The sequence below is a fragment of the Elgaria multicarinata genome, chromosome 2, assembly GCF_023053635.1.
Source record: "Elgaria multicarinata webbii isolate HBS135686 ecotype San Diego chromosome 2, rElgMul1.1.pri, whole genome shotgun sequence".
Classification (NCBI taxonomy): domain Eukaryota; kingdom Metazoa; phylum Chordata; class Lepidosauria; order Squamata; family Anguidae; genus Elgaria; species Elgaria multicarinata.
In genome coordinates, this window is record NC_086172.1 from 131,396,181 (window position 1) to 131,539,528 (window position 143,348).

Here is a 143,348-nt window from a genome sequence, read left to right on the forward strand (position 1 = left end):
TCACACCTCAAGCCAAGGGTAGGTCCTGTGATGGTTAAAAATAAAGCCTGGGAAACTGGTTATTAAGACAGTTCAAGGAAGAATAAACTTGATGGTACATCGACTGGCACTCCTTATAGCAGGCAGGCTGAAATATCAGGTGGAGCAGTCAATCTTCCGCAATTCAGTCCAAATGTACCAAACCCAACTACAAAAATAGTTCTAGGTGAAGCCTGCTTTCTCTACTAACCTAATCTGAACTGATAGTCCATGGACAAAACCTGCAACTGTGGCTCAGCAACTTGAGACAGAGAAATAACATTACTAATAGTTTATATCAAGGGTGGGCAACTTGAGAGGGCCTTTTTGCCCCCCAATTAAGGAATGATCTCCCCAATGAGGCTCACCTGGCACCAACATTGTTATCTTTTCAGCACCAGGTCAAGACTTTTCTCTTCTCCCAGGTATTTAACAGCATATGCTAAGTTTGTTTGATTTTAATGGACCCCAGAACTGTTGTTGATTAAATGGATACTGTTGTTTTTATATTTTTGATGGTTTTGAATTTTATACACTTTTTAATGTTCACTGTTTTTAACTTTTGTAAACTGCCCAGAGAGCAGTATATAAATTTAATAAATAAATAAATAAATAAATTCACACCAGCCCTAGCCATCATGGCCAATTGTAAGTAATTATGGAGTTGCAGCCCAACAACATCTGGAGGGACCTGAAGAAGAGACACTTAGGTTCCTAAGTGATCTTGCAAGTGACATAGTTTGGGTACCCCTGGTTTATATGGAAGTCACAATGTGTTTAATATTGTTTTTCTTCACTGCAGTCCCCTAAAGCAGTCAACCAGCAGTTGATTACACAGCTGGATGATCCTGTTCCCATGGTGGAAGTGAAAGCAGGCATATTCCTCTCTGCTATGGACATAATGGAAATCAGGCCTCCACAAGTACAGGTTTCTTAAGTGGAGCATCCCATCACACATTACGTGATCTACCTGGTGTTTGCCCTCACTCCTGGACTACAGGAAGGACAATCATCAAGACTGATAAGCGTATGAACTGGTCCCATGCTGAGGCTATGTCACTTCCAAGGTCACTTAGGAACCTATGTGCCCTTTTTCAGATCTGGGGACTGAAGATGTTGCAAAGGATATGTGTGTCCAACCTTCCCCAACCCTTTGCCCTCCAGATGTTGCGGGCTGAGGAATGATGGGAGGTTTAGTCCAAGACATCTGGAAGGTACCAGGTTGGGAAAGGCTCGTTTAGTCTGGAAGTGAATTTGCCAGCTCATTTACCTCCAGTGGAGCTAGAGATCCATCCAGTACAGCTATTTGGGTTGTAGAGAAGTTTCCCAAATAATTATTTTCTGATAACAATGCATACCCTAGTCGCCTTGACCAATAACCATGGATGTTCTTCTATATCATCCAACAATTCGGTTCTTTCCTAAACTTACAGGGTAACTGTGGTAGTCTATCGCAACAAAAGCAAAAGTCATTTTTTTCTGAAGCTTTTACTGCTGGCTTCCTTGTTGTTGGTTTCTTGCAGCTTTTGGCTGGTTAACATTATTTATTTATTTATTTATTTATTTATTTATTTATTTATTAAATTTATATACTGCCCCATAGCCAAAGCTTTCTGGGCAGTTTACGGCAATGTATTTTATAGTGTTGTGAGCTTCCCAATTACATAAGTAAATAACCTTTATATAATAGTTTGCACAACTATAAAAACACAGCTTTCACAATTTCTCAGTGTAGTAAGTGCCATAGATTAAAACAATGTAACTAATTTTAGTATTAACGTGCTTCATTTTGTGTTAATCCTGCTGTCTGTTAACATTTGGTATTTGTTTTATCTTTGGGAGGTGTCCAGATCTGATGATGCACACATTACTATAGTACTGATAATTGTCCATGTATTGTCAGTTCTATTCACATATTAATTACCAGGCAGGCTGATATGGTCTGAATATACGTGTCTGCACACACCTGCTAATACAAAGATTCCTGCCAAACGCCGGGTTTCCTAAAGCCTGTCCTTTAATTCCCCTCAGATGAAAATACATGAAAAGGGGAAATGTTGCTATGTAGGAGTGTATCGTGATTGCAAACTAGCGTTAATAAGTACTACTATATGCAAAACCTCCTATGGCTGTTTAAATTGGTTAGAGAGCACAGGTGAGAAATGCACTAAGTGCATATCTACTCAGCTGTCAATTCTGGAAGAAGCTCAGTTTCAGTGACTCTATTGCCCTCAGTTTAGACATGCAGAGTCATCCTGTTACATTGGTCTATACATCCAAAACTGACCTGACCTTGAAGAAAAGCAAAACAATAGATTTGGGACACCAGTAAAAGGCAATAAATAAATAAGTTTATAATTTTGTTTACCTCACAGTGGGGCCCAAAATATATTGGGCCGGCCCTGTATGTGGCTGACAGGAACAAGTGGGGCAGATTAAATGGCTGGCTGTTACATACATACATACACACACACACACAGACACACACTCCCAAGACATGTGACCTGGAGGGGAAAGGAAGATTTCCATGCTGGAATGATGCAGTGTGATTAATGCTAATAATAAATGGACAGTGGACTAATGTCTCTCCACCGTGTTCTCCAGGAGGTATGGTTCTAGCAAAATCTCACAGCAGGTGGATGATTAGCTTGCACCTGAAACAAAGAAGATGCATTCCTGGGGTGAAGTATTTTCACCAGGCTGTATGAACAGAGTTGACAGGGGAAGCAGGTCCATTCCATCAGCCCAATGTTTTCCTTTTCCATCCCTGTTTCTTTGTGTGTTCCAACTTCTTAGATTATAAACCTGAGGACCAGAATTGTCTCATTTTCCTGATTGCTTGTAAGCCACTCTGAAAGCCTTTTTGGGCTGAGGAGCAGAATAAAAAAATACTTCAAATAAATAAATAATATTTAATAAGTCTCAATCTCAACATGGTTTCTCAAGTGCCCACATTTTGTAAAACACCACCAACACCAACAACAACAACGTGATGTTCCTGTCTCAGCCGAGGATTGGCATAAATGAAAAAAACAAAGGCATGTACACAGCTGGATTTTGAGATCAACAAGGCCACTTTGCAGATATCAAGCTGGAAAGAGAGCATTTCATAATCTGTTTGGTCCCCTGCAAGCATTTATTATATCCAGTAAAGACAAAAACACTCACTGCATTCTCTGACATGGAGGGACAGTGAGAGGTATGTTGGAATATGGATGACACAGGTCGAAATCCCAGCTCAGCCAGGAAGTTCTTTGGGAAGAAACATGGGAAAGTCACCTACATCAACACATTATTGTGAGGAAGAACAGCAAAGGACATTCTTTTGAAAAGTGCTATAGAATCAACTAAAAGCATTTTTTAAAAAGAGATGAAGTACAAGACCCTAGATCTAGTTCTTCTGTAGGTGAGAAACTGGGTAAATAGAACAAACTGAGCAAAACTTCACCACATTTTTCTCTTTGTATAATTTATTACCTTTGCAATATTCTCACTGTATATCTCATCCTGTCAGAGAGTCATGATATGCAAAATAACCCACCTCACTAAGCATGTCATTCTTCATCCCCTAATCTTCTCGACTTACTCACAAAGCAAACCAGTTTCAGTGCATCACATAGCCTCACATAAGAACTCGCAGAAAATGTGCCTTGATCTCGCTAGGAACAATGGTGAGCCCTCCAAACTTTTCAGCGTTACCAAGTTGCCTTTCATAGTCCAATAAGCGACCTGTTCTTGTTGCTATGGCAAAGCCTTTCTGAACACCTTCTCTTCTTTTTCCTCCCATTTCATACCCATATTCTTCCCACCTTCAGAGGGAGGTCATTTTTGTTTACGGGGAGGGTGATAGCTTGATGTTTGGTGCTCCTTCAGATCAAACTCATCATGGCCTTCCCTGAAAGACAAAAACAGGAAGTTGCAGCCAGTGTTCGACTGTGCCAGCCAGAATATTCAGCAATGATGACAGGAATTTTCACTCAGTTAATGACAAGAGGAGATATTGTCAAGGAATAATAAGCTCCCCATGGATTTGAGGCCCAGGGTCCCAGGGAGGATCTACACTAGAGCCTCTTTTGTGCGTGAGGCATTGCCGGGCTGTTCTTTTCCCCAACACCCAACCGTTGCTCTGGGAGCACATGGCAATGAATACAATGCAGTATCCACCATGTTTATAATACAATTGAACGCCTCACAGAATTGTTCTAAAAGTTGGATAAGTACAAGAAGATCAAAAAGTCATGTCTGTTCAATTGTTTGTGTTTGTAGTGCACAAGCACCAGAACAGGGTATATTTTTACTTATAGCTGTTACATGTATACGTTTTTATTTTGTAAAGCTGCCTTGAAGCCTAGCATTTGGCAAAAGGCGGGATACAAATAAAGATAATAATGATGATGATGCAATTGTGGGTAAACGGGAGGACATGCTGCCATTTCAGTTTCCTTTTTTCTCGGATATTTTTTATTCCACTGTCACCATCCTTGGCTGGCGTGCAGTAATGAAGGTTTTAAAAATAAATTGTATGGTACTTCACTGTTGTGCTATTCTGTACATGCACAGTGAAAAGTAGCGACAGACAGTAAACCATGGAGGAGGACGGGTCAGGGGAAGAAGGCAGGGAGCTAATTTTGGCTGCCCCTTTAGGCCCATAACCACTGAAAAAATTGTCATAAAAGTGGTTTGAGGTGAGGCAGGTGGATGGAGAGGGCCTTTTCAGAGGTGACACCCTGGTTGTCTAATGCCCTCCCCAGAAAGGTTTGCCTGGCACATACATGGTGGTCTTTTCAGTGCCAGGAAAAGATTGTGTGTCCCCCCAGGTTTTTCAGTCCTTCTGTTTTGTTTTTAAATGTGTTATTGCGATTGCATATACACATTTAAAAACAGCTTTTGCTCTGTTTTTTACTTTGGTTTTATTTCATTTTAAACTTGTAAAGGTTATTTGTCTTATTGTGTTGTATTTTAAGGATTTAATTTTGTGAGCCACCCAGAGAGCTTTGGCTATTGGCCCATATAGAAATATAATAAATAAAGTAATAAATAAACAAAGTTGTTGCCATTACTTGAAGCATCGCTGGCAGTAGAGGTCATCATCACAGCCATGGCACCGCAGTGTGGCATCTTCGTTGCAGATACAGCACCAGGGTAACTCTTCCTCATCACTGTCTGATGCTTTTGCAGGCAAGACAAGGGATTTAGCAACAGCTGGAGCTTGTGCCTAAGGGAGAGGATAGAACAATGCAACAAGATCATGCACAAACCCCACTGCAGCAGTGTCTCCAACTTCAAAGACAGCTATGGGAAAGAAGCATAATCATTCGTATTCTGTAAACCTGCTCCAACCCCAACTGCGCACCAATAAAATCTTAAAGCTTGTTATTTGAATAAGTTATTTGCACAACATTTGTGCAAATTTTGCATGAAGATCTCATTTCAGATTTTTATTCCACAAAGAAAAAAACACACTATTTGCTTTGCAGGTTGGAAACTAAGCAGTAGTAAGAGGAAAGATGGCCATTGAAGTGCATAGGTGGAGAACATGACTGGAGGCCAGAAGATGGAGAACAAGGAATTCTGTTCTCTAACAGAGCAATCCTACACCTGTCTATACTGTTAGTTTTACCCTACCCTGTGCCTGCTTACCCTACCCTGTGCCTGTTGGCATTCTCTTCCCCTCCTTATTGTTTTACTATGATTTTATTAGATTGTAAGCCTATGCGGCAGGGCCTTGCTATTTACTGTTTTACTCTGTACAGCACCATGTACATTGATGGTGCTATATAAATAATAATAATAATAATAATAATAATAATAATAATAATAATACTCAGAAGTCAGCCCCACTGAGTTCATTGGGACGTACTTCCAGCTAAGGGGGTACTGTGGTGCAGAACTTGTGGCCCTCCAGATTTTGTTGGACTATAGTGATCTCTGATCACTGGCCATGCTGGCTACGGCTGATGGGAGTTGGAGTCCAGCAACTTCTAGAGAGCGAGAGGTCCCACAGACATAGACTATAGGTTTACATCATAAAGTATTTTTAATATATGTTTTCTAAATACAATACAATAAAATAAATTGTGCTTTCAGATTTGATGGTTGGAACAGCATAGCGGTTAACACTGTGAGCCAGGAATTCCCTGGTTCACATCTCAGCTCACTAGGTAGCCTTAGCTAGCCCACTCTCTCACACAAGGTCAGCCTGCCCACCTCTGCTTTTATAGGCTGAGAATGATTCTAGTCTTTCCTAGAGGCCTGTTGTAAGGATTACTGAAAATCTATGCAAAGTGCTTTGCACACTTGAAATGTCAACATAAATGATGGCATTAATATCTTACAGCAACGAAGGCTAAAAACGTGCTCTATTTTGCTAAACAGAAAAATTGAGCCGCTTAGGAATCTGCTGCAGCAACCAGAATATGATCCGGCTACTGTGCAAAATCCAGCAACCTGACTAATTGCAGATCATGTCATACAGCCCTAGCAATAAAGGAAGACACACTTCTACACAGTACAGGAAGAGGCACAACTGAAACAATGTGGGCTTACAGAAAATTATATGAGGTTGCCTAAAGTCATACAGGAAGTATGTGGAAGAACTGCTCATTATTTCCCTAATCAACATCAGTCATATTTGATTGTTACTTATTCTTTTAAATGCACACCCAAGTTCAAACATCTGTTTTCATTTGTCTCCCTGTGCTTATAGAGACATCAATCCCATGCCCATTATTTTAGTGGATGCCCACCAATTTTGCATTCAGATGAAAGGATTTGAGTTGGCCAATATAATTCAGAATGAGGATATGGATTATGGTTCAGAGTTAGTTGGCCTTTGAGATGTCATTTGTCTTTTGCCTCTCGGCTTAACAATTAAACCTAGAACATGCTTGGTTTGAAATGTTTGCATCTATGTATAGCATCTAAAGCAGAGGTGTAGAACCTCCGGCCCACGAGCCTAACCTGGCTTGCAGATGCTCCACACGCACCCCACAAAGGCTTGTGCCACCTCCGCAGGCCTTGCCTCTTTGGCACTCCAAGCGCCACTTCCATAAACCCCATTCCTCTGAGGGGTTGGGGAGGAGGCAGGGAGAGGACTCTTTACTGTCATTTCTGATCATAGAATGGAGGGAACAGGGAGGGTTTCTTCATACACCATTGCTGTGTGTGAGCTTCCCAGTCGGGAGGATCGAAGGAGACTCAGGTGGCTCACCTTTGCTCTTTCCCCCTGTGGGAAGGAGACAGGGCAGACGAAGCTAGGGCAGAGCCAGTTGAATCCCTTTCACTCCTCCATTGGACTTGGCCAAATTGGCTTCACTGCATGTGGGGCTTCCCTACCTAAGAAAGCCCAAGAGCAACAAAAACTGGTTCCAGGTCCAAGCACCAGGTGGAAAATCCACCCAGCACTTCAGCCAGGGAGCAAATGGTGTCAAATGGGTGTGGCCATGCCCACATGGTATTATACAGCCTGCAGGGGGCTGGGTGTATGTGTCATCTGGCCCCCACCTAATTACGGTTCTGCATCCCTGAACTAAAGGGACCAGGCTGATATCCAGGTAATATGAGTCACAGAGTGCCACAAATCTAGGGTGCAAATGGCTGCTCACCTGCTTGGTTTTCTTGGCTGTTTTTTGTTGTGCAGTTACTGGCTGGGTGGGTTGATCTGGGGAAATGTTGAAGCCACTTGCTTCATCCAGAGCAGCTTCCTCAGTAAGCTGAAGGTTAAAAAGAACACAAAAAGCAGAATGTGAAACAAAGGTTTTTTTCCTCACACAAAAGCCCTTTTCAGAGGCTGAATTCTTTAACTCCCTTAATCTTTTGTTTAGTAAGCAGACACACACAGCTGAAATGTTAGTCAGGAAAGGAAATTTCCTTTATTCCCATTCAGTCACTAAGCTTGCTTGGTGACTTTCGGATGGTCAGCATCTCTAATCTACCTGACAGGTAGTTGTGAAGATGAGGAGAGTGGGAGACCATGAATATCACTTTGAGTTCTTTTGGCAAGATAAATATTTAATAAAACAAATAACAGGGAATCAAAGTCCTTTCCTTCAGATTTCTTCGCTCCTCTAAAAACTTCTTTAAAAAATTCACCTCTTTCCTACTTTGGCTTTTACATTTTTTTTCCATCCCCCCCTTCTTTTATTCTGTTACTACTTCCACTGAATTCCAAATATTTGTTCATCTTACTTATTCTTTCCCATCCCCCTCTCCTTGCTTCTTTAATACTGTAAGCCTGCAGGCAAGGCCCAGTGAGATTTAATTCTGTGGCCCTTTTCAGACAACACTTCAGGCTCCGTGGTTAGCGAAACTGTGGTTCTCTGGGGTTAGCACTAACCACAAGCTGTGCTGTCGCACACAACACTTTAAGCCATGGTTAGAGCCGCTAACCCTGCTGTAACTATGGTTAGTGAGTGAACAGGGTTTAGCAAAACACATTGCACATGGCACCTTAAACCCTGCTGCTTAACCAAAAGCCTGAACCAGCAGGGTTTAAGTTGTCTTCTGAAGAGGCCCTGTGTAAACATGCATAGGATTGTGCTGCACAATTCACAGAGTTTATTGCAGCCTTCCCCAATCTGCTGCCCTACAGATCTGTTGAATTACAGCTTCAACCATCCCCACGCTGGCTGGAGATGGTAGGAGTTGTAGTCCAATACATCTGAAGGGCACCAGGTTGGGGAAGGCTGAATTATTGACAAAGGCTGCAATCCTATATACACCCCATTTAACTCAATGGAATTTACTTCTTTAAGCAGACAAGCAGAGAATTGCATTGCATGCTTTGTTTAATCAGGTGACAGTTCTACAACACACACTCCGAGGCTTATAGACCACTCAGGAGAACAGGCTCTAAGGATGGGATTACCACAAAGATAGAAAGCTGGATGTAGCAAAACTCTTGCCTGGGTAGCGAGAGAAAAGCAAGAGGATTAACAATGCAAAAGTGACGGCAACTACTGCAGACCTGTTTCAAAACTCTCTGAATGGCTTCCTCCTCCTCCATTTCTTCATCACTATTGGGGAGTTTGTAGTCATCCAAAGTAACTGTAAGAAAACGAAGGGAAAGCAGATGATGTGATGACAACATTCACCAAGACAGCCTCTCATCGTCTCATGTTTCTTCAAACATACATAAAACAGCACTGCATAACTCATCTAGTTGCATTCCCTTGCACAAATTCTCCCTTCGTCTGGTGAGCTATATTCTCTTTTGACTCACAATCTTTATCTACTGTCTAATCCCTACAAAGCTAAAGAGAGGAGTGATACTACATCAGGAGCATTGTGGGAAATTCAAATGGCGGCTTCCAGACCCAGCCCACCTGGCACTGATCAGAGCACCAGAAGGAAATAAATAAATAGGTCTACAGCAGGCGTCAGTGCTGGTCATAGGAGCTGCCCAACAGTGCCACAGGCTGACGTCAAGCCGGGAGAAGACACACACATGTATTTAATTTGCCTCTAAGCGTGTTTGGGCAAAGAGGGCTTTGTCTTCACAGTTTTGTTTGTGAGAGAAACTAAGAGTTCTGATTACCAAAAAACTAAGAGTTCCTATTATCATTCAGTTCTAAACTATTCACTCGTATTAATTATCTGCTCCTAAAAAAGACCACAATCCCAGAACAGGAAACAGTAATTTTCTTGAGAATTATATCTTGGACACATTCTCACTAGTCAACGATTTACTTCTTCCAAGGAAATGAAGTGGGAATGCTCCTTGTTACACACCCTTCTCAGGATCTTGGCCTCTTAGTGCTGCCAATCGCTTAGCCACTTCTAGAATCTTCTCCTGCCTGGTGTTTTCCTCCCTCAGCTCAGCGGCAGCCTCTGTCAGAAGTCTATTTTTCTCCTCCTCCAATTGTTTGGGATCCAGATCCATAATGCCAGAGTTACTGTCAGTTCGATTTAAGTCATTCAAAGTCTGTGTCCTAATTTCTGGAAAACAGAGACTTAGAATGAATTCAGATATGCGTGACCATCCCCTGATCATTGCAATATCAAGCAGTGGCCTGCCTGTGTGAAACAAATACCACAGACAAGAACATTTATGTCCCCTAGAAGTCGCAGCTACCATGTATTACAGTGGAGTTAGTCCATACATTCATTTCCTAGCCACCATGTGATGAGATGTAGAGTGATCTCAAGAAGTGTCTGGCAGCCCATAAAAGAGGTTGCTGGGTTCACCTTGCTAAAATGCAACTAAAGTACAAGACAGCTAAAAATATAACATAATGAGAGATATGACTTTACAGTAGCAATATGTGGAATTTATAGTGAACTTCCAAAGCAAACGTTTTTGGCCTAGGACATTTTTGGCCTGGTTGTGGAAGCAGTTCTGTGAGTTTGCAGCAGGAACCAGCTGTGGTGCCAACTGGCTAGTGCCTGTGGTCACCAAAGCACAGCTTCCTCCCATTCAATCCCCAGAACAGTTTTGCAACTGCAAAATAAATGCTTTCTTTTTAAAACAAGGGGGAGGGGAATGAAGAACGAATGCATGAGAGCCAGTGTGGTGTAGTGGTTAGAGTACTGGATTAGGACTTGGGAGATCCAGGCTCTAGTCCCCACTCGACCATGAAGCTTGCTGGGTGACTTTGGGCAGTCACTGACTCGCAGCCTAGCCTACCTCATAGGGTTGTTGTGAGGATAAAATGCAGAAAAGGAGGACCTTGTGTTCCTTGCAAGAGCAAAAAAGGAGGGATATAAATGTAATTAATAATAATGAATATACAAGTCGCAGTTTCATTGTTGTTGTTGTTTAAAGATGAACAGCCTTCCTGAAGAAAAAGGGGAGGCTGACAGCTCATAAGAACATAAGAAGAGCCCTGATGCTGGATCAGACCAAAGGTCCATCTAGTCCATCACTCTGTTTACACAGTAGCCAACCAGCCATCAGCCAGGGACATGGTTGCAGGACATGGTGCAACAGCACCCTCCCTCCAATGTTCTCCAGCAACTGGTGCACACAGGCTTACTTCCTCGAATACTGGAGATAGCACACAACCATCAGGGCTAGTAGCCATTGATAGCCTTTGCCTCCAGGAATTTATCCAACCCCCTTTTAAAGCCATCCAAATTGGTGCCCATCACTACACCTTGTGGTAGTGAGTTCCATAATTTAACTATGCGCTGTATGAAGAAGTACTTCTTATTATTTGTCCTGGATCTCCCCCCAATCAGCTTCATGGGATGTAGAGTGATCTCAAGAAATGTCTGGCAGCTCATGAAAGAGGCTGTGACTTCTAGGGGACATCTGGCTTTTGAGTCACTATAACGTTCATCCACCATGCAAACTGTGAGGTCAAGCACACAGCAGAGTTGGAATAAATTTTCCCCCATCGGTGAAAAATGGGCTCAAAGCCAAAGAGCCCCCTGTTATTTCTCTTTAAGCATTATGTTTGTTTGTCTTCACCCTAGGACTCTCTCATGAAGAATGAGAATAAACATTGAGACTCTCAGAGGATCTTCTTTGTTTTGAGCCTCCCCCTCCTGCAACAGAGAGCTCCTAGTGTGATGAGTTGAAAGGCATTGTGCAGCAACTCCATCTTTTTCTCCTTAACTGAAAAAAAGCTTGGAAAAGTAGAAGAAAAACACAGGTGGGTTTAAAGTTGTCGATGTGTCTATCCTCCTCCACACCCCCATAAATGAGGAAGGGCGGTGGCACAATAAAAAACCTTGTCTGGAAGCAAGCTAAATCTTAAGCAAGGTGAACGGGAAGAGGACTCAGTTTTCTGGCCTTTCTGTTAACATTTATTTATTTATTTATTTATTTATTTATTACATTTATATACCACCCCATAGCCGAAGCTCTCTGGGCGGTTTACAAAAATTAAAAACAAGGTTTTATGGAAGGTGCTTCATTGTTGGAGCTGAGTGCCCAAAATTGTCCAGATATTGTCTTGATCAACAGTCATGGCACACTGGGCTATAATATTAGGCCTATTAAAGAGATCCCCACAAACAAAAGAGAAAGGAGCCTCCATTTTCGTTTCTATAATTATTATTTAACCCTGACCTACGCCCGGTGATTGGGTAAATGATGGTACAGTAATGGGTATATTCATATATGTTGATCCATAACAGTGGAGCACTTGGAGGCATGAGTTTTGGGGGTATCCCTGCTTCTGCTTCTACATTAAAAGGACTTTGAAAAACTGAGCCAGAATGAAAACCAAACAGGAACCTTGAGGCATAATTCCTGAGCCGCCACTCTCGTCAATGGCAACTTCCTCAGTCATCTGATTCAGCAGGTCATCCGACTGCTCGGCCTGGGTCCTGGTATTAGGGAGCTGGTGTACCTAAGAAGAGCAGGAGACAAAAACACCCAGCCCGTGATGCCCAAGTTACGTGAAGGAACTCAAGAGATTCAAAACTGAGACATGGAACAAGCCCAACCCTGACAGCTTCCAAATGTCTCAAAGACCTGGGGGTGGTGGGATTTCAATTCTTTTTTGCCAATCCTCTTCATGCTTTCTTTCAGAGTTATTGAGGACCTGAACATTAGCTAAAGTAGGCTGGTTAAGGCAGGACCCAAAGCTCTACAGGAACAGGTCTGTGTTAGCAGCCCTGCAGTCCACGGGTAGTAATCAATCATGTCCCACCACTCATGGAAGACTCTTTTACCCAGCAGAACTTTCTGTGAATGGAAGGAGAAGAAGGTAATTTTTGCTGCTTCCCCCTTCCCTCTACAGCCTCCTGGTTCCTCCTCACCCCAAATCTGCTCCAGAGAATTAGGAGACCCCTTGGAATAGTGTGGGAGGTGGCTTAGGGGGTGCAGGAGAAATTACCAAAAAACCACTCCACTCCACCCATTCCATTCACCTTCGCTGGAGTAAAGAGCCTTCCATAAGCAGAGGGACACAATTGGATACAACCCTGAGATGCAAAATCAAAGCATCAAGGGAACTTCCAGCAAGTTTCCATATTAAGTATCACTAATGGGTGGGGGGAAATATCAGCTTTTGCAAAGTCTTTCAATCAGGGCTGGGGAAGCTGTGGACCTCCAGATGCTGTGGGACTACAGCTCCCATCATCCCTGACCACTGGCCACATTGGCTGTGGCTGAGGAAGTTGGAGTTCAATAACGTCTCAAAGGCCACAAGTCCCTTATTCCGGCTTTAAACAAGCAAAAACAAATAAGAGAAGGGTTCTTTGATTACATAACCTTTTGTCCCACTCATTTGATATTTTTTCATAGAACTTCTAACAGTGCTCAGCGAAGTGGATTGCTGAAGCAATCCACATCCCTACCTCTATTCTGCAAAACAAGAAGATGCTCAAAAGACTTCCTTGTGTTAGGCTCCCAAGAAGATATACAAAAGAAGAAGGTGATCTTACTGGCCTGGGAGCTGTGGAGGGAGGTGCCCTGCCCTGCAAGGCAGCCAGACGATCTTCCATCTCCTGGGCCGACGGAATGGCTTTTGCAGGGTCATCTTTCAGTGCTGCCAGCCTAGACTCTATCTCAGCCTGAGAAGGAATGGACTCTGTCCAATTAAGAACAAATTTGTTCATAATGGGAATTAAAAGACTTGTGTCACTTTCCCCCCCTTCAATTCAGACTAGTGGTGTGGTGCTCAGTTTTGAAGTACAGAAGCTCATGATGGCAGGGTGTGTATACACATGTGCACACACACAGCAGCAGCAGATAATACAATACTAAATTTATTAGGAACAGCATGCCTGCAATCTTATGCATAGTTACCTGGGAGTAAACTCCATTGGACTCAGTGGTGCTTACTGACTTCTGACTGCATAGATTCACTTCATTAAAAAAAAAAAGCCTGAACTTTAACAAAAGCTCTTCAGCCAGCAGAAATGCAACCTTTAGCTTTTAATTTGAAATGCAAACGATCCTGTAAAGAAAAGTTACCATTTAAACTGTTGGCATGATGTAGGAGTCCCATCACAGAAAAGGAAAGAACTATCCAGCCTCTGCTTGGCGATTTTCCTAATTCTCTGACTTCCTCTACCACAAACAACAGTAAAACTTTAAAGTTTTGTTATCATGTCATTCACTTGTTAGAGGAAGGGGGCTTCGTCAATTATCCCTTGCCCTCTAAGCAGATGGCGTCCTTGCTCCTGCTCTGAAAAAGTCCTGGAGCTGCACTTCCCCACTTTCCCCCTCTATTAAAGCTCCACCTTGGGGAGCTTGCTTCCTCACCCGTGTTTTCCTTCCTCAGTTAGTTCGTCTTTCAAAAGAGGAAGTTCACAACAAGTACGAGGCCCATTCAGTCTGCTGTTCTAATGGCGCTGCTTCTCCTGTCCAGCACACAGCAGGAGAGAGCAGCGATTCCGAGTTTAAAAAAACATTGGACTTAATGAAGGGGGGGTTTGTCGTGAAAGGAAGGCCAGAAGGGGCAGAAGGCACACAGCGCAGGAGGCAGACAACATCATGTGAGGGACCTGAGCAAACTCCGTGAGCGCCCAGTAACAAGCGTGCAATAAAACACTTGTCGGATGGAGCTATTATACTCACAAGGTGGGGGCAAACTTAAAGCTTGTGAGGTATTTTTTTTATTTTTTACTAAGACCCTAAGATTCACAAACCAGGGCCTGGTACAAAAGACATATGATTAGAATGAAAGAATTCTGAGTCCAGGAATATATTTTGAGTATCAGAACTGGATGGAATAGTCCTTCCACACACAAAAATCCATTCCTTTTTACTTCAAACTTTCCTCATTTCAGCAGTATAATTTAAGGTGGGGGTGAGGTGGGGAGGGGAGAAAAGGCATGTTGCTGCTGTCAGAAATCCCTGCCAATCCTTCTCTCCATCACTGCACTACACCACTTGATGCAAACAGAGGGGCTATTTATTTCTTGCTCTGCTCCTCATGCTGACTAGAGCCAGAGGATACAGAGGGCCGCATGTGATATCGGCATAAAAGTTGCCTTCCTTCCCTTTCGAAGGGCTGTTGTGTTATCTAATGCTCCCAAATGCTTCTATCTGAATAAAGCATAGAAATAGACAACAACTGATTCATTGTCTGTTGTCCACAGAGACAGGGCAAAGAGGCATTATTCAGAGAGCTGAAGCTCTACCTGCTGATCGCTGGAAATCCTGCCTAAGGATCTGGAAGGGCTGGCCTGAATTCTGTTAGTGGAAAAAAGATAGTGGGTTTTTCTCTGGCACCTTTCTTTCATACCTTCAAATGAAGGGACCTAAAGGAGTCTCCAGCACTACCAAAGAGAAAAGGAAGTGGGGAAACCCGAGGTACACACAAATGTAATGAACTCGGGAAAACAAAATAGCATAGGATACTTACTTACAATGCAATCCTATGCATGTCTATTCAGAAGTAACTCCTGCGGAGTTCACTGGGGATTACCCCCCAGCTAAGACTGCAAATTTAAATGTACTACACAAAACGATGCCATAAATGTATGTAAATGTATATAATGTAAGTAAAAATGTATGGAAGTTATTCTTTTACTATGTACAGCACCATGTACATTGATGGTGCTATATAAAATAAAATAAAATAATAATAATAGTAATAATAATATAAAAAATACATAAACAGTGTCATAAAAAATAGACATGCAAAGCTAGTCTAATAGCTTAGCTTGTTGGGGGCAAAGACCCATCAGGTATTTTGTTTATGAAACTCAAAACACCACGTACACTGACACAACTAGGTTATATTTTGTAACAAAACTTCCACTATCAAAAGTCAAATTAACACCATTACTTAATCAAACAGCATGCACAATATATCAAGCATTTTCAAAACCAAGCCAGAAATTAATTGAGCGTGTGTAGTTGTGTGTGTGAGAGTGTGTAGAACTATTGTAAAAAGAACATCATTAAGGTATATAGCTAAGTCTTGCCTCGTTCTGCTTTTCCGTCCTGCATGGGACTCGAAAGCTAAAGACAACTCATCCCCTCCACTTGCAAGAAGGTAAGGAATCTGTTTTTTGAACTCTATTTAAGCAGGCCTCCAGAGAGGCTGGGGGAGGGGGAGGGAGCAGGTGGTCCAAAGTACTGCAACACTCACTGGGTCTTATTTCCTTCTTGAGCCTCTCCAGTCTCTCTGCTATAACTCGATCCTCTTTTGATAGCCCTCGATATCTGGAGTCTGTCTGGCTCTGGGATTTCACCAAGCCCTTCTGAAAGCCCTGTGGACGGTTCTGTTTGGCCTCGAGGGCTGCTACTCGCCTGCACACAAAAAAAGAGAGGATTCATCAGGAGTTAAAAGCATAATTCTAAAACTATATTCCATGTGCCTCTCTAAGGGCTGGTTCCCAAACAAACACACACACACACACACACACACACACACACCTTTTGATTTCTGTAGCATCAGTGGAGGACTGGCATGCATGAACCATCATAAATCAAACACTTCAAGTAGAATTTTCCCAACACATAAGTCATGCTTGCCAAATCCATTCACATTCAGCTGGAGTCATGAAGTGCTGAGCAATATACATGCACACGTTTATACTATGGAAACATACTACCAAGTGAGTTTGGGTGTGTGCGTACATGTGAGTATGTACAGAAGAAGCACGGCTACTCCAATAAGAAATAAAAATACTACTCATTAGTATTTTTCTCTGGCACCTTTTATACTAATGTAGTATAAAAATACTACATTAGGTTGAGAAAGCAATTTGAACTTTTCATACATTAGCGGTTTGAATCCTTCCACAAACAGGAGAACTTTACAGGTGGCTAATTAATAGCCAAAGCTATTCAACTCAGTCCAGTGCAGAACAGAGACTGGAAAGTGTAGAATGAGAACGAACACACACACACACTTTTTCGAGCAACATATATCAAGGATATGGAATGAGGCTAGAGGGGTGGTTATTTGGACTCACTTTTTGTAGTTCTCTGGTGGAGACCATTTAGCTGTACTTGACTGAGAAGGCCCACTGAAAAGCCCAAAACAGAAATGTCACCAAGGCAAAACACGAATCCCTTATTTATGATGACAGGACATGGCCTCAGCCCAGGGGCCTATCTTGCTTTCAGCCCTACATGATGGTGTAAGTTCACTATTATACTCCAGCCTTTTCTTACAACAGCAGATGAAAAGGTAAAAGGATTGTGACTGAATGCACCCACATGAAATAAATAAATAAATAATAATACAACCCACCCAGGCCCTGAACTTAGAAAATACATTGTCAAGGAGATGAGTTCTAGCTTAACTTTCACCTTGATATGATAGCTTTCTGTGTGCAGGAATACATTATACACAACACACACATACACACTTACATGGAGAAGCACCTCCATGTGCAGTGTGAAATGATACTGCCCAGAAACAGGTCCACATCATGATCTTCTGTTTTTGAAAACTAAAGCTTAATATTGGGTTGCAAATTACATGATGGAAGCTGAAGCACCATATTTCAAGAGCCTCAGGGTCCAATCCTATACACACTTACTTCAGAGTAAGTCCCACTGAAATCAATGGGACTTAGAGTCAGAAATACTTAGGATTGTACTTAGTCTGTACTCAAGGCAGAGAAAGGAGTGAAGTGGGAACGATGGAACGGCGGTTGCCTAGACGACAGGTTGGGAGAGAGGGAAGTAGTAAGATGGCAGCAGCAAGAAGGTTTCTTCCCCATACTCCAGCTTGGGCCATGGAGGTTGGCGATAGCGCTGGACAAACAAAGTACGGCAGCCAGCCTGGAGAACAGGATCTACCCCATTTCTTTGGATTACTACCACATTTATATTACACTTTCAGGGCCCAATCCTATGCACGTCTAGAACAAAAAAAAGTCCTATAACTTCCAGCATTTCTCAATCAGCATGGCTGGCTGAGGCATGCTGGGAGTTGTAGGATTGTTTTCTGTCTAAACACGCACAGCATTGGGCCTTAGTCTGCAAAGGACGTAAACATCTATATTATAGGTTCATCCAAATAACAGCTCTGGGAATTTGACTGCTATTATTTTAATGCTGCCAAAGAGGGAATTGATACTGATGTATCTAAGCCACACAATTCACCCTAAGAAGAGATGGGACATGAGTTTCACAGATTTGAATCTAGTGTTACATCTATTGGATCATACTGATTCTGAGAAATATCATTCAATGAGAAATACTGGATTGCCACCTTAAGAGCCACTGAATGTTGGCAGCAACTTGTGCCTTCCAGATAGTTTGGCCTACAGCATCCATAATCCATCACCGTTGACTATGCTGGCCAGGGCGGATGAGATTTATAGGTAAAACCATCTGAAGCGCCACAAGTTGCCCGGAGTAGAGGGCAGATTTTGGCTGAGAGGCAGTTGGTCCTAGCTATTGAAACTTAATGTCCAGAAAGACCTTTGCAGCATGCCGAAGTTTTTTGGGGGGAGTCTACACGTCTTTCCCCCAGCTAGCATGTAGAACTGCTGAAGAGGCAAGTCCACCCTAGGCCACATTCTGCACCTTAATAAAAGGAAATGGTGCAAACATATCATATTGCTCAAAACCACGCTCTGGTCTTACCTTGTTAATTCTCCGTGACATTGCTTGCAAACCTTCTGCTGAGTATTTCCACAACGGGGGACAATGGCACTGAACCCAAGGCAGCCTGAGCAAAATGCTCGGCCACAATTCTTGCATCCACACTGAGAGAGGAAGAAAGGGGAAGTAAGCTGCAGTAACTCTGGGAATTCTACAGGGCCCCTTCTTAAATTGGGTTCACAAAGGAGAATTTGCTACATAAACACATGCCATAAAATCCTCAAAGATTTCTTGTATCAGACTGGTATCATTTCTTGTATTATTTCTTGTAGACTCACTTGTGTTGATGAAATTTGAACCTAAAAAACATCCTTCTCAATTTTGGCCATCCCATAGCAGCCACCAAACACAACAAGGCTTGGTAGCCAATATTAGCTCTCTGGTGAACGCACTTGTATTAAATACATGTTTCCAAACATGATCAACTTATTCACATATTACATTTGCAAGTGTACACCATGCAGAGCAATTCTATACATTTCTACTCAAAAATAAGTCCACTAAGGCCCTTTCTACACCTAAGGATTATCCCAGGAAAATGGAGGGATCATCCCTGCCTGCTCCTCCTGGGATTCCCTGTGTGTCATTTGGATGCACAGGGACAATCCCGGGATAAATGGTTGGTGTAGAGATGCCCCAAGTTTGATGGGACTTTTAACTCTCATTAGTAGAGGATATACTTTTTATGCAGAAGGTGCAAACTTCAATACCTAGCACTTCCCAACAGGGCTAGGAAGATCGCCTGCCTGAAACTCTAGAGAGCTGCTGCCAGTTAGTGTTGGCAATACAAGCTAGAATGGCATAGTTCAGTATAAAGCAGCTTCCTATGTTCTTAATGGCACACAGGATTTCAGTCTTAAAGATATTGGTTTAAAGTGTCATGCACGAATTGGCCTTAAAATGAGGTTTCTCTCACTCTGTTTGGCCAACATGAAAACAACATTTTATTCCCTCTGATCCCTTCACAGCACAGTAATGTGGCATTTACATTTTCTTTGGAACAATGTGCACAAAGCATGGCATACAATAGATGTTAAGAAAGCTCTGTTATAGATAATAATTAATTTAATACAGACAAATTGATAGTCAGCATCATCAATATATATAGCGAAGGAAAACGTCTCAATAACATTGACATGGTCCCTAACACATCCTTAAATTCTAAAAACGAGGTCATCTTCACCTATGCAATGTAAACAGATGATATGGAATGGGATGTCAGCATTGGATGCTTGAAAAAATCCATCTTAAGTGTGCTTTCCTTGAGGACTACAAATAATAATCAACCAGCTTCAATGTGCACATATGATTAGCATTCTTATCTAACACAGAACTGAATTATTATTATTATTTGGTAAAAATAAATAAATAAAAAGATTGTATGCTACTGGCCCACTCCTCCAGAAGCTCAGAGCAGTCCCCAAGCAATCTTCCATCCAAGTACTAGGCAAGTCCTCACCTCTTTAGCTTCGGGGGGAAACAGATTTAAACTATCCTCTGGGCCCCAAGATCTTGCCAACCCCTGCTAAAAGGTAACTTTGAGCATGTGCAGTTTTGCATTTTAAACTGAAATCATACTACCATCATGAATAGAAGACTAAATTGGGAGTTTGCTTCTGCAATTTCTGGAGGATAAGCACAATTTTGTTATAGAAAAGGATAATGTATTTTTAAAAATAAAAATAAAATAAGACCCTGTGCCTGTGTACATGCCCATCTGGCAGCCCGTGCCCTGACTATAAAATGTTTTTAAAAGTAAGGGATACTGCACTGAGCTAGCCCAGGTCTTAACACTAGGCCTATTTGCCACTGCTTCCATGAGCTGCCACTTTCTGGTGGTCATTTCCGGGGTGGGTGGGTTGTAGGGCCTGGACTTTGGCCTTGAGTTCCAATCCTAGCTGCACCACTGAGAGGATTACACAGCAACATAAGCATCATTAAAACTGATCAAATGCTCCAAAAGAAAGCAACGATTCACAACTGACTGGAGGGGTGGGTCCTGGTGGACCATTCTGGAAGAAAATTCCAAATCCTACTCTTCAAGCTCCCCTTTCTCAAGATAAAGATAAGTCAACTTTAATGCTCACATTGCTGACATTGAGATTAGTGAAGAAGAACTTGCCTGTTTCTTGAAGACAGTAAACTTTGATGCACAGCCATAACATCTGCTATCCATCGTGTCAGATGAGGTGGTACACTCGGTTCTCACAAAAAGTACAAATGGAGACACATGATTCTATTCTGTTTGTACACAGCTATCCCAATGTTCTTCCTCTTTCAAAGAGAGGACAAACAATAAAAGATATGTACAATTACAAAATGTTGGTAATGGATGACAGAAAACATGCTTTACTATGGAAGCTATATTCTGGCACTCATTCAGCCAAAGAAAAAGTGAAGATCTGGCCCTAGCTTAGTCTTTGAATGAAAGCATCAGCAATATCAGAAATCATTGTATTTGGTTTAATAACATTCAGAGCAAGGAAACCATACACTAGGCTTTTTCAGTAACAAGGGTGTTGAACTTCTTTAGAAGGCTGAATTCAATTTCGGTGAACCTCTTGCAGAGCCACATTCCTGCAGTGAGTGGGGGCAAAGGCAAAATGGGTCAGGCCAAAATACCAGCATATTTTAGCTCTTATTACCAGTAACTAAGCCTTACGAGAGGGATTTCAGCCATTTTAGAATGGGGGAAAATGCAAACGCCAGGAAACCACCAAATGAGCACTGGTCGGGGGAAAGGGCCTGGTGCTGGGGAAAGTGTCAGGGCCATCTATCGAACCCCAGAGGGGCAGACTGGGACCCCAGGTGAGATATAATTGGACCTGAGGTTCAACACCCCTGTTCTATAGAAACTCTCATCTAGAAGGCCTGAAGCTTTATCTTACTGAGCCTTCTTAATTCAAGGGGAAATACTTGAGGCTCCTGAAAGACAGATGATTAGTTTGCAGGCAGCACTCACTTCATACCCCCCAAAATCTGTGAATAATGGATTGCTCCATTATCTCCTATCCTCCTTTTTCTCCTCCTCCATAATGAGTGACAAATACAACCATCTACAGTGCACTGATTACAAGAGAAAGGCAGATCAGCAATGTACATTTCTTAAGGTGTGTGACTCATCATCTAGCATATTCACCCTCCCTCTGCAGAGTCCTAAAGGGCAGCAAAGATTTTGTTTGTTTTTTTAAAAAAAGATAATTGCTTTTCTGCCCTACCCCAATGAGTGTAGAGAGGACCACAGTACATCCAGAGATCATTTTAGCTTTACAGTATTTTAAAATTCTGAAGCATTTTTAGCCTGTACATTGACAATTTAACACCCAATAGCAGGGATCTAAACTTGGAATGTCCACCTCAACCAAATCCGTTACTCTATTCTTGGCACCGGAGAACTTCAGCCCCCACTTTTTGTTTTTAAACCGAGGGCAATAACCACCGCCTGCAACATGGCACCCACTTTTAATTAAAAGGAAAAAAGGAGGGGGAGGATATTCGAAGTGGCGATTACAGGTTTCTCCTCCCGTCTTCCTGCATCTCTTTCTCTTGTGTGCATTTCTCTCTCCTTTCCTCCCCGTCTACCCCTCCCTTAAGACAAAAAGGGGCAAAAAATGAAAGCGATGACGATGAGGAAGAGACACTGGATCAGGCTGAGCTGGGCTGACATCCCGTTGAGTCACTACCCGACAGTAAAAGAAATGCAATGAATGTGGGCTACACCTGAACTCGACTCACACAAAAGAGCGAAGCAGCGGCACACCCGCGGCTGTTTGGAGACCAAACGCACACCCTCGAGACAGCGAAATGGTGAATTTTGTAAACGGGTCATCAGCGCGCAATCAAAGCTAGCCAGAACACATCCCACGAGCAAAAAAAACATCCGCACAAAGCAGCAACATACACTAGTCCAGTCAGGCAGGCATGCACCTTTCCAGCTCGCTTCCCGTTCTTGATTATACTCACTATATCGCAGGTGTGATGAAAGCTACACTTCCCTCTCTCCTATAATCTCCTTCCCTAAGAAGAACACACACGAAAAACTACATTTCCCAAGAGCCTAAGGAGACTTTCCCCCTCCGCCTTTTCCTTGCGCGGTGTCTGCTGGGATTTCTCAGCCATTCTCTTGCTGAAGGAAGCTCTGGCGGCGACCAGTTCGCGGGTGAAACGAGGCATGGTGGGAATTGTAGTTGCAGTTAGTATAACCCGCTGCGTATAGCGAAGGGGAATTCTAAGCAAGAAAAGACTACGTTTCCCAGCCGCCAAGTCACTGTTGGGGAGAGAAGGAGCATTGTGGGGGGAAGAAGAGATTCGGACGGATAGTCTCCGGCCCGGAGCAAAGAGTAGCGGTTTGGTCGGCTGGGGACGAAAGACTGAGCTCGAGAGAAATGGCGGTTGATAAAGAGCTGCTGGAGCTGGACTTGTACGCGCTGCTGGGAGTCGGCGAGAAGGCGGCGGACAAGGAGGTCAGGAAGGCACTGGGGTGAAGGGGTGGGCAGTGGGGAACCCTCGTAGCACCGCTCCAGAGAAGGGAGAGGCGGCTGGGGGAGCGGCACTGCTGCTGGGAACGAGGGTCGAGCTTTAGGCGGCTGAAACTTCCTGAAGGCCTCGTTGTCTCACAGGCCATAAATACTAAAAAATGAAGTAGTAGTAGTTCTTATAATAATATAGGGGGCCATCAGTAGACGCGCCTCGTGACAGGTCCCTCAAATGACTACATTCAGATGCTCAGTGTCTTTAGACTGTAACCCTAAGCACAGTTACTAGGGCAATCTTCCCTAACCTGGTGCTCTCTAGATGTGTTGGACTGCAACTCCCATAATCTCCAGACAGCAATGACCAGGAATTATGGTAGTTGCAGTCTGGCACATCTGAAGAGCACCACGATGGGGAAGGTTGTACTAGGGAGTAGTTGCCATTGGACTCAGTGGGGCTGACTTATGAATAAATATGCTTAGGGTGGCACGATAAATGTGAGATATGCCAAGGCTCATACCTGCATGAAAGTCATGTGCTTTGCTATATTGCTGCTCATTGTTCTTATATTTATTTATTACATTTATATACCGCCCCCATAGCTAGAGCTTTCTGGGCGGTTTACAGAAATTCTAAAATGAGATAAAAACAAGTATACAAAATTTAAAATTCTAAAACACAGAATATACACGAAGCATTAAAAACCATTAAAATAAACATATGGGTGATTAAGATGTGCTGCCATATGCCTGGGCAAATATATGTGTCTTTAAAAGCTGCCTTGAGCGCCAGTTTTGATAGAAAGGTGGGGAACAAATTAAATAAATAAATAAGACTTCCAAATGTTTTGTCCTGATTCGTTTTGTCCAGTATTCTGTCACACTAAAGGGTGAGCAAGAAACCAGGATAAAGCTGTGCAGAGAAGAATGGACTTGAATTTGAATATTAGTGGGTAGCCCTCCCCACTCCTGTGTTGTCCAAGAGTAAATCCCTTTATTTTCTCATAAATAAATAAATGGTTGCCACATATTCTTATGGGATACAAAGCACTGTATTTATGGGTACTGTTTTGGTGACTGCAAAACCAACCCAGATTTCACTGGCAAAAGACATGGGAATTGACTTTCTCAGCTTGGTGGCCTCTAGAGGCTTTGGACTTCAACTCCCACCAGCCACAGCTAGAATAGTCAATAGTTAGCAATCCTGGGAGTTGTAACCCCAAAGTTCTAGAGGGCACCACGTTGGGAAATGTGACATAAGGGCTGTGCTGGATTAGACCAAAGGTTTATCTAGTACAGCATACTGGTCTCATAGTGGCCAACCAGATGCCTACAGAAGCCAACGAACAGGGAATGTTTACATGAGCATCCTTTCACTTTTGCTCCTCAGACACTGATGCTGAGAGGCACACTGCCTCTGATACTGGAGGTAATATATAGCCAGCATGACTAATAGCCGTTGATCATGATGTTCTCATGCCATTTCTTGATCAAAATCCCACTCACCCCAAGCAGCCCCCAGCACAAAACATACAGGCACCCTAAGGTCCCAGTTTATCTCACCTAATAGGAACTCCTTAACCTATGGGCTCCCACGAAATGTGGCTTAGAACTCAGCCTGCCTCGCCATCATCAGTCTTCACTAATCTGAATATGTCTGGGATCCTTCACTGAATACTGCCTCCCCTCTTCCTGCCACCCCCACATAATGGCTGTCTGTGCCTGCAGGAGTCTCCAATCCTGTGCTCCCCATTCATCCTGGAAAGCCAGGCTTTCCCAATGGCAGCCAGGCAGCACCACTGGATCCCCCTGTCCCATGCTAGGTAACAGAATGCCGGAGATTGGCACAAAGACTTTGGGAGTGCATCTAGTTCCCCTACCATCCAGTCCTTCTTCTCCTCCTCTGCGCATTTCTCTTTCCTTGCTCTGGCATGAGAATAGGATGGCGCAGACAGCAGGGCTCATGGAGCCCGCATGAGAAAGCCTGGTGGGCTGGCAGGCAGAATGGGCACAGCTGCCAGAGCAGCACTGTGGGCCACATGAAATTTGATTATAGCCCAAAGGGATCCCATCCCAGCTTTAGATGTTTTGTTTGCGCTGGTCTAGCCTAGTGATGAGAAGTCCCTTGTTTTTATCACACCTTTCCCATTAACTTGCTGTATCTTCTTAGGTAAGCCACTTTGTCACAGCTTCATCTTATCTATTGCAAAATAATAATAATAATGATGATGATGATGCCCTATTTTTCATGGACTGTTCTGTGGCAAGTTTATTAAGTAAGTCCACAAAAGTTACTAGCCTAACTTTTTTTTTTTACTACCTAGTTTGTCCACATATACCTATTTTTGTCATTTAAAAAAATGAACCAGTTTTTGTAAAGCTTTCCTACCTGGTTGTTTGGAGTCAATTTTTACTAGCTGCAGGCAACCACTCAAGTAGCTTTTTTGAAAGTATATTATAATGATTTCGAAGATAGTGTATATGGAGTTGGTACCCCACCCACCCCAGATGCTTTAGATTATAACGCCCGTCTGCTCCAGCTAGCATGTTGATCATATATTCTAATGGATGCTTGTAGTCCACTAGATGGTGCTCAAATTCCAGAAGCTTTTAGGCAATGTATTTTAGAGTTGTTTTAACTTGCCATCTCAGAATAAGATCCTGCTTTAGTTTTATTTATTTTTTACAAACAGTAGTTTTTCCTAATCAAGGGTATTAATATTCATACAATGACTTAAAGTTATATATAAAATATATCAGTCTCTGTAATCACAGAATTGTAAAGCTGGAATTCATGTGAAAAAGCAGTCTCATCCAGCTGCCCGTACAGAGAGAAGATTCTACATCTTAACACAGGGGCAGGGAACCTCAGGCCTGGAGGCCAAATCTAGCCCTCTAGGATTCCCCAAATGGACACCCCACCTTCCCCTAGTCCCACTGACCAATTGTTTGGTAGTTTCTTGCTTTCCGTGCTGTTTTTTCCCCATTCTAAGATGCCTCTCTTAGTTATTGGCAGTAAGAGCTTTAAGGTAAAATAGTCTGGTTTTTTTTTTTATTTGGCTCTATTCTCTTTGACTTTGGCCCCGCCGACTGCTGGAATGCAGAGCCCCCTCCCCCGAGAGCTTTTCCAAAATGGAATTTGGCCCTGGGGATGAAACAGTTTCCCAGAGAGCCCTAATTGGCTGCATCTCCCCATTACATGTTCACTGCATGTTTAGGGACACAGGTGTGCCTTCCATGCTTTTCATGTTTACCATGTGAAACACCAGTGCAGTGTAGTGCAAAATGTGAAGTGATCTGCAAGGTTGAAGTCATATACTTGCCTGTGCTTAGAAGTGAAAACCTACCTAGCTGCATACTGAGAGATGCATTCGTTCTACTGCAGTGTGAAATGCACTGTTGCAAGGAAGTTGGATATTGGCAGAACTTCGGTGCTTTATTATTGTCATCTGTGTGGTGATGGTGTATTTGGGCAGATACTCTTTAGCGACAGAATAAAACTTACAAATGTGTACTGGTTTTTAAATCCATTTATATTTACTTTCAGTTGGTTGATGTTTTCAGTTGTAAATTACTTGGAATATTTTCTCTGTCTACTGATTACATCGTTCATTGTACTTTTTATTATTGTTATTGCTGTGTCTCTTACAGATTAAGAAAGCCTACAGACAGAAGGCCCTGACCTGCCATCCAGATAAAAATCCAGACAATCCCAAAGCAGGTAGGGACAATCTTTGTGGAAACTGTGTACCTTTCCATATTATATTGTCCCCCATGTAGTCACCAGGAGTGACTAGGTTTCTCCAGAATTGCATCTGTTGGTGATAGATGGGATTTTTTTGCATTTCAATTTCTGTGTATTTCTACAAAAGCAGTTATGAAGTACCTCCACCCCCTGCACCCATATGGACTGTCTAGATGCTGACTTCCACCACTGAAGCTCTTGTCTTTGGCCTTCTGTTAAGAACTATCAGTTTGGTACACATAAAGGACGGGGCCTTTTCAGTGGTGGCCCCACATCTTTGGAACTCCTTCCCCCAGGAAGTACATATGTCCCTCTCGTGATGACTTTTAAGCAGAGTTTAAATAATGTGTGCTTGCTTTTTTATTGATCAGTTTATGCTGACTTTGTTTTTAATTGCTTGTTTTAATTGCTTGTTTTTAAAGTTTGAATTGTTTGATATATTCTAGTATTTTAGTTGTAAGCTACCTTGAGAATGTTATACCCCCATGGTGAGGTATATTAAATAAAGTAACGTGATCCAGGAATCTTTTATATTCTGGAGAGGGCTGAAATTAATTTTTTTTAAAGCCCTGGGATACTTTCTTGAGATAAGCAAATGTACTTTTCTCCAGAATATAAAAATAGATGGAATTCACTTTAAGTTCACAATAATTTTTGAAGAACTTGAGATAGTATCAAAAGGAGTGTGGCTAACCAACCATGGGATTACTGTCCTGAATGATCTGGAAACTAAGAAATGAGGATTAGCAGTTTATTTACAGTAAAGACCAAACTGTATTTTAAATGGGGGAAGTGTAAGTTCTAGATCCTTATAGTGGGAGGGTTAGCTTTCAGATGTTATAGGGAGCTTTGTCCCATTCTATGAAATATTTTACCCAGTTACATATGCAAGAATTCTATGAATTTTCCTATGCTATTGTTCAAATGTTTTCATTTTCTATTCCCTAGCTGAGCTCTTCCATCAGTTGTCTCAAGCATTGGCAGTCCTAACAGATGCAGCAGCAAGGGTGAGTTGTCTGTACGCTGCCCTGAGATCTTATTGATATAGGGCGGAATATAAATGTTTTAAATAAATAAATTGTCTAATCCTGTGTCATAACTGCACGCATTTTCTGCTTAAGAGTGGACTTAACCATGATGGTTAAGCGTTTTGAGCTTAGTGTGTCATGTGAACCATTCCTAACTATGGTCGCTACATAACCATGGTTAGCGGCCTAACCATGCATTAGTGTATTATCTGAACAGGCCCATTGTGGAACGAATGTCATCAAAAGGCATACTTATTCTTAGTTTTAGAAACTTTTTTCAAAATAACAGTAACTAGGAAGTGGGCCTTTCAACATAGCAGAAGATGAACGAGGCAATACCATTCAATACAGAAAAGATGTCCTGTCAAGCTAAATTCCAAATGTCTTGTGCTCATTGATTTGAACTGAAATTTTCACTCTTCCTTAGATGAGATTTTTAAACCAAAAATATGTTTAGGGTGGTTTGACTAGATAAGTTAAAAGAGATCTGAAATAAAATGTTCACTTCTTTGTATCCCGTCTCTGTCCTCCCAAGTTAGGTGTTCCAATCATAAACTATGTGTTACGTAACAACCTTAGTGAAACCTGTTTAGGTTGTTAAATGTGTTTAAGGCTTTGTAAACCTTAGTCGTTACACAGTCCACAGAAGATATTATGGTTGGTGGATGAGACCCTGGACATATCTCTTTTGATCGTAAGAGAACAGTGTTATACAGAACTATGGATCTTGTACATAGCAATTGCTATAGTTCAGAGCCTCTCTAAATCAGGTACAGGTTTCTACAGAGGGCAGTGTAATATATTTGTTAAATTTGGAAAAGTTTAAGCTATTTTATTCTTGCCCAAGAGCTCTGCATGATACTTTGTGAGCCCCTCAGCTCTAACCAGTCCCTGCATATTTCTAAATTAGTGGTGGCATGGGATGGAAGACTTTATGATCAAATACTAGGTTCTAAGTTAAGCTGGGTTCAACAAATTTCCTGTTAGTAAACAATACTTTGTATGACAAATTATAGGTTGGAACCCCAAATTGGAGAACTATATGTGCATTTGCTGCTGAAGAAACAAACTGCATGTTTAGCGGATTGCCTCTTTAGCAGTGGGAACTACTATGGCAAAAAAACAGCAAGCTGGGTTCTTGAATTTCTCCACAATATCTGCATATCCATTCTTTGGATCCCAGTTATAATCAGTACTCTAAGCAGAACTAGATCTTTGCTGTCAACAGGTTTGGTGACATAATTATTCAGCATCACTCAGGCCATGGCCTTCCTCTAATGATAGCATTAAACTGGGCCAGAGATCTAAAACTGACTTTATTGGTGACTTTATTGGTACTTGGAAATAACGGTCAACCATTTTTGTTGTTTTTATGTTCAGTTTACAAAGTATTTTTTACAATTCTTCCTTCATTTTTCATTTACTGGACCACGTCCCCCTCCTCCTCTTTTTGGTCTTTATCAGTGATAGATATTGAAATGTTTAGGATTATCAAAAATATACATTAATGTCTCCTTAAAACCTAACAGATCTGCATTGCTTAATGTAAGTATTTTTTAGATATGTGATTGCTACACTTTCTTTCAATGTATTCTTTCTTCTTGTCCTATTATTATTTCTACAGGCGGCATATGATAGAGTAAGGAAAGCCAAAAAACAGGCAGCAGAAAGAACTCAGAAACTTGATGAAAGGAGGAAAAAAGTCAAGCTTGGTATGTAAATCTAAAATATCTCTTTCATGTAGGGACATTGGGCATTGTTTATTTGGACTTCCAAAAGGCTTTTGATAAAGTCCCTCACCAAAGATTCCTGAACAAATTTAGCAGTCATGGAATAAGAGGAGAGGTCTTCTTATGGATCAGTAATTGGTTAAAGAGCAGAAAGCAGAGAATAGGAATAAATGGTAAATTCTCCCAATGGAGGGAAGTAAATAGTGGGGTCTCTCCAAGCTGGGAGAGCGGGCATCCAAATGGCAGATGCGGTTCAATGTAAGCAAGTGAAAGGTGATGCACGTTGGGGCAAAAAAAAATCAACTTCAAGTATAGTCTAATGGGATCTGAGCTGGCAGTGACAGAACAAGAAAGAGATCTTGGGATTGTGGTAGACAGCTCAATAAAAATGACAACCCAGTGTGCGGCCACTGTAAAGAAGGCAAACTCCATGTTAGGCATTTTAAGAATAGGAATTGAGAATAAAACAGCCAGTATCATTTTTCCTTTACACAAAGCTATGGTGTGACCTCACTTAGATAGTGTGTACAATTTTGGTCACCACGCCAAAAAAATATAGAGCTGGAAAAAGTGCAGAAAAGGACAACTAAAATGATTAAGGGGCTGGAGCATCTGCCCTGTGAGGGAAGGTTACAACAGCTGGGATTGTTTAGCTTGGAAAAACGGAGGCTAAGGGGAGTCCAGATGGGGGTGTACAAAATTATGCATCATGTGGAGAATGTGGATAGGGAGACATTTTTCTCCCTCTCCCATAATACTAGAACCCGGGGTCATCCCATGAAGTTGATTGGTTGGAGATTCAGGACAAATAAAAGGAAGTACTTCCTCACACAGCGCATAGATAAATTATGGAATTCACTACCACAAGATGTAGTGATGGCCACCAATTTGGATGGCTTTACAAGGGGTGGGTAAATTCCTGGAGGAGAAGGCTATCAATGCCTTCTAGCCTTAATGGTTATGTGGTATCTCCAGTATCAGAGGCAGTAAGCTTGTGTGCACCAGTTGCTGGGGGCCATGGGTGATAGGGTCCTGTTGCACCGTATCTTGCTTTGTTGGTCCCTGATCGACAGCTGGTTGGCCACTATATGAACAGAGTGCTGGACTAGATGGACCTTTGGTCTGTTCCAGCATAGCACTTCTTATGTTCTTAGCTGTTACCTAGTGGTGCAGTAGCTGCCATTAAATACATATGCAATAAGCAAAGTTTTATCCTGTTCCTGTTTTGTTGACTTCGTTACAGATCTTGAAGCCCGGGAAAAAGAAGCCCAGTCCCAAGTTAGCAAGGAGGAAGAGATCCAGATAACTAGGACATTAGAGCAAGAGGTAAGGATAGCATTTCAAACAAAATGTTATTTTGTGGATGTGGGCGTTCACACCACACAGCCATATTGAATTGGAGAGATCTAGCAAATAGAAAGATATGAAATAAATTATGCTGGGATCCTGTAGGAAGAGGGGTGTCTGAATTTAGGGCTTCAGGGTGTGTGAACAGATAGCATAAAGGGGTTTATGTAAGTAAAGGTCATAGCTCAGTGGTAGAGTATGTGCATTAGAGAGCCTCTCCCAGACAGTATAGTTAATACTGAGCGTGATGAACCCTTTATCAGGTGGCTTCCTACGTTCTCATTCCACCCTTTAAAAAAGCTTTTCAGTTTGTTTTTTGCAGAATGTAGAGCTAGACAGGCCATTGGCCTGCTTCGTACATCTTTTTCTTACCTATAAGGTTAAAGGAGGGATTGTTTTAGAACAACCACTTTTCTTGACAATTTTTGCCTTCTGCATCTCTTCCCAGATCCTAAGGTTACGTGAAGAGGGATCCCGCCAGCTGGAGGAGCAACAAAGACTCATCCAGGAACAAATCCGACTTGAGAAAGATCCGCGAGTGCGAGGTAAGGCTAGGCAAGGTCAGAGTCTCTGACTGCTTTCTGTCTAGGCACTCTTCAGAATGCATCCTTGGGTGTTCAGAGCCAGTTTGCTTTTGTAGTTAATTGTACACTTCATAGAAAAAGAAAAAATACCTCTTTTTTCCACGGTCTCTGTAAAACTTTAGTGGCAGCATACTTTCTCTTATTCGTCAAATAAATGGTTAAAAAGCAGTCAAGTTGGGAGATTTACAGCATAATCCTATTCATGTCCACTCAGAAGTAAGTCCTTTTGAATTCAATAGGACTTACTCCTAGATAAGTGTTCACAGTTCTAGGATTGCAGCTCTTCTTCTCTTCTGGGCTGTGCCATTTATTTCCTATTTGTCCTCAGACATTTGATTTACTCTTCCTAAAGATGGGATTGAGTGGTGTTGCAGCACCAGCACTAATGACATTGCACTAGCATAAGCCAAAGTTAGCACAAAGGGCAAAACCAGTGAGTTGTTTCTGAAATTTGGTGCTGGCACAACATCATTAGTGCTGCAACACCATTGGATCATACCATTAATTTTTGTGTCCTTTATTTTTTGTTAATTTTTGTATTGAGGCTTAACTTACTGAAATTTTATCAAGAACTTTACAATATTGATTGTATTTTTTTCAGTACTGGTTGGCATATGGAATTAGTTTATTTGTCTTCAGTAGTCTTTCCATTTCTTCCCCCACCCCATTTAGCTTTTTCATTCTTACTGACAATAACACTTTACATCTGAAACTAATGAGAATAAATTTAAGACATCCTTTTTGATTTATAGTTGTCAGGATAATTGCCAACCGGGACCTTGGCCTGGTTCGCATGTATTGACAACCCAGTGTATGTGTTGAGTATAGGTTGTTGTTCAATTGTGGGTTTTGTTATTGCAAACCCTGCACTATGCTTTAACTCTGGGTTGTTAATTACAAACATCCCAGGAAGAGAAATCATGGTTTGTTGTTGGGTTGTGAAGTCTGGGTTGTTCATGGTTAAATCCCCATAGTTAAGCCATAGTGCAGGGTTTACACATAACAACACCCCACAATTCAATGACAACCCATACTGAACCTGTAGTCTGGGTTATTGTTATGTGTAAACCAGGTCCTTGTCTACACTACATACTTGCTGGGGAATGCTGAGAATTGTAGACTTTTTTCTGTCTAAACATGTATAGGATTGTGCCCTATAATTTTTTATTTAGTAAAAAAATGACGTAAGTGGTTTATCCTCAAAGTAGTTATCATTGTAGTTTTCATTTTCTTTTTCTTTTCTTCTTCGAGGCAAACAAGATGGGTTTGGAGAGGAGGGAAAAGGAACACCCAAGCTCAAAGTAAGACATTCCCAAAAATTTGAGCTATGAAGAGAGATGAACAACTAACTTATCATTCCATCAGTAGAAGCCACATGGATCGCTTCCAGCCTCCCAGAAAGCTGGACTGTCTCTGGCATCCTCGCTGCTTATTGGAATTGTCACTTACTTCACCTTAATGTGTCCTTGCACTTTAATCTAGAATCTAGGCACTAGGATGAAGGTAATTAGAAGTTTAGTCTCTGTGACTTGGGATATTGAGAGGTTGCCAGATGCTGCTTGATGTATGTAGTAATTTTCAGATGTTCTAAAATGTGAACTCTTCCTAATGCCTAGGGCTGCTTGTGTCGGTTCCTGTGGTGTGTAGACATTCCTTCTAGTATGTCTACAAATGTTGACATTTGAATCTGTTGCCTTTATAGTATCATAGATGTAAAACTAAATGGTACGTTCTGCTATATATTGCACCTGGTGCACTGAACTGCGTGAAACTAATTTGTAACTTTTCCCCATCAGCTACGATGGAAATGCAAGAAAGAAGATGAGACTAAAGGAGGCTACTCAAAAGAAGTTCTCCTGCAAATCCTACAAAAGGTCTTGTTCCAACATGCTCCTTCATCTCAGTTGGTTTTGCTTAACATTGGCCATATCCACATGAAACAGTAAGCCAGGATGCTGGCAAATCCTGGGTTATTGTAGTGCACACAACCTATTTGCTGCTGCTTGGTTTTGTCCTGCTAATATGTTGCCCGAACTTGAGTTTGTGGATTGTTCCCTTTACAAGTCAGGATTGTAAACCAGTGTTTGTTCTTGACTTATAAATCCTGGCTATTTAGGTTCAGACAGTACGCTGAACAAAACTGTTCTTGGTTTGTTTAACCAGTCGTGCTAGTAGGAGGACCAAGCAGGAGCAAACTGGGCACATGCACTAGCATACAGTTCATTTACACAGTAAGCCATTCCATACAAATATGGCCATTTTGTAAGAATAAGCAAAGAAGGGTGACGTTAATTTACTCATAAACAAATGAATGATCCTACCGTGGTCATTATAACTCCTTTCACTCCCTTTTGTTGGTAAAAGGAGAACAGCTGATATATACCTACAGTATGATTCCTAAATTGCTTTTGATGGAGTGGTTTAACTTGTGATCTCTTCCTTTGCTGAGGAAGTACAAATAGTCACAATCAATAGGCTGATTTTGATTGTCTAGGCCCTAGCTACTAGGGGTTTCTTCAGCTCTAGAGAGAAATTTCCAGTAATTTTTACTGGGAAATAGTTCAGAGCTGGGTTGAATGCTAACTTGACTCATCTCATCACTAGAGGTTATTGTTTATAAAGGGTTTTGCTGGAAGTGTATGATGCATGAATGTCTCTGAACATTTTTATAGCCTGTATTGCATTTCAGCCTTGTAATAAGCTCTGCTGAATTGATTGCTATAGTAACATCTCTAAAAATTCTGTGACTAACATTCTTAAATAATTCTGTGTGGAAAGATCTCAACATAAAATTATCACCAGTATTGTCCCTTATCCTGCTACAGTATTTTTGCCACATGTATTTATGGAGATTTCAGTAAGAGCTCTTGTGTTTTCACATTTTAGAACATGTTGTGTCATTCCTACATCTGTATTTGATTTTACCTTTCTTCTTGATTCTGACAGTATGGTGAGGTTCTGAATTTGCTGATCTCGAGCAAGAAGACTGGGAGTGCAGTTGTGGAATTTGCCACGGTGAAAGCTGCTGTAAGATTTTTTGACTTGGGAATTTCTCAATGCATCGTAATGGCTTTAGTAGGGCAAGAGCTATCCACCCATATTTATTGAAGAAGATCGCGTTATAATGTAAACAGTGATCCTGTGGGATTTTTTTTTTTTAGGACAACAGATTTTTATGGGGAAAAGATAACCTTTTATGGAAACGGGCCTATTGAATGCTCTATAGTACTGCCATCGAGAGCAGATCCTGTTTAGCAGTCAAACTGCTTCTTCCCTGAGCAGATTCAGCATACAGATGTGGAAGTTGCTGAAGCTTTAGCTGTTGCGTCACAAGTAGAAGCCCTTCTGTGATACTACTGTGGGCTCGTCCTCAGCGCTGGCATGGAAAGTGGAGCCAGTTCCCACTTCTGCTGCACTGCAAAGCATATAGGATTGGTGTCTGAGTAACTTCACCAAAGTAAAGTAAAAGTACTGTAGTGTAAGAATCCAAACTAAAGAATTTCTTTAGTTAAAGGGCATTAATGGGAATCCAATTCTTGTCAGGACAATGAGAAACAAAGTAATTATGATAAATACGTCTCCCATCTGATAATGACATGTAAAGGCCACTGCAGGGAGAATTACCAGTACATTCTAAAATGCTACTCCTGGATTAACCTGGGTTTTCTTATGCTAACTGGAAACTTTATTCTGTATTGTTGAGAGCTTTAGATGTGGCGAAAAATTACTGAAGCTGCAAAAGAATTTTCCATTTAGATCTTTTTAGGAAAGTCAGCTTTCCTTATATTAGTATGTGGTATGGCTTGCTTGCTTGCTTGAGGAATCTGTATTTGCTTTACTGGCACCCTCCAGTATATGAACATATATGAACATCATCTGGGAGGGGGTAGGGTGCAAGTTTAGATTAGAGGGTTTTCAGCTTTCCCATCTAGCACACCAATTTAATTCCTTGGCTTGTGGCTATTCCTCTGTTTTCTGAAGTTTGATTAGGGCAGTATGGATCAATGAAATGAAGGGGATTACAATGGTGGCTGTTTTTATTTGTTAGGAGATGGCAGTAAAGAATGAAGTTGGCTTGATAAACAATCCTCTAAAAATCAGCTGGTTAGAGGGTCAACCACAGGGCAGCACCATGTATGCTGATGGCACTATCCAGCCGCGAATATCCCAGGTAAGGGCAATGCCACCTGTTGTTGTTTTAATTATCTATTTTGACTCAGCATAGATGCAGCATGGGCTCTAGCAAAATGTTCCTATTGTTTTCCTTTGTATCTCTGTCCTGAAAGACATTCAGTAAGCCATTTATAAGTTTGCGTTATATGAATTTGTTCTAATTAAAGCAAGTATAAATCTGCCTTGATGATGGAGTTACTATAGACGTTCTGTGCTAGGAAGTTATCTGAGTTTTTGTTAGTTCATATGTGAGTGGGGTCAACCCTTTGCGATGTTTGTTTATATTAGGGTTAACTCACTTGAGGAAATACATGTGCAGTTGAATAAATGTGGGAAGAGATGTACATGGAGATTTCTTCAGAAAAGGAGGGTGGGGGAAGATAGTTTTTCCACAAAAGGGAAGGGTTCGTTATACTGATGAACTCATGGCTTTAGAGCAGTACGAGAGCAAAACCTCTTTCAGTCTGAGGGCCGAATTCCATTTTGGTGACGTTCTCGTGGGCTGCATTCCAGTGGTGGAAGGAGGCAAAAGAGTGGGGCTGAAATACCAGCGTATTGTAGCTCAAAGCTTTTACTACCAGTAACGGAGCCTTAGGAGAGACATTTTGAGGTTTAAGAATGAGGGGAGGCGGAAAGCTGTACAAAAGCCGGGAAACCACCAAATGATTGGTCAGCAGGGGAGAGGGACATGGCCGACTAGCGAACTGGAGGACCAGATTGGGATCCTGGGCCTGAGGTTCTGCACCCTTGCTGTAGAATATAGATTGTGCTCTTCAGTTTGTTGGGAAGTCTCAACATTTTTAAGGAAGCAATAAATTTGATGCACTCTTTGGCTATATAAAATAAACATCTGGGATATTCTCTTTGAAATCTGGTCCTTAAGAAATAGATCTTAATTATATCTTTGTCTGACTCCCAAATGGGCTGAGACTGAGGATGCCTTTGTAATGAGCATTTATGATGACAAGCTGTTCTACTGTTTCTAGGAGGAGAGCTATCCCTGTTCTATTGGTAGTAGAGAAATGGTTTTTTGTAGAGTTCAGAATGTGTCCTTAAATGCAGAGGCTTCCAGAGTTTCATTTATTTTGTATTTACAATCTGTCCTTTATGTTAGGGCAGTTGACTTTTAGTTATGAACAAAATCAAAGGGAATTAAAATGAAAAAGCCAATTAAAGATCTCACAAACCAAACAGGCTAGTTAAAGGGGAGCTGATGGATGTGGAACCTGATGCATGTGGGGCAATCGGGGAACTGGTAAACACAACTTTAAAATGTTGATCTTAACTATAACTGTCGAACAACAGTTCTTGTGCCTGTGTAAGGTAGGGAAGGTGTCCCCACCCCGGTCTATCCCCATTCTTTCCATGGCCTCTGCTGTTCATTCAGATATTAAAAACCAAAACCAAAAGAACTCTTGGCCACACAGCCTGGCCTCCTTTTCTCTGGCACGTGTCCTGGGTACTTCTTCCAATAGTGCGTAGGTGAGACGCTGTCGTGTACTTAATGAGAAGGTATTCTGGCAGCTTCTCAAGAGAGGCTGTTATTTGCATGTACTTTTATTTTGCTAGCAGGTTCCTTGGTGCTTAATTCCAAGTGGTAGTTCCTGAGAAACTGCCTCTCAATCTCCCTGAGGTTTTCTTTGAGGTTGGGCGGCTCCACCCAGGATATGCTTACAGCTCTCTGCGAAAGGTGGCTGTCTTGTCTTGACTCCACAGGGCCCTGTGTTTGTTTACAGCCACTGATAGTCTTGCCTGGAATGTGGTAGGATGCAGTCAGTGTTTGCACTGAACTGAATAGAACCCAGCAGAAATGTCAGGTTATTTGGGGCCAAGAGATGATTTCTTCCCTTCAGAGTCTAGATATCCCTGTCACAAGCAGTAGCCACATAAGTTGTTGGTGTTGAGTTCCTTGGTTAAGGACTGGAGAGAAACAGCGGTCTCCAGCAGAAGCTTTTGTTGGCATTTCGGCAGTAGAACGTTGGCTTCGCGTCTTGCTTCTTATGAAATCTCTGGCTTGTGACTGGGTTTATCTTGGCTTGTTTCCATCACAAATGCTTCTGACTGGGAGGCCATCATCTCTGCCTGCTGCACAGGATTATCTGAGCTTGAGGGGTAAAGAGAACGCTGGAAGCTGTGATTAAAGCCATAGCTCTTTGGAGGAGAGAGTGTTGCACTAATCTAAGAGAGGTCTTTCAGCAACCTATGAGTCTGTAGAGGTTAAACTGCTCTGTCCTGAGCTCCCAGCAGCAATTCAGTGAAATGCATTGCAGTTTAGACAATCTCATGCGTTCCAGTGGGTTTCAGGTAGAAAGGATAAAATGGGTACATCTTTCAGGCTGAAAGAGGGTAGAAGTCAATGCTCTTTGCAGGAGAAGTAATTTGTGCTGTAGCCAGCTGGCATAATATTCACAAGTTTGAGTTGTTTGCCTAAAATAATGAGATTGGTTTAAATCCTGAGGTACATTTGAAAACAAAAACATCTCTTGAATTCTGTGTCGTATCTTGGATATATACTAAGAAAGCTGAATTCAGCAACCCGTATAAAGTAAATGAAACAAATATTCATACTTTGCTCGTATTGTACAATACTGCAAACTTACAGCACCAACTGCAGTGAGGTCTCACAAGGCTTGAAAAAACCTTTTTAAACTACCTTCCTATATTTATGCAAAAATCCTGAAGTTGTGAAAAGATGTCTTCTGAGCCAGACATAGACTGTGGCCAGTGTGCTTTGCACCTTAGGCCCGTGACAGCTAAAGTTCCAGGAAAGCTAATGCAGTGATATGAAATTGTTTTCCTATTATTGTGCTGAGCCTGTGGTGATGTATCACCTCCTTCCTGTTTCTGTAGAATTACTCCTCTGTAACATCGTTGATTCCTTTACCCCCTTTCCACAGAACTTTTCTAAATTTCAGAGTTGACAGAACTTGAATCTGCATGCATGTAACACAATCTCTTCTTTCTCCTTTCCATTAATCTTTCTCCCTAGTCTTTATAAGCCACGTCCCTTGTCTATTACCTATTTCTTCGATTCTAAGACACACTTTTTTCCTCCTATAAACTTCTCTAAAAATGGGGTGCGTCTTAGAATCGTGGGTGAGTCTTAGGGTTTTTTTTTCTGTTGGTGGTACTGAAATTAGGGTGCGTCTTACAATCGATGGCGTCTTACAATTGAAGAAATACGGTACATCTTTGTATGTTAGTATCAACTCAGATTATCTCCTTATCTGTATCTTTTAAAACTAGGGAGACTCCTGAAGTTAAATTTTACTTCGGTGTTAATCTTAAACTTTCATCTGCCCTGGGGTTCTTTTTTTATATATAATCCTTTTCATGTCACTAAATATGCCCTCTAGCCTTCCAATGAATATCTGTTTGCCGCCCTATTCTTGAAATCTTCTAAAATCCTATGCCCCCTGGAAGGGAATGCTTTTCAGCCCTTCCTGGTGGGCTGACAGGTCCTGTCAGATTGGGGCATTCTGGGGCCAAATCGGGGGCGAGTGGATTATTATTATTATTATTATTTATTTATATAGCACCATCAATGTACATGGTGCTGTACAGCGTAAAACAGTAAATAGCAAGACCCTGCCGCATAGGCTTACATTCTGCAAGATCCTAAGCTCCCTTGTTCCCCAACACACTCCTCCACAGTCTCCTTCCCTTCTTATTGTTTACTACAACTTTATTAGATTGTAAGCCTATGCGGCAGGGTCTTGCTATTTACTGTGTTATCTGTACAGCACCATGTACATCGATGGTGCTATATAAATAAATAATAATAATAATAATGAAGCTAGCATCATTAATTATTTCAAAGGGGAGGGAAAGGGTTTATTTTTTTTTTTTAAAAAAAAGGCAAAGAAACCAATGAAAAACACTTCCCCACTTCCTTCTCTATCTGCTGGGAATTGGGAGTGCTCTAGATGTGATGGTGGCTCTACTGCAGATCTACACACACACACAGTCTCTGTACTAACAAAAATACATGTCTCCTGTTTTGACTATGCTGTCATCTTGTTGCATCTAGAAGGAAACATCCTGCGTGCCAATTAACCTGTTTGTTGGCATGCTCCCTGAGATATGTAATGCTGCACCTTCAATTGATTTTTCTGGGTTAGAAGGGTGAGAGAAGGACTCTTTTTACGAAGATAATTCAGATTAAGCAGGCATCCTTGTTAACCGTGAGACTGGCAGAAGAGGCATTCGCCTGGCACTAGCAACTGGACAAAATTGCTGTCACTTTTCTACGCATTTTTCTATGCTTGACGTGCTAGTTGAGATGTTGTGCTACTATATGTGGCTGTACGGCAGGGGAAGGCCACCAGGTGCCCTCCAGATGTTTTGAACTACAGCTATCATGAGCATGGCCAATGATCAGGGATTAAGGGAGTTGCTGTCCAAAACATCTGGAGGACACCAGGCTGCCTTTCCCTGCTGTAAAGTATAGGATGCCTTGCATTTCTGAAGGCTGTTTAACCATGCAATTAACCTGAGGAAATAAACCCTGCGTTCGCTCATAATGTTCAGCCAGAAGCTGAAGCAAGGGCAAGAGTCCCTGGTTAATTAAGAGCTCTCGGCATACTTCAGTTTTATGTTGATGGCACAGGTATGCAGAAGCGGGCGGCGTTCTGAATTCAGTGCAAACATTGGTTCTACTCGCATGTTAAAACAAGCATGCTGAAGCTGGCTGCTTTTATTTTAGAGAAAAAGCAGCTGCTGGACCTGAAGTGTTCCTAATTTGGATCAAGGCCTCATGCTGGTTTTCTCCTGAAAATGACACCAGCAGCTTGCATTTTGCTCCCTTAAGTGCTATTTACTGCATCTTTGGGGACTAGTAGCAGCAAAGAGGATTTTTAGCCAAAAAACACCAAAAAACAATACAAGGGCCCAATTGGAACCCATGGCTGCTGTTGCTCCAAAATAAAAGCAGCCAAATTAAGCATGCATTATCAACATTTTTAAAGCAATTAAAGGAATTAAAAGAATGAACAAGCAATTAAAAAAATAAAATAAACAAGCTAAAAGTTTGTGAACCACCCAGAGAGCTTCGGCTATTGGGCGGCATAAAAATCTAATAAATAAATAAATAAATAAATAAAAACAAACCAGAGCTCAGAGCCAAGCTTGAATGGTTCTAAAACAGAGGTGTTTTCGAAGGCTTTCCCACTTTATCAATTAAGCCTGCTTGTAGTTGGCCCTGAGATAGTGAGCAAGAGAGTATGTTTGGAAATCCCTCTACATCTGAGATGGGCCGCATACTAATTTCAAAAGCTCTCTGCGTGCGATCCGTTCAGACCTCTGGTAAGTGCAGACTGTCCCTTCCATGACATCCCACTGGGCAGGAAGGAAGAGTGAGGGAGAGAAAAACAGGTGGTGGGGAGAGAAAAGAGGCGACCCGTCCATTTTGGCCTCTGGCCCTGCCTTCAGCCTCGCCCATCACCAACATGTGGCCCTCGACAGAAAAAAGGTTCCCCACGTTTGCTCTACCTGTAAATAAGAGTATTTTATTCAGGATAGTAACTCTAAAGGTGCTTCCAGGCGGAGGGCTCCTAGCACTACTGATCAAAAGGCATTGTGGAACTATTCCAACTTTTTCTCCTTAACTGATTTTCTGTGGTAACGAAAGCAATGGAAGAGGTCTTGGGAAAACACAGGAGGGAAACACAAGTGGAAGAAGCCTTGTCTGGAAACACCTAAATCAGTAGCACCTGCATAGATAGCCCTGGAGGCCCTGGGTGATGTTGCTTGTGGAGTGTTTTAGGCTGCTGGGTCTTCAGTAGCTGCATTGCTCTTTCCTCAGTGCCCCTTTTCCACTCTTCCAGCAGTTGATGTATTTATTTATGTAATACATTTTTATACCGCCCAATAGCCGAAGCTCTCTGGGCGGTTCACAAAAATTAAAACCATAATAAAGCAACCAACAGTCTAAAAACACAAATACAAAATACAGTATAAAAAGCACAACCAGGATAAAACCACGCAGCAGAAATTGATATAAGATTAAAATACAGAATTAGAACAGTAAAATTTAAATTTAAGTTAAAATTAAGTGTTAAAATACTGAGAGAATAAAAAGGTCTTCAGCTGGCGACGAAAGCAGTACAGTGTAGGCGCCAGGCGGACCTCTCTGGGGAGCTCATTCCACAGCCGGGGTGCCACAGCGGAGAAAGCCCTCCTCCTAGTAGCCACCTGCCTCACTTCCTTTGGCAGGGGCTCACGGAGAAGGGCCCCTGTGGATGATCTTAAGGTCCGGGCAGGTACACATGGGAGGAGGCGTTCCTTCAAATAACCTGGCCCCAAACCGTTTAGGGCTTTGAATGTCAATACCAGTACTTTGAATTGGGCCCGGACCTGGACTGGCAGCCAATGAAGTTGTAAAAGGACTGGATAGATAGAGCTTTCTCCCATCACACTGTATTAGATAAATTCTTGCCAATGGAAAATAAAGGAGGTGCAAATGAAGAACAGTAAATACTTTTAATAAGGACTAAAATATACATTCTCTTTCACATTTTGCAATGGCTTATTCATATTGTAAAAGCTATTGTTACATAGTTTCTTTCCCCTATAATGAATAGTGAGTAAAACAACAATTGCTTGACGGTACAACTTTCCAATAGCTTCAGTATGTATGCCCATTAATTAGAATTAATGAGGGGAAATATATACTGACATAAAGGAAGATAATCTTCATATTAAATGTCTCCATTTCACTTATGCATAGTTCAAGGCTCTTGTCGTCTGTTTTTGAACTAGCCTCAGATACAGCTCTGGCTTTGGATACTAGGTATTTGTGATGTTTGCAATGCGATTCAAACAAAACCGAGTGTTCTTTATCCTATTGAGCCTTATGCGGCATGCCACAATCACTCACTCTTTTGCACATACACATTTGTTCCATTGTAGCCCAAATTAGCCAACTGTCTTGCCTGCCCATCAGAATGAGGTATCCATCAGAGTGGGAAAATTCTTAGACAAGTGAGATGAATGGAAGCAGTATTAGTAGTTTTCAACAGACGATGCAGTCATCCGCTAGAGTAGTGTAGCAGCTCAGTGAGAAAGGGTTTCCCACTTCTCTCCGTGAGAAAGGACAAGACACAGCTTGGGTTGTGTCCCAGTGAGGAACAGCCCATAGTCCAGTATGTTTCATTCCTCTATTTAAGTTAGAAGAGTAACTAATTTAGTAGTAAATTCTGTTTTCTGAGAGTCTGCAGAACATCATCAAGGAGTGAGGGTCCCAGATCCAGTGTGAAGGAAAAGAAGGAGTCTGATGGATCAGGAAGAGACTTACCATGCCAGGAGGTGGTTTCAGAAGGCCACCAGTCCATGGCTTGGTCCTTGCAAAGTAGGTTTGTTGGTGTTTGAGTGGCTTTATGGAGGTGGCGGGAAGAGCTTGGAAAAGAGATGTCTGTAGAGGGAGAATCTCTGTGGTTGATTATGTTGGGGCAGCTGGCGGTGTCCAGATACAGCCGAGGTGGTTTGGGTGGTGGCTGTGACTTGGTGGCCAGGTTTTGCTCACTCTGACATAATAAGTAGTCTGACTTCCCTTTCAAGTCTCTTAGGAGCTCCTGTTTGTTGTACGGTCCATTGGTGTCTAGTGATTGGCTGTTTTGATTCAAGACAATGACTTGGTTGCCCAGCTTCTTGTGCCTCCTGAAGGAGAGGCGTTTGAAGAAACCTGTGGACCTGATGGATCCTCTCCGCCAAGTGTCCATGGCGAGGGAAGCGGGAAAAAGCGGGTGGTTGCAAATGTCTCAGCGAAGTCCCAAGGCCTTGGACTCGAGCTAAATTCAGGCTCTCAGAGTCAGGGTCTGCTTCTTTCTTCTAGTTCCTGGAAGGGAAAAAAATAAAATAAACCCCAACAAGCTGGCTTCCTCAAAAAAGACATACTCACTTTTACCACTCCCTGGTAGGCAAGGGTTGCAGCAAAAAACGCCTTTCCTGCCAATCTTCCAAGCCAAGGAAGTATGGCTAGAATTGCAAAACTACCTGAACTATCAAGGTTTTAGAACCTTTGCCCTCAAAAGCCCCAATGTTTAGAAAGCACATCCAAAAAGCACTTCAGGTATTGTAATTTTAGAGTGAAGCATAACTTTGAGGGTGTAAACCAACCTTCCTCAACCTGATGTACTCTAGTTGTTTTGGACTTTAATTCCCATCAGCTCCAGCCAGCATGGCCAATGGTCAGGAATGCTGGGAACTGTAGTTCAAAACATTGTAGGATACTAAGTTGGGGAAGGCTAGAGTAAATAATGCGTGGCTAAAGTATTTGCAGTGGGGACCTGGGGTTTGATCTTCCCAGTTGGCTGAGATTCAGTAGAATGAGTCCTGGCTGTGCACAGGATGGGGTTTCCTCTTCTTATTCCCCTGCTACTTGACCTTCCATGCTTATGCAAAGGTTTTGGAAGCCTTGGTTCATGCAGCTAATTCACTGCTGATGTCTGGATAGAGTCTAGCTCTTTCCAATGTAGGGTTCTATTCTGCTTCTAGCGGCAACTTACTGACTGCTCCTCATCCTATGCCATAGCTGATTTTCTACTGCTCCACACCATCTTCCTAGCCACTCAGCTCTTCAGAGCACTTTTCCTGTACTCTGCCCTCCAATACAATTCCATCTCTGTAGTCCCCTTTTACACAATCCCTTTTTACAGCTCTTTTTTAACAAGTCCGTCTCTCTCTCTCCATCTCTATCACTCTCATATGCGCGCACACACAAGTTGCCCTTGTTTTCTACCTTGTTGCTCCTTATACCTGCGACAGCTTTGCCCTTTCTATTCATCACACCACTTCCCTTTTCTTTTTTCAGATCTCCCCTTACGACCAAATTCTCTGGCAAAGTCTTTCCTAACTTACCCTCCCCAGGCCTTGTCTCAGCTGATCAACATCTGCTTCCTCCTGACTTTCCCTACCCCACCTCCACTCTCAGTTATTATTTATTTAATTAATTGCATTTATATCCCACCTTTTTTCCTCCAAGGAACCTAAGGTCGCGTACATAATCCTCCTCCTCTCCATTTTATCACAGCAACCCTGTGAGGTAGGTTGGGCTGAGAGGCTGTGATTGTCCCAAAGTCACCCAGCAAGTTTCCATAGCTGAGTGGGGACTAGAACCCGGACCTCCCGACTCCCAGTCCAGCACTTTAGCCACTACACTATTGTCTCCTTCCCACCTTGTCCACCTAATACAGATTGTAAACAGTGGCATGACAGTTTAAATATATGTATTGTATTGGACTCACTCACGTCATTGGGTCCTACCTGTGGCAGATCTCCAGGTGTTCAGTAGTCAGGAATGCTGGGAATTGAAGTTCAAAACATCTGGAGATTGCCTTGCTACCCACTCAAGCTCTAGACCATCTTTTTATCTTTACCACAGAAAGGAATTATAGGGCCTGACTTCCAACATGGGCTGCCACACCAAGGTCAGTTGAAGGTCAGTGTAGGTATGTCACTGTGAACCTGTTCTAGAGCACAAAACAACATCAATATATATATATATATATATATATATATATATATATATATATTTGATATTCTTTCCCCCTTTTTTTCTTAAAGATGGTGTTTTATTTTTATCTTTTAATGTTCCCCTCTCCAGAATCTGCCTAGATGTGAAGTGGTGTATAAATGTTGTAAATAAATAATCACAGCCATAATCATAAAATATTCTATCTTCCACAGTGAAAAGGTCAATATCAGCCCCGCATTGTTAGTTCAGAGGGAGCCCCATTAGCAAAAAGATAATTTTGGAGGATTTGTAAACGAGATGGTTGCGGAGCTTAGCATTATAGACAATGAAATGTAGAGGTTCTACTTACTGTGAGATGGAGCAATAGGGAGGCAGCCAAGAGGGCAACGGTGAAAGAAACCCATCCAACGCAATGCACAGCATACCTGTGTGAGGGGATTCTTGCCTTGGCAGTTGTTAAAAGTCCACCGTATCTTTTCAACTCTCTTCCCCTAGAGCACCTTTCCTTCAGAGTTGCTCTCGATTCTCCTTCTCGCTCAGCCACTCATATGTTTTGCGGGTGGCAATTCCTTTGTGTGTGTTCTGTGCCAAGCCCTCGCTGACTCAATCACATCAGAAACTGGGATTTACCCTATTAGTTAATTGCTAAGGTTGCAGGAAGTAGGTGTGTAGTACTGTGAAGCATCAGCCCACATACAGTGCCTGAGGAGGATCCAGGGCTTCTATGGAACATTTGAACCATTTCATTAATGCCGCTCTGCTGGCGGACAAGGAAGTATAATAGCACATAGTAAGGTTTAGTTCTGTCTGCCAAGCTCCAGATTTGAGGGCCTTGTGTATTTCTACCTATGCCTGGAAATGGAATTTCTCCCTGTAACTTTCAAACAAGAAGTGTTGAGTGATGAGACACAGAATCCAAGCACTCGTGACTCACATACAGGAACCTGGGCAACAGTGCAGGTGTTGGCCTAAGAATGGATTTATTTACTTCCGAAATGTATAAAGTACCCTTCATCCACAAGGGATCCCACACAGCATTAAAACAAATCCAATATAAAACCCATCCAGTTAAATATTAAAAGACACATATTGAAACAGGAACTTGTGAACCAGCAAGCCAAACCGAATCAATTCAGTTGAAAAATAAATTGCCATTTAAAATTCTAAAATGTTTAAATACTTGGGTAAAAAGAAAATGTTTAAATTAAGCCCCCTCCCCCAAGAAAACAAAGTTGGCACTAATTGTCTCTCCTTTGAGGGGAATTCCAAAAAATCGTAGGAGTTCTCATTGGACCAGATTTGTGTTGAAATGCTGTGGCTTAAATTGCGCTGACCTGTCCTTTGAACATTATTTCATCTTCTTTCTCATAGTATCAAAAGAGTGGAGAGGACTTTCATTTGGTCTCAATGTCTTCTCTCCCTACCTGGAACATTCTTTTGGCTATGGCCACCTACCTATTTTTAAAATCAATTCAATGTCTTTATCTGTAATAACAACTTAACAGCCTACTTTTTTACACAGTGTTTCTCCTCCTTTCCCCTCCTTCCTATTAGACATCTATAGAGTCTTGAAATAATATAGCCAGCCATCTGGATGTAAGGTGAACCTTAATTTTATCTCCTGTCCTAAGGCTATTTCCAGAAGAGCGTATGCAAAGAAGTTTGTTTAAATATCTTTATGAGAGCCAGTATGGTGCAGTAGCTAGGGCTGAGTTTAGGCCAGGGAGATGTAGCTTCAAATCCCCACTTAGTTAGGTAGCTCACTGTGTGATACTCACGCCTCATAGGGTTGATGTAAAAATGAAATATGTGTGCAGGAGGCTCTGTGTACATAAACCTAAACTTCTTGAAGCCAGGGTGGAACAAAAATGGAAACAGCAAATATGTTTCCTGTTTCTATAGTATAATAGGAAGTACTAATGCAATTTCTTAATTGCTCTAGGATCAAAATATTGTCCATTGCCTTAATGTTAACCTAGGCGTATCAGACCACTTTCATCCAGGCAAAACACCTATTGCAAATAATCATTTAGAGAGAAAAGTACAGGACATAGCCTATAAATGGCGTCACTTTTTACTGTACGTCAAGGAGTTTCTTGGGCCAACTAACATCCCATAAGATTTGGGTGGCTTTTAAAGGGGGTTAAATTCCTGTAGTAGAAGGCTATCAATGGTTACTAGTCCTGATAGCTATATGCTACGTCCAGTAGCAGAGGCAGTAAGCCTATGCACACCAGTTCGTGGGGAACATGGGCAGGAGGGTGCTGTTGCACTTACATCCTGCTTGTGGGTTCCTGGTCGACAGCTGGTTGGCCACTGTGTGAACAAAATGCTGGATTAGATGGACCCTTAGTCTGATCCAGCACGGTTCTTCTTATGTTCTTAAAATCACTGGAACCAGCATTCTTCAAATTGTGTGTTATTCTGTTGGTCAAGCTTCTCAGTTGTATGAATTCTATCATTAAACTTTATAGAATCATAGAATAGCAGAGCTGGAAGAGGCCTACAAGGCCATCGAGTCCAACCCCCTGCTCAATGCAGGAATCCACCCTAAAGCATCCCTGACAGATGGTTGTCCAGCTTCCTCTTGAATGCCTCTAGTGTGGGAGAGCCCACAACCTCCGTAGGTAACTGATTCCATTGTCGTACTTTCACAGAATCAGTGGGACAGTTCACAATCGCTTGCTCCCACTCCCTACTGAGAAACCCATGCTGCATTGATCCTCCCCTTTCCCCTGATGATGGTGGTTGCACAGGCCTGGTAAAGGTCTACAACCTGCTCTGTAGCCTAACAGTCATTGCCAGCACAGGTTCAAGCACACAGGAGTTGTGTGGTTGTTAGTTCTCTTTTCAGACATCTATTCCCTGTTAGCTATACTACCCATCCCACAGCTAAACCTGCTTCCTCCTCTTCTATGGGGCCCTCAGAGGACTTGTCAGACTTGAAAGTAAGCATATGGTCACTGGAAAAAGTCTTAATGTAAGAAGAAAGAAAAAAGTATCTATGTTGTGGATAAGTGGTCAGTATCCAACAGAGCCGCTCCACCTCCACTGGTTCCAATGCACTCATAGGATCCGCAGGCTTAGTGCTTCAAAAAAGTATCTATGTTGTGGATAAGTGGTCAGTATCCAACAGAGCCGCTCCACCTCCACTGGTTCCAATGCACTCATAGGATCCGCTGGCTTAGTGCTTCAAAAAATAACGCCAGAAACAAGCAGAACTGCTAGCTTGCAGTGGATCTTCCTTCTGTGAGCTCCACCGACCTGCCCTGTTCTGTTAGCGAGCATATCCTCTTGTTTTGGGTTATTTTTTGAACTGCAAAAGCTGTTGTATGAGCTTTGGGTCCCGTGAGTACACGGGCACAATAGGATAACTACCCATAGTTTCAGGAAACACAACTGTGCTTCTAACAAACTTCACTGTTCTCCAAAACAGCTTTGACCTTTGTAGAAAAAGCAGTGTAAAATATGTTGAATAAAGGTTTCAAAATGTAACAGGCTAGAATTTATTCCAGAGATCAAGATTGCTTGACAAAATGTGGATAATATTTATGGCCAATGTGATTAAGTGACCTTTAAAAACTTTTTTAAATGAACAGTAAATGATTTTAACACAGTAAATTGTAATTTACAACAGAAGATGCAGTTCCTATCACATTGCTGCTTAATGAACAGTAGATGCCTACTGTGCAATATTTGTTCTGCTTGCTTGTGTACTTCAGAAATGTCAGCTATTAAGTCTTTCCTTGGCAAGGAAAGTATCACATGAAGGACTTACCATGTTTACTGCCAGTAAACAGCGGTTAGTAATAAATGTCATGGCTGTCCTCCCTGATTCTGTATACTACTGTGAGAGGTATTCTTTCCTTGGGCCGTTGTGACGGGGGTTGATCTCTTTCAGTAGCATCAACACTTCTAAAAGAGCCAGTGAGGATTTCACTGATACTAATTGCTGACACTTTTCCCCATAGGGTTCGGTAGTCTCGGAGCGAGACTACGAAAGCCTTGTGATGATGCGGATGCGTCAAGCCGCTGAGAGACAGAAGCTAATTGAGCAAATGAAACGGGAAGATGAGGAAGAGTCTTGCACGTAGTAGTGGGAGAAATGATATTGTCTTGTCCTTTTGCTTACACTTCTTAAATTAAGTCAATAAATATTCTTTTTCAAAACAGCTCTAATTTTCTTGGGAAAATAAACTGATCATCCTGATCAAGGCCATAGATCTAGTCGGAGTCTATTTCAAGAATCTAGATGTCAGCAACTGGTGCCCACAGCGTCAACGTTAAAAGAAGTTAATGCCCTACCTGTTCACAATACACAATTCCAGTCATAAGGAAATGCCAGAAAATGCTTCTCCCTTGTGGCCATTCCACAGATGGCTATAGCTTACATAAATTCTTACCATGCTTACACAGAGTCTCTTTATTCCAGCATCTTGTGTCTAAATGTCCCAAAGTTATGCCAATAATCTCTTGGCAGGTAATGGTGGATATGACTGCAGCCTTAACTAACAAAGTTTAAAGTGCGATATATGAAATAATAGTTTTTAGTTGTTAAAAGGAATTCAAGAGAAGGATACCATAGAAGAGGCTTTTGAGAATCATCACTACTGCTTCAGCATCCACACACAAGTTTTTCTTAAGGGTTCAGAAGTGCATTTGATGCACTTCCACAGGTACTGTTCTCTTCCTTCCTGTCTGACCACACCACAGAGGAGTCTAGGAAATACAAGCATTGGCAATGCATGTAGCAATGGGAGTAAATGGTTTGCCACTTCTGGTTCAGCACTAAATCAATTAATATGTGAAACTGCCATATCCATACCACTTTTTGAAGGAGGGAAAGAAAGACTGCTAAGGCAGTGCGATGATCCATTATCTGGCAATGTACAGATAACAGTGTTATGCAGATACCATTACCCCATATCTGCATAACACATCTAGCTGTAGCTGCTTCATCATTTCTCAGGATTTTGCTCAAGAGTAACGATGCTTGTCAACTGGCATTTCAAAGAAATTTAGCTGTTTACTCACTGCATTTAAGCCACCCAATAACAAACAGTTCTCCAGAGACAATGTCAAGTCTGTTTTTCTGGTTTTTTATTACTATTTTGCCAGCTACTTTAGGAATGTTTCAGTACAACTACATATGGTTCCAAATAATCCCTTCAATGGAAGGGCAACTGATAAAATCACATAACTAATACTGAAATATTTTCAAGATACATATGTAGGGATAGTGAAAAGCCACATATCACAGCCTCAAGAATTCCATTCATACTCTTTCACCTTTAAATGAGAACATCTTTGCTTCATTTCAACTTGAATACATGCTGTGCTTAATAGTGACCAATTTGTTCCATGGCAACCTTTTTTTCTTACCAACCCCAGCAAAGTAGCAACCATTTTATGCTTGACCTTGCCCCCACCCACCCCAATTTAGCCTGAGACTGTTACTTGCACAGTGGATTTAATGCCAGGTTGTCATCACTCAACAGTAATAAATGGGAGATAACACTGCAATACTAGCAAATTCTGGATTGGCATTCAAATTAATGCCAACCAAGATTCATCTCTTGGAAATTTGCAAAAAAAAAAAAAAAACAACCCCGGGCCATTAAAGCTAATCGGCCACCCTTCTTCCTGTAATGATCTTGTAGTGGTGGCTACATTTCATAGTGCAGGGTTGTGACAAGGACTTACTTCATTCATAGTGCCTAGAAATGAACAACACATTGGAAAAACAATGCCAGATGTAAGCCAGGCAATTTACAGCAATATCTTAGGCAGGCAGAAAATCTGTAGTTTCTTTGTGGAGGCACCAGACCAGCGTCTGCCCCACTCCTGTCATGCTGATCACTCGATAGCCACGCTTCTCCAGCTTGTCCAAGACAATCCGGGGGGCATCTTGTACATAGTATTCCCAGCTGTTGTAAGCAAGATGCAGAAACAATGAGAAGTGCAGTTTTCGAAACATTGTTTTAATTGGATCCACACTGAAGGGGAAGCCTGTTGAACGTTGAAGTTTGAACAACAACAATAATAATAAATCTCCCAAATATAGTGGCTAGGGCTGATGGGACTAGTAGCCCAAAACATCTGGAGGGCCACAAGTCAACCACTCCTGATCTACAGTATCTGTAAGTTTGCTTGTCACTTGAAACTTGTCCACATCATGGTAGTCAGGCAAACGCCAATTGGAAATATAAAATTAAGAGTTGAGTTTGGCTGTAGAATCTTTGGTGTAGATTTCCCTTTTTTCAGTGTCAGGATCATGTACAGAGGCACATAAAACATGCCCATCAAGCTAATAACAGAATGTAAATCAACTCTGCTCTAGTTCTGATGTTCTTTCCTTCATACAAACTAATAAAGGATAATTAATGCCTGAGAAACATTTTTGACATTGCTGTGGTCCTTGCCACACTTGTGTGAGATAGCTCAATGGTAGAGTCCATGCAGAATGTTAATGCATTCAAGGGAATTTACAATTCTAAATATTAAAGTTTAAAAATAAATATAAAAAACAGAAAAATTCTCATAGGTTGGTAGTGGCATCTTGAAGAGGTGACAACGTTATGTAGCAAGCTAGCTTGGACTTCTGCTCTTATCTTCATTTTGGGGAACCGCTAACAAAGGATACTACAGAGCTGGAAAAGGTTCAGAAAAGGGCAACTAAAATGATCAAGGGGATGGAGCAACTCCCCTATGAGGAAAGGTTACAACTTCTGGGACTGTTTAGTGTAGGAAAAAAGGCAATTAAGGGGGGGAAATGACTGAGGTGTACAGAATTATCCATGTGACTAGGGAGACAGATTTCTCCCTCTCTTATAATATTAGAACCCAGGGAAATCCCATGAGGTTGATTGGTGGGAGATTCAGAGAAGATAAAAGCACATAGTTAAATTATGGAAGTTGCTACCCTATAATGTAATACCAATATGGATGGCTTTAAAGGGGGATTGGACAAATTCATGGAAGATAAGGCTATCAATGGCTATTATTCTAGATGGCTATATCTTATCTTCAGTATCAGAGGCAGTACACCAGTTGGGGAACGGAAAGGAGATTTAGCTGTTTGATCATCAGATACAACTAGGCTTTTAATTAGTTTTTAATACAGAATAACATAGCTATAAGCTACTTATTTATAACAGCTTGAGATGTGTTACAGAAGACTTGTTAAGAGTACAACTTGAAGGTTGTTATAACTTCACAGGAAAGAAATCTATCTTGGAGTATGACTCAGTTTCTGCACTGACATATTGTAGGCCTCTGTTTGTTGTACATACTTCTGATTTGGTCTCTGAAGTGATCCCTTTGTGCTAATCATTTTGGAATGCAGCACTTTGCACCCACAACAACAAGGCCAAATAAAGCACTGCATTCCAAGGAAGTTGTTTTTGTTGTTCTAATTTGCGGCCTCCTCCTCCAACTTTTGTTCAGTTGCAGAAGGGAGGCGGTTAAGCAGCTCACCACAATTAAGGAAAGAAGGAATAGCATTCATCCACTATTAAACCTTCCATCCTAGCAAATGGGTGAGGTAAGAATTAGAACTTGGAAGCATTTAAAGACACATGAACCCAAAACAAGTACAAAAATAGTTGACACAAGTGAGCGATACTTCTACCAGAAAGTTCCAGAGGAAGTTCTCAGGTGGGAATCCTCTCGCACACCCAACTTTGCCTAGAGTGGCCATTTACATGTCGCCAAAAACAGAGGACAAAACAGAACACGAATTTGCTTTAAATGTACATATACTGATTTATATATCTATATGATGTTTAGAAATAATTCTTATAATTTAAATAGAAATGTAGCACATCCCAAAATAGTGTGGATGACTGTAACCAGGTGTCCTGTGTGCCTGCTCAAGTCTGCTTCCAAGTGCTAAATGTTGATGGACAACTTCAAGGTCCCTGCTTTTCCTCCTTACCTTTATCTTTAAACCGGACTTGGACCGGACAGCCCTTCAAACAGAGGGCACCTTCAAATAGAGGTCTGCCTTTTGACAATCCTTCAAATAAAATAATGCCCTCTGTAAAGTAAGGAGACACATGGTCGTCCAAAGCGCCTAATACCTGCTAGAAATGAACAAGGAGCTGATATTTATCTGGCTAGCTGCTGCTGCTTCATCTCTATAGCTGTGAGGTAAATGTTCACGGGAAACAAAATATTCTCTAATTCCTCTCTTCTTCAGTTCTGGAGCACCTGCTTCAACTAATTTACGATTTTCTTGATATACATGAAGTAATAAATCTCACATTGAAAACTATGTATTTAAGGGCTCTATTTAAAATCACACTTTAAACAAAATAATGTCCAAATTAATAGGATTTATTAACACAGATTAAAATGGTAAATATTATCTGCCTCCATTAGAATCTAGATATCGTTTCCTATCCTAAAATACAGGACAAGATATACACCCATATAAATTCCTTTTGTCATACTCAAGGACTGTCAAGGAAACAGGAAGCAGAAAACTTTGGGGGGGGGGGGGAGGCAATATATCAAATTGGCATGGGGGCCAAAGTTGGAATAGTAACAGGGATGTGCTTCGGCCCAAGGGGCCAAGTTCTGCTTCAGAGAAGCTCTCGAGGGTCAAATTCTAGTGCTGGGCATGGCCAAACGCAAAAGGGGCAGGGTCAAAATACCAAAAAATACAAGCATATTTTAGTTTGAAGTTCTTACTGCCAGTAACTTAGCCTTTGGAGGGGATTTCAGCCTTTTAAAATGGGGGGGGGACTGCACAAAAGCTGAGAAACCACCAAATGGTCAGTGGTTTTGGGGGGGGGGAAGGGAAGGGGCAGGGTTCTAGGGAACCCAGGGAGGATTAGGGGCTGAAACGAGACATGGGAAATGTAAGGGAGAATGGCTGGACCACTGCACACCTGGTTAAATTTCTCAGGCTTTAACATCATGAATGGGCCCATTTTTGTTGTCGTCATCACGTGTGCTTCATTTCAGCTTAGTTAAACTTTTCAGTCAGGATGGGATGTTCCAGCCATTTTGAAGAATGCATACAGATTTTGCAGAGGTGAAGGATGAAGGTGACAAACAGGGTGTGGTTAGGGATGTTGTGTATCAGAAAATGCGTTAACATAGTGAAGATTCTGAAACGGTTGATCATCTTGGCCATGTCATTGTGCCTCCTAATGTTTGAAAGTGAGGATGAGTGATGCATAGATTATAATCCACACATGAATGTATAAAAACATGCATGTCTTATACAAAATTAGACCCCTGGCCTATCTAATCCAAACACAGCCTAAAAAATGAAACTAAAGCCAGGTTCTCACATTCACTTGTGTGTTTTTTCTACACTTGCCTATTATATATGTTGGCTAGCAGCTGAATGTATGGACCACACTCTGTGGAAAAACTTTGTGTCTGAGAGCTGATATGAAAGTTCTGCCTGTAACATTGGAGCAGCTGTGATAGACATGACCATGCCCCCTCTGATGTCATTTGCTCCCTGGTTGAAGGTGAGCCAGGGACCAGGTTTGGGGCTTTCCCATGTTAGGGTAGTCCCCCGTGCAGCAAAGTCGAGTCCCCTTTGCCCTTCTGATGGAGGAGTGAAGGACACTTGGCCTACTTGGCTTCTCCTACCCTGCTTCCTTCTCCTAATGACAGGGGAAGCTGAGCTGGCCAAGTCACCATCACCCCACCCTCAGAGGAGCAAAGGGGACTCAGCCACCTCAGCTTCAATGCATGTGGGTCTTCCCTGACTGGGAAAATCCATGTGCCACAAAGCAATCATGCAGGGGAGTCCTCGTGTTATCTCTGATTTGGGGTTTGCAGTGCCGAGGGGATAAGGGCCCGCAGAGGTGGCACAAGTCTTGTAGAGCCTCTGTGGGCCAGATTATGCCTGTGGACCAGAGGTTCTCCACCTGGCCTTATACTGCCAAGAAGTACAATTGGTTAACAAAGGATGGAGAAAAGTGAGGAGGAAAGAAGCAAAAAGCTTACAGAAATACTTACAAATGATTCCCCAGCATGTTTCTTTTCGTGGCCCCTAGATAGTTCATCAAGTTTGGATCAGAATGTTCATCGCCCACCATTGTGGGGCCCACCTCCTGCAAAGAGAAATATCCAGTTCTATTACTGAAAATCATGCCAGTATCGGGGGAGTTTTTCATTCTATCTAGCGAGAGTTATCTGTCAGCACAATCTAAACCAGAACTTCTTTCAGTCCGCGGGCCAAATAGTTCAATTTTCTTCATTCCTTTATGCATTCATTCTATTTCTATACCACCCCATAACCAAAGCTCTCTGGGCAGTTTGCAAAGATTAAAAACCACAAAAACATATTATACAAAGTGCAAAGCCATTTACATAAAAACATAAACAGATAGCACACAACTTATATCTAAAAGCATTTTTAAACACTCAACCAAAGGCAATCCAAGACCAGATTAAAATTCATTATAATGCTGCCAAATGCCTAAGAGAAGACGGCAGTTTTAACCTGGTGCCGAAAACATAACCATGTTGGCACCCGGCAGGCCTCATCAGGGAGAACTTTCAGAGAAGTTCTTGGAGGCCACCTTCCAGTAGTAAAGGCATGGGACAGGGGCAAAAGAGATAGGGCCAAATACCAGTTTAAAGCTCTTACTGCTAGTAACTAAGCCATAGGAGAGCAATTTCAACCTAAAAGAATGGAGGGGGAAATTGCATGAAAGCCATGAAACCATCAAACTATCGGTGTTTGGGGCCAAAGAGGTGGGGCCAGGAGAAGGGGCCAGACTGGGACCCTAGAGGGTCGGATTTTGCAGCCTTGACTTAAACAATAGTTAAGGAAGATGCTTCGTAAAGACAGGTATTGACAAATTCTTTTTTAGGGGACGTTCACAAAAGCCTTAGGTTGGCACAGCAGTTGTAGCCACTTCTGGATAAAGAAAGCCTTGCCACAGTTGTCCATGCTGGTAGCATCTAGGCCAGACTACTATAATTCACTATACATGGGGCTGCCTCTGAAGAGACTCAGAACATAGCAGCTGGTTGTTCACCAGGACTTGTTGGCCAGAAATACTTTGCCACCGTTAAGATTCCCAATGGCTTTCAGTTTGTTTCTGGCTTACAATTCAAAGTACTGATTTTAATCTACAAAGCTCTATACCAGTGGTTCCCAAACTTTTTCAGGTCACTGCCCCCTTGGTTCCACAAACTCATGCCCAGCGCCCCCCTACCCTACACTATAAAGTCATTATTCAGAATAGTGGTTTTCAACGACCCACCAAGGAAGATAATAACAATAAAATTCAAAACAGTAACAATTAATTGAATACTTTATTCAAAATCCAATTGGTGTGCCCCGCCATGCTGGCTGCAAACAGAGGCATTTGCTCTCTTTTCTCTCCCTCCCTCGGCAAGCTTGGGGCGGGTGCTTCCCATTTAGAGGGGATTCTAGGAGTTGAAGGACTTTTTTCTGTCTAAACATGCATAAAATTGTGCCTTTAACTTATCATGTCACACTAGCATGAATACAGGAATCAAATAGGATTTCCTTCTTCAGTGGAACACACTTACTTAGGAGTAAGCACCATTTTGTTATAGGAAAGGATTTTAATTAAAATTTTAAAATAATTATCTGCCACCTGGTACAGAGTTTTCCTATGGAAAACCTGGCTGGGACTGAAGTAGAGGGGCACTAATTTTACTGTACTTATTGTCTTTCAATATGGTTAAATATCCCACAGTTACCTTGCTATTCTATTTCTACAATTCATTTTCTCCTGTCTTTTCTTCACCCTCTCTTCGTTTTCAGGCTGAATCCTATGCACATTTACCTCAGAGTAAGTTCTATTGATCTCAGTGGGGCTTACTTCTGAGTAGACATACTTAGGATTGGGTTGCAGCTCTGTTTTTATGGTGACACAAGATACACACATACCATGTTTACCAAAAGAACGCTTGAAAAAAGGGGGTTGGACACCCTGAAATAAGCAAGGGCAGATAGGAATGGTTTCAGCAAGCATTCAGGAAAAAGGTGCTGCTGAATCTTCTTTAGCCAGGAAGGACCTGGGGAATTGCAATTCTCTCTTCCTCCCCCTTTTCTTTTCTCTCCCAATCCTGTTGTAGTCCAGATTTTTTGGGGTGGGTGGGAGCACACACACAGAAGCTCTCTCTCTCTCTCTCTCTCTCTCTCTCCCCCCAACCCCCTCTCCCCCCAAGCCTCACAGTAGCTGCTGGGCTGATTAGGACAGGAGGGCAGCAGCTCAGAGGGGAGATGGCCCCAATCTGCAACTCCTGACAGGGGAAGGGAGCCTGGTGATGCCTTGCAGCAGCACAAGCAGTCCTGCTCCTCACCCAGCCTATCGGCTGACTGCTGTTCTTAGCAGCTGCTTTGCCGCCCTCCACATGCTCCTTCCTCTCCGCCACATGGCTGCTGCTCCCGCCTTGTGGAGCAACTATCGTGAGAAGTCTGCCGGGGCAGCTTGTAGGAGAGAGCAGCTCTGGCCGAGGGAGCGGGCGGGTGGTGGTGGCGGTGGCTCCAGCAGGAAAGAAGCCCTGGGCCCTCCTAGGCAGGAGAAGAGTGGGCAGAGCAGCTGAATTCGCCGCTGTTTCCTGCTCTTCTGCCTCCTGTGGACGCTTCCCCCACCCCCTACTTCTGGTGGGGCCGCTGTGGGCTTGAGATAGGAGGAGAGAGCGGCTGCGTGAGTGAGAAAGTCCTTCCTAAGCAGGAGAGTTGTGGGGAGAGCAGCTGTATTTGCCGCTCTTTCCTGCTCGGTCCCTGGGTTTTAGGACCTTCTGGAGAGACCACCTCGAGCGCCCCCCTTTTGCTTGTTAGCGCCCCCCTGCTGTCCCTTTGCCTCTTAACGCCCCCCTATGCAATCCCACCGCCCCCAAGGGGGCAATACGGTTTGGAACAAAGTTATCTTAAGGACTGCCTTCTTCTATATGAACAGGCCCATTCATTAAGGCCAGTCTTAGTAGCCCCATTCCAAGTTCCTCCACTTTTAGAGGTTAGGCAGATGGCAACGGGAGGCAAGGGTGTGTGTTTTTTGTAGTATGGCACCTCATTAATGGAACAACTTCCCCATAGGAAAACCACATGGCACCAGTTTTATTGTCTTATGTGATTGATTTGATGGCTATCATGTTTTGCTTTTTCTGATATTATTTTAAGCTAATTTATGGGATTATTATTATTATATTCTGTCTTTTTTCCTCTTGCAAGGAACCCAAAGAAGCTTAAATGATCCTCCTCCACTCCATTTTATCCTCACAACAACCCCGTGAGGTACATTAAACGGAGTCAGTGACTTCACAAACGTCACCCAGTTAGATTCCTGGCCAAGTGGGGACATGAGCCTAGGCCTCCAAAGTTCAAGCCCAACACTCTAACCACTACACCACACTGGTTTGATCATGCATATTTTTTATTTTATTTTAATAATTTGCTAGCCACTTTAAAGGTTTTTTTTAAAAAAAGAGGTAGGATATGCCTTAGACAAAATAATATTAAAATTGGTGACTGAAAAAGTAAGAAGAATAGTGTTTCTGCATCACCATACACATTTACCTGCTTAGAGAAGGATGAAATCATTTATACTCTTTCTTAAGCAATACAGGAGGACATCAAGGCAGGCACTTGGAATTAAACACTCACTAACAGCTCCTCCTACAGGCTGAACAAGAGATACCAGAGAGTCCAAAAGAACCTATTACCATATAGATCTATAGATAGGTCTTTTAGGGTGCAATCCTATGCATGTCTAGACAGAAAAACTCCTATGACTCCAAGCATTCCCTAGCTAGCCATGCTGCCTAGGGGATGTTGGGAATTGAAGTACTTCTTTTCTGCCTAAACATGCATAGGATTGCCATCTAATATACCTAACTCCAAATACACTATAGAAGCTTTCCCTAACCTAGTGTGCTCCAGATAGGTTCAACTACAACTCCCATCATCTCCAACTACCATGGCCATTAGCTTGCTGGCTGGAGAAAGGGAGAGCCAAACACATCTGGAAGGCATAAGGTTGGTTTAGGAAGGCTGCACTACAGTGAGAAAAGTTGGTGAAAGATTAGAAGCACAACTGTAAATACTTACAATGACCCTGTTCAGATGACACGCTAAGCCACAGTGGCTAAGCATTTTGAGCTTAAAAGTATGGCTTAGTGTGTTGTGTGAACCATGACATACCCACAGTTAACACAGGCAGTGTCATGGGGCATAGTGAAACAAATGGGGTTGCAAAGTCATGTACTCTGTACAGCACCATGTACATTGATGGTGCTATATAAATAAATAAATAAATAATAATAATAATAATAATAAATAATAATAATAATAATAAATCTAAGGTGGTGGTGGTTGTTTTTTAAAAAATCCAGTTTCCCTCTGATATGTAGATGAATCCTCCTGCTTTCATTTGTTCCATTCTAGCAAATTTTACCTTTGCCCTCTGGGGCTAAGTATAGGACACGTCACATTGCAGCATATTTAAACTCAATTAAAGAAATGTTTTGTGACTAATAAAATTACACTGATATAAATTTGGATTTATGATCTATGCACATCTAATTTTGCCAGAAGCAGAAAGATCACTCAAACAAATGGTGGAGCACAGGAGAGGCTCTATATAATTTATTTCAATGTTTCAGTTTGCTTATTTGCTTTGTAGAATAGCGGGCAAGGGTACACTTATATTCATGTCACAGAAACAAACATTGAAACAGCAACTAAGGACAATGCACAGCTGGAATTGAACGATAAGCTCAGTTTAGCGGCAGTACTGTTTAGAAAAAAGTCTGTGGAAAAGAGGAGACTGCATGGGCATAGCTAGACAAGCCATCATCATGGCTGATTTTGCGGAGACTACATAGCATATAAAAGAGAATCCATTTACAGGGTTCTATCTCTTGGTCACACTTTGATCTCTGAAGGAGAAGGCAATCCAGATACGGGCTGCTGCAGTAATTGACACATATTATATTTGTCATCATAGAAAAGGCTACGCATATTCTGCAATTCCACAAAAACATAAAATACAAACTGTGGCACTGGGAACAGAATTCAGCTTTATGTTTTTAAGTCACAGTTTTCATTTCATGTCATTTTTAAAGCAAGTGTCTAGCCCTTACAGCTGCAGAAATAGATTTGGAAATGTGTGGGCAGTACCTAGCAAAAACAGAAGCTAGAACTGCAGTCAAATATATGTTCTGTTGGCCAGGAGATGGGACTTCCATGCTCAACCTTGTTCCACCCCATAAGTAGCAGGAAGAGTAGAACAGCACAATCCTATACATGTCTGCTCAGAAGTAAGTCTCACTATGTTCAGTGGTGCTTACTTCCTGGTAAGTCTGTTTATGAGTGCAACCTAAATGACACAAGAAACAAAAATTGTGAGGATATGCTTAATTTGCATTATTTACACAAATCACAGAATTTGGCTTTTTGAGGAGCAAAGAACAGAAGTTGCATTGGTGCAGATTATTATTATTATTATTATTATTATTATTATTTATATAGCACCATTAATGTACATGGTGCTGTACAGAGTAAAACAATAAATAGCAAGACCCTGCCACATAGGCTTACATTCTAATAAAATCATAATAAAGCAATAAGGAGGGGAAGAGAATGCACCAAACAGGCAGTATAAAAGTCAGAACAAAATCAAGTTTTAAAAGCTTTGATTGATTGAGCACAGAGAAGACACAGTACTGAAGCAACCTGTTTGTTGTTTATTCGTTCAGACGCTTCCGACTCTTCGTGACTTCATGGACCAGCCCACGCCAGAGCTTTCTGTCGGCTGTCGCCACCCCTAGCTCCCCCAAGGTCAAGTCTTTTTTTAAAAAAAATTCTACAATACTTAAACATACATCATTACAATTAAAACAAAAACAACATACTACATAACTGTTGAATAACATCGATATCATATCTATATAACATAATCAAACTTAACATATAAGTGCACCCCCCACCTCGGGATCTCATTCCTGATTCCAAAATCTCATACTTTCTTCTGCTGGTGGTTTCCCACTTCCCTTTGAAAACACAAATATTAGGAACTGTTTTCAAATTCCTTCAAAATCATTTGTTTTAGCTATACCTCTTCTCCATTTAATATTACAAGTCAATTTATCATTAATAGCTATATCCCATACTTCTTTGTACCATTCTTCAATACAATATTTCCCTTGAATCTTCCAGTTCCTAGCTACAATCAATCTTGCTGCAGTCAACAAATTCGATATCAATTCCTTAATTTCTTTTTTACATTTTAAATCTTCAAATAGTGACAGTAATGCAACTTTTGGTGTTTGTTCTATCTTCATTCCCACAATTTCTTCAATCTCCAAAAACACCATCTTCCACAAGGTCAAGTCTGTCACCTCCAGAATATCATCCATCCATCTTGCCCTTGGTCGGCCCCTCTTCCTTTTGCCTCCCACTTTCCCTAGCATCAGCCTCTTCTCCAGGGTATCTGGAGAAGCAACCTATGCATGTAATAATATAGGGATAGGAAAACTGTGCATTCATCCAACACACACTAAAGTGCTGTGTAGGGGTGTTCTAAGGGTTGTTCCATAATTTGAGGGGCAGGAAATACATGTTTCCCATAGTCGATACACATGGCCAAGAACTGTGGCTAATTTAGCTCCCTGGAGTGTGTACCTGTACAATGCACACAGGAGTAAATGTGTGTTAAAACAAAGAAAACTGGCCTTTACTAGGCCAGAATATTTGTACACCACTAGCCCAATACTGTCTACTCTGCCTAGCAATAAATCACTAAAAGCAGAAGTCATTCCCATCACCTGCTATTCAATCCTTTTCTTTAACTGGAAATGCCAAGGGTTGAACCTGGGACCTTTGGCAGGTAAAGCAAAAGCTCTACTGCTGAGCCGTGGTCCCTCTTCAACGGCAAGTGTGAGCCAGCTTTAAATGTACTTATTCTGTTCCTTCAATGTACACACATACATACAGACAAGTGACCAAAGACTGAGATCTGCACCGGTTTACTTATTTTATTATATGATGAGCTGATGTTGCGCAGCGGCTAGCAGACTATAAAGCATGAAAAATCCCTGGTTCAAAATGTTGGTTCAGCCAGAAACTCATCCAGAAGCATTAGGCAAGACACTTTCTCTCAACCTCTGCCCCCCATGGAACATGTGGACAATACAAGGTGTCCTACCTTACAGGCTTGTTGTAAGGATTACAATAAAGTATGTAAAATGCCTTTAACGCTCAAATTTGCAGTATAAATAGTATTACTCATTAATATAAAGCAGAACATCAAATCAGAGTTCTTTGTCATGCAAAGCCACAACACTGGATGTTGGCCTTTGATCAAAGGTCTCTTTTTCTTTTTAAGAAAATGAAGTGTTTGTAATCTAGGACACAGAAACTTTTTTATTATACAATTATTCTCCCAAAGTACTGACTGCTTCCCAAAAGTAAACAACAGTAACTTCTAGCATCACAAGGTGAATGCCATCATTCAGAGGCATTCACAGCTGGTACCTGTTAACACACCTAACACCCTTGGAACACCACACCAGGGAAGGAGCCAGTTGCGTAACATCTGTTGGTAACAGCTGCACTAACCTACCTGCACAGGTAAGCGGGTGACAGCCTTGGGAAAAGGAGAAAAACTCAGACAGTATCCAGCTCTGTTTAAATGCAAAGCGCCCTGGGGCATTTTTCAGTTCACCACGTCACCAGCCCTAAACTAGGAACAGAAGGGCACAGACCAAACAAGCTCAGAGACGCTTGTGCAAAAGAAGGAAGGCATGACGACTCATTTCAGCCAGGCAGTTATTTCCAAAAAGCAGCACTTTTTGCAAAGTAATGAAATCCGCGCCATCTCCAGAAATCAACCCCTGAAAGTCACTTCCACACATATTCACACACCATTCTGCATGCCCTCTCCTTTCTAAGGCATGGAGGCCAACGGGTTCCCGTTCAGCATCCCATCAGCTAACACGCGCGCGCACCGGCACTTGCTTTGGCAGCCCCCTGCCCGAATTGCTCACCATGCGGATCTGAGTACTGATGAGGACGTACGGCATGATCGCCTCTGCGCCCCCCGAGGTCCCCAAGGTGGCCGCCGCCGCTCCACAGTTCGTTCTGTTTTCCCCAGCTCAGCCCACACGTGACATCCTGCCAATCCAGAGTTACGCCCTCTCCTGCAGCAGCCAATCAACGAGGGGGCTGGGGTAGGGTGGGGCTGGTACGGAAATGATGGCCGCAGGGCAGGCATTTCAGGGCGGTGGGGCACGCCTGGTGCCTTTTGGGGACTCCGTGAGGCGGGCAGAAGGAAAAATAAAGCAATTGCAGTGGAGGCTGGTGGCTCCGATTTCGGTGGGACTGTGGATCCAGGCTGGTTCTGACTGAAACCCGGAATGGATTCAGAGCACCCGCACACCGAAATTGGAACCATCAGCCTCCACAGAGTAATTGCCTTTCACTTTAGTATTTGTTCTCTGTTTACTTGACTTTACGATCTTGGGCTAGCATTTTGTGCAGATCTTTTCATTTCTTTTTGGGAGTGGTGTGATGGAGTGAATTGGTAGGCATCGTAAACGAAAATCATGCACCTTCTCCAGCTCTGTGATACCTTGATTGAGTGCTTGTAGCTTGGCCCGTGTACTTGGAATAGATCATTTAAAAAATACTACTCTGAAAGGCCTGGGCTTCAATCTCGTACCTAATAACCTAAACTTGGTTCCCTCCCATAACCTTTTGACCACATTTATCAAAGTTACATACTGCCATATCACTGCTCTAGAATATTCTTCATAGATCACCTATGCATCTCAGCATGTTTGTACTGGGAGGAATGGACAAGTAATTCATCATGTGGCTAACTTATCTGGCACAAACCCAACTACCTATGTTTCAAATGACTGAATCTTCCATTATAAACATACATCGTTTATAAATAAGCATATATTGCTAATAAATAAAATTTTAAACATATTGTTAATAAATAAATTGTAAAAACATTTTTGTTTCTTTTTAACCAGGAGGTGGGGCTGTGTACAATGGAATCAACAAATGTGGGACTTTTTTTCTTTGGAAGTGAGGGGATTACATTTAAAAGGGTCTCTATATGCATTCATTTTCTTTGCCTACTAGTTACTATTATTTTATCTGCCTTGAAAAATGAAGCAGAAGTTCCTTTGATTAAAAGAACATTTGGTTTTCTCAGGTGGGGCTTGGTCAGTAGTACAGCTAGGTTATTTTAGACCCTGGACTTAATGATGCTGAATTACTTCAGTTACTTCTCTTCCTCCCCCACCTTCCATTCGGGTGGGCAAAAAGTAGATTTCCAGATGTTTTGGACCTCAGCTCCCAGCATTCCTGACCATTGGCAATGCTGATAGGGGCTTTTGGGAGTCCAAAGACATCTGGAGATCTGCCTTCTGCCCACCCCTGCTTTACAACTGCTTCTATATTCCTAATAAATTAGAACAAAAACTACTTTTTAAAAAAAAAACTCCTTACACACTCTGATAAAAAAAAAAAGAAATACTCTGAGCTCATGCAGTTTTGCATTTTACACTTTTTTCCTACAGGGTTCTCTTTATATATGGGGACATCTTCTCATTTCTATTCCTTTGCTTCTTCAAAGCAATTGGCACTTTCTTTCATCTGAGGCAAGACAAACTCCAATAGAAACAATAGGTGGCAAAAACTGGCTGAGCAAAGAGATTGTAGCTGCCACTCTATCAGTATAGGGCACATGTCATTATCTGTGTAATGGTCTGGCTTGTCTGTACAGGGAATTGCTTTCCTGCACGAGAATGGCTGCAGCTAGCAGAGGCAGGAGACAGATTCTATCTCTTCTTATTGTCAGAGAGAAAACAAACATCTACTGTTGCCACAGGGGTGGGGGAGTGAATGAAAGCTGCAATTTTATGCATCTGACACTTATGTGGAAATATACGCCCCATATGAATTCAGAGGGCCTTACTCAGTGAGCACACTTTCTTGGAAGTAAGTCCCATAGAATTCAGTGGGACATATTTCTGAGTTGGAATGTGCTAGAAGACAGCACGTCTCTCTTCCCCTCTCCCCTCCTCCCTTCCCTTTAAACCCCTGTAGTTTGGTTACTGGGAGAACAGGCATCTTTCATTGATGTCTCAAGAAATGTTGCTATTAAATTCCAGCCAGATGGTAGACATGTGCTATCCTCTGCAGTCTTAAAGGACTGCATTATCAGTCATCCACAGAAAACATTTTTACCCAAAGTGTCACGTCCAAGGCATTCATCCTGGAAGTGAGGCATTTTCATCAACCAAAACCAGAAACCATTTCTTCATTTATGCAAAAATATTAACTCTTGAACATGAATAATGCAGATCTTAGCCCTCGTCTTGATGGCGATGGGTCAGCAGTGTGGGGGGCGGTGCAAGCCCCTCCCCCGCATTGGCGCTCCTTCCAACGATCTACAGCGGAAGGAGCACAACTGCGGGCTTTCTTGTTGGCGCAGCCACACCCACGCACCCGAGCTCATGCGTGGCAGTTCAGGGGGGCCTGGGAGCATCTGCACCCTCTCTTCCAAGGTTAGATATACAAACCTCTTAAGGCACAAACCTATAAATGTTTAGACAGAAAAAAGGCCTACAACCCCCAGCAAGCTGGCTGGGGAATGCTGGGAGTTGTAGGACTTTTCCTGCCTAAATGCATAGGATCGCACCCTTAGGGAGCAGTCCTATGGCCCCTAGACAGCGTCTGGAGGGCCATAGGCTATTTCAAATTCCTGGATCAGAAGTTGGAGACAACACCCATCCTCAGACCCAGGAATTGGAGCTCCCCTTCCCCTCCCAGCCAGTACAGAGAGAAATGGAACAATGTTTCATTACTGAAAGTCTTCTTGTTTGAGTGACAGAGAGTACTGTGCCTTTCTATGGTCTCTTAAGAACTATGCATCCCCAGTGTTCCTTAGTGCATTTTCTCTGCACGATAAGAAACCAAAAATACAGCCAATTGGCTGTAGGAGAAGGAACAAACACAAACAAGCAAAGACATTGATTCCAGTAAGGATGGGAAGGAGCCATTTCTGCTGCTAAATTCACAGGTGTCCTGCTTGTGGTGGTGAGGCAGCAGAGCTCCAGGAAATTAGTCAGGGGTCAATACTAACGGCAAGGTCAGTCCAAACGTAGAAGTTCCAGAGATAATGTAAGGTAGGATATCAAGGAAAATCCAAGGCAGGAGTATGGGAGCAGGTGCCCAGCCATTGAAGCACTTCAGAGCCCTACCCTGAGCACACGTGAAGGTCAGTGCCACCTGTGTAGTGGTCTACTCGTGATAAGCCCTTATTCCTTAGGGAAGAATTTCTGCATCTGGCTGCTGGCTGAGCCTGAATCTCTACACACCTGTGTTCCCTGAGGCTAAGAGGTTACTCATTGTCTGCCTAGCAATGCAGGAACAGGTGTAGAGGGTAGGGTCTCCCCCAAGGGCAGACACAAGCTGCTCTCCTACAGTGTTTGGCTTGGGAAGCATGACAACAGGCTCCAGGCAATATGTGAGTATTGTTTGTTTAATTATGCTTTCATGGTTTTAATTTTCGTGAACTGCCCAGAGAGCTTCAGCTATTGGGCGGTATAAAAATGTAATAAATAAATAATAAATAAGTAAATAAGCAATACTTAATGTACAGGTTTATAAGACTTTCAGAGATGTATGTCAGTGGGATTTTGTAATAAACATTACTTCAGAATTCTAGACATTTTTGGAATAGTATTACATGTCCTGAAGTAATAATCAGTAGTTCATTGTCACATGCATCACGATATTCTTTTGTTGAATTTATTTAGTGTTTTAAAAATGTATGTTAACGGGTCTCTATGGGGCTGTCTTCATGGCACTGGGTTGGTGACACTACCCTCCAAAACCCCGCGGTAGGGTAATCTCAATGCCGAGGAGGGAGCGCAGGGTTTCTGGTGGCCGTCTGGGTACTGGACCCGCCACCCCTCCTCCTAGTGGAAGGCAACCAATCACCAATCGCCTTCCACCAGGGACTGCCCCTGGATTGGGCCCAGAGCGATGTCAGATGGGAAAGACCCGTACTGACATCACTCCCATTGTAAAAGTCAGGGTAAGTCCCCAACTTTTTCAATGCGCAGTTTTGCAGGAAAGCCCTGTGGTGGCTGAGAAACTTCAGCTGCAGAGGAGATCCGCAGCCACCGTGGGGCTTTCCTGTATAGACAGCCCTTATGTGAATTCTTGCCCTTCTAAGTGGCATGTGATTTCTTATTAATTATGATAATATTTTCCTTTCCTTTTCTAATAACTTTTTGGTTTTCAATTTCAATTTTGCTTGGCCAAAGAGTTTTGGGCATAACCTTGTCAACACATAATCAAATTCAATTAAGAAAAAACTTTTTGGGTTAAAATGTTTTATTAAGGGCTTATCATGGGTATTTATTTATTTATTGCATTTCTATACCGCCCAATAGCTGAAGCTCTCTGGGCGGTTTACAAAATTAAGACAATTCAAAGCAAAACAACAGTATAAAACCATAATATAAAATACAATATAAAAGCACAACCAAGATAAAAACAGCAGCAATGCAAAAATACAAATTTAAAATACAAATTTAAAACAGCAAAGTTAAAATTAATTTATAGACTGTTAAAATACTGAGAGAATAAAAAGGTCTTCATCTGGCATCTAAAGGTATATAATGTAGGTGCCAAGCGAACCTCCTTAGGGAGCTCATTCCACAGCTGGGGTGCCACAGCAGAAAAGGCCCTCCTCCTGGTAGCCCCCTGCCTCACTTCCTTTGGCAGGGGCTCATGGAGAAGGGACCCTGAGGATGACCTTAGGGTCCAGGCAGGTACATATGGGAGGAGGCGTTTTTTTCAGATAGCCTGGCCCCAAGCCATTTAGGGCTTTAAATGTTTAATACCAGCACTTTGAATCAGCCCGGACCTGGACTGGCAGCCAATGAATCTGGAAAAGGACTGGCATAATGTGGTATCGCCGGCCAGTCCCTGTTAGTAACTGTGCTGCCCTGTTTTGTACCAGTTGAAGTTTCCGGACCTTTCAAAGGCAGCCCCACGTATAACGCATTACAGTAATGCAAACGAGAGGTTATCAGAGCATGGAAAACTGTAGCTAGGCTATCTCTATCCAGATAAGGGCGCAGTTGGTATATCAGCCTAAGCTGATAAAAGGTGCTCTTTGCCACTGAGTTCACCTGTGCCTCAAGTGACAGTTCTGGATCCAAGAGCACTCCCAAAGTACGGACCCGATCCTTTAGGGGGAGTGCAACCCCCTCCAGAACAGGGTGAACATCACCTAGCCGGACAGGTGAACCACCTGCTAACAGTACCTCCATTGGGTAGTAACCAATAGAACTTCTACACAGAGTAGACCTGTTGAAACAAATGGGCTTAGTTTATATAGGGCTACCATTGCTGCTCCATGTTCATTGAAGCTCCAAAATGATGGAAGATTACAGCTGTTAAGGGTCATGCCCTTAACAAATGTGTTATTTGCGTAATATGCGTATGGTATCCTATGCTGCGGTTGGTTCCAGCTTCGCTGCTGCCTTGGAACTAGACAGCTGTCAGTGGCAGAGTGGAGGACCTTAAGTCCCAGATTTGTCTGTTTACTGGAATAGTCACACAAAGTCTATAAAATTGGATATATCATTCAACTGTAGCTAGAACTACACTACATTCTTTGTTATGTTCTTATGATATTTCTGGAAGTTCACAAATATGGAATGAATATGATGGTCATCCTTTGTTGTTTGCCCCAGCATTTCAGTACTCTGGGGTACAGCTGACTGTAATACTCAGTCTTGTTTTATTGGGTTTGCAGATATTAAAAGACAAAAAAATATGGTAGTGTTAGGCTGACCATATGAAAAGGAGGACAGGGCTCCTGTATCTTTAACAGTTGCGTTGAAAAGGAAATTTCAGCAGATGTCATTTGTATATGTGGGGAACATGGTGAAATTTCCTCTTCTTCACAACAGTTAAAGCTGCAGGTGCCCTACCCTTTTTTAAATCAGGTCACTCTAGTATAGCTCCTGCAGCTTTAACTGTTGTGATGCAGAGGGAATTTCACCAGGTTCTCCATATATACAAATGACACCTGCTGAAATTGCCTTTTCTATGCAACTGTTAAAGATACAGGAGCCCTGTCCTCCTTTTCATATGGTCACCCTAGATAGTGTGTTGAAGCTTCAGTGAAAACAAATGTGCCAATGTGTGTGTCATCAGCCCCTGCCACATAAAAGCTCTAGTTATTTGAAAACTTCAAATTCTACTAAAGCTTGGTGCACATTAAAAGTAATTACATTTCCTTTCTAGTATCCTTCCTAATTACTTACGATTACCTTGGTCCAGATGAATATTACCTTGTCACAGTTAGCCTCCTTTGATCCAGATCCATGCAATGAAGTCATGGATTTGTTTCTTATGATAGAACAATGGTTTTCATTTTGATGTCATGGGTAAAGAATTAAGAACTTGTTCTGTTAGCATGAAGAAATAAAACCTAAAATAAGAAACTTCTGTGATCTAAGCAGAACACTGGGAGAGAAAATCCTAATAAGTAACATTTTATACCAAGCCAATTTTATACCAAGCCAGTGAAGAAATAAAACCTAAAATAAGAAACTTCTGTGATCTAAGCAGAACACTGGGAGAGAAAATCCTAATAAGTAACATTTTATACCAAGCCAGTTACTAAGTACAAATTAAGTCCTGACAGTTCTACTCTGGCTGCAAGATGTACTGGCTGACCCACTAAGGATTTTCTGGTCTCTAACATGTATTATTTATTTGGCTTAACCACCAAGAGAAGACTTTTTTTGTTTGTTTGTTTTTTATTACAGAAGAGTATAAAAGAAAAGGGATGATGCTATCACATCTAATAGAAGGGCAATTACTTAACCACAGGAAAGTGCCAGTTTCAATACCTGACATCTCTAGTGAAAAGGATCTCTAGGAACAGGGCTGGGAATGACCTCTACAAAAAGTCTGGGAGAATAACTGTCAGCCACAGTATCCAAAACTGGACTAGATGGACCATTACTCATAATAAGTTTCCTTATTCATGAGTAGCAACAAAGTTGAAGAATATGATTTCCTTCTCAGTAGACAATTTCTAGAAAATTAAGAAATGAGGAACTCAAACCTGCTGGGTCTGCACACTTGATCTGGAAGCTTTGCTTCTGAATCCTACACATTTAGAAACTGGTTGGATTTATTTCAGATTGAGGGATGAGGGTTCTCATTATTACTCCTTCTGCATTGAGCAGGGGGTTGGACTCGATGGCCTTGAAGGCCCCTTCCAACTCTGCTATTCTATGATTCTAATACTGAACACAGGTGGTGAGTGTGGCCAGGATTTTTAGCCAAAACAGGATCAATGAAAAATGAGATGGAAACCCAAGTCTTACAGGACTAGTGAAATACAACAACAATCTTTTTTAAAAGCCCTGGAGGGAGCAATCCTCTGCTCCCTAGATAAGGTCTGAGAGGCTATAGGCTAAAGCTCTCCAACCTTGGGTTCAGTCTCATGAGGCTGCAACCCATAGAATTGTGCCCTAATACAGCCCAGTGAGGACTGGGCATTGTCTTTCGCCCAGAATGTAAAATGAAAAGAAGAACAAAATGAGGGAGGGAACAACAATGCCCTGGTTGGAGACAATGAGCTCCATCACACCTACTTTTTTCCTTCCGATTTGAGTCTGCAGTTTGAGACCCTGTCCTGCGCTCATCTCACCTCTTCCCCTTCATGCGCAATAAAGCCACTCCTCTGTCCTGTGTATTGTTGTCCTTGCGCTATATTGTACCATCCCATTTTTTATTGGGGGCGTGTATGTCAAAGGGCGGTCTCGGTGACAAAAAGGAGGGCAGGGTAGTTCTCTGCCCAACTGCTCAACCATGGAAAGGAGAGTGGGCGCCTGAACACCCCGCAGAGAAGGCGAACGAGGCTGCCGTCACCTGTGCCCGGGACTCGGTTCCATTCAACTCTATGGTTCTTACTCCTGAGTAGGCATGTCTAGATTTCCTGACCAGAACAGTGTCAGCTTCCCCTTGCCATGCCAACATTGACCACAAACTTCTCCAAAAACTAGTTGTAATACTTTCTCTTCATTTATATTGTTTAATATGATCTTAGGGGCAAGCATAGTGTGTTGTTTTACCGTAATTGTGCAGTTTCAGGCTGCTGTACTATTGTATTTGCACACACACACACACACACACACACACACACACACACACATACACATACATATATATATATATATATATATATATATATACACACACACATACATACACACACACACACACACACGGAAATGGAGGGGAAAACCACAGACTCAAAGTGGGAAGAAAAAGTAGGTGGGATGGAGCTCCTTAAAGGTCAGGGGCAGCACAAGGGTATCATTGATTTGAATGTCCTGTCTCACCCAGCTTAAGGGGACCCACTGAGGCCACCTTGCCAGAGTGCCCCCAAAATCCTAGAAATGTTTAAACCTGTAATCCTATGCATACTTACTTGTGCATCACTCCCACTGAATTAAGTAGGAATTCTGTTTCAAGATGCATGGGGCCTGATTGCACGTGCCTTATGTGAACAGCATTAATGTGCTGATCATGAACACAGCAGTGTTCTTTAGTCTGAATATTGTGGCCTGGTGTGTTTTGTTTAAGAAGGACGTTTTGATATTACTTTCACAAAGGCTGATGTTCCAATACTAGCCAAGTCCCACAAATACAGTCCAAGCTATGATCTAAAATACTACCTAGATAAGATCTTTAATATCCGTAAAGACCTCACTTCAAACTCCCACTGCCTTGAGTTTCTATTATTCCTTCACTGATAACAAAAGGACAGCAAATAATAATTTGATGCCTTGCAGCAACATAGTTTCTTTTTCCAAGTCAGCCATAGGGATTTATCAAATGAAATCTATTTCATTTGCTTTCACTAAACGATTCTACATGAGCCATGTAACCTGACTGGCCAACAGTAGATTGGCCGGTGCTAGATGGCTGGAATGCTCATAGCCTTAAGGAACTGCCTTACATCATGATCTGATACTTATCTGAGTGTTATGCAAAGCCAAATACTGTTTTGTAGAAACAACAGAAGTTTAGTAACTAATAAGAGTAATGCCTGAAAGTTTAAATCTGTATCAATGGAAGTGAAAGGGCTGAAAAATCTTCCATTGAGGGTGTAACTACATAAGTGTTGTTACTATTCTGTATTTATATTTACTGTAGTACCAACAATGTGCTAAATGTTACATATAACCATGCACTCAGTCTCTTCCTCTCCAGAGGAATTACAGTTTAGACCAGGGGTCCTCAAATGTTTTGGATCAGTGGACACATTTGGAATGTTGAAAGTGTTGTGGGCACATTCACAAAATGGCTGCCATGGGGGCATGGCTGGTCACAAAATATGGATGCCAAGAAGGCAAATAGTGAGACTAAAAGAAAAAAAGTAACTTTCCTAAGTACCTGAGTAAAAGGCAGAGGTGGGGTCTGATCTCCAAAACAGAAAACCACTGTTTTGAACCTAAATAAAGATGGTCCTGGAGGGCAGGACTTTGCTTTGCAGTAAGCCAACATCACAGTTAAAAAATAATTTCAAAATCTTAAGACATAAAATAAAAATCGGGACGGGAGGGAGGCTGAGAGATGCCAAGGGAAGTGTCTGTGGGCACATTGGTGCCCATATGTACCATGTTGTAGACCCCTGTTTTAGAGAGATGAGACAAGTTTTCGTACATCTTCTGCAAAGGGAAGTCTTGCTTAACTAAACTTTGGACTTTTTTGAGAAAGTCAACAAACTCGTAGGTAGCGGTGATCTGATATACATATAACCATGGTAACCATCTAGGACTTGTAACCACAATGCCAAGTTAAGACTGGCAGAAGGATCTAACAACGGTGCTGAATTATTTGGTTCAGGAGGTTGAAGAGATCCTCCAAATGTTGTCTAATGTATGTCTAATGTAAAGTCTTATTTTGCATAGAGACACACGTGTACAGTGAAACAGGTCTTCTGAAGCAAAACAACTCCAAAGAATAAATGTGTCCCATCACAGAAGCTGGAAAGTGAAGTGAGCAGACATTCACTAGATTTTCTAGTGTGGAGAAGATCTTAATAAATGAAGAAAAAATGATTCCTTAACTTATTAAACCTGTATCATTTATTTACTATATTTTTATCTGATTTTTTCATACTGGTTTTAAATGTTTGAATTAGTTTTATGTATTTTATGGTGTTTTTATTTGTGTTGTACCCCGCCTCGATCCAGACGGAGAGGCAGGTAACAAATTATTATTATTATTATTATTATTATTATTATTATTATTATTATTCAGTGTTTGTTTCCCAAAACATCTCACATCAAAAAGACAGGCCCTGCCACCAGGCTTACAAACTAAAAAGACAAGGCACACAAAGGAAGGGGAGGGAAGTGTGGAAAAAGGAAGAGGAGTTCATAAATGCCAGAACAAGGTGGCGCATTTCCTTTGTGCTGTTCCTGCTTGAATAGCAATTGGTGGTTATTTGGCTGACATGGGGGACCAGAGTGCTTCTCCCTTCCTTCTGCAGGTCCAAGGCTATAGGAATAGAATGTTCTTTCTGGCAGGCAGTGGGGAAGCAAACTCCTTGCCCCTGCTCCTTCTCTGGCCAATGGAGGGACCAGCTTGGTCATCCCCTTGGCATAACGTTATTTCTGGAAGCAAGGGGTGCAGACTTCCCCTCAGTCCATCAGAGTATTCTTCCCTTCTGCTCTCCTAACTCAGGGCAACTGTCAGTTATCCTATTTTCCCCTAAAAAGCAGAGGGCCACTTAGAGAGCTTGATGATCTCCCAGGTTTGTACGCTGCCCTGGGAGTTGTGTTGTTGTTGTTTTTCCTGCTGCTGAAGAGTAGGGTAAAAAGTAAATAAACCCTGATCAGGCTCAAAACCACTTAACTCCCACAATACTACACAACAACAGAGCCAGCCAGCCCACCATACCCATAGGTTCTTGTTCAGATCAGAGCTACAGCATCTTCCAGTACAGCACCACCACCACCACACCCATAATTACAGTGCAAACGGCCTTCCCCAACCTGACGCCCTCCAGGTGTTATAGACTAATGTTCCCAGCATTCCTGCCCATTGGCCATGCTGGCTGGTGCTGATGGGAGCTGAAGTCCAAAAGAATGTTTAACGAACACCAGGTTAGGGAAAGCTGGGCTGTAGGAGCCTTTGCTTCCCTATTGCTCATTGGCTCCTTCAATATACGCCCTTAGAAGGAGGGAGGTTTGCAAAATGGAGGCGGAGTCTCCTCTCCTTTCGTCAATTCTCTGCGCCGCTTTTCACTGACGGAGGGAGGCGTTGTTGGTTTCCACGGTGCGGTAAGGCGGGGCGCCGACGCCTCATTTTTACGCGCCGACAGTGGAGGGGGCGGATCCCCCACAGGGAAAGGGGGCGAACGAGAACGACCCGGGTGGACGGTGGCTGCTTGTGGACAGACGCAGCAAGAAGCTTAGCAGTGCTGGTAATGTTTAGAGAGCGCTGTGTTTTTCGGGACACTGGCCACGAAGGGAGCAGCCCGCGCGTAGTAACCGCCACAGTCCTCGTTTCGTCGGTCTGGGTGCGCGCGCGCGCTCCGTCTTTGAGTTAAGGACGGAGAAGACCCGCTTAGCCGTCATGGCCGGTCCTCCTACGATTACTCGCAGAGCCGCCTTCCACGCCTGCCCCTCATGCCCGTCTCCCCCACAGACAGGAGTGTCTTGTGGTACCTTGAAAGCTAACAGCGCGTGGTTATTCGGAAGTAAGTCCCATTGAGTTCAATAGCGCTTACTCCCAAATAAGATTTATTGCGGCATTGGCTACATCCGTCCGTCTCTATGGTACCGCCAGACTTCGTTCCTTGTAAACTGGGTCAGGCGGTTCGGTTTCCCCTCAGGAGTTTCGAGGACTTGGGTGTGCGCATGCGCCCAGAGCAACGAGCGGCTGTGACAGCCCTCGCTTCCCCCTCTCCCCCCTCTGTGCCCCATGGGGTGGAGGAGGCGTGCCTCAGTTCTGTGGTTCATGCCATCCCGATGTCTCTTGAGTGCACCTTATGGACATTTGGGTGGTCTCTCTCCCTCTCTCTTCTCTCTCTCTCTCTCTCAAAGTCTGGCATAAGACATGCAGTGCCACTGAGGGTCAGTAGCGTGGCCCAGTTATCAAGTTGCCTGAGCTGGTGTGGATGAAAGTTTTAATTCCTGCTTCAGACTTTCTTGGTAGCTTTGGGCTATTAAGACTGGGTTCCCGCTTGGATTCCCCCATGCTACCCCAAACATACACACACTCATTGAGAAGCATCGGAGCTTTGCCTTGCAGGATTGCACAGAGGACCAACAATATTAAAAGGGAAAGTGTATCTTTTTTTAAAAAAAATTCAAAATAAGATACAGTTACATTAACGATATTACAACAAGTATGGTGGTTGCGTCTTCATGATGAAAATACATACTTTCAAGAATATTTCGGGCTGAGCGATTACATTGTATGTATTGTATGAATACATTACCAATTACAATTACAATCAAGATGCAATAGTTAGGGTGGCCTGGAGTAGATCTTCACATGTAAGTGGGTTCAGTGCCATTGGTTTCAGTGTGCATGTGTCATTGCTAAATTCTGAAAGTTTGGCCCAGAAAGATCATGTGGGTGCACTTCTTTGAAAATGCTGTTAATACTGATAGTGTTATGAATCCTGCTTTGAAATGGGAGTGTCGGTGATGTTGCCAGTCTTGTTATCTTGCCTGTCATGAAAGAGCTCAGAGCAAGATATATTTATTTATTTGCCTCTCATTTCTTGGGGCTGAAGGCAGTCCAAATTGAGCTGGCCCTGATATTCCCTCTGCATGCTCCCTCTCTCCCAGGTATTACCTGCCTTAAAATTTATAGCTTCAACAATAGAAATGCATCATGTGCCTTCATACCATTCTACAGGCTAAAACCTCATTTTTAATAACTTTTTGTGTTGAATACAATTTCTCAGAGGAAAATCTGATTCTAGTGAAGTTAAGGAAGAAAATGTCAAAAAATCAGGGATTCTTTCCCATACAGACAGAGCACCATATTGCTTAGCTTTGCATATTTATAGAAACATTTCCTGTCTATCCCTCTGTTGTTTTTAAAAAAGTCAATTGGAAATATTCTAGGCTACAGGGGTTATTTATAATGTGTTATGATTCAGCTCTTCCTCCTTCATGCGCTACCTATTCCATAAGTAAATATGGCCTATTTGATTTGTTTCAGATGCATCATGTACAAAGTGGGGGTCTTTCGTGTGGGACTTGGTGTAATCTTGGGAACAGCTGCAGGAATTGGTCTGTTCTACTACTTTTACAAACAAAAGAGAAAAAAGCCCTGGTGGAGAGGCAACTCCCGATCTCCAAATTTATGGAGTCAACAGAATGCTCTAGATGGTCAGGAACACACAGAAGTTGTGCAGCCTTATAATCAGGGTATGATAATGATTATTTCTTTTGTGCTTCTGTTTCTTCCAAGGATATCATTACTCAGACTGGTAAGAGGTTTTGAAATGCCATCTTTCTTCTGAACTTGGAATTCTCATGCCCGTATCCTTCTTATTTGTTTCCTTAATTTTACTGCAAGTGTGGTCTGAGACAATAGTACACTGTGTCTTCCTAAATAAAGTTAAGAATTATTTTTGTCCTGATTATTTTTAAAGTAATCTACTACTTTAGGTACAATAATTGTCACCATCACCAAACAAGGTCATACTAAATTTCCATAGTATTTTTCTATAGTACTTCTCACATATTAAATTGAATGCATGGAAAGGGAGACACAGGTTCCCACACAGCAACACTGTTTCCAATTTCATGGGTTCCACCCAACACTGGCTGAGCAGATGTTCCCCCATGGTACCCCAACTTTCTGGAACAGATTGGGCTGAAAGGGGGAGGAGGAATTCGTTCTGTCAACAGGACGGACAGTGTTAGAATTCGCCCCATGTTTTCAGTTAATATGCTTAATGTGCACATGTGGAGCTCTTACCACGTTTGCGTGCGAGATAGCTTTCTGCTGCTTGGTTGCATGTGCTATGTCAGCATCTCTGGGAGTCTTGATATTGCTGCTTCAGCTCTTTTTCTGCAGCTGTTGTACTGTTGTGTCTGCTGCTTTGGCACTCATGCGATTGTAATGATGTAGTGCTGGTGTTGGAACAGGTGTAGCAGATGCTGACATACTTTAGGATCATGTAAGGTGCCTTGCTGAGAGTTGAGTGTCTCTGAAAATGTAGCTTTCTGGTATTAATGTAAAAGCAAATATGTTCAACAGAAGTTGAATTCAATGGGTTTATTTAGACGTTCACAGGAAGAAAAAAGCCATCCTGGCTCCCACCCACCCCACACGCACACACCTGCGGGGTGGGGTGTGAACCAACCACACAGGGGGGGTCTCTTTATACCCATCCTACAACCCCTACTGCATATTGTGAGTTGTGAATATTGAGTATGAAGCCACCCCTACCACAACACACACTGGGTTTGCGCAATACTGCAGTGTGGGCAATTATGTAAACAATGCTGTGCGCACAGTGATGGTTCCCCCCACCAAGGTGATTGTCTGAAGCTGGACAATATCTATTCACAGTGCATAGATTAAGAAAAAATAACCTGACAACAAGATCAAGAGCCAGGGCCATTTAGTTGGATTTATGTATGTGCTTCTAGTTGAGTTATGGTCATATCTAGAATTCTGGAAATGAACATCTAGCAACTACCTTGTGCAGAGAAGATAAAGCAATGTTGCGGTAACTACTTCATTTTCTACCTCTAGTTCCATGGATGAGGCCAGGACCAGTGGAGGGTGGTGATAGCATTCCATATACAACCCTTCTAGTGCGTGAAGAGCAAGTTGAAGTGTTGAACCGTCTGGACTTTGTGTGCAAAAGCCTTATAGAGCTGCGACATGAAGTAGAAGAGCTGCGGAATAGTCTGCAGAGTTTAGCTGGAGAGATCATTGGAGAAGTCAGGTTGGTATAAAACTTTTTTTCTGTGATGTTCAGGTGGTTGAAAATCTTTCACCCAGAGACTGTGAACCAAATTCTTGGTGAAATTGGTACTTGTCAGTTTTGATTTTTGCTACTATCTGCAAACTAGGAATTCCTCCAGAGTAATTTCAACTGAAGCTATGTAGTTCTATCTTGGGGCATTAACACAAGGCTGAATTTCTGCCTTCATCTAGCAGAATTACTTATTTTTCATCTTTTCTGTGTTGAAGCAACTATTATATCAAATACATAACTTTCAATAAGTTCTGTAGCAGTTAGGAAATAGCAGGTGATTTCATCTCAAACTAGATGGGGAAACAAGTTCTTTGTTTTTAAAATTGGGTATTAATTATTGATATGAGATCAAGATTTCTCCAAATGCTTAATTTGTTTTAGTAAGTGCTTAATTTACAATCACTTCTTCCTTCATTATGATATAGCCTTTACAAGGAATTTAAAATAAGAGTATGACTATACATTTCTAAGATAATATGGTATTCTTCCTAATTTGCATGTTCAATAGGGTATTGACATAATAGGGCTTTTTTTACACCTTTTCATAATATTTCCGTCCCTTGTAAAGAATGGCCTAATTTGCATGCAGATGAGCTGCAGTGAGTCTTGGTCAATGGGACTCCCGCTTCCACTCCATTGTGACCATTAGGAATAGATTGGAAGCATTTGCTTCAGTTTTAGATTAACTGGAGTTTAGAGTCATATCCAAACCCTAAATTATTGTTAATCTTAACTACCGTTAGTGAAAAGAAGCCGACTTCATAACCCATAGTTTGAAGTGGACTTGTTTCTACTAACCATAGTTAAGACTAAATGCAGTTAGATAAGCTGCAGTTTATCTAAAATGGAAGCAGAAGCTTCCAAATTCCTCTTTGCAGCTGTGCCAGATGAGGGGTGGGCAAGTGAGTGTGAGGCTTGCTGTGGCTTGTGCTGGTAATGCAAAACGATGGTTTAGCATTGCATGCAAGCACAGCCAGTGATGGAAGATTCTGAGAAGTGTAATTCTAAAGCAGATGCTTCAGGTATGTAAAGGGAATAAAACAATGATGGGAGACAAATCATTCTGAAAATCTCTTCCACAGGAGAATTCTGAGATATTTATGGCTATTTTGAACTCATCCTTCCTTGTTGAAAAGGGACAAGAAAGACCAAATATATACCTAGAATCTCAAACCAATTTTAAACCTGTTTCTTGATTCTGGGTCAGAGGCAAGCTATGGTTAGCAGTAAGTATAGTTTGCAGTAACAGGTAGTCTGTTCAAATTTTGATATTGCAGCAGACATTTGTGAAACTTTATTCCAGCTGGGATACATTATAGCCCAGCCCGGTTAAACCTTTTAGTCAGCTTTAAAGACTTTATTTCAAGTTGCTTCCTCTTAAAAAAAATAATCCCATGATGCTGCTGATTTGAAGTAATATTGAAATGTTTTCAATATTACTTCAAAGGTGGAGCTTGCCTTTTCAAGCATTTCAAGCGGATTTTAATGCTATTATAGACTGGGAAAATGGAAACAAGGAAAACAATGGCATAAGCTTCTGTGATTATAATGCTACTCCCTTATCTTGCAGGTCTCATATAGAAGAAAGCCAGAAGGTTATTCGACGGAAGCGTTTTGTATATCCCAGAGAAAGAAGCGATTCTACAGGATCCAGCTCCATATATTTCACATCCAGTTCAAGAACAGCCAACACTAATGATGCTGAAAGTGAGGGAGGGTAAGCAAACTTTTTTGAAAAAAAATATTAAAGGGCAGTCCAGTTAAAATTGATAAACCTGTAGCAGAAGTGGGCTGGGCAAGAGAACTAGGCAGTAGTAAGACAACTAATTTGTATTTAATACTAAATATTATGGGAGGAAAGTTGAAGGGGAGTTTTACTTTCAACTCGATTGTATAAATGATTATACTGCAAGTGCAAGTTTTGGAAGTAAGCAGCATCGTTCGCTCCCCCGATCCATTTGGGGATTGCCTCTTGCGGACAATGTAACACATTAAAGAAGAAAGAGTAAAACCACATTAGACCAGTAGTTCAGGGACTGTTTCAAAAGATAATTACTTATGATATTTAAAAGCGAGAAGTCTACCAGGTATGTGTGCCTATGAACAGACCTGTACTATGTTCAAAAGTATTTACTACTGTTTAAAGAGCATAATATTATCATATCTTCCCTTGATAGGGTTTCCTTATCTTTGAGGGTTATGTTTGCAATTTTTCTATTGTGCAATGCTCATTATAAATCTACTTACTTAGAAAAACAGGCTAATTACTTCAGTGTGTACAGACTCCTAGTAGGTTTCTTTTGAATTCAGAGATGTTGGTTCGGTGCTTGATTCGGTGCTTGCTAATCAAATACAGTGTAATGTTAAGTCGCTGAGGTGGTGTTCAAATGCGTCTCTCTTCTTGTGTTTTTAAAGAGGTCAAGTTATTTAACACCAGGAAGTGGTTGAAGTTGTTCTCTCTAGAGATGTTTATGAAGACACTTGAATATTGCTGGTTTAAATTACTGAGCTGTAAAAGCTATGGAGAAATTTCTGGCACACTGTATTTTTGAAGTAGTGCATATGTTTAGCAAATCTTAAGTACTGTATCTTACGCTGTTTTATAAGGACAAATATTCACCCCCCCCCAAAAGGATCTCTTTTAATGCCCTTTGAAAGTGAGGATCCCACTAGGATCTGTCTTTCCTGGTTGATGAAGTAAGTACCCCTCACCACCCAGACAAGATTGAAAAGCAGAACCACTAGAGATGCTGCATGTTCCCCATCTCTGGTCCCCAAAGTAAGCACATTTTCATTTCTGCAACTGCCCCTACTCTTCTCTGGAGCCTGGGCTGTTTTTGGAGAAGCTTGGAAAACCGCAAGACAGCTTCTTGCTTTCTGTGGCCCACCAAGGATCAGCACAGCTGAATCAGAGTTCTCCTTTCCAATTTGTAGGTAGGGAGGAAGGTGGAGCTTGCTTTTGCAATTGTGTTGGGCCTTGGAGACACTCCAAATCTCAGAATGGCAGCACTGAAAAGACACTTCCTCTTAAGGCTAGCCCAAATTTGTGGGGGCCTTCTCTTCTTCACCACTCAATTTCTCCATTATATTCTCAAGGGACTTTTTAGTCTGTCTTTTGTCTTGTCTTGCTTTATTGGGTCCCATATCTGCAGTTTCTTAGGATGGGCAGACCCTTAAAAGTGTATCTCATGTTTTACAGCTTGGCCTTGTACATGTATATCTTTTTAAACATGCAAAAGGATAAAATCACTCACCTGATATTTTTACACCTTCCTCTGAATGAATAAATGTTAAATATTCAGTGCCTAGATAATCCTGGGGAAGTGGTGGTGGGGCACAAGTCAGCTTTTCATAAAAAAATTATGATGTGTCTGTCTGGAATAGACTTGGAAATGTAATATCTGTTCCCTGTCCAGATTAATCTTTTTAACTCAGTGGTGATATATCTGCTGTAAGTTAGCCAGATAACACCTGCCTGCTTATTCTGTTGCATATGTGCCTTTCTCAGCTCCATGAATTAGCCTTTCACTATGATCAAGATAGCTGTGAGTTGGAAATCAGTTGATTTGATCCTTGCATGTTTGAGAACTTACGATTTTTGCTTAGTGGGGTGCATCTGTGATGATCCTGGATATTTTTGACACAGCTACTGCCATTTTACATTGTCTGAAAAGCAGCCAATCTATCTGGAATGTACATGTGTTTAATTTACTTTGTTTAGTCCTGTCTGTCATGCACAGGAAGCACGTTTATGTACTGTCTGTTTGTTTGCCCGCTTGGGATTCCAAATGTAAATATTAAGCAGTTTGTTACTATCCAGAAGTATAGTTAATCATCTCTGATGCATGACGTCATTCACGCTTCCCCAAGTCTAACTGGTTCAGGACTGAGAGGTGTGAAGATACTATCTTTTAAAGGTAGGGTATCTTTTCAGAAAAAGGCTGAACCTGGTAGCATGTGTGATCTTTGACTTTGGTATAAGGGATATACAGCTTGTCTGGAACTACTGCAGAAAGTCAAATGATCAGGGCCATCTTGGACTTTGTGAAATGGCATAAATGACTTTGAGCACTGTTTGTTAATCTCTCCTTAGCTTACCAGTGAAAAAGTGTATCTTCCTATATAATATTTTTGTCTTCTGCTTCTTCTAATAAACCACCATTGCCTAAATAAGAGTTGTCTAAAGAATACTAAGGCTGCATCCATTTTCTGTGAAAGAGTCTTCCTAGATTGCTTGGCTACATACTTGCTTGAAAATGGGCTTCATGCCCGGATTAGCAAGTGGAATCCAGAATTGTTTCCTTCCCTATGGTTTGTGTTTGGTTTTGGATATCCAGACAGTCTGAGTCCCCCAGTGGCAGTTGTGGAGAAATAGTTCTTGCTAATGGAATACATTGCTCAGAGATTTTGTTTATTTACATCTGTATCCCACCTTTCCTCCAAGGAGCTCAGTTGACATACATGGTTCTCTCTCCACTCCCATTTGTCCTTACAAACAGCCCTGTGAAGTAGATTAGGCTGGGAGATGGTGACTGGTTCAAGGTCACCCAGTGTACCTTATGGATGAGCTGAGACTTGAACCTGGGACTTTCCAGTCCTAATCCAACAAGCTAACCCTTGCACATCACTCTACACCTATACAGATGCACCTGGGGATTTAAAGCTGGTAAAAGAGGTAAATGCACACACACAGCATCCATTTCAGAGCTTTTTACTAAGAGGGTCTGTGCTTATCACTAACATCAAGTGTTGATGTGAGTGTGTGAAATAGCAGGTACAGGCAGAGCTTTATTTATAGCCTGATACCAACCACTCTGATGAGGCCATCAGAGTGAAAGGAAGTTGTGGTCAGGCACCCTCGTGCCCAGATCTGTATGAAGCTATTAGAAGGAGAGGAAGTGACAGCCCTTCCACTGTGTCCATGACCTTCTTAACTTTGCAACTAAGTATCTAGTGCTTAAATATTGCTTCCCTGCCTCCCCATCCCCTTTCCTTTTGTGTCATGTTTTTTTAGATTGTAAGCCTGTGGGCAGGGACTGTCTTAAGAATTATTTTTGTAAGCCGCCTTGAGAGCCTTTAGGGTGGGATAAAAGTGCTTAAATAAATAATAAATAAATATCACCCCAAATGTATATTGCATGTTTCATAGCAACGTTTCTGGTCTGAGTACTGCAAATAATTAAATGACCTGGGTGGCAGATTTTGTCCCACACACATCCTAAAACGTCTTGTGAAACTGTTTATGGAAAATAAATAAAAATGTAGTAGATAACTTAGTAACAGAAGCTAAAATGATAGCAAAGAATTAGAAGTACACTGAAGAACCTAGATGAATGGTTTAGGAAGTTATATGATGATACAATTCTGTATAAATGTATTTATCAAAGCACAATCTCTCAGTGTTACTGCCATGACTAATTTATAGAAAATTAGAATGGGAATTGTTTGACAGAGGATACATATGCACAGGGTTGATCTTGTATTGATGTTTTTATTTTTAATAATATTTACACTTTATTAATTCCTTAAAATACTGGTTGTAGAAAATACTTTTTTTTCTGATGAAGCTGGTTACACATTTAGTTAGGAATCAGTGATGACTATGCATATGTGCTGTGGCTCCAGGTTGGAGGATATTTGCATATGTTTTTCAGTTCTAGCTGAGGCTATGAGGCCCTTAGCCCCTTATTCTCTGCAGTATGCTGTATCTACTGCTGCTATAGTAAGCTATTTTGAAGTGGCAGAAATTTAGGGTTATCCTTCCTATATTGGTGTTCTTTTCTAAAAAAAAGAAAAGAAAAAAGTTAGTACATGAAAACTAATGGCTGCGTTCACACACAACAGTAAACCAAGTTCCTAGAGAATCCTGGCTTACCATGAATGAGGTGTGCTGATGTCTGCAGCCTGTCTGTACCCATTTGGCTCCCCCATTGGCATGAGCCAGCAAATTAACCACAAATTAATTACCGTGAAAGTTTACCTGATTGTTTGAGCCAGGGGTCCTGGTTTATTGGTCCCAAATGAGCCAAGAGGCATAAGCCAAAAACAAACCCTGTCTTATATCCCTTACAAGCCGGGATCACAACAAGTCACAATTCCAGTTTTGAGTGACATAGTAAGCTTTCAATTCCTGTTTGGTTTTGCTCAGCCTTCCCTAACCTAGTGCCCCCCAGATGTCTTGGACTACAATTCCCTTCATCTCTTTTGGCTATAGTGCCCGGGGCTTATGGGAGCTGTAGTCCTAAGCATCTGGAGGATACCAGGTTGGGGGAGGCTTGTTTAGCAGCTTATGCTAATAGCCAGAAACTGTTAAGCCAGGTTTCTCCAGAAACATGGCTTACTGTTGCATGTGTGTGCAGCTGCTGATGTTTTAATATTTTTACACAATGCACTTAGCATCTTATTAATGTAAGTGCTATGCTCTTTTGTGTCTTCTCTTAAAGTTATACCACAGCCAATGCAGAGTCTGATTATGATCGGGAGTCTGATAAAGAGAGTGAGGAGGGGGAAGATGAAATCAGTTGTGAGACAGTGAGGACTTCAAGGAGGGATTCTCTGGACCTTGTAAATGAGGATGAAACTACATTGACCTTGGACCCAGCTGCAGAGCAAGAGCTTAGTCAATTGCTGCAACAAGCGGATCAGTTGCACAGCAGGAGTGACCAGGAGAAGAGGGAAGGATTCCAACTGCTGCTTAACAATAAACTAGTGGTAAAGTTCACTTTAGCTATTTCTCAGAAAAACTGTGTTGAGCTAACCAACAGATGGGTGGGGGGCAGAACAGAATGTTGTGCAAGGTCTTGTCTACACCACATTAATAAATGAGACCAGTCATCTAACTGCAACATGGCTTAAAACCCACAAAGCTCATGAGACATGGCCTCTTTTTAAGAGTATTTAATTATGTTTTGTCTTTTGCAAATTGAACAGTACAGTAATTAAGTTACCTAATGTTAAAAGTGAAATTGCAGCTTACAGCATTTCTGAACATGATAGCAAAATTCTTCTCAGATGCGTTACACTGTTTAGGTAGAATTATTGTCAATATGCCAAATGGTTAACTATTTATAAAAGTGATTCCCAAACTTGGTTACAGTGAAGGAAGGTTCACCAGCATCAAAATTTGGTCCATGTTAATTTTAATTCCTCCCGTTCCTTTTCACTAATCAAGAAGAAGCATCTGTCTTAGCCCATTGTGGTGCCATGTTATCACAACAGTCTCTCACTCCAATTCCCAGGATGCCCTTCCCTACTTGCTTGATTTGAAAATTGATTCATAATCTGAGAATTGTGGATCTACCATATTATTCACCCCAGGCATTCAGAATTCATTCATTCTTCTCCTCCCTATCCCACCATGGTAAAATTAGGTTAGCAAGCAAAGTTACATTTTTGCTGTCAGTAGTATGATTTCCGCTTCTATGGTTCTTTTACAGTCCATAACTTTGGAGCCATGCTAATCCCTAGGAAGTTCAGATGATCGGCACATGTTGGGTTCTACACTCAAATGTCTATTTCATATGTTATTTTTATTATTTTGTTGATGATTTTTATAATGTTCTGCAGATTTAGCTACTCTGTGGTGATTGACATGCTTTTATGAAGTTGCACATATTAATAATCTCTAATCCTGTCCCCATCAGGGAATTGGAGTCTATCCATCCAATTCTCTACCCTGCATATTGTGCACTATGCTGATATACCACATCTGGCATTCGTGGCTATTACAGTTATGCTATGTGTTATTTAAGCATGATGTCTGGGTCCGCTTGCAAAGCAAGCACAGTGTTTCCAGGTGTGACACTGCAGTGGTGCAATAATTATTCCAGCTTATTTGCTGGAGCAGAGACTTGTGGGACTGATTCACAAGATAATCAATAATGTAAGGCTTGTTCTAGGAAAGATGCTACCTCTTTTCTGTATTTGACATAAACATTTTACTGTCTCACCCAATTCCTATAGTTCCTTTCTTAGATTCTAAACTATAAGAAATGTATTACACTTTGATACTTTAGTCAAGTAAATAGATTTAAACTACGTACTGAGTTAACTTAACAAGTCTAGTTTAGAGGACTCTTGCTGCTTGTCGGACCACCTTTCTACTCACAAATCAGACTAATATAAAATTAAAACAATGCGGTGCTTGCTATATGTTGTACTTCCAAATCCTACTTGCCTGTAACCTTGAATTAGTAGAACACAGTCAAGTGACCTAACATTCATTCTGTCCTCAGTATGGTGACAAGCAGGATTTCCTTTGGCGTCTGTCCCGAGCATATAGTGATATGTATGAAACCACAGAAGATGCAGATGAGAAGAAGTCCTATGCTTCTGATGGTAAGGACACTGTGGCAGTGGGGGTACATAGGAGTAATGTCTCCTGCTAGCACCATGATATATCAGGCACTTAACCCTCTTATTCCATGTGCCTCTTTTTATGCATAAGGTACCTGGACATAGGCATGACACAGACTAGAGGTTCATATAATTTTAAACAAAGATATGGTGCATTCGTATTAGGAAAAATAAATAATATAACTTAAATTAGTTACTGGTTCTTTAAAAAAAACCTAATTGAAATTTAATGATGGAAAGCTGGCATCCCTCCAAGAGTCAGTAATGACTCAGTCCGAGAGGTTCCTTTCCTTTCCTTATTCTTTCCATAAGAAACTGCCAGTCCTGCAGATTCCATTGTACAAGTGGCCCCCACCACTTATGCAACAATGATATAGCACTTGTGGGGGCAACCTGAAATGACTGCAAACCTTCTTTCCTGGGTTTTCCCCCAGAAGCGCTAATTTGCATTTGTGCAAGTGGTGGTGGCTGCTTGTACAACAGAATTGGTGGGGCTGGCCATGCGTAGAATGGAAGTGGCAGTGGGCCTTGCGCACAGTCAGAAAGGGACTCTTCAGTTCCTTTCCCTATCAGCCATAGGCCAATTCCTCTACCAAGCGCCACCTAAGTTAACTCAGCCCTGGAAATAAGGGCTTGAATTAGTCTTCTGTCTAGTAGGGTTTGGCTACAACTGGAAGCCTTTAAGGCTGTTCACCAGTCTCCCCCTGAAGTCTTCAATGAAATTCAGCAGCCTCTCTTATCTTCAGACCACTGCCACCAGCTGATATTTAGGCCTCAGCCACTCCCCGAAGGCTGCCTTGGGAGTCTTCCTCTCCTCACTTGCAGACCTTCCACTCCTGCCCGTACTGCTCTCAGTTCTGAGGTTGGCTTCCTGGTCTTGCTGCTGCTTTTCTTCATGGTTGACTTTTTTCTCAGGTTCTCCCACAACTCTCTAGATGAATCTTCCAGAAGCTCCTGATACTCATTCCAGCCAGTACGTCCAGCCAGCTGGCGTCATGGTAGCCAGCCTTCCATTCCACCACCTTTTTTAAACCAGTAAATGCCTTTAGAATGTTCAAGTAACACTAATCGGATTGTACAGATTTGGATAAACATATTAAACTTTTATTTCACAAATCAGCTTCTTCAGAAAAACACTTTGAGATAAGGGTGTCTCTGTGAATTAGGCATTAATCTCTCCAACCTGGAAAAATGTGTTACATGAAGAATTTTGCTGAAGTTTGTTCATACTCCTACAAAACCATTTTGTTCGTTATGGATTGAAAACTCATTAATATGGAATTGTTTTCAGAGTACTACTTGGCAAGTACTACCATTTTATTTGCTGGTTTTACCAGGAGTTGCTGGACTTTCATAGCATGAATAATGGTAGGCTAAACTCAAATAGCTGCAAATATATCGAATGTTTGTCCTAGCTGAAATTCCACTTCTAAAATTCCTGAGCTAATGCTTATCTCAGAGTTGTCCATTTCCTTTTGCTTCCTTTTTGTTGGCTCTAAGCAGCAACCATCTTTTCCCCCTCTTCATGCTAGGAAAAATCATGTCTATCTCGGTACTGGAAGCCTGAAGATTTGTTTGTTCTACAGGCTGTACCCTGGTCACACATTGCTATGGGAACTGAAATGCTGATAGGGCCCAAGCGATAATTGCCCTTCTGAATATGCTGCCTCATATGTAGTGTGTACTTTTCCTTATTTCAAAACCTTATTACAGGCTTATTGTTCTGTGTTGCAGGCAAAGAAGTGATGGAGACAGCTCTGCAGTTGGAAGATCAAAGTGCTGACTGTCACCAGTGGTATGTAATTACTTTATAAAGGAAAGGAAAAGGAGAAAAAATTGTTCTAAATATTGTATTTCTAAAGGTTGTTACATTTAGCAAAATACTTTGTCAAGAGTGCAGTCCAGATTAAGAGTTGTTGCATTTTTAAATATGCAGGCTTGATTTATTCTTCCAGACATACTTCTTCTCTTGGCAGAAGAGTTTATAAGTTCATGGACTCTACTGGTTGCAATTAATCAAAATGGTGTCTCTGTTTTTCTTCTTTGGCTCTTGTTTACTAACTACAAACTGGGTTAGAACAGTTGCCCCAAAGGATTTCTATTTTGTGCTGTGTGTTTCTTTTGACTCTGAGGATATGATAGATATCTATCTCTTATAAGAACTCATCTAATAACTTATTGCTCTTCCCAAGAGATGTAAAATATGGAGTCTAGGCATATGTTCTAGATAGTTCTGTTTCTGAAAGAAAACAACTGTGATGCAAGCAGTAATAGTACAGGGACTCTTTTCTTTTGCTTACTGCCAGCCTCTGTTATTCCAGCAAATTTGCAATTCAGGTGCAATCCAGCTATGATTTTAAAATCCTCCTAAAGATTTTAGAATCTTGCTAAGAGTGACATAACATTCTGATATCGCCTGGGGTTAATGATAGGCCATTGCTACAGATAAAATAGCAATGACTTCATTGAGAGCCATATGTGTCAGGGAATTTATCAGTTAAGGTTTAATGACAGATAGACTGCTGATAAAGCATTGTTATCATTTTACCCTTTGTACATTGATATCTTGTCAGTAAAACTGCTTTTTGATTTTTAACATATGGGAATATTAAATATCATTCCTTCGTGAGTTCAGCATTTTATGTTAGAGCTGTAATTGTATTTGGAAGTAGATTCTTAAATAGGAAAGCTTATGCATTTCTTAGATTTACAGCATAGTCTTATGTATATGTGAATGTCCTACTCTGAAGTAACTTGTATCTTATCTTGGAGCAATTTGACAGATCCTAGCATAGGGGGGAGAGCAGTAGGAGTCTCCTGCCCCTGCTAGAAGCAACACCTTTCCAAGCAGGGTCCCTGGAGCCAGCCATTAGCACACATGATTTCTAGGCGCCAAGCTTTCTTGCTGATGTGCCTCAAGCAATATTCTTAAATTTGACTATTGAAGTAGCAAATAGCCATCAGGAGAGTAGTACAATGGTTTTCAGATGCTTTGAGTTCTAAAAGATGGTGAAGAAATGGAGCTGGAAGTTGCCCAAGCAATAGATGGAAAGATGTGACCTGCAGAAGGTTGGAGGACTATAGAAGGATTAGAGACTGGGAGCAACATGACTACCAGAGGTTCAGAGAAGTTTTTTTTTTTGCTTCCCAGATGCAAGCTAAATATAGAGTGCTTTACAGTTTAATATCTACAATAGCCGAAGGAGGTGGCAAATAACGTCAGCTAATACTACAGTTTATTTATCTTTATATTCTGGCTGTGTGAAGTAGGAAGAACTGCTATAGTCTCTCTGTCCATGTGTGCATATTTTAATAGTACACTATCTTTCTGCCGAATAGTGAATTATTGACCCTACAGTCACTGGCACTACAAGAGATTAACTGCATTCTATTTGTATTATTAATTCTTGCAGCACTATGATTTGAACTCAGCTTCTCCATGCTATGTGAGAGAGGTTTTACTGCACTGTCCTTCCTACCCAGCAGTAAAAGGGAGGTTTTTGCTGGAGCTTTATATTCTGTTAGAGGAAGAAGAGAAAAGAGCTTTTGTATCTAGCAGCAGTAGGAGGCTGAGCTTTGGCAGCAGTAAGCATTGGTCCTGGTGATAGAACGTTCTGTTAGTGTGATGTAGCATATAAGATGTGTATCTTCAACAAAACAAGATGGGTGGCTGACCTAGCCGCATGTTTATATAGGACTGTCCCACGGCTTCCAAAACTAGTTTTAATGCTTAATCATGTGGTAGAAGAAGGGAAACATGCACACAGGTCAAAAGTTAGGCTAACCGTGTACAGCACAGGAACTGACTAATCTACTCAGGCACCAATATGCGATTTCTAAAGGCCAAGCAAAACAGAAACAATTGCATCCCTTTCCACATTGATTTGTCTGTGGTCTCTGCATTCCTTAAAACTTACTCTGAGAATGAAGAATCAAGAGGGGGAGTTGCATATTTGCCTTGGCATGAACATTTGCTTTTGAAAGAAGTGTTGGAAGTACAAGAACAGTGGGGGATTTCAGAGATCTCTCTGGAGACGAAATGGTGCAGGTGCAGCATTATCAGTCCTTTATGTAGTTAAAGCAGTTTGAAAATGTTAATTGATAATTTATGAAGTTAAAATTTGTAATCTGCCTTTTGAGACTGAACATACGGAATCAATTACAAGATGCATGAGACTAGTTTCCAGAACTAAATGGAGTTCTACTGCATGGGGGTGTCTTGCTTTAAAAGAAGAGAGACACTTAATATTCAGGGGGGAAACTGCAGCTGTACAAAACTATCAGAAGTTAATAATTTCTAAATTCTGCCCCTGTATTTTTTTGAATGGATTTTGAAATATAACGTGCCTGTGCTTCTTGTGATATGCTCTGCCATGTACATTATCTTGGGATAATCCAAACAATCAGAGCTGCATTGAGAATTTGGAGTTCAGATTTACATCTCAGATCATCTCCATTAACCAAAGTGCATTGATAGCTGCTTGTTTTCCTCACTACGACATAGTGGCTGCATTCGGACAACACAATAGTCAATAGTGGTTTAATACTCAACTCCACAGTTGACTATCGAGAGGGTATTCCCAACACAACATGATTATAATCAACCGTGGTGTGGATTAAGGCCAGTGTTGAGTTGACTATTAGGCAATGGTGTGTGTGATTGACACATCCCCTCCCCTCCCCCTCACTCAATCCTTCCACTGGTATCATACCAGCCATTGTGAGTTTTGCCAGCTGGACTAGAGCAGCAGCCGCCACTTTGGTCGCTCTTGCCAGGGGATTCTGTAGTTGCCAAAAGTAACCAACTGTGTGCAACGAAATAGTCAATAGTGCCCAACACACAACACGATAACCAATGGTTGTTTAATAATTGACTCTATACAGTTGGTTATTTTGGCTGAATAACCAACCATAGTGTGAAAAAGTCCCGACAGATGGCACAATAACTCACTGTTGACTTTTTAACCCACCGTTGGTTATTGTGTCATCTGAACCCAGTTAGTGACTGGGTTCTCACAACATGCCAACCCATTGTGGGTGATAAGCCATGGAACCCTTACCTTTTCCTGGAGGGAGGCTTGTGCATGGGCAACAAGCCACCCTAACAACCCATAGCTTGTTTTAGGGATTGTACCCATGATGGGTTGACCTGTTGTCTGAACCTGGCATTGCCAACCCATCGTGGGTTGTGGGCATTGCCAAGCAGCCTCTTGGCAAGAGCAGCAGAAATCCCTGCTGCTCTTACCAAGCGATCTCGCCCATGCTGCAGTGACAGCCCCTCTACCAGTGCCCAAGTGGTACTTTGGAGGAGCTGTCACTTGTTTGACAACACTTTAAAAAAAATTTACACCCTAACATTTTGCACAAAGTGGGGCTGAATGACGATGATGATAATTATGATGGCCTCACAAATGCGCACAAATACCTTTTTAATTTTTAAAAAGGAATTTTGGTTACAATTGTGGCCCTTAGCAAAGCTATCCTTAAGTTTTAAAGTGTGGGATTTACCCTTGGGGGTCCCTCCATTCCATCCCTCTCCGAGTCTCCCAAGAGTGATCTAGAGTCCATGCAATTTTCAGAGCTCCCTTTTTACTGCAAATGAGACCTCTGAAAATGAGGTGGACCCTAGTTCACCCTTAACAACAATGTGAGGGAGACTCAGGGAGAGGTGGAATGGAAGCAGGGGCCAAGGGTAAATTCCACACTTCAAATTTTTAGGACCAGGTTCCTAAGGGTGCAACCTGAACCACTTTTCTCAATTTGACAGTTGTCAGTACGTGCAAATTACTTAGTTACATGTTGAAGAAATGGGACCAGATTGCATCCTTAGCACAGTTATTGTCACGTTCTGAAGTGTGGAACTTACCCTTGAGTCTGGTCCCTTTTCCAACCTGGTTCCCTCTCCCCCCACAACTTGTCAGCTGTCAAACTACCTATGCAGCCCTGTCTCATCAATTACTTTGTATGTTTCCTAGTACATTCTTCCAGGCTTCCAGCAAACCCTTTTTAAGGGAGATCTACACAGCTCCCATTTGCAGTAACTGGAGCTGTGAAAAGTGGGAAGAGCATAGATCTCCCTTAAAATGACTTGTTGGGAAGTGTGGAAGTGTGGAATAGAAGCAAGACACCCCCAGGTGTCAGTTCAAAACTTAAAACTCAGGGATCACTTTGCTAAGGAGGCCATATGGTTCCCTTTCCCCAAAGTGTCAACTATCAACCGCTATCAAATTAGCCTATATTCAGTCCTTTTGTCAATTACCTTGTATATTTCATACTGCAGTTTGTTCCCTTTGACAGCTGAAGCATATAAGGCAGATAGGCAAGGCGGAGGAATGAAAAGGGGATCAGACTTGGAAGGGGAACAGGACGGGCAGACAAAACAGGATACGTGTCGGACCTGGCTGGGGGAAGGAGGGGAAGAAGCCACAGTAAATCCAATCATCTGTCAAGCTCACCATGGTTGTTCCACGAACAACCCACACTGCGTAGCTTATTCATCAGGGTGAGTTGTCATGTTGTGCGAACTCACGCAGTGCATCATAGGTGGATGTACTTCTATACTTCTGTGGATGTACTTCTGTTACATGCATGGTTCATCATACCCAGGTTTGTGTAACCCTATTAGAATTTAAGCCTATGTAGCAGGGTGTTGCTGTTTTATTCTTTCACTATGCATAGCACCATGTACATTGATGGTGCTATATAAAATAATAATAATGATGATGATGATGTGTCTGTTTTTGATGAAGTTGGTGTCTGGAAGCATCCTAAAAGGGGTTGACCTTTGGTTAACCTTTGGTTAACTTTTTTAAAGAAGGGAGTTCATAATTATAGAGTATCCACTGAAAACTTTTCTCAAGGCACCATTTGCTGTTGAAATACAGCACCCAACTGAGAGAGGTCTTGGTCAAGATGGAACGTAGTAAGGAGAGAAATTTCTTAAGTCTGTTTTTCTAAAGCTTTTCAGCTTTTACCACATCTTTCCACCCCCCACCCCCCTCTGAGCGCCAGATGGGATCAGAACTGGCTCATTCCCTTCATTGTGACTGTCTGATCTGAAGGATCCCATCTCTGTCTGAATGCAGAATGCCCTTGATCCTGGATATTGAACTCTGTTTTAGCCATTCACAGGAAGGTTGCATATGAGCCTGACTCCCAGTCTTGCCGTGCATAGAGGTGAGGGAATAAGGTTTGCTTCTGCACTCTCTCCTTTTACCAATTTCTAAAATAACCTTTGCCAAGATAACATCACATGTAACTGTAGATAATTAAGCAGCAAGACTTACATGACCACCTTAACCACTTCCATGGGATTTTTTTTTTCTTTTCGCCTAAGAGGATACAAAATACAGTGACTGGGAGAAATGGAAATATGACTGCAGTTAGAATATTCACTTGAAGGAAGAAAATAGGGCCATATCAACAGCTGTATTGCTCTAGTTTTGTTTAGTCCATAGTGTAATCAATCCCAGTGGATGTTTTATATGGTCGGTGGACGATGATTTTCATGTGCTACAATAAAACTGTTACTCCTTTAAGGTGCCTTAACACCATTGTGCTTGAAAGTGTAGGTAGGGGGATAATTAGATGGCTGAATGAATGTGTTTTTTGTAAATTTTGATTGACTGGAACGTCTCTTTCTATAGAGAAGAGTTTTGTGGAAAGTGTTTTGCTTGTATCCAGCATGTTTCCTCCACATGTCTCTTCAGGAAAATGTTCACTTATAAATTAGCTGGAATTGCTTCCTTCACTGATTGACCTTGTAGACAGAATGGAAATATCTAGCCTGCTTTTTGGCAAATAAGAAAACTAGTGTGCAATAAAGGATGTAGCTGGAAGGAGGGGAGAAGTAATATTATGTCTTGCTTTAAAAAAAACAACATTTGGCAGTGTGCTTTTTCTATAGCTTATTTTGTTTTTATAATTTTGTTGTTCTTAAAAGTCAGGACAAAAATAAAAGGATATAAATTTGGTTGTTAGCCATCCATTTGTCAAAAAAAGTGGAATATAAATACATGTGGGTTTTTTTTTAAAAAGCAAGACATTAGTGCTGTGGGGTTTGAGGTAGACAAGTCTGTATCTGCTTACAGCCCTAGGTGGCTGGTTTTGTTTTTTCAGCTGACCAAGGTTCATGTGAATTTGTTCAGTTCTTAGATATATGGCATTTTTCCAAGATCTGAGCCATCAACATCTATGGTCTTTGAGCTGTGGGATAGCAGCAGGGGAGAAGAGAGGCAAGACAAATGGAACTCTGAAAACCTCTCCAGTTTATTTCCCATGGAGAGAAGCTCCCTCTGAACTGGTGGGAGAACTGTGCGGCATTGAGTTCCTTCGCCCTGCGTAGGCTGACTCATTTTCTTGTCTTGGAAACTCCTCACTGTTCCTATGTGGAGTGTGAGTTTCTTCACAGCTTGACACTTCCTGATTGCCTGTCCTGTCCCACTATGTTAATCAGGGAAAGGGGAAGAAAGAAAATGAAAGTTACTGCCTGGTCTTATGCATGTTTGCTTGGTAGTAAACCTGACTAAATTCAATGAGTCTTACTTTGGAATGAGTGTCCCCAGGATTGTAGCCTTTGTGTTCTTGGAGCTAACATCAATTTTCTATGAGTTACAACTACTACTGACAAGCTCCTGTTAAAAGCTGTCTTCTGAGTAGAGTAGGATTTACAAGCTGTTATGGTTAATACTGTTATTGGGGAAAGGGTTTTCTAGTGCCTGGCTTCAGGGCAAGTGTGGAGGTAATTAACTGTGTTTATTTGAAGGTCTGTGAGAGTTCACATGGGGTTTATATGACTTTCTCTTGTTTAAATAGCCTTATAAAACTGCATTTTAAAGGTTAGTACTGTTTTAATAATGTTCAATATATCGGCTTAAGTTTTTATGGAGTTCCTGAACAGGGTGAATTAATCTGCTATGAACCTTTGAACTTTCTGACTGTTTCTCTTAAACCTGTAGCTTTCAGTACCCTTTATTTGGGGGTTACTTGTTTTGTAACATGCAGAGTTGCAAGTAAGTTCATATAAAAATACAGAAAAGACTTTCAGAATCAAAGGAAGAAACCCAGAATGGCCTTTCCCCTACACTCCTAAGAACCAATCATCTCTTTCTTCCTTTCCCTTCCATACCCAACCTCATTACCACAAGAATGACTTGTAATACATAGTCAGACTGTTAGACCATCTACACCAGTAGTGTCTACTCTGGCATCTCCTAACAACTTCCTTTCCCACTGAAGTCATCTCAGGTTAGCAACATGCATCTGTTTGTGACCTGTCAAGGAATAGTAAATTGCACTTGTGAACTTATCCTTTGACTTCCTTAATAAGGCCAAGTGAAATCACTACTGTGAACTGAATGTGTTGACTTACCTGCTTGAATGAAGTGCTGGATTATGTCCAGGTTTCAACAGACACCATCAAATTGGTTTATATTTGGTTCATGTTAGCCAAGTTTAGCTCAGTTCAGACAACATAGTCAACGCAGTGTGAAAATTCCACTCAACAGTTGAGTTTTTAGGAGGTTCTCCTGCACAACATAATCTAACTCCACCATTGTGTGACTGTGGGCTACCGTGCAGTTGAGTAAAATCCATTGCAATGTTTGATTGACAGTTCCTCCACCCTCTGTCCTCTCCTAGTCCTCCCGATGGTATCCCATCAGCCATTGCTGGGAAAAACCCCAATCCTAGTGGCTTTCCTAGAGCGGCACTCACTCCTTTTGCTGCTCTTACCAGGGGACTCTGTAGCCAGTGGGAAAAGTCAATGCAACATAACAGAAAACTCCACAGAGCCTTCCATACAACACACAACAGTTGTGCAGGAACTCTCCGCTGCACAGCATGGATAGTTTTCCTGCCAGACAACACATTTCTCAACAGTGGTGTAAAAACTCCACCCTGGAGTTCTAAAACCACTGTTGAGAAACGTGTTGTCTGAACTGAGCCTTCATCTGTGTTTATATGGATGATTTAGGGGATGGGGGGGAAATCAAATCAAGAAAAAAGAAATCAAGGTGGGAAAATAAACTATAGTAGTGATACTTCTTGAACATATTCATTACCTTTGCATTGTTTCTGTTCCACTTTCTGCTGTGCTGTTACCACCACATGAGGAAATTGCTGTAACTCTATACTTTAGTGGCTAACCTCTCCATCCATAAAACTGATATAATGCATCTGTTTCCCTGGAGAAGATATTAAGTTTAGATTTAATTTTTGAGCCCTCTACAAGAAAAATAAATACGGCAGTAAAGCCGTATTTGGGAATGATGTACTAATGTTGAGGTTTGTTGTAATTTCCAGGTATGCTGTTCTCTGTGGTCAGTTCTCAGAACATGAAAGTATACAAAAACGCATCCAAGCAGGTCATGTTTTTAAGGTACACTTTTTGTACATCTTAAAGGATTTTTATTGCGAGGGGGAAAGATGCTTGCAAAAGTTGCGAACTAATGTGGAAATGGGACAGAACGAACTGAGGATTGGAATAATGAGAAACTGAAATTGATAGATTTGGCCATCCCTGTCTAGTATTAGCAAATTTTGTATTATCAGCCTGTGATGGATTTACTGCCTTCATTAAAATAAGCAGAACTCTTAGCTATAAAATTTGTGCTCTATAGTAGAATTGCAGGTTCCCCCCCAACAAAAAATGCAGCCTTCTGGATTTAAGTTTCTGATTGTACTTAAGGAATGAAATGTCTCTTTGCTGTTCATCTCTTTAGAAACATGTAGACAAAGCAATAGCTCTGAAACCAGATGACCCCAAATCTTACTATCTCTTGGGCCGGTGGTGTTACCAGGTAAATTATTTTCTTCAGTATACATTTCTGGAACCCACAGAACATTATACTTAATTATTCTGTCTAGGTAAGTATTTCTGTTGAATTCCTTAGGGTACTTATGTTTTTAATTGTCTAGATTTTTGTACAACTTTTAACTACTGATAAGACCTTCACAAAAATGTACAGCTTCATTGATTAGTTTAGTAGCTCAAATTACTGCTTTTTTCTTTGTTGCAGATGGGTGCAATTGCAGTGTTAGAGTCTCATGTCACAAAATCCTGTTGTGCCACATAGTTCTGATTTAAAAGGCAATATCTGTCTTACAGTCCCTCTCTGTTCTGGGTCTTGTAAATGACAATGCAACTTTGACATTGATCTGAGACAATATCACTGATGAGTGAGGAGTAAGCTAAATTAGGATGTTTGCAATGAGATGCTGTAAGAAAATGTAGTGGCCCCATGATGCTGAAATAAACACATACACCTCTAAGGCTAGAAGCTTATGGCAGCCCAAAAAGCACAATAAAGCAATTTAAGCAGAACCTAGTAGTTGACAAAGCAGGTTTCCCTCGGTAATGAGGGATGGCCAGTTGAAAAATTGTTGATAAAAGGAATCAGCACAAACAATTTAAAATTTATATACTGTCACCAGGCACAAATCCATTGTTAATTAGCGAAAGTAGTTTTGCACTGAAGGACTTTGTGTCCCAAAGTTGCCTAACACAGATTTTGTTGTGTGGCAAATAGTTCAGGTTGGGAGTCAGGTGTGTCTGACGACTGGAGAGATTTATACTATAATTGCCCACTGCTGCTGTTCATCTGATCACTATCTTGAACCTACGTTTTCTGTGTAGTGAATGTAAATGTGCTGTTGGAAGATTATTACTGTAAGATATATATTACGGTTCAGTGTAGAAACTGCTCCAGGCCTGTTCTTGCCCATATGCACTTATCCCAAATATGTGCATGTTTAGCTTTATGAATGTGTGATATGAAGCTTAAGGGATCTAAACAGGGAAACACATATTGTGCTGAAAGCAGGTATTCCAAGTTGTGAGAGACCAAGATCCAAAGTAGTTTTTAGCTCCTGATTTGGCGTTTTGGTCAAATTGGGGAGTGGGGAGTGAACGCAAAGGAATCATGAAAGAAAAGCATTAATTGCAAGCTACTCGTGTTTTCACTGTCTCCATATTTTTACTCCAGTAAACACAATTGTGCTCTAGACTTTTGAACACACATGGATTTGATTAAGGATATTTTGGAGCACTCCAGGGCTTCTGCGTAGAGCATATCTGTATAATCCTTTGCATGTGTTTGTCTTCTGCTCCTTTATCATAGACTGTTGCAGGTATTACAAAAAGTATACCATCTGCTTTATATTTTTCAGTGGAGTACGTAATGTAAATCAGTGCCATCAGTCTGAATTTTGAGTTTGTCTGGAAAAAACAAGCATTTTGGTGTGATTTTAACTTTGATGGAAAGGAGGTATTCTGGTTAAAAGAAATCCTCTAGCATGCAGGAGGATTTTGTTGTGGCCTTGATCTTCATGCTCTGTGTGCAGAGATACCTCTGTTTATTGTAAATACCAATGGATTTTTTTGTTAAAAGCGTAGGGACCAAACCCATCAGTCCTAGCTTTTAATATGACAAGGGTAGACCTGTCTTGTAATAGGGACTGTCATTCCCAATCTTGAGTCATTCCAGCCAATGGCAGTGACTTCACAAGTTCCATTTAGAGCACAAGAGTATTAGAACCAATCAAGCTTCACATTTGATTTCCTAAGCTAATATTTCTTTGGTGAAAAAGCCTGTTGGATATTCATGAAATAATAATTACACCATTTAACACCTGTTTTTCCAGTGCTCAACAGCGTCTCAAAGCACATACTGAACAGTCACGGGCAATTTATTCACTTATTGAACAAAATAGTTGAAGGAACAAAGGTTGTCACTACAATGACTGAGACATCAGAATCAAATGCCCAGGCAGTGTTGGGTGCTTTGCCCCCCACCTTCAACTCCTAGCACAGCCAAACATGGCTGCTGTTTGGTTTAGCAGTGTTGGACAACAAAACAGAATATCAAATAAGAGGGTAATAAACATTCATTGACAATACCTTTGCTGTATGGCAGGTGTGGGGAACATACTTTAGGTGGGGGAAGGATTGACTTGCCCCCACTGGGCCTTCTACAGGCCAGATGATATCAGTGGGCAGGGCTATACCCACTGACATTGCTCCACCCATTTTGCCTTTCTCCATGCTAAGAGAAGCACAGAGAAAGGGACTCAGCTCTCATAGAATCATAAAATAGCAGAGTTGGAAGGGGCCTACAAGGCCATCGGGTCCAACCCCCTGCTCAATGCAGGAATCCACCCTAAAGCATCCCTGACAGATGCTTGTCCAGCTGCCTCTTGAAGGCCTCTAGTGTGGGAGAGTCCACAACCTCCCTAGCCAAGTCCCCAGTTTTGTGCACAGAGCATCATTCTATGGGTGTAGCATGCAGTGAGCAAACAGGCTCTGACAGGAGATCCTCCTCTTAATGCTGGCTGAATCTCTTGAATCCCCTGTATCCCTACTGTTACCTCTAACGGAAGGGGGAGTGACTTACAGGGGAATCACTGCTATTTTCTTTGAATTGTGATTGAAGTGAACCGTGAGGATTCTTCCAGGGGGCCAGTCTTGAAGGCCAAAGCCCCACTCTCTGTAGGAATTGAAAGAGGCTGATGATAAAAACAAAGTTAAAGGCAAAGATGTGTACAAAATTTAATACAAAACAAATAAATTTAAAAATAACAATATTTTTACATAGGAGCACTTGTGGTTCCAATTTTTTATCCAAAGATTTATTAAAATGGTGCTTTAAAATAGATAAAAACTTTGTTTTTATCATCAGCTTGTATTCTGTTAAGAACCTTTATGCTTGTGTAGAATTGGAAGAGGCTCTGCCGGTTACATGAGGCACATTTGCAGGCTGGAGGTTCCCAGCCCTGCCATACGGGATGGCAGTGGAGGAGCAGCAATCTCTTCTTCTCAAGTGTGACGGCTGTAGAACAAAGGAATGCTGGTGGGCTTGTTCATTTTGCCTTAGTGGCAGTTCTCTTTGCTGTTAAAGGAGCGATCACCCTACCTACCACTCTGCACTTAAGGTAACAAGTGACATGGGCACTTCACATGGAGGCCCATAAGTGTGTGATTCTATCTTCACTCAGTCTCACTGCCACTTTTTCTTAAGGTGAAAAATTGTGCAAAACAGGCCTCCATCCTCCATGTGGAGCACCTGTGTTCACATACTTGGTGCTCCTCGACCATGCAAAAGAGGGTCGCTGCTAGCTGGAGAAGCATATAAGACAGCTTGCATTGACTGTAGAATTTGAGTAGTAAATTCGTTTAACTTTTTTATGTAGGTCTCTCACCTGGGATGGTTGGAAAGGAAAACTGCTTCGGCTTTGTATGAAGAACCTCCTACAGCCAGTGTCCAGGATGCGCTGCAGAACTTCTTAAAGGTCCTAACAATTGAGCAAAGCACTGAACTAGCTAGTATCCTAATTTTGCACAGATAGAAGCAACTAGCGCGAACGTTTCCACCAACCTCTTTGATACATGTGCAATGGTGTCAAGGACTTGTGAACAACAGTAAGGGCAGCTGCCATGTTGTGCTTATGCCTAAATAGCCTGGTTCAGAGCAGGCCTCTTGTCTGTGCCTCCCTAAGGAGTGGCACATTGAAGTAGCCATCTTCCGTCATCTCCATGAAGACAGTATGCTCAGCAAAGGGCTAGATGCAATAAATTCAGTTTATTGAATATGGTTAGTTATGCCGCTACTCAGTCAAACCCCAAAAGCAGTTTCCTTTTAGGGCAAATTGTTACACTTCTCATTCCTAGTTGAGGGATTAGATAAATATAGCTTATGGCCTTTGTCCAAAAAATAAAGAGTTTGGATCCCCCTTTTTCCAGTTTCTCCACTCCAAAGGCCAAAGCTTCTCATTCTCTGCTCTCCTTCTAGGCTCTGCAAGTGAGGGTAAGTGAAATTCAGTATAGGCTCTCTGGCTCCGAGGGGTGTAGCTGTCTCTTTCTCTTTTTCCACGTAGACTGGCCTGAATTGCTCTTGTCTGCCTGTCCCTAATGGCTGCTCCCACTTTTCAAACGAGGCTCCTCTTCTTCCAGAGGTCCCTTCCCCTCCTCCTCTCCACTTGCCTTTGTGTTCTTGTTTCCCTCTACTAGGCAGTTCCCTTATTACTAGCCTCGCCAGCCAGCCAGCCAGCCAGCCAGTTCCTCCTCCTCCTTTCTCTTCAATCACTTTTGGCTCAACTTTTCCTTCCTTTTTCTGTCCCCACAGCCCCTGCTATTCCGCTGCTCTACCTTTTCAACTCTGTCTCAGCCCCACCCTGCTTGATAAGCTGCACCATCTCTGCCCAACCAGCCAGACTGAGGAGCTGTCCCGGTCTGTTCCTGGCAGCCATTGCCCCCATTTGGAGCCTTGAGGAGCTGGTCAGTCCTGGTGGATCCTCACTCCTTTGCATAACTTCAACTGCAAATCAGTCATTATTATGACTTGACAGAACAACATTTTTTGTTTTGTTTTGCTAGTAAAGAAAGATTAAAAGTTAAGCAAAAATCAATTAATAGTCAACTCTCTTCCAGTGTTAAATCTGTAATTCTGATGCCCCAAAATAATAATAAAAAGTTTAGGATTTTGTTGTTGTGACATTTGTATATTACAGTTGGAGTGGTATTCTAGCCTTACACTAGGGGTTGGGAGAGAGAGTGTCTTGGCCAAAACTCAAAAGTGAGCACACGTCAGTCCTCTGGGAAGAATCTACTTCAGTCAGCAAAAACTAGGCTGACAACTGTTACCCAGAGGATCTTCTCTTCTGCCGCTCTCAGGCTGTGGAATGGCCTGCTGGGAGAAATTCGTCAACTTAATAGTCCTTTCAAATTCAAGAAGGCTATAAAGACTGATCTCTTCTGGCAGGCCTACCCAGATGAATTTTAAGATGTTTGACTGTTATTTTAATATTGTATCAGTTTTATATGTTTTTAATCAGCTTTATGTATTTTACGTATTTGTATCTAATGTTGTTCCCCGCCTCAATCCAGAGGGAGAGGCGGGTAATAAATAAATAAATAATTTCTTACCTGCCTCTCCATTTTGATTGAGGCGGGAAACAGCAGTAGGTATAAAATACTGATTAAAAACATAGTAATCATTGTTAAAACATCCTAAAAAACATTAATCAACGAGTCTGGGTCTTTGTGAAATCTTTATTTTTCCTTCTCCCGTTTTCCTAGGCTGAAGACTTGAGCTCTGGTTTTTCAAAAATGGGAAGAGTGTACATTGCCAAGGTAGGTGAATGTTTTTCTGGGCCACTGACTGTGTAACAATGTGGATGGAGCAGACAGGGGAGGGGTGTCTTTCATTAGTGGGAATAAATGAGAGACTCTCTCAACTGCCTACCTCCCCCAGCCAAAGTAGGTGTATCTCTGCTGGGCCACTGATGGTCTAACAATGTGCGTGTACATTATTTATTTATTTATTTATTTAGAATATTTATATACTGCTCCCCATTGAAGAATTTCGGAGCGGTGTACAAGATAAAATGAAAATAAAAACAGAATAAAACAGTTAAAACAAAATTTAAAAGAAGCAAAAACAGATTCAAGGCTGCATATTAAGGAAAGGCTTCTTGGAATAAAGATGTTTTCAGGAGGCGCCGAAAGGAGTACAAGGTTGGAGCCTGCCTGACCTCCAGAGACAGGGAATTCCACAGGAGGAGCGCCACCACGCTGAAGGCTCTTCCCCTGGTGGATTCCAATCAGAGGATGGATCTAGGTGGAACCACCAGGAGCAGGCCCTCAGTGACTGACCAGGTTGGTAAGGGAGAAGGCATTCTCTCAGGTATCCTGGTCCCAGGTTGTTTAGGGCTTTGTACACAAGTACAAGAACCTTAAACCTGGCCCGGTAGCGAATAGGCAGCCAGTGCAGTTCCCTCAGCAGAGGAGTTACATGCTGGAAAGGGGCAGCCAAACAACAGCTGAGCTGCAGCATTCTGCACTAGCTCCAGCTTCTGGAGCAGCTTCAAGGGCATCCCCACATAGAGCGCGTTGCAGTAATCCAATCTTGAGGTTACCAATGCCTGTACCACCGTGGCCAAGCTAACCCTGTCCTGGAGAGGCCGTAGTTGGCGAACCAACCGAAGATGGTAAAAGGCACTCCGAGCCGTGGCGGCTACTTGAGCCTCCAACGACAGAAATGGGTCTAAGAGTACCCCCAAACTACGAACCTGTTCTTTCAGAGGCGGAGCAACCCCATCCAGAACAGGCAATGAGCCTGTCTCCCGGACTCGGGAACCACTCACCCACAGGGCTTCCGTCTTGCCAGGATTCAGTCTCAGTTTATTGGCCCTCATCCAGCCCATTACTGAGTCTAGGCACTGGTCCAGGACCTGCACAGCCTCACCTGATTCAGTTGTCACAGGGAGATAGAGCTGTGTGTCATCAGCGTATTGATGGCATTTAGCTCCAAATCCCCTAATGACCGCTCCCAATGGCTTCATATAGATGTTAAATAACATTGGGGACAAGATGGTGCCCTGCGGCACTCCATAGCTCAATTGCCAAGAGGCCGAGGACTGGTCACCCAATGCTACTCTCTGAAAACGACCCCGTAGGTAGGACCGGAACCACTGTAACACAGTGCCTCTGATGCCCATCCCACGGAGTCAATCCAGGAGGATACCATGGTCGATGGTATCAAAAGCCGATGAGAGATCGAGCAGGATTAACAGGGTTGCATCCCCCCTGTCCCTCTCTCGATAAAGGCCCATCCATCAGGGCGACCAAGGCTGATTCAGTCCCGTAACCTAGATTCTTTGGTATGAACATATGAAGCTGCCCAATTCTGAGTCACCCATTATTTATTTAGAAGGGAGGGGTAGAAACTTATGCCCCTCCCTTCCAATGTGTTTGTGGCACTCAGGATGACCATTCATCTGTTGAACTCTGGTGTTCATTACTCAAACTGGCAGTGGCTCTCTTAAAGTCTTCAATGGAGCTATTTCCAAACCCTGGAAATTAAGATTTCTTTAACTGGAGATGCCAGAGATTGAATGTGAAACCTTCTGCCTGCAAAGCATGTACTCTGCCACTGACCTATAGCCCCTGTCCCCCTCTGGGATAGAAGATGGCTCTCAAATGCAAAATGCTCAGGTAAAAGCTTAAATGTTTAGTTCAGAGTGACTTAAATATTCAGAGGGGAAATTGGCTTTGGTTTATTTGTATATGTTAATTGTAAAGATTTGCAAATTACAATTTTGCTCATGCACGAATGGTGAACTCGATGGCCTTATAGGCCCCTTCCAACTCTACTATCCTGTGAACTGAAACTTGAGCTGATTGTGAGGGGGAAGGTGAGGAGAAGGTCCAAGCCAGGTTAAAACTCTTAAGGTAGCAGTGGAATGTGAAACAGTTACATACTTTTTAGGATTGATACGTTAGGAAGAGAGGAAATTTATTTTTTCTTATCCAGTAATATTGCTTCTGTATAATTTAGGACCACAGAAGTAAATTTATGTTGGAGGGGAACTTGAATGATCAGATATCATTCTATGCCTAGTTTGTTTATACAAGGAGCATTTCCCCATTATTCTTTTAAAAGAGAAATGGAACAAGAATGAATATTGGGGGATAAGACAACATATCCAGCTTGCCTTCCCCCAACACACATGTTGGTCCGAAGTTGTGGCTATTCACTCCACAAATTGGCTGACTTGTACATAGGATTTGGGAAATGTTTTTGTTTTCACAAATGGAGTAATGCTTTTCAAGTGCTAAAACGTCTTGCATTGTACTGTTCCTCTGACCAATAGTTGGAGTCTATGCTCAGTTAAAGCTGCTTGCAACAACAGCCAGAGGAGAGGCCAAGCAGGGTATAACTGAATTTGTTCCCTGTTAAATCACTCTATTCCCAGAGCCTCAAATTTAATCTTTATTTTCAGTGTGCAAACTTAAGTTTCTGTTATTGGCTTGGAATTTACTAGTATTTGAACCTATGGCGAGTTTCCTTGCTGTTGTAAAAATTGGAATAATAACATTTCTAGTGATATAAAAGTAGAAAAGTCAAGAAAACACAGAAATTTGCGCTTAAGTTATTTGTATGACCATATGGTGGGTTGTTCTGTATTTCTCATACGTGAACAAGTTGTTCCATACTGTATTATCTGTCTTGCTCAAATGAACATTACCTTTCATTTAGAAGTGCATGCCAGGAGGACTATAAGTATATTTCTGTTCATATATAATGTTTTTATATACTTCTTTAAAAGCCACAATTTATGTATATTCCAGTTCTTGTATCTGCATCTTTTTTCCATTACAGGCAGAGAACTGGCTTTTAATACAGCTTTTGATAAAACAGGGAAGCAGCTATTGTATATTTCAGTTGATATATGAAATGGGATTATTTAAATTGCTTCATGACATGTTTACTCTTAACTAAAATACTAATTACTTTTCAGCAGATGTTCTAACAATCTTTTTTTTTAGTAATTTGAAAATCCCATACATCCCCCAAAGTGCTTCTTTTTTAAGTAAAGCTGCAATATTCTGCATATTTCACTGGAGGTGAACCCCATTGAAGGCACTGAGACTTAATTCTGAGTAAACAAACATAGGATTGCACTGTAAGTCTGACAATAGAATTTTTATATCTAGTTAGTATTTTTTGGCAAATTATAAAAAGTTCTATATAAAAAGGATTGTTGTCCTCACCATTATTCTAGTTTATTAATCAAGGTGTTCTGTTGATATAGTGAAAGCAGATAGTAAAATAAGTTCCCAAGAAGATTAGACAAAATTGACCTATTTACATTTGCTAAATCGAGACAATGAAGAGGGTGTTGGACTTTAAGGATCCTTTATATTTATACATTCAATAGTGTGGGAATTCCTTGAATATGCTGTAACCCTGTGCGGCAGGGACATATGTGTGAATTGCATAATCATATAGGCAGTTCTGATTGTGAGATCATGTTATTCATATATCCCCCCCTGCATTGTGGGATTGCACTGTGCTGTTGGATGTGCAGGTGAAGAACACCTTATGTTGTGGCTGTCAAAAATGGTCTGGTATAGAAAGGCACGGATTGAGAGACTAGCTCTGGTGCCGATAAAAGTGATTAAAATCTTTAATAATTCTCGTCTGTGTCCAGAATGCTCGACGTCTCGGATTAAAAATAATCCTTCCTCAGGAGCTGACGCTGGAAACCTTATTCTTATATGTTAAATATTTTCTGGAGCCTTTGTCCTTTTTGAGCGTTCGGCTGAACTGCCTCTAATTAAAGAATTCTAGCTCGTAGCTGCTCGTGGTATAGAAAGGATCTTTTTACTCGTGAATTATCTTTCCTTTAACATTGTTCCGAATTAATGTGGTAACTCTGTGAGTTAAATTCTGCCTGAAGCCTTATAAGACAAGAAAGGAGATTATGCTTTTCTCAGATGATAAGGCATGGGCATACTTGGGAATTTGACTTGCATATGAACATTTGAAAGTACAACACTAGCCTTGTAATTGACCTGTGCTTCATGTGTAAACTTGGAAGTTGGTTCTGGTATTTTGTCTAACACACATCTTCGATCTCAATGTGTGTCTCACGTCAAACAAGTATTTTATTGCTGAGGCATTATCTAGTCGACAGTCTCTATTCTAAAACCTCAGTTTTCTCTGCTGAAATGCTAAATGTCCCCAGACTATCCTTTCAAACCTATGAAATGTATTCCTAGTATCTGTACCCATGCTCAGCTCAATAGAGTATATGGATACACAGGTGGGTTAGAAGTGAACACGTCTCATAGCACAAAAGTACTCTACAAAGGAGGAAAGAAGCTCAAACTTCCCTGTACCAAAAATGAACTTGCAGTGCAATCCTATGCATGTTTCCTGTCCTCTGCTTGCTCTTCCATGTTCAGCGGGGCTTACTCCAAGGTTAGTCTACATAGGATTGAAGCCCCAGTTAAAAGTTCTGTAGTACAGTAAAGCATGTTCTTGCCAAGAAAAGGCTCTGCGACAGGATGATGAACATTTCAGTTAATGAATATTAGTGTTTGAAAAGATAACATGTACTTGTTGGTAGGATACGTGTCTCAGTGAAATGTTCTGTTTTAATGTTGTATTTCTCCACCCACCCCCCTCTGACAGTGCTACAGGGAACTGGGGGATAACTCTGCAGCTGCTCACTGGCTGAGTTTGGCTTCAGAACTGCCGGTTATCACAAAAGAGGTAGTGTTTGTCGTTCATGTATGAATACAATAATTCCCTTGCAGAGCAATCCAGTGGGGGGCTGGGCAAGGAGAAGTGGTGGCAGATGAACTGCCACCATCTCTGCCTTACCAGGCTGGTTCCTGCAGGGTGGAAGGTGGGTGGGCAGGAATTTTCCTCTTCCTCTCTTGGCCTTTCCCAGATTATTTTCTTTCTGTATGTTTCCTTCTCATTGCTCTCAATGGTGAGAAATAAAGCCTGCCCAGCTCCCGGGCTGACATATTCCAAATCCTCCTCATCCCCGGTTCCAGGGCACGTTGAGGTAATAGGAGGGTTTTGGATAGATTTTGCAGAGGAGCAATGGTGGTGGATCTTCACATCACCGCACGGCTTCCGAGGGCCAGGCCTTCTTTTGTGCCCAGACTCCCCTCTCCATGGACACCATATTATCATTAACAGTATGCAGCCTATTTCATAATTTATTTTTATCCTTTTTTCTGTTCAGACAACTTTCTAAAGCTACTTTGGAGCAATTTTAAGAACATAAGAAGGGCCATGCTGGATCAGACCAAGGGTCCATCTAGCCCAACACTCTGTTCACACAGTGGCCAAGCAGCTGTCACCCAGGGAACTACAAGCAGGTCACAGTGCATCTACAACCTCCCACCCATGTTCCCCAGCAACTGGTATATACAGACTTACTTCCCCTGATCCTGGAGGTAGTGCATAGCCAACAGGACTAGCAGTCATTGATAGCCTTCTCCTCCAGGAATTTATCCAACCCCCTTTTAAAGCCATTCAAATTGATCCTCACCACATCTTGTAGTGAATTCTATAATTTAACTATGCACTGTGTGAAGAAGCACTTCCTTTTATCTGTCCTGAATCTCCCACCAGTCAGCTTCATGGGATGACCCTGTGTTCTAGTATTATGGGAGAGGGAGAAAAATATCTTCCTAACCATATTCTCCACACCATGCATAATTTTGTACACCTTTATCAGGTCTCCCTTTAGCCTCCTTTTTCCAAGCTAAACAATCCCAGTTGTTATAATCTTCCCTCGGGGGAGATGTTTCAGTCCCTTGATAATTTTAGTTGCCCTTTTCTGCACTTTTTCCAGCTCTACTATATAACTTCTTAGGTGTGGTGACCAAAAGTACACACAGTATTCTAAGTGTGGTTGCACCATAGATTTGTATAAAGGCAGTATGTAACTAGAAGTTTTATTCTCAATTCCTTTTCTAATAATGGTATTTGCCTTCTTTACAGCTGCCACACACTGGGTTGACATTTTCATCAAATTGTCCCTCACAATCCCAAGATCTCTTTCTTGTTCCACCAGCTCAGGTCCCATCAAGTTATACTTGAAGTTGGGATTTTTTTTTGTCCCAACATGCATCACTTTACACTTGCTTACATTGAACTGCATCTGCCATTTGGATGCCCACTTGGAGAGATCCTTTTGGAGCTCCTTACAATCCCTTTGTGTTTTAACCACCTTAAATAATTTAGTGTCATTGGCAAACTTGGCCACTTCACTGCTCACTCCTACTTCCAGATCATTTCCTAAAATTTCTGAGCAGTTTTTAAATTAAAATCTCAGTTAACATTAAGGCAAAACCATTAAGAAAGAAACCTCATTTTTAATAACATGATAAACCTGAATATTCACACTTCTACATCCTAATCTGAGTGCTAAGTAATTTTGCAATGAATATGGAATTGGCTAGATTGATACAGAGATGAGATCTTCACAAGCCCTGTCAGGTGTTTACAAATTGGGAGAGTCATTCTAGGCTAAAATTCCTACACTCTATTTTGGGATCTTCTTTTCTTTTAGAAAGATCTATTGGGAAGGGGTGATGAGTTGCACACCATGGAGGATGATGTTTGCAGAAAAGTTAATTAAGGAACTGTAAATTCAAATCCCCACTTCTTGTTCTGGGGAGGCATTAGGGCCTGCAAATAGTCTTGATCCCCAGGAGAAAACAGCTGAGTATTCAGAAGAAAGGAGGCTGTGGAGTTTATTTTTCCTCTGCTGCTCAGCGAGGACATCTCTCCACTCCCTACAGCTCAGCTGGAGGCTAGTTGCCTTTTCCCTGCCACTCATCTATTTTCTAATGCTATGGAGAAAGGGTGTGTGGGGGAGAGATCATGAGGAAGGGGCAGAACCTGGCAAGGTGGATGGGAGGCACTGTGGGCCACAAGCTTCCTGCAACTTGTCTAGAGTCCCTGACTGCTTCAAATTCATAGAATCAGTCCACATTCAGTGCACACTCTTTCCATAACCTTAGGGTGATGGTTTCACTTTTAGGGAACAGACCCATAGATAGTGCAGTTTCAGCCGGTTTTCTCTGAGTGAAGGATGTATTCCTATGGGGAAAGAATATCTGTAGAGTCCATTGTCACTGTAATTTGAAAAACCTACACACATCACCAATGAACATGTGGAAATCTTGGGACTTGTAAATGGTAACTCATTGGCTTGGATCCAGAGAAGATTGATTGGTGCTCTGCAGGGCTTTCCTGACTCTTTCCCCACCATGACCACACCTTGCACCATCCCCAGAAGATCTTCTGGAGTGGGATGGGGCATGAGGGGCTATATAGCAGGACAGGGAAATTGGACGGATTTGGCAGAGCTGCTTAATGCAAGCAGAAGAGCTTTCCTGCTTGCAGAAGACATATGTGGATTCAAGCCAGTGTTAAAATTCAGTAATTTCAAAATCAAAATTTTATAAACAGTTGAAAACTGTATTCTACCAAACATTTTAAATTAGTGTTAAACAAGCATTGAAATTGACCACTTCTGACTAATAAATCTAAGCTTCAGTACCGGCCTTTTTGAACAATGGACAGAAACATAATATATGTTCCTATTCCTACACCTTCTCCTTCCTTGGAGGAGGCCTCATTAAATATATTTAAAACTGCTAATCTCTTTATATGATTTAAAAACAGCTTTGGGATCAGGCTCTCCAGACTTCAGTAATAGCTGGTGGTGTAACCCCCACCCCTCTCTCAAGCGGTTCCTTCTCTTATTCAAGCTCTAGCAGTGCCTGCCATTTCTGCAGCATTTCCAAAATCTAGCCTTTCCTTCCGCACTTTCGTTAATACCACTGCCATTTCTCTACAAGAGCACTGTGACCTCATCAGTGTGGCCCTTGCCTGCTGCTATCTTTCCCCTTTTCAGTCAGTTAAGAATGTGTTTGTTAACTCATCTGTTTCTTCCCTTGCTAATATCATATCTATATTCTTTGTGCTGGCTCCTTGTCACTCTTCATGAAGGATCCACCTATTTTGAAGGATCCACCTATCTTTCATTTCTCCACTCTCATTCCATACCACACAAGCTGCTCCATTGTTGCTCCCCTTTGCATTGCTTTCCCTCGGTTGTCTTTGTGCATTTTGCCATGCTGCTCCACCTGGAATTGCCTCTTCTGTTCATCAAGCTATCTCTCTCAAATCTCTCACTTCTTTAGTAAAGTCACTCAGATCTTGCTCCCACAGTTAACTGAGTTGGTCAGTATACTGGAGCAATCCAGTTTTGCTTTGAAACAGGAGTATTCTCAAATAATCCTATGAGTTGAACAGAACTATTTAACTGGACTTCGGACTACAAATGTACTGTTGGGTATTGTGCAGACCTAACATTGCTGCCACCTCCAGAGCAATATCAAGCACTGCACTTGCAAATCTGCTACTGGAAGCTGCCAAGTCTAGGGAAACCAGATGTCAAACGTAAGAATTCCAGTCTTTGAACAGGAAATTTCAGAGATCATTCAAAGGTTATATTCATCCATTCAGGCAAAAATCCCTGCCAAATTTGGCTAAGGGGGAGACATTTAGTTAACAAAACGTTTGGGGAAACAAGTCACACGCTTTGACTGATAATGTATCTAAAAGAAAAGCAGAATTGGGTGCCACACAGGAGATCTGATAGGGAACTTGCTATTTGTTTCTGGAAACTGCAAGAGGCAAAGTAACTTTTGCTATCATGCTGATGGAAAAACAGATATGGAATGGAAAGAAAAGCAGTTGCTTCTGGAATCAGTGCTAGCTAGTATATAAAGAGTTAAAATGTTTAAGGACAAATTCTCATTAAGTTGTTTTAATAAATCTGAACATAATCCTGGGACTGTCTTCTTGATGATCAATTGTAAGCTGCTCCGAGAGCCTTTTTGGCTGAGGTGTGGGATAAAAATACTCTAAATAAATAAATAATAAATATAATCCTTCAAAATAGATATAGCAGGGATCAAAGGAAAAATAAGCTTTCTATTCCATATATTATAAACAGTTTGAAGTAGAAGAATTTGACCATTCAGGGATTCTTGTTTTGTTTTGTGCTACAAGACTGAAGAAGAAGAAAGTACTGATCATCAGGATTGTATAATTTTGCAAATGGGTTTAGCCATAAACTCATTTTGTTTCTCTTCATTTCTCCAGGATGCAGAAGGCAACAGAGAAATAGAAGAGATGCAAGCAATTTCTGAAGACTAAGCAAGTTTAAATTCCCCATCCTGTATAACAGTTGTGTATGAGCAGTGACAATTCCATTGTAAACTATTTCACAATCATGATTACCATCAGCGGGCTTCATGAACAAGCCACAGAATGCAAAAAGCAAACCACAGTTTCAGCAGTCCTTTCTCAAAGATTTCAGCTGGCAATACCATAATGGTTAAAGAAATGTAATCCGGCTCTTCTCCCTTGTTAAATTAGATGGTCTGCTTAACTCCTATGCTTAACTGTTTTCAAAACAGAAGCTACCAGGTTGATTAGTATTCTTTTCATGCTTGTATTTTGAGTTTTGCATAATCACCAGTCAGACACTTACAGAACAGATTAACTACATCTCTTCCTATAATGAGATGGAGCCAACATGCTATTTCATATGTTGATCCTGTGTTCATAAAGTGTTATAAATTATTCTTGGGGAAAAGGGTGGTGCTAGATATGTATTATTCTTCCACATCACAAGATCTCACATTTTTTTATTTTATTTTCAGGTCAAAGCAGAACTGGGGAGATTTTTTTTGAAGTGCCCACACCCCATACCATTTCTCATTTAAAATCTCCCCCTAGTTACATGTTAGGTACATATAATACCAGTACGTTGTCTCCTACAGGGCAAATAGCAGCTGGGTTGGGTTGGAGGTAGGGGGTTAAATTAAGAAAATTGTTGGGGGAAAGCCTTAAACTTCCCCTCTCCCAGCACTGCAGCCCCAAGCCAAATCTCCTCCATGACTGCTTTGATTTTAAAAAATGAGAGATGTTGCTGATGAATGTGGTGTTTTATCTAATTTAAATTGAACACATGAGATAAATTGTGGATATTTTGGCAAATTGGTTTTCTTTACTGCTTAATCAGTGGACATGCAGCACCCTGTTTTCTGACTGCTAAAACTGTTCATTGGCTCTGTGTGCAGCACTCTGTACATAATGATGTATCAACAATTCATGAGTTTCGCCCACTTGCTGCTGCTGCTTTCTATCCAAATTACAAAATAGTCCAGGAATACCCCATTCCCAGGTTGTTTCCATGATATGCAAACCCAGACATTTGGGTTGCGTATTGCGAAACAACCTAGAGTTTTAACCCATGTTTTGTTATTGTGTTAAAATTCTGGGTTGTTTCTCCCTGGACAAATTAAAGTTCCAGGTTTGCACATGACAAAAACAACCTAGGAACAGGGCTGTTTTGTAATCTGGATACAAAGTGGCAGTGGATGTGAGGCAGCTGTTTGTCCTTGTGTGCCCCCATCAATTCATGGATTAAGCAGCCCACGAATTGTCTTCACATGTGAACCAGGTCAAATGTCTGATTCAAATATCTGTAAACACCACAAAGAGGGAAATGGTAACATCTACTATGCATGGTAGATAATACTCACTGTCTCTTTTTGTTCAAGATGATGGGGGTACTGTCTCTTTGAACTATGCTCATGGTTACTATCCATATGGAGATTGACAACATGGCATTAAGAGTACAAATTCAAACATTAATAATAATAAAAAAATAGTTCTCCTTCACTCCTTGACAAATAACTCAAAAAATTTTTTCCACCATAACAGTATTTGCATGGGCAAAGCATGTGGAATCCTACCCCTCATCAAAGGAACAAGGAGCACCCATCAACAAAACATCCATACACCTTAATGTTGAGGAACCAAATCACCTGCCTTCAATTTCTAAATGTGTTTTGAAAGAAACAACAATACTGCCAGAAAAGACAACTAAAATCTGTTAAAAGATTTTTATTTTATTTTTTAAAAAGAGGTTTTCTTCATCTCTCAGGCTTTGGCAGTATATGCCAATGTTGTTGTAATTGTCTTAAAATACATTCCTTCTCTGCATTTGTGAACATTGCCTGCCTACTCTAGAGTACGTGTAGGGTAATGTTCAGATGATGTTTCTCTAAAGAAATTAAGGGAGAAAAATTGCATGGGAAAATGCTTGCTTCAGAAAAAGAGGAGCCACATGTGTTTACTAGAGCTAGCATCATTTAATAAATTGAATTGTATCACACATATTTCATCTCTGAATAGGAGATAGAGTTAAATTACCATTCAATTTCATTCTGTTTGGGACCCAACAATCTTACTATTTCCCAAGGTGCAATTTTTTATGTGTGCTCTAATTTTTGCCAGGAACCCAAATGGGGTTTCTTGATATTTTTGAAAGCTAAATTTTATAGTACACTGTAGCTGGATTATTACAGTGAGCTTTAATAGAGACTGCCATGTTTGAACCGCCCAGAGAGCTTCAGCTATTGGGCAGTATAAAAATATAACAAATAAATAAATAAATAATGTTTGATGTTTCTCTAAAGAGATTAAGGAATTTATATTTGTGTGTAAAAGTCAAATTAATTCTCTTAAAGATGGGTATATTATCACAGTAGGATTACTTTAAAATTACAAAATACAAGATGGAAGAGGGATCAGTACTTTTTGTCCAGATGTTGTGTGTTTTTCCATTTTTATCCAAAACATTAAGACTCTCACCTCACTGCTAAATGCATTTCCAGGTAAGCAGTCTTATACCCTTAATTTGCCTGTACTCACAAGGAAGCATAGCTCTTTTATGATTGCAAAATCATAACTTGGAGTAGGCAGTGAGATTTTATTTGTATATGGTTTGTGTGAGAATATGCTGCTATCTTATAAATCAGTGGGGTAGCTCCTTACATATCCAAAGTAATTGCTATAATGTTCAGGAGAGGCTCCCTCAAATTAATTCAATCTGAAATGGAAGTTGCTTGGTATTTAAAGGTTTGCATAAGCATATTAATAATTCTTAAGCTGTTGAATAAATCCACACTGGCCCTGTTAAAGCTCTACTGTAAGAATATACAATAACAATACACCAAGTTCATTCATAATCCAAGCTCTAGTCCATACCATTGCATGCCACCATATTTGCTTTAATGATATGGATGCAGGACAAATTCTTGGTGTATCAAACTCTACATACTTCAGTTTGTACCATATTATAAGTATCTTCAGTTTGAAGACTCAAAAAGTAGGTTTATTGCAAGTTTCAATTCAAGTAAATTGATGGGGTCTCCAATTGCTGCTCTTGATTAACTATATTAAAGTACTAATACTAAAATGGTCTTTTATACAAAGTATTTCAATATTTAATGCAGGGTTTGCAAGAAGAAACCAATGGAGTTGAGGCAAGGAGAGTCTCATTTTGATTATACAACCCACTCACTGGGTTGTAGCAATGCTAGTCCTACTTAGACTAGATCCAGTGAAATGAATGGGACTTGCGTTAGATTAACATTGGATACCACCCTTTCTTAACCTAAAGAATCCATAACAAAATCTGGGGCCTGTTTGCAGAGAAGTGGCCTGTTCAAAAGAAATTGGCTGGCGTTACTAGTATTTCTTTAAGAATTCTAACAACAAGTCTTAAATTAAAGAGAGAGAAAAGAATTCTAAGAACTCAGTTTCGGGGCATAATCTTGTCATTCAACATTTGTGAAGATTGTTTTTCTGCTGTGACTTACGCAAATTAAAGTGTGTTTGTGTGTGTGTGTGTGTGTGTGTGTGTGTGTGTGTCCTTCTCTATTCCAAAACCTCTGGCTGAAATGCACATGTCGACTCTTGACATTTGTTTTGAATGATAATTTGACTGAGTTCCAAAACCAGTTTCACATTGTGAAAATCATTTACCCTAGCCCAGGCTGCTGAGAGAGATTACTTTAACTAGCATTAAAAAAAAATAGGGAAAAGTTAATATGATGTAGTTAACAATTAAAATGATGGGTTATAGGCTAGGGCTTTATAAACCCATTAAATAATCTGGCCCTGGTAAAAACATCCTCAATCTTCATCTGAAATAATAAATCAAGTACAGGGCCTGAGTACAGATATTCTCAAGTGTTCCTCAACCTTTCTGCAGACTACCTGAATACAGCTCAGCGGTCTGTAGATCACAGTTTAAGACCCTCTGATCTGACCCATTCAGAAGTCGTTATGTATCTGTAAAATTAAAAATGTGTTCAACTGCTCTGCACTCTTAAAGCATTTAGAGGAGACTGGGAACTGTAACTAAGGCTGCAATCCAATACTCATTTCCCCCAATAGTAAGCCCCAATGAACTCAATGGGACTTCATTCTTATAGACATGTATAGGATTGCCCTGTAATGACAGTTTGCTGTTTTTGCCACCTTTTGACATTCCACATGAATTCTTACGGATTGAGGACCTTGAGTGATATAATATTTTTTGTCATTATCCATTGACCAGTGTGCTTAAACTGTTTTCACGTATGATATCCTGAGACTGCACTGAGATTTTTAAAAAAATGCAAACACATTTATTTTAGTGTGGATGTTTGAATGAAATAATTATTAATCTAATCACGCTTTGGCAAATAAACTTGATTAAAATGGTACTGAGGTATAATGAAGAAAGGGACCTTTCAGTAACCTCGCATCATATCAATCTTTGGTTCAAGTTCAGGCAATGTACAAAATAGTGTAATATTCTGTGTAAAAATGCACTGTGTGGGTTAGTTTTAGGAGCTAGAGATCGGTGAGAGGGTAATGTGCTTGACCAAAGCATGTTCTTTAATATAACATAGCTAAAGGACAGGGTGGGCAGCTTATAGCCCACTGTCTGCGTTAAGTCACTCAGACCTTACTCTGGTAGTACGTCTCCTTCAGAAAAAATACCCCACGGGTGAATTGCAGCATGGGGCTTTGCAGGCTAGGAGGAAAAGGCCTTGTGTTGTTCTTCAGTGCTTGCCCCTAACTTAATGAATTAGTGAGGAAACTGCCCCAAATCCTTCCCCCCTCCTTTGTTCTGAATAGCTCTTGCTCAGAGGATTGCCTCTGATCACTAATACCATAGAATAGTGTGCTGAAAGCTCACAGCTTTTCTTTCTTTTTTTCCTGTAGCGCCCAATAGCCAAAGCTCTTTGGGCAGTTCACCAACAAATTCACGTCATGTTGTAATCAAGACAATATAAACTTGAGTGAGTTAGATGGTAAACCTGAGATCAGTATTATGGAGGGCAGTAGCCTTTGAGCAAGGATGATATTGAGGAGAGTTGGTCTTCTTTCTTTAGAAGGAGGTGCACTTCAGCACTCTTAGTGGAAATGAGAGGGGTGTGTGAATTTGTGTTTTAATTGCCCATATTTTGCTGACTGTGAATTAAAAGCTGAAAATCCTTTATGAGTGCACTGCAACCCCCCCTCCCCCAGAGGCACTGAAAAATCGTACGAGTGAGTGGTAGCTGAAAAGAGCACATTGTGTTACTGATGTTGGAAGACTTATTTTCAACATCTGTTACAGGGAACAAAATGCAGTTATATTGTCTTGCAACAGAACATATTGTCTGTATTTTTGTTTTTTAAAATCAAATAATATAAGAGATAATTGTAAAACTGAATAATTGACTTTAATGTCAGCTTTATTTGAAATAAAAGTGAAAACACTGTTTAATATCTAATGTAAGTTATGAAATTAAAATATCTATATTCTTTATGGCTATGGTTTTGGATTCAGACTTCCTCTCGTGGGGTGTTCCCTGCTGGAGGAGAGCAATTTTCACTTGTTCCATCCTTGCTTCTGCAACACCCTGTGTTTTCTGTAACGCGGCTCTAGACTGTTGGGGACTTATTCCTGTGATAATATAAACATCTAATGGTAACTTGGCTGAAGGGACAACCATTGAAATTGAAACAACCAATTCTTATTCCAGAGCTCATCTCATCTTTTCAAGAAGTGTATTCTGACTTTGAATGCATAATTATTGTCAGTGATATTGGTAACCCCAGCTAATAATGTGTTACTTAAAATGCCAGGATTTGCTTTAATAAAGGAGAAGGTTGCAGAAAGTCAAGGTTACAGTGCGTTGTTCAATGAATCATGGTACTAGTGCAGTACATTCACTAACTGTCTCCCTCAACTACTTACATACAAATAGGAAACATTAATAATACTTATTATGTATGAATGGTATAATTGGATGACATCCAATGTTGTGTGAGTGGACATCCCCTGCCTCCTCTTCCCCTGCACCCCTTTGGGCCCTTCACATCTGTTCCAGAGGGCCCTTGAACCCTCTGCAGCAGATTTGAGGGGTGGTGTACCTAGGAGGCTGTAGTGGTGTCTGTCTCATTAGTGGATGGACACAGGTGGATAAATCCCGTTCTAGTGGTTGCTGCCAGATGTATTTATTGCCTACCCAAACATTAAAGCTATTGATCCATTCCGGGGCTGGCTGGAGACCATGCACAGCATGCTTTCTGTTAGATGAAACAAGTTCTTGGCTGAAGTTACATAGCTGCTGTGGAACTTCTGCTCTTCTTTGGTGTCATAATTGGGGCTGTTCAGCAAAAGAATCGGACATTGCAACACATTTATTGGCCTCAGAACAACAGAATGTCAAGGAGCAATTGAGGGGGGGGGGAACACATCCTGCTTCCTCAAGGATTGGCCTTGGGGATTTATATCTGCATTAAGGTCAGTGGCCAAGCCATGATTAGAATAAGAATTGTACACTGTGTTATAGAAGCATGAAACTTGATATATACTAAGAATATTCTTGCATTTAAGATAAAGAGATATTGTTAATGTCCCCAGCATTCAGAATGGTGTCTTGTTTTGTAACTACTTGGGGGATAGTGTTAAATAATGCAATATATCAGGTTCTATAGTTCTGCCTTGTATTTTATTTATACCATTGTATCAAGCACTAACCAGGTAATTTATCTACAGTTATTGATTATGCTGTAATTAATAAGTTGAAATGCAACATGTAACAGAATTCAATGGAATTCTTGGAGGTTTCCTATAATTCTCTTTAAAACAGTGAGGCTTCTTAGCATGGAATAATTTTCCAGAAATTGTAAGTCAGCCTTCTCCATCCTGATCCCCTTCAGATGTTGGCCATGCTGGTTGTAACAGATGGAAGTTGAAGTCCAAAACATCTAGAGGGAACCAGGTTGGGAAAGTCTGTAATCCAACCCATAGAATTCGCTTTCGGACAGTTTCTGAAATCAGCCCTGCTACTTAAATGACAGACTTCAGTCATCACCTGGAGAAAATCAACTTATCAGGGAGAATGATTCTACCCTAGCCAACTGCTGATTTGGGCAGGCAGTATTTCGTGTAGGACAATATTAAAAAATGTGATCACCTGCCTGCTGTCTGAAGTGATATAATCCGTTACCACCCCAGATCAGTACCATCTCATTCTGCATATGTAGACCAGGCCTGCATTTACTTGAAAGCTTTTGGAGAAGGAATCAGCCGAAAGCTTAAAATGCTTTTAAAAATGCTTAAATAAATAAATATAAATAAAGCTGAGTATATAATTTCTATTGGCTAACTCCAAATCTATATATTTTAATTCATTTACTATGCCACAATGCCATGACCTCAAGTTATTACTTTTGCAGAAAACAACTTGTTTTACTTGCCAGATACATTGAGAAAAAACATATTTGTGTTCAAGAGCTGAACTCTCATTTATAATTTCTACAATGACAGTTTTGCTAGAAAACAAATTCCAATTAAAAACTTTAAAAGCTTCTCTCCCACCCACCCTCAGAGCCTCAGACTCCAGCCAAAACTTGTTTTTCTTTTCTCTTTCTATGAAGTGGAAGAACTGGGGGAGCTGTTCCTGTTTTGCAAACCAGCAGAATTCTCTTCTGGTAGAAAATGACAAATTGGTACAAACACAGGCTTCTTGATCCCACTTCAGTAAGTGGCCATGTTTGCACGACATGACCGCACATCGTGGGTGAGAAGATACACAATGTGGGTTGTTTTGCGAACAAACCACAGTGCGTAATTGATGCAGTCGACAGATGATTGGGCTCATCGTGGGTTGTGTCCTCCCCTCCTCAGTTCTCCAGCTGGCTCTGCTTGGTAACCCAGGGGAATTGGCAGCAAGCCCCATCTTGTCTGCTGCCAAGACTCCCATCCCCGCTCTGATTGTGATCCAGGTTGTGGTCAAATCCCTTAAAAAAAAATTTTTGCACAAAAATGGGCCCGGTAATTTCCCCCCACATTTTCCCGGCCCTGTGGAATGTGCAGAAATGCCCCCTTTTCACATTAAAAAGGAATTTACTTGCGCAACTCTGACTGTCAGAAATATGTAGGCTAGCCTTGCCTGGACCATTGTATGTTTGAGTTATCAAATGTACAAGATAACCGCCTAGACTAGACTGTACAGAGGCTGGTTTGACAGCCTTTGACAGTTGAGAAGTGGGAAAATGGGTTGTAGATCATCACTTTAACCGAGTTATCCCCAGGTTTCAAGCTATTGCCCTGAAGCTTGGGGATGCCTGCTAAGAATCTCCACGTGCCCAAGTCCCCAGGAACAGCTTGTCATAGAAAAGTGCACACCGCCCCCTTTTTCATTCTTAAGAGTAGCAACCGTGTCTAGTTTGAGAGCTGTCATACTAAAAGTGCTTACTGCGATTGGGAGTGGAAAAGAACATACCATAAGTGCCCTGCTGGATCAGACCGAGGGTCCATCTAGTCCAGCACTCTGTTCATACTGTGGCCAACCAGACGTCGGCCAGGGATGAACAAGCAGGACGTGGTGCAACAGCACCCTCCCGCCCACGTTCCCCAGCAACTGGTGCACACAGGCTAACAGCCTTGGATACTGGAGGTACCACATAAACCATCAGGGCTAGTAGCCATTGATACAATGCTAGTGAGAATTCCCCTTCTCTAAGGTTTTCTCGTGCCAAGCAGGAACCACCTTCTCTCACACATGCTGGGTTTTGCTGCCACCAGGACTTTTAAGGCTCAGGCTCTACCATTTACTCAGTCCTCCATCTGCAAGGACACATAAACTTTATCCTATAACCTTGTACTGTTCCCATTATTACCTCACTTTTACACAGCCAAGAGCAGAAGGCATAGGATTTTATAAACAAAGAAAGCTGTGTAAATTACAGTAAGTTGTTTATTAAAACAAGTAACTCTTAATGACACTAAATATATGTTCTTTCATACACGGTACTCAAAAATCAGTCAAACACTACCCAATCACGACAGACTTTCTCAATTCTCAACCCTAAAATCATAATCTAAAGCTATCAGCTAGTCCCTATCTCTAACTCTATTTCAGTTCTAAACCATCTCTCATCAAATCCCTGTTTTATCTCAACTCATCTTGCCATGTCTGCCTCCCACAGGCACAGCAGCACACACATATTTACATCTCAGGGCCTGTCTATACATGGGAAAAGCCCCACAGTGGCTGCGAATCTGCAAAGCATCAGTTATATGATGCAGCCATAGATTCACAGCCACCATGAGGTTTTCCTGCGAAGCTGCTCTTTGAAAAAGTCAGGGACTTAAACCCTGGCTTTTTCAGTGGGAGCGAGGTCAGTATGGCTCTTCTGCCATCTGACTTCACTCTGAGACTGATCCAAGGGGGCAGTCCTGGTGGAAAGCGACTGGCAATTGGTCGCCTTCCACCAGGAAGCAGGTGGGGGTGTGGATCTGGCACCTGGAGGACTGCTGGAAACCCCACAGTCCCTCCCAGGTAATCTGGATGCTATCCTGAATAGGGGAAACCATGGGGTTTGGGGGTAAAGCTGCACCAACTTGGCACAGTGAAGATAGCTCCTCAGTCTGTTAGCCAATCAGCTCTCACCTGCAAATCCACCATTCTCACCCTTAAGGAGCCCATTCCTGGCAGCTGTGGGAAGGTTCAGTGGACTGCAGTGGACGTAGATATTGGCTTCCATAGAAGCAGTTCACAGTCCCATGGTTGAAATTTTTGAAGGATCTATTTTCCTTTACTTTGGTCATGTGAAGCTGTGCATCTCCAGTTCATAAAATAGAGATCTGCTGAGTAAACAGAAGTAAGCATAGGGTTTCAGAGCACTTCTTTCCAGTTTGCTGTTTTAGACTTAAAAACAAAGCTTCTGAGTGACCACCCTATTAAAAGTCAGTTCTATATGTGTTTACTCAGAAGTAAGCCTCTGTTCAATGGGGTTTACTCAAAAGTAAGCATGCATTGGATTTTAGTATGACTTGGATGTAAATGCAGTTGAAATCAATGGGATTTACTCTTGAGTAAGAGAATCAGAAGATCTCTATTTTATGAACTGGAGATGTGCATCTTTGCATGATCAAAGTAAAGGAAAATAGATCCTTCACAAATGCAAACAGGTGGATTTTCGCATTAGTGGACTATCAGGAAAAGTGTTTAAGGAGGAAATTTTAAAATTCCTAAAAAAAAACAAGGGATGAACCAATCTGACACAAATGTGGCATGCTGAAAGCTCTACTTAAGAGCTGTCAAGGTCCCAAGTTTCATTTCTTTATTTTTAAAAAATTATGCAGATGTAAGCATTTTTGTTAATTTCTATTTTAAAAATTTCTTAAAATTAAGGCATGAACGGATCTGATTCAAACTTTGCATGCTAAAGCCCTCCCCTAGAGCTATCACCATGCCAAGTTTGATCTCTTTATCTTTAAACATTATGCAGACTTAAGCATTTTTGTTAAACATTATGCAGACTTAAGCATAACAAAAGACCTGACCAGCTTTACAAAAGAAATTAGTTAAAATGATTGTTCATCTGCTCATCCTTTGAAAGGAGCAAAACAAACTTTTGCGCCTCCCCCCCCCCCATAAACTTTTCCCAAGCCAAGGGGCAGCAGCAGTCTCAGCCCATGCGCTCCCTCCTGCTTCCTACAAATGGCCTCCTTTCCTTGGAGTTTGTTTAATATGATCTTAGGGGAAAGTATAGTGTGTTGTTTTACCGTAATTGTGCAGTTTCAGGCTGCTGTATTATTGTGTTTGTGCAGAAATCAATTAAAAAAAAATAACTGCAGGGGGAAGGAGAACGTAGGGGGCAGGGTGGGAGACTTTGCCGGCATAGTAGCACTCCAAGTGAAAAGATACATGAGCTGAAAGAGCACAACAACGCACAGATGTGGAAGTGCCCAGCACTCGACTCGCTAAGGAAATGGAGGGGGAAACTGCGGATGAAAACCGGATAAAAAAAGTAGGTGTCATGGAGCTCTGTGTCTCACAACCCACCCTCCCTGCCTGGTACCCCTGCTCCCCTCAAGACTGATGGGTTGGATCCAGAATGAGGTGCGTGCAAATAGGATGGAGGAAGTAGTTTTCTTCCCCATCGATTTCCCTGCCTCGCCCCCATAAATGCTACCCAGTGAATTGGGGCATGCCGTTGAATGGGGGTAGGCAGAAGTCTAATACCAGAAAATTAGGTGAGACGAATTCTCTGAGCAGAGCTCTGCTCACAAAAGGTGTCTGCCTAATTTGAGTGGGTTCTCTTCTCCCTGCTCCATAGCTTACTTACCCCATTTAGCAGGGTGCCCCAACCGCTGGGTGGCATTTGGGGCAGGATTGCAGGGCTTGCTGTGGGGACAACTGCTTCTGCCAGCCAGTTGCAAACCCCTCAATCTGGGTCTAAGCCAATATACGAAGCTCTACTAGAATCAGAGGAGGTGGGGAAGTAAAAGAACAGCTTTCAGAAAAGAGGTGTGAGACTGCATTTTTTAAAAAAAGTAATTGGAAGGCTATGCTAATTTAGACTTTGGTCTACAAACTGTCTCCTCCACTATGTTCAAAACCTATGCCATGATGTGAGCTTTTAAAAGGAAATGTTTCTACTCTTTTTCTTCGAGGGCTGAAGTTATTTGCCAGACTCCGAAGTTCCTTGGTCATATGGCTTCCACACAGTAACTCAAGAATCTTCTCTAAAGGAGCCCTTTTGCTGACTAATGTGTTAAAATAAAAACGGAATGTTTCTCAGCTGTGAAAAGGGTACAGATGTTCTCTCTAGTGGCCGCTCTGAAGAATTGGCTCATGCCTATAGCATGTATAAGCGTAGCGGACCCCCATGGGAAGGATTGATGTCTTCCCCCACTGACTGGAAAGGAACTCTGGCAGACGGCTTCCAGATTTAGTCATATGTAATTACTTAGAGGATTGTTGCTGGGTTGGCTCCAGAGAGCAACAGAAGCAGATAGCGCTCTTGTCAGACACTCTGTGAGGTTTCAACTATTGTGGATTCCTAGTAATAGAAATTAGTTTTTCCTTGCAATCCCTCATATACGGTATTGCCTTTTCTCTCCTCACCCCTAAACCCTTTCCTACACAATTGGCTCAGGATAGGAATTCATGGACCCATGAATGTTAAAGCTGGCATTATGCTATTGGTGTTCACTCTGGCAATGCATCGGTTTACATGCAAAAAGGTAATGGAGTAACCCAACCAATCAACTTTTACTGTTATTAATGCACTAATATACATTGAAGTTTGCCCTTATATTTCTGTATATTTCTGCTCACCCGCCTTGCACCCAGGGTAGAAATAAATACAATAGTAGTGTTCTTTATTTGAAAGGAGCAAAACACACGCAAGTTTTAAAATTTACAACCTGCACTTTTGTGGGACTATATTCCATTTGAATCAATATGGCTTATTCCCACAGTGCATTTATGGTAGGTGTCAGGTTAGCTAATATAGGCAGCTTGGGATGTATTAATCAATAATTAATTCCTTTAATATGCAAAACGGTCTGACTCATTTACCTGTGCATACCTGTTAGGTAAGTGACATTCCAATCTTACATATAATAAATAAATAAATAAATAAATAGTTCTAAGTGTGCAGGACCTGCACAAAGTAAACCAATGTGTTTATGACTTCAGTTTTATACGCCAGTGTCTCAGTTCTAAATCCAATACACTGGCCTGGTTCAGACAACATGCATGCTAAACGATGCTGCTTAACCACAAAATGGTTAAGGGAATGCATTAAGGTTAATGAATTCCCTTAACCATTTTGTGGTTAAGAAGCATGATTTAGTGTGTTGTCTGAACCAGGCCAGTGTGTAACTTGAGTTCCATTTTGGGGGTGGGCAGAAAAGCAAGATATAAATTAAATAAATACTTTCTGTGTGCATAATTTGGGAGAGAGAGAGAGAGAGTAAAAAAGTCTTAGCAATAGGTGAATGCATATTATAAAGAGACATATGTCATACTAGGACAATTATCCAACTATTTACAGGAATGTAGTTCTACTAAGTGAATAGGATGATAAGTGTGTAAATACTCTGGTGCTTTTTATCTTGGTGGATGCTTCTACTTTGGCATTCGTGATACACTTATTATCCTCTCCCCGCCCCAAGAATTCAAACAATTGTGACAGAATCTTTATTGAGACAGGACAGTCACATTAAAAAAAAAATAGTAAGCATTACGTGAGTGTTACTACAAAAGAATACAAAAAAGTATCATCTATGGAAACAGTATCTTCACCCAAATTTAAGAATAAGGGAAATGCCCAATGCTGGATTCAAATATATACTATATTATTCAGGATTTAAAAACCCATCCTCTGTGAATATGTGGCTTACTAGGCTGCTGCAAAGAAGAAACTGCTGTGCAAGTTAACTCCCTTTGAGTTTTGGTAAACAGGAAGCAGGCAGATGCAGATTTGACTTAGAACGTGCAACGCAATGTGCAATTTAGTCAGCATCACACTCACCCCTGCACTTTTTCCAAAGCACAGGGCTGGTTTACACAACCATTGTCCCCCACATGACATCCTTCTAAGTGACGAGGGTGGGAGTAAGTTGGACTCATGCTCGTCTTCCCTCTCCCTATTGTGGATGCAATTTCTAATCAATCATCTGGTGAAATTTATGAAACAGCGGGACATACTGGGTAGGAACCTCTGATCGATAACAGAAAAAGGCCAGTTTCTCCCCTGCAAGCCAACGCGAAGGAAGACAGCCAAAGTATTTCCTAATTGCTGACTACGAGTGGCAAGCTTCGAAGGAGCTGTCAAGTCTGTGCACTGTTCAAGCACAACTGTATTTATGTTTCTGCTTTAATGGGAAGAGACGAAGTTACTAGGAGCAGTCACTTCCATACTTGAAGACAAGTACAAAACATTGTTGCTACCTGGGTGATTTACTAAGGAACGCCGAGGAAGCTTTGTTAAGGATTTAGCAGGAGGAACACATCTACATCGGCCTTCCCCAAACTGGTGTTCTCCAGGTGTGCTGGACTACAACTTCCAGCATCCCTGAGTCAGTATGCTGGGAGTTGTGGTCCAACACATCTGGAGGCCTCCAGGTTAGGGAAGGCTGGTCTACACACTGCACACAAATGTGAGTAGCAAACCCTATCAGTAGCTGGAAGAGTAGCTTCAAGTGGGGTTGATTTGGAGCAGAGACGTTTTGGGGAGAATTACTTAATGCAGGAGAAGGTAGTTCTCCAGCATGGCCAGTGAGCACAAATGCTGGGAGTGGAAGCCCAAAACATCTCAAGATCTACTTTCTCCTCACCCCTGACTGTCTCAAACCTGCCCCTATCAACCACTTTTCCACAGCAGCTCCTTCCCACAGCAAGGCTCCAGGCATGATTGTCACTTACATTTATCTGAAATCCAGTGGAACAGGATTTTAGCAAAAAAGCAGCGATGGGGAAAAGGGTAAGCGCCCCTTCACAGCTGCAGCTCTTTTCCGAACCTGAAGCTGTTTTTTCTTAGCTAAGGTAGCTGGTGGCAGGGGAGGTTACTACAGGTGTAGTTTGGCCCAATGCTACCAAGGAGTGCAACCGACTAAAAGGAAGTCTCCAGGTCTTTTTGAATTAAGGATACACTCTAGCAGCTTCAGGTTTTTGAAGTAGTGTTTACTATACAGGCGAGTTGGGATAGTGGAGGCAGAGAGCTAGCTATACACACACCATTTGATCTCCGGGAATTGAAGAGCAGCTGTCTGTGGTGGGAAGTCTTTTCTACTCATGTAGGCACCACCCACCCCACATGGTTTGGAAGCTTGGAAATTCAGGGTTTGAAATCGTGTGGGGAGCCCACACAATTAGAAAAGGCGCCTCACTGCAGACAGTTGCTCTCCAACTTGTGGAGGGCAACGGGGATGGTGACTGGTGTGTGTGTGTGTGTGTGTGTGTGTGTGTGTGTGTGTGAGAGAGAGAGAGAGAGAGAGAGAGAGAGAGAGAGAGAGAGAGAGAGAGAGAGACCTGTTCACGTGTTAAATACACACTACCTCAAACACCTGAATCAGAGCTTTTGTCTTGCCCTGCTACAAAGCTGGAGTGGGTGTGTGAGGGCACACCCCAGCCCCCACAAAGTTACCTCTTGGCTGTCACACTGCTCTACACTGCTACGCAGAGGAACTGCTCCCAGCTCCCACAGGTAGAGGCTGCCTCTATCTCTTGGTCCGTATAGCTTAAGGCCACTTCAAAGGTAGCAGCTGTGCATTATGGAAGGCATACAAAACTAGGCTTGTCCCATGTGACCTCTGCGCATGCGCGCCTTCTACTGAAAGCACATACAGTACATATGTGTCGGGCAAACACAGCCAACTGTGGCTTCTCGGGCTGCTAAATACATTGTTGACGCTGTGAGCGTTTACACACTATTTTCACCAAAGGAATGGTTTCCGTGAAAGTAATTTGTCACATAAACTGGCTCAAGTTGCCCTCTTGGATCAGCGGTACTGATAAGCGACAAATGCCTTGTCCAAAACCGTCTGGACGAATGAAGAGCTGGCCAGGCCGGGGAGTCGTTTCCTGCTGGCAAACGAGGGTGTGCGTGTGCCTCGGGCATTTATAAGGCATGCCTGTTTCAAAGAGACATTTTTAAATTTCAGAACTTCACAGTCCAACAGACAGTAACACACATTCATTCCCTACACCTCTATCAGAATAAGGGATATCTCTCATTTCAGCCACAGGCGGTCCCAACACATTAGAAACGTCTGACCGGATGCTCTTGCTACATCTTACTGTATAAAACAGCCTTCCCCAACCTGGTGCCCCCCCCCCACCGATGGATTGGTCTACAACTCCCAGAATCCCCCAGCCAGCATAGGTTGGGGAAGGCTAATAAAATTGATACTGGGGGTCAGTTAAGCTGCTTATCTTCGGTTGCAAACTGACTAGAGGGGGGGGGGGGAAATACAAGACCAGCCTGTTCCTCCCTCAACAGTAACTTGGTGGTGGTGCAGAAAGCAGCAAGTTAAAACGTCCCACAGCAAGATTTGCATCATGGTCTCTTAATGCCTGCGGCCCCAGCTGCTGTTCAAGGCGCCGGAGCTGGCTTCGAGGCTGGGGAAGGTTTCCACTTCTCCCGCCCAGAGGGCCGCTTATCGTTACCCGGAGCCCCCCCCCCCCCCCGGCTGCGCTTACCTAGAGCTAGAGGCGCGTCTGCACAGAGGCACCGCGCGGGCGCTAGCTAAGAAGCACAGGCGGCGGCGGCGGCGGCGGCGGCGGCTCCACCTCGGCTGTCTCTGTCCCCCCGCTCTGGGGCGCGCCTCGCCTTGCTACCGCCACGGTGAAGGGCCGGGGCTTGAGAACCAGCCCGTGCTCGCAGTCCATGGTGAGCGCCTCGGCGGGGTTGGCCTCCAGGTCGCACTGGTGCAGCAGGGTGGCGGTGAAGAGGAAGAGCTGCAGCTTGGCCAGCTGGTCTCCGATGCAGCGCCTCTTGCCCAGCGAGAAGATCATGACCCGGCAGGCGAGGTCCCGGTCGAGGGTCTCCTGCCCGGCGTCCAGAAAGCGCGCGGGGTCGAAGACGTGCGGGTCTTTCCAGCGGAGCGGGTCGTGGTTGACGGACCACTGGTTGACGAAGACCACGGTGCCCTCGGGGATGCGGAAGCCGTCGAGCAGCACGTCGGCGGTGGTGGCGTGCGGGATGGTGACGGGCACGAAGCTGCTGTAGCGGAGCGTCTCGTAGAGGAAGGCTTCCAGGCGAGGCAGCGCGGCGCGGTCGTCGGCCGTGGGCAGCCGCTCGCGCCCCACCACCCGGTCCAGGTCGGCCTGCAGCTGCTGCCGGAGCAGCGGGTGCTTCAGCAGCAGCAGCAGCGCCCAGGTCAGGCCCGTGGAGGTGGTGTCCTGGCCGGCGCCGAAGAGGTCGGACAGCGTGCCCTCGACGTAGCCGCCCGCCAGGCCCTGCTGCGCCCCGGGCCCGTGCTCCATGCAGTCCAGCATGGCGTCGCTGATATGGCGCGGGGGCGCCCCGGGCCGGAAGGAGAGCCGGTGCTGCGCCACCTTGGCGCGCACGAAGTCGTGCAGCTCCCGGTTGAGGGCCTGGAAGTCGCGGAAGACGCTGCGCACGGGGTTGGGGAAGGCCTGCAGCCAGGGCAGCACGTCGACCAAGCTGCCCGCCGCCACCGTCTGCCCGAAGCGGTCGTTGCGGCCGAGCAGCGCGCGGAACTCGCCGTCGCCGTGGCTGTAGCGCTGCCCGAAGCAGAGGGCGCACATCACGTTGGCGTTGGCCACGGTGAAGAGCGGCGCCGGGTTGGCGTAGCCTCCGCCCGCGCTCAGCCGCACCAGCCCGTCGATGAGCTCCTGCGCCTCGGCCGCCACGTGCTGCTCGAGGAGCCGCTTGCTGGGCGTGTTGGCCGTCGAGAAGGCGCGCAGCGTGGCGTGCGCCACCCGCCGCTGGGCCCGCCAGCGCGGCGTGTAGCTGCCGAAGGCCATGCTCTTGCCCCCGGAGACCAGGTGGAACGAGGGGAAGTCGGGCCGGCCGGCGAAGGGCGACCCCTGCTGCACCAGCGCCTGCCGGATGGCCGCCTCGCCGTTCAGCACCACGACGGCGCGCATGCCCAGGCGCAGCTGGAAGACGTCGCCGTAGCGCCGCGCCAGCGCGCAGAAGGCGAGGTGCGGCAGGCGGCCCAGCTGCAGCGCGTTGCCCACGAGCGGCCAGCCGGCGGGGCCCGGGAGGCACTTGCCCTGCGCCCTGGGCGCCCTTCTCGCCCACAGGTACAGCAGGAGGCCGCAGGAAGCCAGCAGGGCCGCCTGGACGGCGCTCTTGAGGAGCGCGGCGGCGGCGGCGGCCGCCTCCCCGTCCTGGCTTCTGCCGAGTTCACCCATGGGTGGCCTGCGGCCCGGCTCCGCCGCTCTTGCGGCCTCGGCTCTCAGGGGGACCCTCACTCAGCCCCGCCCTGCTGGAATGCCGAGTCCGGGTGAGGGACCTTCGGACCAGAGTCTTTTTGTCGCGTGTGAACCCACCGCCCCGCCCCTCGCCAAGATGCCTGTGGCTCTGCTCTGAGGAGTTCGGAGGATGCCCTCCCGGCTTTATAAGCCGTCTGTGAAGGGGGCTGAACGCCCCTCCTCCTTCTCCCCCCACCGCTTGTGGTGGTCCCACAATTCCTCCCCCACCCCCCTGCACAGGCATTCCGTGCTTTCCTCCTAGAGGGAATTGAAACAGCAGATTGATCCCGCGCACCAGGAATGCGTGCAACTTTCCAAAGTCTTCCTCCTGCCAAAGACAGCCTGATCCCCACAGCAGGAGCCCGAGGACAGTGGGGAGAGAGGGGTGTGCGAGAGCTACTGGACTCTGCCAGGCACCTTTGGCTGCCTTGGAAATGCGGCTGCTTTCGTGACTGGAGGGAAACTGGCTGGCGACTGGGGCTGAGGTGGAGGAGGAGGAGGAGATGCACACGCCAGTATGACTCGTCCAAGATGTGGGGTTTGCATGGCCATTTGGCTCCTCTGCGTTGCCACCACACTTCATCATCGCTGAGACCTCCCGAAGTGGGATGGTGGGGAAGGGGGGAAGTGGTGGCACTGAACTGTGGTTACTTTATTATTTATTTATTTATATAGCACCCTCAATGTACTTGACCAGCAGCCTGACTTTCCCTGTCTCTGGAATGGGGAGGACCCATGAGCCATTTTTGCAATGTGACATCTTACAGCAAGCTTCACCTAACCTTGTGCCCTCCAGTTGTGTTGGACTGCAACACCAGCACAGATAGGCAGCTGCACAACCATCTGTCAGGGATGCTTTAGGGTGGATTCCTGCATTGAGCAGGGGGTTGGACTAGATGGCCTTGTAGGCCCCTTCCAACTCTGCTATTCTATGATTCTATGATAGAGGGTGCCAGGTTGGGGAAGGTTGCCTTATTTTATAAGTGCTGTTTAGTGGCATGCATGGTCCTTACCCAGAGGGATCGTAGTCTACAGTGTGCAGCTTAAAGCTGACAGAAGGAGCTGGGGCTTGATTTAAAATGAAGGAGAAGGAAGTGTTGGATTCTGTAGTGATCCAGGAAAGACTTTTTGGACGAGGGAGGATTTGATTTTTTTTTTTTTACATTAAGTGCTCAGATGAAGTAAACACAGCTATTTTTCTACTGAAAAATGGGTGATGTTATTTTTTTTTTTTTTTTGGTCTTCCTGTGAAAGGCAGTGGAGCATTGTAGTTTATTAGGGACTGCAATTTTATCTGAAATTTCTGCAACTCTGAAATCACAGCAGCTGTTAAAGTTCTCTCAGCATCTGTGACCTCCTGCAGTTCTCACCTGCTCTTTCTCTTGGCCCCATGAATAAGCTAGTTGTCTTCATTGTCTTGATAAGTTCCTGTTCAATGGTCATATCAGCCTATGTTCATTATCAGTAATTTCACTTTGACAAACAGTGCAGACCTTTCAATCTTCATCGGAGGCAACTTCAATTGCAGTTTATTCATGTCTTGCAGATACAGGTGACTTCATTCATTCATTCATCATATTTTTACCTCACTCCTCAGCCAAAAAAGGCTCTTGGAGTGGCTTACAACCAATTAGCAAAGAAGGAAAAGGAGTTCGGGAGGGAAGAGGGGAAAAGAGAGAGAGAGAGAAATTAAGTAGACCAGCTACAGGGCTGATGGGATTGTCCTGCTCCCGAAGGAGGAGAGTCCAACTGGAGCAAGCCTTGATGCTTCCTCTGCCTGCTCCTGTCTCCTTTGTGCTTTTTTCTTCCTCGCAGAAAGGTGCGATGACCAACTGCAAACAGGTATGGAAACATGCTGTAACACAGAGGAGTGCATTTCCCTATCCCTGAGTAAACATGATTTTTCTCATTTCCCTTGAAAACCTGTTTGTAGACACCATGGTCCTCGGGGTTATAGAATCCACCTTATAGCCATTTTCCATATCCACGTAAAGGCCACCATTTTTCCAGGATGACACCTGTGGCCCAAATGGGTTTGAAAATTTTTATTGTGTTTCCAGGAGGTCAAGCTGCATTTATGTACCACATTTCGGTTTGTTTTGAATTTCTTCCAGGTCCGTTCTCTTTTGGGTAAATGTACCTGGACTACTGGTTGAACATTTCTCTGGCATTTTATAAGTGCTGAACAACTGATCCCCCCAGAGGAGGATTCATGACATTATGACAGTTAGTTTCTAACCCTAGTATACAGAACTGTTTCCCCCAAGGGGAGAAGATTGTATGTATGGAGTTCCTTTAAACTTTCAGCAGTTTAAAGGACCCCTTCCCAAACTGGTGCACCCTGATGTGTTAGACTACAGCTCCATCATGTTGGCTGGGAATGTTGAGCGTGATCAAACACATCTAGAGAGTACCAAGCTGGGGAAGGGTAGGCTTAAAGCATGTGCATTTGGATGTACCCTGAGATTCTCCTAATGCTGCTGCTGTGCTATATACCAGATTCCATAGTTGTGTGATATAGTTGCAGGTTTGTGTTGATAATACATCTTTAGCATGTCTTTGTACTTCCTCAGTCCTGAACAAACAGCCCTGGCCCCACACCTGTTGGGTTGCAAGGTCAATCAAGTGCAAACCTCTGGCCAATATAATCCTTATCTTGCATTTCTCATTATAAGACATTATTCAACTTCTATAGAAAGGGGATTTATTTATTTATTTATTTCATTTATATCCCACCTTTTTTCCTCCAAGGAACCCAAGGCAGTGTACATAATCCTCCTCCTCTCCATTTTATCCTCACAACACCCCTGTGAGGTAGGTTGAGCTGAGAGTCTGTGACTGGCCCAAACTCACCCAGTGGGTTTCTATGGCCGAGTGGGGACTAGAACTCAGATCTCCCGACTCCCAGTCCAACACCTTAGCCACTATACCACACTGGCTAAGAGAAAGAGATTCAGGCCAGTGAGCCTGTGGCTGAGCTGACATTTGTTCCCATGATGCCTTGACACAAGTCCATCGTCCTAACACCTGAGCCACATTGATGCTTGCCAATCTTTCCAGAACATTTTGTTCTGTTCCTTGCAGGACAGATATATTCACTAAATTAACGATGAGTTGTGTGTACATTTGTGCCTGTCCAATACATAGAAACAGATGGGCATAAGAAAGGAATAAAATCAAAGTAATATGTAAGAGGGTAATATAGCTAAGCAATACAAGGGGTCATTCAACGTATAGTTATTAGGGGCTCTTAGTAGTGTGCCACTTAAACATCACCTTGATCAAGCTGTACAGTCTCAGAGGGTTGAAGAATGTGCTTAATGGAGTGGCTGTGAGTAATCATAGCTGTTGGCACACTCTGTTGAAGAGGGAGCATCTACAGGTCATGTGGAGGGGAGAAGCTGCCGCTCTGGAGAGGCCGATTGCAGCCAAAACTTTCTGCAAAGCTCTGTTCTAAAATAAGATTAAGCTTTATTGTTTCTGTCTGAGATGATGCGGCATCGCTTAATACTTTACAACTTCAAACCTTTTCCGGTGAATCCCCCAATATTCCACGGGAGGAAGGGAAGACTGGTGCGTAATACACTGACAGCCTCTTCTGTCAACATGTCACTGATAGCTGTGCTGCCCGATTGAGCCCATCTGTTGCTTCGGTGTTCTGCTAGGGACATTTCTAACTCAGAATAGTTATGGCCAAAAGGAGCGTTTGCATGGATTTCTGAGAATTCATTGTTTCTGTAGCTTTTTAAGCTAGCTTATAGCTAAAAGGGAAGATGGTAAAAAACAAAACACCACCTAGGAATGTAATGGGGTTTTTTTTAAAAAGGAAATTATTTTTCATGATAAAAATACTGTTTGAAGTATATGCTCCCCTCCCACCATGTGGCTTTTAAAAGAGGTTTCTGGCATTCTGTTTAGAAAAAGTTCTGAAGGGGTGGCTGCATTAGTCCTGCAGCAAAAACAACAGAGAGGAGAGCTGTCTATATGGTTTAAAAGCCCCCACGGTGGCGCTGTGTTGGTTATATGGCACAGCAGCCACCACGGGGCTTTCCTGCAAAGCTGCGCATTGGAAAAGTCAGGGACTTACTTCCTGCTGGAGTGAAGTCACTACAGTTCTCCTGCTTGCTCCGGCATCGCTCCAAGCGAAACAGGGCAAGGGGCAGGGAGTGGGCTTGGCAAGCCGAATGGCCGCTGGAAAGCCTGCACTGTCTCCTCCAGTGAGGATTACCTGCTGCCACTCCACAGCAGCAATTCCACGGGGTTTGGTGACAGAGCGGCGCTGTGAAGGCAGGGTCAGTGTTGTGGCATCTTAAAGACTAAACAGTAAATTGTGGCAGAACCTTTCATGGATTGAAGCCTTCTTCCACAGCTTGGGAGCCATATGTGGCTGCTGTTGCTTACACAAATTTCTTAAAAAATAATAATCCTCGCCTAAAAAAAATGGCACCAATAGCAGCTATGGAGCACTTAAACAGCTAAATTTAACTTGTTTAGCAGAGATCAGGAGCGCTTCCAGATGGAGGGTTCCCAATGCTACCAACCCAAAGACATTGTGCAGCTATTCCATGATGTGGAAAGAGAGAGAGAAAGACAGACAGAGACAGGATAAGTGGCGGGAAATATGGGAGGGTTATCAATGGAAGATATTGTTGTCTGGAGCCCACTTTAAACTTCCATGAATTTGGAATTTGGATGCCTGCAAGATAAAAAAAAACAAAACTCATTTGGAAGCAGCTTACATCTCACAAGGAGGGGAGTTAAACAAAAGCAACCCATGCGTTGGGAGTCTCTTTTTGTCTCTTGGGGTTCCATCTTGTGGGCTCTTTATTTATCTTGGGGAGGATAGAAAAAAATGGATGAGGTTTTCAGGTGACACCCACTTACGAGCTCTTAACCCCTCATGACTAACTGCGCCAAAGCATTAGTACATCTAATTGTACTTGCTCATCTTCACCTCTCAGTTCTCCCGCTCTCCCGTCCCCTCCCAGCCTTTATTGCTTTCCCAGTGTCAGTATTTTAGATGGCAAGCCTCTTCAGGCAGGGATCTGTCTTTTTGCTTGTGTTACTTTGTAAAGCAGTATGTCTGGTGGTACTAATTAAATTAGTGGTGGAGAACCTCTTTCAGTCCAAGGGTCAAATTCAGTTTCAGAGAAGCTCTTGTGGGGCTCATTCCAGTGATGGGCAGGGCCAGACACAAAAGGGGTAGGCCCCAAATGCAAAATAATTGTTGTTTTGTTGTTTATTCGTTCAGTCGCTTCCGACTCTTCGTGACTTCATGGACCAGCCCACGCCAGAGCTTTCTGTCGGCTGTCGCCACCCCCAGCTCCCCCAAGGTCAAGTCTGTCACCTCCAGAATATCATCCATCCATCTTGCCCTTGGTCGGCCCCTCTTCCTTTTGCCTTCCACTTTCCCTAGCATCAGCCTCTTCTCCAGGGTATCCTGTCTTCTCATTATGTGGCCAAAGTACTTCAGTTTTGCCTTTAACACCATTCCCTCAAGTGAGCAGTCTGGCTTTATTTCCTGGAGTATGGACTGGTTTGATCTTCTTGCAGTCCAAGGCACTCTCAGAATTTTCCTTCAACACCACATTTCAAAAGCATCTCTCTTCCTTCGCTCAGCTTTCCTTATGGTCCAGCTCTCGCAGCCATAGGTTACTACGGGGAATACCATTGCTTTAACTATGCGGACCTTTGTTGTCAGTGTGGTGTCTCTGCTCTTAACTATTTTATCCAGATTTGTCATTGCTCTCCTCCCAAGAAGTAAACGTCTTCTGATTTCCTGGCTGCAGTCAGCGTCTGCAGTAATCTTTGCGCCCAGAAATACAAAGTCTGTCACTGCCTCCACGTTTTCTCCCTCTATTTGCCAGTTATCAATCAAGCTGGTTGCCATAATCTTGGTTTTGTTTGAGGTTTAATTGCAACCCAGCTTTTGCACTTTCTTCTTTCACCTTTGTCATAAGGCTCCTCAGCTCCTCCTCGCTTTCAGCCATCAAAGTGGTGTCATCTGCATATCTGAGATTGTTAATGTTTCTTCCTGCGATTTTAACTCCAGCCTTGGATTCATCAAGCCCAGCACGTCCTATTGCAGCTTTAAGCTCTCATTGCCAGTGACTCAAAGCATCATCAGATGGGGTGGGTGGGGAACCGCGGTTCCCTTCCATCGCTTTGGACTCCTGCTGCTGTCCCATAGTGACAAACAGCCTCCTCTTTCTTCACACGGTGAAGAAAGAGGAAGCTGCAATGACTACATGGTCCGTTCAGTGGGTGTTTTTATCACAATACTTTCCCTGCACACAACAGGAAATGTTTGCAAGTTTTGCTTCCCCTTCCCCCCAAAATAAAAAATGGATTTACCGGGTCTTATTTTGTCACGGAGAAAAGACCAGAAGGATAAAACACTCGTCTGATGACACCCTAAGCCTTGGGAGAGACATTTCAACCTTTTAGAATGGGGGGGGGGGGAACAGCACAAAAGCTGGAAAACCAAAGAGCAATTGGTGTTTGGAGAAGGAGGGTGGGATGCAGGGAACCCCAGTGGGCTGGATTTGGCCCTTAGGCATGAGGTTCTCCAGTACTGGTATAAAATAAGAATATATAGGATGAGGGTTGGAAAGTTAAGCACAATGAACTGGGTGACTTTACGAAGCAGAGTGATTAGTACTGCATGTAAGATTACACAGCTTGGTCAAACAGTAAGCATCTTTTTCATTGGCCTGGTGCCCATCATCTGGAAATAGTAAAGGGAAGACACCTTGGGATACTGGCCAGGGGCTGGATTGGATAATGATTTCCTGTTATAACTCTATAATTTTATGATCATAGTATAAATGGCTTTCTTTAAAATAAAAAACTGTTGGTTTTTTAACCATATAAAAAGAATCAGATTAAAAAGCATCTGGTTATATTATTCCGAAGAACAGGATAAAGGGAGAAAATACTATGGAAGAATATTTAGGAAATGTATTTCTCGCCTTGATTTCATTTATGACCAGTGCACTCCTGTACATGTCTACTCAGAAGTAAGCTCCACTGGGATCAGCGTGAAATACTTCCAGGTAAGTGTGAGTAGGGTTGCAGCCGAATGCCTTTGAATGGAATTCTTTTCTTTCAGATGCTCCGACTCACATTCAGGAACATGGACATTCATTTGATTGGCTCGGTACTCGCCTTGAAGCAGGAAAAAGCAGGTATACAAAGAGGCAAGCAAGATTGCTTTCACTTGGGGCAGAGAGATATGAATTCATATATTCTTCTACTCCTTGTGTTACACAGACTGTGGAAAGGAGGCAGCATATAGATAAATGCCTTCTTCCAAACAAACTGATATGAACTTTCAGGATGACCACCCATCCCAGGAAGAGGGGCTAAGTGCAGTAAGCAAAGCAAGGCAGGCCTGCAGGTCATACTGCCCTCCCCAGCTGGACACATAGCCACAGAGACATGGGGTGTTTCTACAAGGAGGACTTTTAGCATAACCAAGCAAAAGGCATTGTGCAGCTCTTGCACCTTTTCCTCAACAGATTTTTGGGTGCTTCCAGATGAAGCCTTTACTGTGCAATTGCACTGCCTCATTCACCGAATTTTATGGGGGCTCCAGGCACCATCTTGAGGATTGCTTTTCTTCATGAGGATTTTAACCCGTGTCTTTACTGAGGCTTCTGCTTCGATTCTTTGAAGGATTAAGATTGTCTCCTTTACATGTTTGTTTGTTTTTTAGCTGGGTTCTTTCTCTGCCTTTCTATGTGTTTCATTACACAACCACAAGATGGTGCCGTGATATTCGCACAAATATATGAGAGCCTCATTCTGACATTTTTAAATCATACCACACTTTCCTCAATCTAAAAAAAATAAAAAAAATAGCCAGGGAAATGGTTGCAAAGAGCAGGAGAGGCCCTGGAGAATGACAAAATTGTGTAAAGGATCTGCAAACTAGCATGAGAAAGCAATCATGAGGGCACAATAAAAGCCTCGTGTAGAAAGGCTCATCAGCATTTTCCATTTGTAACCTCTCCATGTTTCCCCACTGCTGCTTCTGTCTTTTCTTAATAAAAGAAATCTGGTAAGGAGAGAACGATGGAGTAACTGTGGAACAACCTTTTGATTGATAGCACTGGGAAACCTCAGTTGCCCCTGGGGAGAGGTCCAATGAGATGGGGAATAGCTGGGCAGGTTGAATACTACCTTCCTTGCTATTGCCATCCATGCACTTCAGTTATGCCATGGCTACATAAGGAAGAGGAAAGGAAAGACCACCTGACCTGGGGGCGAAGAGTTCTGTTGTATTGGCACTTAAAACAAATTGATTGCATTGATATTAATACAATGTAGTGCGTAAAAAGCAAATTTTATTTTATTATCCAGATCAATTGCTGAGTTTTTTCTTAACACACCGAAATATTGTTAAGCTAGCAAGCCAGATATTCTCGTTTACGAGATGAATGCTCGCATGGTCCTACTTAGAGCCTCTTTAAGCATGACATTTTTACTACACAGAAGTGAAGGAAATGCACGTGTTTGGAAGCTATGCTGTAGCTTGCTCATCAGTTGTGCTTTAAAACTGAAACCATTTTATGACACACCCCACAGCAGCTTTGAACAGTAGTGCAAAACTGGACGCCCAGGGCAAATCTCTCAATAGAAAAGCCTTCCTGCTGTTGCTGTTGCTGCTTAAGAATGGTTCCAGGCTGGTCCTACTCAGTGGCATGGGCTGCCCAGAACAGAAGGGAACCCTGCACAGTATCGGCATTCCCTCGTGTGTGTGAACTACAGGGTTTCCAGGCATCCATTCAGATTAGTCTCCTGCACAAGTGCTGTTTAACTGAACTGAAGCTGTGCTTTGCCTGAGTTCGCTTTCATTCAATGGGGCTTGTGCAGGAGAGCTTCATGGTGCATTATAGAATCATAGAATAGTAGAGTTGGAAGGGGCCTATAAGGCCATCAAGTCCAAAGCGGGAAGCCCCCCCCCCCTAAAAATCTAGACTCTTATGGAAAACCTTTATACATCAATCTGACCATATTTACATTAATGTGAAACAATAGCAGTCGAATTAAAACGTATGTTTTGTTCCACGCATTCAATGTCAGTTCTTTTCTTTCTTTCTTTTTAAAAACTGTTGCATGCTTTTGCTCTGCAGTGCCTCTTGGTATTTGCTTTAATTAAACCCATTCAAGCTGCCAACATTAGAAAGCTCCCTGTCGCACGTATTTTGTAACTTCCAGGGGAAATAATTTAAGTGGTCCTGTTTACGTAACTACACTGTAGATTTTTTGATACCAAATAGAGCTGTATAGAATGAGCAGTTAGGTTTTATATCCTGTTGTTGTTGTGGTTCTTGTTCTTTGATGGTGTTTGCTCAGTTCACTCCTATGTCTCCTGTGAACCTAGAGTAAGAGTAGTCTGTCTAGACTATAGTTTTGCTGCGTAGTCCTATGCACGTAAGGCAGGGGCTGTAGCCCAGTGGAAGAACACATTCTTTGCTTGCGAAAGGTCCCATGTTCACTCCTTGACGTCTCTAGGTAGGGCTGGCAAAGTCTCCCATTTGAAACTCCGAAGAACCACTGCCACTCTGTATAGACAGTACTGAGCTACCAGGAGCAATGGGCTGACTTAACATAAAGTAGATTCCCCTGGGGCTTACTCACAAGTAGGACTGCAGCTTTCCACTGGTTGACTAGTCATTCCCTCTTCCCAGCCAATTGTAATTCTTGTAGGCTGGTGCGCAGTGGAGGCTGGTGGCTCTGATATCAGTGAGGTGGTGAATCTCTGGGTGTCAATCAGAACTCTAAAGGAGTTATCCAAGGTGCTGGATAGTTGCTTTAGAGCTCTGATTGAAATCCGGAACGGATTCATGGCCCACTGACATTGGAGCCACCAGCCTCCACTGCTGGCATGTGTGTTCTCAGTACCTCACAAAACCCGATTCCCTAGATTCTTTGCAGGGGGCTGGGGACATGATAGTAAAGTGGCGGGAAATGAATTACGTTTGTACTGTGGATCTCGCCACCCCCCCTCGTTCAGCTCACTGTTAGGTCTTCAGGCTGTTTGCTCCAAGTACTTCAGAACAAAGTGCACCTTGTATGTGGTGTTCACGTATAACGTGGTTATAATCCTCACCACGTTATGATTTTTCAAACTTCTGATAGCCGAGACTCACTCTTCCTCCCACTCTAAATTCACGTTGGATCCAGACTTTAATTTTATAACTAGAAAAGGTTTACTTTTGAAATGGGTAAGAGTCAGAATGACCCATTCCCAAAGGAGCCCATCCTGTGTATTTGACATGAACCTTCGATCTGGATTTGTCTTCTGAGTTGGAGGGACACTATCCCAGAGGAGTGACTCACGCAGAGATGCCATGGGGATCCTCAGCTGAGGGACAGCTCTGCTCTATCTTTGCATCGGATGTGCTTGCATGATCTAATCTTGCCTAATAGGGAGGATTGTCAAAGTTACCCACCCTCAGCAGAGGCTGAATGGAAGCAGCCACGTGCAGAGACCGAGCAGGCAGCCGTCTCTGTACTTGACCTCTCTGGGTTTGCAGCATCCATTCACTGTTCTCATGAATGCTCTGGTTTACAGTTTAGGAATCACAGATACAATGTGACAAACTAACTGTGATGCCTAGCGCACCCAGCTGCAAATGGATGCTATCTTTTCTATGGCCTATTTGCTTTCAGCAACTGAAGGGAGGTAGAGGAAGGTTTGTCAAATTGATGATTGAGGGAACTTATTAAAGAACTTAGGCTTGGCAACAGAGGAATACTTTCAGAATTGAGGTCTGGCACTCAGCCTGCAGGACTTTGGTGTCTTGAGCCTGACAGCTTGCATGCAAGCTATCTTTATCCCCTCTATCCTTCATTTTTGTTATCCAGCACTATCTCTGTCTCAGACAGTATACCACAAGTAATCGAGAAGGAATGTGTTCAAGCCTTGCATTGGATCAGAGCTTTTGGTTCAGCTCATCCTTTAGTTGGACGTTGTTGTGTCTGCTCTTAGAGCAGAAGTTTCCATTTAAGTTGCCAAGTAAGAGTAGCAAACTGGTGGTGGCATTAACTAGGTGCTCATCTTTGCCACTGAGGCCCCAGCTAGAGGTGTGGGGCCATTACGTGTTATCTCAGGCACATGCTTACTGTGTTCTCACATAACATGATATGGGGCTCTACTTCTCACATGAAAAGGAGCAATCAGGTGGGGAATAAGATCTGCCCTCCCTCTAAAGCCAGCCATGTATAGAAGCCCACAAGGGAGACAATAAATCTCTTGCGTTTTGTTGCCTTATAAGAGATACAGGCTGGATAATGTCCAGTGCTTCATGTCTGTCTGTATAAGAATCCTTGAGCCCTCACATTGGTGTTCTGGAACCTTCATTAGGAAAGAAGCAAGTCATAGTGGTGGCAAGGAAGAAGATTCCTGCCTGCCTTCCCTCATAACCAGGGGTAAGTAACATTATTACAGAATCCCGACACTGGCATGATGCACAGTTAAATCTAAGATGTGGAAACATCTTGCTAAACATGACAGCAGTTGCAGAAAGGCCCAATGAGATAATCAAGAGATTTAAGCGGAGAAGTGAGAAGGGTTGGTGGAGCTGAGACCACCAATATCAGTTGCATTGTTTGGCAACACATGTCTCTACTCAAAATGAAAAAAGGTTTCTGAGGATTTTGCTTAAGGAGAGAAAAATCTGGGCAGGAGAAAGAACTATATTTTGGACTTTACATTATTGTGAGAAAATTAGAAGTCGCCAGTTTCCTTAAATAAAATTTAACTTTGGGTGCTTCCAAAGGGAGGGTTTCTAGCTCTACCAATGAATGGGCATCATGTAGCTATTCTATCTTTTACTCCTTGATGGATTACTTGTGGAAAGAAAAAAAGATGGAAGAAGTGATGGCAAAACCTGGGAGGGTTATAAATGAAGATGCTTAGACCCCTCTGTAAAATTCCATGAATGAGGCAGCATGTGTGTACAAAAAGTTACAATAAAAACCCTCTTCGGAAGTGCCCTTTGTGCCACAGCTGCAGGGTTTTCTTTCAAAAAGAAAAAGACAAAAGACATTGATACTATGTAGGATCAAATTAAAGGTTAAAAATTGTCAACAGTGCTTGGGGCTACGATTTCTGTCACTGTAGTGGTCTCTCTAGAACGCGCCGAGCTTGTTCTTAATTAAGCTAATTAAGCTAAAAGTATAACGATGGCAAATGTCATTACAAGTCTCCATCCAGTGCAAAGCTCTGCAAGAATGTTGACAGCCCCAGGCTGGAGCTCTTAATCAGGGGCATCTCTTTGTCGCTTTCGAGTTGTGTTAAGTTTAATTTACACACCAGGTTGTTCAGTGCTTCCTCTGAAGATCTTGAAGGCGAGGTCTTGGTTTTGGTAATAATGGCCTCTCATGCAGTAGCAGCTTTTCTTTGAATAAACGGATAACTATTAACTTGGAGCAGCCCATTATAAAAGCACCCCAGAGAACCTTTTCAACACAGCTGTTCAGTGTAAACCTGACGGCTTCAGTATGCGTTCTTTCATCTCACTTGGCTGTGTAAAGATAAAATAAGGGAGGACAACAAAGATGGAAACCAACTGTCCTGTCATTTTCATTGCTCTATGATGACAACAATGGGACCAATGGCTACACATGCCTTCAGGAATAGACATTTTAAAATGTAACTAGACATTTATGCAGGGAAGCCTGGTTTATTGGCCTAGAAATCCTCATTTCCAGATTAGCAAAGCATTGCTAAAACAATAAACATGGGAATTCTGTTTTTTTCCCCTCCTTTTGAAAGTTAGTGATTATAGGAAAAAAGAGTGTTTTCTGCTGGGAGGTGAGAGCAAGAAAGTGGCATAATCCAGTGAAATGCATTGATAGTAAGCAGAGAATAGATGAGCCTTCATGGTGGAGTGGACTTTATACAGTACTTATTTATTTATTGCATTTAAATCTCACCTTTTTTCCTCCAAGGAACCCAAGGCGGCATCCATGATCCTCCTCTCCATTTTATCCAAACAAACAACAACCCTGTGAGGTAGGTTGGGCTGAGAGTCTGTGACTGGCCTAAAGTCTCCCAATGAGCTTCAATGGCAGAGTGCAGACTAAACCCCAAATCTCCCGATTCCCAGTCCAACACGCTAACCACTGCACCACACTGGCTCCCAGCTAGCTCAATGTAAACTCAATATGCAGGGGTACTAGATCAGCTTTTCCCAATCTCATGCACTCCAGATTTGCTGGACTGCAACTTCAACTTCCATAATTCCCAGCCACGTTGGCCATCAGACCAAAGAAAGTGGCCATCACCTTTGCACAGTGCCTCTGAGCTACACACACACACACACACACACACACACACACACTATCAGTTCTGTTTTGAGGAAAACTAAAATGTGCATCCAGAGAAAACCCTGCAAATCAATCATTTTTTGCCTTCAATAAAGTCGTCAAATAATTGTG

At 42.4% G+C, this 143,348-nt stretch overlaps 6 protein-coding genes across 10 annotated transcripts; 2 read left to right on the forward strand and 4 right to left on the reverse strand.

The window, feature by feature from the left end:
- Window positions 1-2,917: 2,917 nt before the first annotated feature.
- Window positions 2,918-22,503, reverse strand: ZFYVE19 (zinc finger FYVE-type containing 19). Its single transcript, XM_063117711.1, has 12 exons — window positions 22,451-22,503; window positions 20,610-20,759; window positions 18,470-18,591; window positions 16,843-16,896; window positions 16,014-16,174; window positions 13,354-13,499; window positions 12,200-12,314; window positions 9,748-9,954; window positions 8,984-9,063; window positions 7,623-7,730; window positions 5,079-5,233; window positions 2,918-3,913 (listed from the first exon to the last, which is right to left on the reverse strand). Exons 2-12 carry the CDS (start codon window positions 20,661-20,663, stop codon window positions 3,841-3,843), a joined length of 1,275 nt encoding a protein of 424 aa, XP_062973781.1. The 5' UTR covers window positions 20,664-20,759; window positions 22,451-22,503; the 3' UTR covers window positions 2,918-3,840.
- A 147-nt stretch (window positions 22,504-22,650) lies between these two features.
- DNAJC17 (DnaJ heat shock protein family (Hsp40) member C17) lies at window positions 22,651-49,208 on the forward strand. The gene is made up of 11 exons (XM_063117713.1): window positions 22,651-22,950; window positions 26,611-26,680; window positions 27,653-27,711; window positions 29,357-29,444; window positions 30,706-30,788; window positions 31,258-31,354; window positions 32,645-32,694; window positions 33,190-33,267; window positions 34,340-34,420; window positions 35,442-35,564; window positions 49,010-49,208. Exons 1-11 carry the CDS (start codon window positions 22,873-22,875, stop codon window positions 49,130-49,132), a joined length of 930 nt encoding a protein of 309 aa, XP_062973783.1. The 5' UTR covers window positions 22,651-22,872; the 3' UTR covers window positions 49,133-49,208.
- Window positions 42,028-46,165, reverse strand: C2H15orf62 (chromosome 2 C15orf62 homolog). Of its 2 annotated transcripts, none has more exons than XM_063117715.1 (2): window positions 45,388-46,165; window positions 42,028-43,393 (listed from the first exon to the last, which is right to left on the reverse strand). In XM_063117715.1, the coding sequence occupies exon 2, from the start codon at window positions 43,282-43,284 to the stop codon at window positions 42,745-42,747; it is 540 nt and encodes a 179-aa protein (XP_062973785.1). In that variant the 5' UTR covers window positions 43,285-43,393; window positions 45,388-46,165; the 3' UTR covers window positions 42,028-42,744. The 2 variants fall into 2 exon arrangements, with proteins under 2 accessions (XP_062973785.1, XP_062973784.1); XM_063117714.1 differs by having other exon boundaries at window positions 42,028-43,400; window positions 45,388-45,591.
- A 947-nt stretch (window positions 49,209-50,155) lies between the features above and the next one.
- On the reverse strand, window positions 50,156-63,166 carry GCHFR (GTP cyclohydrolase I feedback regulator). Its single transcript, XM_063117716.1, has 3 exons — window positions 63,036-63,166; window positions 55,023-55,117; window positions 50,156-50,965 (listed from the first exon to the last, which is right to left on the reverse strand). The coding sequence occupies exons 1-3, from the start codon at window positions 63,069-63,071 to the stop codon at window positions 50,821-50,823; spliced, it is 276 nt and encodes a 91-aa protein (XP_062973786.1). The 5' UTR covers window positions 63,072-63,166; the 3' UTR covers window positions 50,156-50,820.
- An 11,290-nt stretch (window positions 63,167-74,456) lies between these two features.
- Window positions 74,457-117,834, forward strand: RMDN3 (regulator of microtubule dynamics 3). Of its 4 annotated transcripts, none has more exons than XR_010025076.1 (14): window positions 74,457-74,542; window positions 76,297-76,505; window positions 77,845-78,040; window positions 79,644-79,790; window positions 84,517-84,784; window positions 86,308-86,410; window positions 88,163-88,223; window positions 96,731-96,806; window positions 97,150-97,227; window positions 100,616-100,714; window positions 102,501-102,554; window positions 107,404-107,484; window positions 111,913-113,666; window positions 113,700-117,834. XR_010025076.1 is itself a non-coding variant. In XM_063117731.1 (14 exons), exons 2-13 carry the CDS (start codon window positions 76,304-76,306, stop codon window positions 111,964-111,966), a joined length of 1,419 nt encoding a protein of 472 aa, XP_062973801.1. In that variant the 5' UTR covers window positions 74,457-74,542; window positions 76,297-76,303; the 3' UTR covers window positions 111,967-111,996; window positions 113,542-117,834. The 4 variants fall into 4 exon arrangements, 3 of the variants coding, with proteins under 3 accessions (XP_062973801.1, XP_062973802.1, XP_062973800.1); XM_063117731.1 differs by having other exon boundaries at window positions 111,913-111,996; window positions 113,542-117,834; XM_063117732.1 differs by having other exon boundaries at window positions 111,913-111,966; window positions 113,542-117,834.
- Window positions 117,835-128,195: 10,361 nt separating this feature from the next.
- LOC134393434 (cytochrome P450 1B1-like) lies at window positions 128,196-129,710 on the reverse strand. Its single transcript, XM_063118460.1, has one exon. It carries the CDS (start codon window positions 129,564-129,566, stop codon window positions 128,196-128,198), a length of 1,371 nt encoding a protein of 456 aa, XP_062974530.1. The 5' UTR covers window positions 129,567-129,710.
- Window positions 129,711-143,348: the final 13,638 nt, after the last annotated feature.

Coding starts and splice junctions, on each gene's coding strand:
- ZFYVE19 (XM_063117711.1), bottom strand. CDS start 20,663: ATGGATAGCAGATGTTATGGCTGTGCATCAAAGTTTACTGTCTTCAAG. Junction 16,897..18,469: donor TGTCACGGAGAATTAACAAG/GTAAGACCAGAG, acceptor TGGGCTTTTCAG/TGGGCCTTCTCAGTCAAGTA. Junction 3,914..5,078: donor TACTGCCAGCGATGCTTCAA/GTAATGGCAACA, acceptor TTTGTCTTTCAG/GGAAGGCCATGATGAGTTTG.
- GCHFR (XM_063117716.1), bottom strand. CDS start 63,071: ATGCCGTACGTCCTCATCAGTACTCAGATCCGCATG. Junction 55,118..63,035: donor TCAGTACTCAGATCCGCATG/GTGAGCAATTCG, acceptor TTCTCTTTGCAG/GAGGTGGGCCCCACAATGGT. Junction 50,966..55,022: donor AACATGCTGGGGAATCATTT/GTAAGTATTTCT, acceptor TGCTTACAACAG/CTGGGAATACTATGTACAAG.
- C2H15orf62 (XM_063117715.1), bottom strand. CDS start 43,284: ATGGACACTTGGCGGAGAGGATCCATCAGGTCCACAGGTTTCTTCAAA.
- LOC134393434 (XM_063118460.1), bottom strand. CDS start 129,566: ATGCGCGCCGTCGTGGTGCTGAACGGCGAGGCGGCCATCCGGCAGGCG.
- RMDN3 (XM_063117730.1), top strand. CDS start 76,304: ATGTACAAAGTGGGGGTCTTTCGTGTGGGACTTGGTGTAATCTTGGGA. Junction 96,807..97,149: donor AAGCAGGTCATGTTTTTAAG/GTACACTTTTTG, acceptor TCATCTCTTTAG/AAACATGTAGACAAAGCAAT. Junction 97,228..100,615: donor TGGGCCGGTGGTGTTACCAG/GTAAATTATTTT, acceptor TTTTTTATGTAG/GTCTCTCACCTGGGATGGTT.
- DNAJC17 (XM_063117713.1), top strand. CDS start 22,873: ATGGCGGTTGATAAAGAGCTGCTGGAGCTGGACTTGTACGCGCTGCTG. Junction 22,951..26,610: donor AGAAGGCGGCGGACAAGGAG/GTCAGGAAGGCA, acceptor TGTCTCTTACAG/ATTAAGAAAGCCTACAGACA. Junction 27,712..29,356: donor TAACAGATGCAGCAGCAAGG/GTGAGTTGTCTG, acceptor TTATTTCTACAG/GCGGCATATGATAGAGTAAG.